We start from the raw sequence: 142348 nt of genomic DNA on the forward strand, positions 1-142348 counted from the left end.
GTCAACAGACTTATCAATTTTTGATGATTAATGTTGCAAGAGCAACGCATTGAGCTATTAAATATTATTACGGGCGACGGAAATAAAAATGTCAAGCGCAGGGAATAGGAGAGAAAAAAATCAATTTGACACTACTTTCGGGTGTAATGTTTCAAAGAGATTTTTCCCGTTGTATCCGCGCGTATGCGAGATCGATTTTGTAATTTCAATAGGGGGTGTTTGCCCTTTGTGCTCCTCCGTATTCTATCAATCCGTGCTCAAATTCCAGTAAACTGGAGTTATAAAAAATGCACAACCCTCTCTCCTACTTGTCTTTTATGTCCTGGGGAATTTTCCTTTTCGAATGGGGTAAATACAACAACGGCACGTACGATCAACGACTTTTATTTAACCCAAGTTTATTGCCCTTGATACTAAAATTTGTTTTTTTCGTTGCAGATCTGCCGGTGCTGTTTTACAAAAAGATGTCGAGGGAGATATTCTGCTGAGGTTGTTTTTACCTAATTTGGGTAAGTGTGTTAATTAATGTTTGTGGAGCGCTGCACGGTGTCTGTTGCGCAAACTGTAATGGATACGGTTTCTGGATGAATGGACCGCTTTCATTGGGCATTACGCGCAACGTTTATCTTTTTGTTTGCTCACAATGAGCTCTGGGGAACGTAGACGTACGAGCGAGCATTTACCCCATTATGATCCAAATTTATTATTAAGTAGTACAATAACACATTATAGGGTTACAGTAAACATCAAATGTACCCTTTAGGCAAGTAATTCTCTGTGGCTAATATTCTCATTGATAAAACTCAAGGTACGCCATTGTGACAAACTTTTTCAAAATGCTAACGTTGACGTTATACAATTAGATATGTGAGATGAAGCAATTTGGAACACTCCAGAATTTCCTGAGCACAAATCCCCCCCAGACACGTGTATCCGTGAGAAGGTAGCCAACAATAAATAATGTTACATATTTATAAAGCACGGGCAATATCCAATGTGCCTCATTTTCAGAAATAATTGCATATACAGGGTGTTCATTTCAAAATTTCCCACCCCCAATATCTCGATATCGGTGTATTTTCTAAGAAAATCCTGGGGAAACGTTTTAATAAAAAATTGATTCACCCCCTTTGCCCCCCGGAGAACCACCTTAACAATTTTAAATGAGAAAAATAACTCATTTTAAAGGTCTTTTTTCATTCGACTTGTTTATAAGTTTTATTTTTTAAAATCAATCGATCCATTGTTGTAGTAGGGAATGCAATTCCGCAGCAAAATCTCAATCCCGGTATTTGCGGGATCGCTAGATGTTAATCCCGCGGGATCCCGGCATTTGCGGGATCCCGCAAAACTTCTCCGTTATGCGTTTCATTAACAAAGTAAACAGAGTCGTCCACTTCGTCGACAAATTCCTCAGTCCCGCAAATCCCGCGGGATCCCGCTCCATTTATGTGCGGGGTCCCGGTATTGCCTAAATGTGGCCTGTAGAATCCATAATTTCAAACAGTTCCAAGATTGGGCTACTAGTTCAAAAGTTACAGCTCTTTGAATTTTTTTTCGAAATTGGTTTCTAGTCTATAACTTTTGATTGAGAAGTCTAATCGAAAAAGTACGAATTGATTTGGATTCTACGCACCCAAATTAATAGAAAAAGTGTTTTCCCGAGAAATTTTGGTGTAGTCGATTTTTGGTAAAAAAGGAAGGTTATACACTGCCTTTTTTTGAGCCCAGAAGAAAAAAAATTGTCTCAGATCGACCCGGAAAAAAATTTTCTTATAGAATGTGGCCTGTAGAAACCATAATTTCAAACAATTCCAAGATTGGGCTGCTAGTTCAAAAGTTACAGCCCTTTGAATTTTCTTTCGAAATTGGTTTCTAGTCTATAACTTTTGATTGAGAAGTCTGATCGAAAAAGTACGAATTGTTTTGGATTCTACGCACCAAAATTAATAAGAAAAAGTGTTTTCCCGAGAAATTTTGGTGCAGTCGATTTTTGGTAAAAAAGGAAGGTTATACACTGCCTTTTTTTGAGCCCCGAAAAAAAATTGTCTCAGATCGATCCGGAAAAAAATTTTCTTATAGAATGTGGCCTGTAGAATCCATAATTTCAAACATTTCCAAGATTGGGCTACTAGTTCAGAAGTTACAGCCCTTTGAATTTTTTTTCGAAAGTGGTTTCTAGTCTATAAATTTTGAATGAGAAGTCTGATCGAAAAAGTACGAATTGTTTTGGATTCTACGCACCAAAATTACTAAGAAAAAGTGATTGCCCGAGAAATTTTGGTGCAGTCGATTTTTGGTAAAAAAGGAAGGTTATACACTGCCTTTTTTTGAGCACCGAGAAAAAAATTGTCTCAGATCGATCCGGAAAAAGATTTTCTTATAGAATGTGGTCTGTAGAATCCATAATTTCAAACAGTTCCAAGATTGGGCTACTAGTTCAAACGTTACAGCCCTTTGAATTTTTTTTCGAAATTGGTTTCTAGTCTATAACTTTTGAATGAGAAGTCTGATCGAAAAAGTACGAATTGTTTTGGATTCTACGCACCAAAATTAATAAGAAAAAGTGTTTTCCCGAGAAATTTTGGTGCAGTCGATTTTTGTTAAAAAAGGAAGGTTATACACTGCCTTTTTTTGCGCACCGAGAAAAAAATTGTCTCAGATCGATCCGGAAAAAGATTTTCTTATAGAATGTGGTCTGTAGAATCCATAATTTCAAACAGTTCCAAGATTGGGCTACTAGTTCAAAAGTTACAGCCCTTTGAATTTTTTTTCGAAATTGGTTTCTAGTCTATAACTTTTGATTGAGAAGTCTGATCGAAAAAGTACGAATTGATTTGGATTCTACGCACCAAAATTAATAAGAAAAAGTGTTTTCCCGAGAAATTTTGGTGTAGTCGATTTTTGGTAAAAAAGGAAGGTTATACACTGCCTTTTTTTGAGCCCCGAAAAAAAAATTGTCTCAGATCGACCCGGAAAAAAATTTTCTTATAGAATGTGGCCTGTAGAATCCATAATTTCAAACAGTTCCAAGATTGGGCTACTAGTTCAAAAGTTACAGCCCTTTGAATTTTTTTTCGAAATTGGTTTCTAGTCTATAACTTTTGATTGAGAAGTCTGATCGAAAAAGTACGAATTGTTTTGGATTCTACGCACCAAAATTAATAAGAAAAAGTGTTTTCCCGAGAAATTTTGGTGTAGTCGATTTTTGGTAAAAAAGGAAGGTTATACACTGCCTTTTTTTGAGGCCCGAAAAAAAATTGTCTCATATCGACCCGGAAAAAAATTTTCTTATAGAATGTGGCCTGTAGAATCCATAATTTCCAACAGTTCCAAGATTGGGCTACTAGTTCAAAAGTTACAGCCCTTTGAATTTTCTTTTCGAAATTGGTTTCTAGTCTATAACTTTTGATTGAGAAGTCTGATCGAAAAAGTACGAATTGTTTTGGATTCTACGCACCAAAATTAATAAGAAAAAGTGTTTTCCCGAGAAATTTTGGTGCAGTCTATTTTTCGTAAAAAAGGAAGGTTATACACTGCCTTTTTTTGAGCCCCGGGAAAAAAATTGTCTCAGATCGATCCGGAAAAAAAATTCTTATAGAATGTGACTAGGGAATGCAATCCCGCAGCAAAATCTCAATCCCGGTATTTGCGGGATTGCTAGATGTTAATCCCGCGGGATCCCGGTATTTGCGGGATCCCGCAAAACTTTAAATAAATTGGCAACTAAGCAATTCTGTGCGGTTAACTTCTGCATTAAAATAAGTCGCTAATTATCACAATATTTAACAAAAAAGTACCTTCGGCCTAACTTAGAACTCAAAAAAACCTCACCTGTAAAGCACAAAAAGGTGAACTTCTAAAGTGCCTCAAAAATCATAGTAAATTTTTAACGAAAAAAGTTTAACAATTATATAAAAAATAACTTCTCCGTTATGCGTTTCATTAACAAAGTAAACAGAGTCGTCCCCTTGGTCAACAAATTCCTCAGTCCCGCAAATCCCGCGGGATCCCGCTCCATTTATGTGCGGGTTTAATCCCGAAAAATTCTGCGGGATCCCGGTATTTCGGGATCCCGCGATCCCGGTATTGCATTCCCTAATATTTAGAAAAGCAATTTCTCCGAAACGAAACGTTGTATACAAAATCTCTGAACGTTGTCTTGTGGAAATTAATAGTGACAAAGAAAAGTAGTGTTTTTAATTTGGTTGTATCTGTTCAAATTACATCGGGAAAAAATAAAAACGAAATCGGTAAATTTCGGTTTTTTTTGGCATATCTTCAGAAAAAATCGGAATTTTCTGATTTTCGTTAAAGCATGATAACTCTTTAATTATGCATATTTTCTGTAATTTGACCATCGCTTTCGGAGAGCCCCGTGATAGACGCTAAACATCCTTATCTTGGACACACTGTATAAGGGTACTAACATGTTACTTCATCTAAAAGAACCTACTAAAAGGGTACATTGCTATTTACAAAAATTCAGTTGTTTTCTTTTACTCATTTGTTTTCTGAGATAAAGACTGAACTGAATGCTCCCTTATTAACGAGCGACCCAGGTTGTTCATGATTTTGGACTGGCTGACGATAGAAACATGCCATTCCAAAATTTTGAAAAATATGATATAATATATAGTTATGTAAATAAAATATAGGTGGTCAATTACAATATTTGAAATGTTTAGTGCCCAAACACCCCTAAACTGGATCGTACTTCGAATAGAAAATACGAGTATGCTTAAAAATATTTCTGAAGAAAGAAACCCTAATTTTAACTAATTTAGAGAGAGTTATTTAATGGTTTATAATATGTACTTGCTCAAGATTTGATTTATTTAGTATCAAAATATTCCCATTTTTGAGATCTACATAAGTATACGGGGTCGAGTATAAAAGTTATCGCACTTAACTTAATTTTTGTAAATGAAGCACCTTATATTTTTTAATCTAAAATGATAGCATATCGAATTCTCTATTCAAAAATATACACGGTGCCCATGACGCCTATATTATTTTTAGGACCGCACCACCCTGTACGTCTCCGCTACGTATATCTAAGGAAAATGACCAAGTTTGAAAATTATTTCCAAAAAATGTAGCCTATGTGTGCCGATGTCATTTTAACGTTGTATAAGGGTTGATATGTGTACAGGGTGGTTCAAATTCGTGGGGATTTCCGTAATTGTGATTTTCAAAAATTTTCATGAGATCTAATAGGAGATGATCCAGTAATCCAAGGTTGGACGACTCAAAGGATAGTTTTAGTCAATGTACAGCTAAGGTAAAGACGGATTCTTTTAAGGATTTTGACGAGTGAGAATTTTGACGTTTAAACAGCAAGTAAACATATTCTTTAAAGACTCGCTCTATCCATTTTTTTAACCGGCATTTCCCTCGTTCTCCGTGATCAACCTTGAACCTTGAAAACAAATTCGGAATTTTCCTAATTCTTTTTGAGGGAGCTATTTTATTCCGAACTCGCCTTCATCTCGCTCGGCATTCGTGAATGAAATAAAATACCAACCATCAATGCCTCTAGAAAATTCCTGAACATTCGGACAGGTCTGTCTCCGCGTTCATTTCGTGTACCCAATACATATTCTCGGGCTATATTTTTTTGCAGTTGATAGGAACGCCTATCTACATTCAACCATTTTAACGTGTGTTTCAACTTACTGTGTTGGATCACGGCGTAGATGGAGTTCCGAATCGCTGCGTGTGTGAAACCATCAACCTCGCTAGCGGGTTTCTTCCATTCCCTTGTTTTTTTAGGACTTTCTAGAAGTTTGCTTACTTTTTCTTGGTAAACCCGATGGCATTTTGGGGTTATACAACTTTTGGCGCAGAATATCGCATGGAAGTTATACTTCTATAATTGCTCGTTGTGAAACTAACGGATTTTTTATCGGCGAATGTAGTAAAACGTGATAAAATAATGAAAACAATAGCAAACATTTGTCAAAATTGACGTGCCAGAATGCAAACATGTAACTGAAAGTTTTCGGTTTTAATAAATGCACAACTCTGTCTCAAGAACCTATAGCGTTGCAATATTCCCCAACAACACAATTGATGACGTACCCGCGAACAGAGGAAAATCCTACTGGGTTTAATTGACAAATTAATCTATTAGGGGGTCTGACAAAAGACTGAAAATGGCTAGCACTTTAATATTTACAGAATTCATTTGAATTTCTTAGTAAACGACTACCGTCGCTACATAAAACTCAACTTTATACGTTACCCAAATGTCGATGATCCATCGTTGCAGGAACGTTACCATCGGAACGTCGCGCTTATCTTTACGCGTTCCGTCCCTCGTTTTCCACTTCTTTAATTTCGCATGGAAATTTGTTACGTTATATACGTAAACGCCGCGACAGGTCCTTCAAGCGCCATTTAAACGAAACGGCCCTGCCGCAGATAAATTCGGGACGAGGAACAGTAAAAAAATAAGTTTAATATGACATGATAACGAGGCAGTCATCTCATTTTATTCAAAACAGCGCAAGGAGAATTAACTTTATTTTTATTGCAGTTATTCGTATGAAAGTTTGGGGGAGAGGGCGTCCCTTTTTTTTTGACAGAGTGGAAATCTAATTTTTCCCGATCCCTTTTTTTAGAATATTTTATTCGGCTCCTGCAAAATACCATTCCCTTTTTATTGCTTCATAAAAATAGCCAATGTTTTTTGTTATCAATCGTTATTTCAATACGTGACTTAAATATTCGATATATACCGAAGGGGTTCACGTATAGATATATCCGCCGAAATTTACTGGCTTTTCGAAACTCGAAAGTAATATTCTTGTTTTAGTGCCTTTTTTATATGCCGTTGTGTGTATGATTTTGTTATACTCATCGAGATTGGACATCACCCGCTTGATTCGGCAATGGTCTCGTTCGTGCAAATACTAGACTCGTTTTTAAGGGCATGCATGCATTAACTTAATGGTGTAAATAAACCCTCCTTTACTTTATGAGTAGCATTATCATTAACGATCGGTTCTTGGCTAAAATGGGATAGACAGCAACAAAGCTCATCCCTAGACGCTGCGTAAACCGCTACGCATAATAACTTTGACAATTTCCGGGAACCCTCATGAGAGATGCAGCAACCCTTTCACCTACGCCTCTGCACCGCCATCTGCCTGAGCCGAATTAATATTTAAAATACCCTAATTAATTGCACGAGAATATTAACGTAATTTTATTTTCCCTTTGTCTATGTTTGTTTTTGCACCAGACGTTTCTATGTTTCTAATTAAATAGGGGCCGAAACGGCAACTTAATTACATCCCCCCTATGGCCGTGCGTCGCGCTTCGCCCATTTAAATGACGAAGGTGGCGGAGACAAAAACTTGAGGTCGGGCAATTTTGAAGATGTCTGTTAAACTGCGCGCAAATCGACGTTGATGAATAGGGAACACATTTTGGGACCTTAGACGCACCTTCCCGACTTATTAGAATCATTTATAAGGGTACGTCGTGGAAAGCATCCTATTTTCGCTAGGTACGTAGTGGAGGAAAAAAAGATGCAAAGACGAATCGCCTCCCGCTCGGGATCGATATCCGATCCAAAGGATACAGCTCAGTCTGAATTACTTTATAAATAATTAAGTTTTCACGAACGAATTGCGTCGATTTATTTAGATAATTAACGTTTGCTAAGTACTGCGAGCGTTTCTAAAGTAATAAACATAAAACAGACGCACCAGTACCTTCTCAGGGGTATTGCTTCAATTAATTAGGTCGATAATCAGATTACGCCTTAGAGGTAATCCGTTGTAATCAAAGCAAAATTAAAATTGTGCCTTTAATTAAGTAAACTAGACCTAGTCGCCCTCCATAGATTAACTTGTAGCCGAGAGAAACAGTAGTCATTTCCTTTGTTTATACTACTGATCATTTAAAACCATCACTAGTTAAAAAATTTAACAGGATTTTGTTTGAGCCCAAAGAGGAATTAAAATATCTAATAATATACAGGGTGCTCCATTAAAAAGTGCAATTTGACCTTTATAAACAACCCTGTGTAATTACAGTTGTTATTGATTAATAGACATTGGAGAACCCCAAAACTTTTTTCGGTACCATGTATATGTTCCCCGATAATCGACCGTTTCTGTATACGATCAATCGACCCTCTCCGTTTTCTGAATCTAATTTGTGTCTCCTCCAACATCATCTTCTTTTCCATTCCATAATCTTTCGTTCAGGACCATTACCATTACGTAGATTTTATACCTTTTTTGAAAATCGGCATTATTACCGCTTCCCTTCATTCTTCGGGTAAACCACGTTTACTAGATTCCTCATCCTTCCCTTAGCTCTATCTGTGGTGAAAATCCAAGCCTCATTTCTTTAAACTTCCCTTTAGTTGCTGCTTGTCATCTCATTTCCTTAAACTTCCTCTCCCCTTCCATAGCCTCCTGTTTCTCCTGCTTTCCCTGTGGTACCATTATAAAATGTTGTTTCCATTCCTCTTCCAAAAATCCTTCTCTGCTCTTATTTCCTTCTTTTACTCTTTGTATTCTTTCTGTTTCTCCATCTTTTTTTTATATTTTCTTTTGTACTTTTTTTTATCTCTCGCCTCTTTCTCCTCCAGTTCCCCTCTTCTTTATTTCTTCATCATTTGTCTATATCTATTTTCTGTACACCATCTACCCTACCACTCCTTTCTTTTTTCTCTCCCCTCCCCCATCAGCTATTTGTTTCCGCATTATGGTTTTTTTTAATATTCTCCTGTATATTATTCCACTCCTCTATACTCCCTCCTCTTTTCACCTTGTTCCTCTAGTCTCCCTTTATACAACTCCACCGTGCCTTTTGTCCATGCTTGTATTTCCCTTCCTCTTTGCGTATTTTTAGCGCATTTTTTAAGAATTGAAAACATGTGCTATTGTTTGCGTTTTGTCCGTCCATCCGTCCGTCCGGACCCACTTCTACCGTTGCGAACTACTTCTAGGGGAATGGTCTTAGAGTCCTGGAATTTTTTGCAGTAGGTAGCCTATATCTTGAAGGTGTGCGAGACGGCCATCAAATTTCGCTGTCTAAAAGCCCTCCCCCCTTCAGAAATTATTTCCTAAGATGCTGTTTTTGAGAGCAAAACGTGAACAGCTTTTACATATGACAACCAACTGGTCCCAGATTTTGCATACGCATGCCTTTAGTGGTGCTAAGTTAAAAATGGGGCGGGACACATGTTCTACTTTTCATGGTATTATGATGAAAGATCTCATCGAAATAAATTGGTTTGTACAACCTATAACTTTTCCGTGCGACTCTTTTTCGAGATCAGTGAGCTGAGGGGCCTGGGGAGGAGGGGTTAGAATTAATTTGATCTCTCATTGTATTCTAAATAAAGGTCCCAACGAACGGAACCGTTTTCTACCAAATACTGCCCTTCTTTCTCTCCTCTTATCAAAGTAGGGGGTGGAAGGAAAAGGGGGGGAGTGGAACTAGTTTTATCCTTCATGGTACTCTAATGAAAGGTCTCAACGAAAGGAATTAATTTCTACCAACCATAGCCCTCCTCCTCGGCCTCTTATCGTGTTCGGGTATATTCCCTTATACCTCAAGAACGGATTGTCGGACGAGGGTACTCACAAAGGGCGATTGAGTGGTCTGCAAGAAATTTATCCATTGGTGATGTCAAAACAAAAACTATTTCGGTTAAAAAATGCGCTTTATCTGCACAAGAGTTATGCACAATTTTACATGTTATGTGTTAGATTCAATTCCATCCGTTGAATTCTATCCTTGTTCCTACCCTAAATTCACCTCTATTTCCTCTATTTTTTCCATTTATTTTCTTGTGTAATCAATTACCGACCTCCATATTTTGCCCGACCTTGTCTCCCTCCATATTTTAAAATTCTCCAACCTCTCTTTTGTGACAAATTCCAGTAATACTTCTTGCTCTTTGTTGCACTCATTATGCCTTGATTTGCTATTTTGTGTTCCTCTACCCATTTTCCATTACTTCCTGTTCTGACATCAATATTTCACCGCAATGTTAGCCCCTCCCCCTCCCTTTTATATATATATATATATCATATTTTATACTTCATTTTCCAAGTGTCCTTCATTCCTTCTCTGTTTTATATCTCATTCCACCCACTTCCACTCGTTTGACCTGTAATCCTTCTTCGGTTCATCCCTCCATTCCCTTATCCCTTTTTTTACCCCTGTTACCTCACTTTCACGCAAAAGTGATAGTTTTAAAACCTAGGCACAGTAAAGGTCTAATGGGGTAAGTCCGACAGAGTAGAGTTTCTGCCTAGGCTCGGCACTGGCTTCAACACTATCACTTTTGCGTACCTTATGGTCCTACAAAAGATGTTGAAAACTCCAATGCATGTTTCCGGAGAGAACAGCGCAAGGAGTCTCTGGTACACTTCAAAAACCCGTGACGAGCGAACCGAAGGCAAATTCGGAACAAACCTAGGCAGAGTAAAGGTATGATGGATTAAGTTAGACCTCTACTCTGCCTAGGTTTGTGCCGAACTCACCTTCGGTTGGCTCGGCACTGGTTTCAATAATTATCACTTTTGCACTAGTTCAGTTCATTCGGAATTAAAATAGGCATGTACACTTCTACTCAAAAGTTTTAGTTTTTAGTTCCTTGTCAACTGAAGGCGAGTCCAACACAAACCTAGGCAGCGTTAAGGTCTTATGGGGTAAGTCAGATTGCTTCTTTCCCTTTGCCCCTAGCCATCATATTGTCTTACAAACTCCCAGAATTGAGTGTCTTTACCAGCTACTCTCGCCACATTCCAGAATATTACTTTTATCTAGCCCTTCTCTATTTTTATGCCGTTTCTCTCTCTTCTTCTGTTGTTTGTTCTCCCCCCCTCTTCTTTAGTTTATCGCACCAAACCCTATCTTTTCCTCTCTAGTTTTTTCCTCTATCTTCTCACTAATCCTTTTTCTTTGGTACTTCATCTATATTCTTCATCTCCTACCATTAGTTTCCTATTTGCCCATCTTACTTTCATGCCCTTTCCTCTTTCTCTTTCTGCTGCCTCCGAGGTACCTTCCTTTTTTACCAAAAATCGACTACACCAAAATTTCTCGGGAAAAAACTTTTTCTTATTAATTTTGGTGCGTAGAATCCAAAACAATTCGTACTTTTTCGATCAGACTTCTCAATCAAAAGTTATTGACTAGAAACCAATTTCGAAAGAAAATTCAAAGGGCTGTAACTTTTGAACTAGTAACGCAATCTTGGAACTGTTTGAAATTATGGATTCTACAGGCCACATTCTATAAGAAAATTTTTTTCCGGGTCGATCTGAGACAATTTTTTTTTCGGGGCTCAAAAAAAAGCAGTGTATAACCTTCCTTTTTTACCAAAAATCGACTACACCAAAATTTCTCGGGAAAACACTTTTTCTTATTAATTTTGGTGCGTAGAATCAAAAACAATTCGTACTTTTTCGATCAGACTTCTCAATCAAAAGTTATAGACTAGAAACCAATTTCGAAAGAAAATTCAAAGGCCTGTAACTTTTGAACTAGTAGCCCAATCTTGGAACTGTTTGAAATTATGGATTCTACAGGCCACATTCTATAAGAGAATTTTTTTCCGGGTCGATCTGGGACAATTTTTTTTGCGGGCCTCAAAAAAAGGCAGTGTATAACCTTCCTTTTTTACCAAAAATCGACTGCACCAAAATTTCTCGGAAAAACACTTTTTCTTATTAATTTTGGTGCGTAGAATCCAAAACAATTCGTACTTTTTCGATTAGACTTCTCAATCAAAAGTTATAGACTAGAAACCAATTTCGAAAGAAAATTCAAAGGGCTGTACTTTTGAACTAGTAGCCCAATCTTGGAACTGTTTGAAATTATGGATTCTACAGGCCACATTCTATAAGAAAATTTTTTTCCGGGTCGATCTGAGACAATGTTTGTTGCGGGCCTCAAAGAAAGGCAGTGTACCTTCCGAGGAGTAAACCGCTAGCAAAAATTTGTGCACCAAATACCTTTTCCTGAATAAATTCCCTTTAATTCCTTTTAATTCCTTAATTCCTCCTAATTTTTTTATTTCCTATTAATACCTTAATTATAGCCATGAACTCCTCAAAACATTTTTATTTCCTATTAATAAGTACCTTAATAAAGCTCTCAATTATCCACAATTTTTTTTATTTCCTATTAATACCTACCTACATTATTGCTCTGAATTCCCCACAATTCTTACAACAGCTCTATTCTCTATAATTGGGCTACAAAGCCGGAGGACGGGTGTTCGAACCTGAGCTGAGGTAAGAATTTTTCTTTTGTATCAGAGATAGGCATTTCCTTAGATTGGTTTCGAACATTCTGCCGGCTACTCCGAATTAGGTTTTCCTGCAGTTTCCCTAATTCGTTAGGTAAATATACAGGAGTAGTATAGAACAACTTTAAAGCATTATGCGGGTCACTCTGTAACTGTGCGCAAGCCTGTTGAGGGCCCGAAACAAGAGAGGGGCAATAAATAAACAAAATAGATTAAAAAAATAGACTAATACTTACCTTTATAACTTTACTAAAATTATTATTGAACTTATTGATTTCTCCGTACTAAAATAAACGTTTTAAAATATACATTTATTTTTGGTTCATAGTGGCGAGTGATGAAGTTTAAAAAATATGAATTCCATAAAAAAATACTAATTTATTCAGTACATAATGTTATTACCAAAACAAACAAAAAATACTTAATCCAAGATAGTGTAATAAACAAAATTTAAATACAAACAAGGATCTTTAATAAAATCTTATACCAAATATTATACCAGCACGTCACAGTTTACAGTTAGTATGCACCAAGGTATGCACTATACGAGTCACTGACGTAAAACGATGCATCATTTTAATTCTGTAGTATATTAGCGCATGCGCAAACCTATTTATATCCTCCTTTTCCTTTTAGTTCCTTTTAATTCCCTACTAATACCTAATAATACCTTTAATTTCTTCGGTAATTCTCAAAATACCTATTAATTACTTTTAATACCTTCGAAATACCCTAATTCCCTCTTAATTCCTCCCAACTTGTACACTATTTCCTCCAGCGGCTACCTCTCTATTTCTTTCGGTGAATCTTCTTTCTACATTAACTCGTGATCTATGTATATTTACGCTTCCCTTTAACTTTCTCCTTCCCCTCATCACTCCCTCGTACTTTCCCATGTTAGTTCCACGGGTAATATCTTATTTCACCCTTACTTTAAATGTTCTGGCCTCTTCTACATTCACCTCTACTTGCAGTTTTTTTCACCATTCCTTCTTTCTTTCTTTTTCTTTTTGTCTTCCTTCAGCTAGTGCTATGTTGTTCCTAATTTTTTCCCTTTCTTTTCTCTCATTTTTTTCGAATTTTTTATCCTTTATATGATATTTCTTCCTTTTGCTCGTCACATTACTCTTCCCATTTTCTCCCGTTTTATATATTTGCTCCTTTGTCTCCATTGCTTTCCCAATGCAACCTTTCTCCTCCTTTCAATTCGCTCACTTTTCCTTTTTTTGTTTCGCTCTCTCTCACCTTTCTCTCCACTTCCGCTTCCCCTTGCTCCGATGATCGTATACCTTTCTTTCTCCTTCTAAACCAGTGTCCTCTTTTGCTTCTTTCGTCTTTTTACTCCCTAGTACTTACTTACTCTTGTATATCGACGTACGCTATCGTGAGGCAACCTTTAAACTATAGGTTTCTGGTAAAACTTCTAGGAAGACTTGAAAGAATGTTGCAAAGGAGCTCAAATGGTAGTTTTCCAGGAAGTTTTCTTGGGAATTTTTAATGATGCTCTTTAGGAGAATTTTTAAAGAACTCCAGGATTTACAGGAAGGTTTTTTAGTAAGAACTATCCTGTTTCAGGTATACAGCCTCGCTGAAGCAGTAAAACTGAAATAGCATTTTTGAAAGGTGAACGCGACTAATTACCGTAGGAGGTCGATGACAACGAGCTCAACTGCTTGCTCTGCTATTGGCGAGACGTATGTGACTGATTGGTTTCTAATGACGACTTTGAGACAGAATTAGAAATGCGTAGACATGTTCAGGTGTCGTCATTTTCATAATGGAAATCACAATTGGAGTGTTTCAGTCGAACGTGGTTAACGTGAAATTTCGATTGATCTTCTGAGGCACAAATTACACTTTCGCATGGTAAAGCGAAAGCGATTAATTTACCACCGATATTTAATTTTTTTCAAATTACATACCCGCTTCCGCCACAGTGCCCCCGGTTTATACAGCAAATGACAATTTATTACGCCTCAACTTGCAACCCTCACGCACTTTTTCCATAAACTGCGCTATTAATCGAATGTAAACTTGTAGTTTTTTATTCAAAATTCGAACAATTTGTCGAGTTTAAAGAAAAATATTGGGCACGTTCGCGCTTTCCTTTTAAATTAATAACAAATACACATACATCACTGAGCGCATTCAGATCTTCTCTGCAGAAACTACATTAAATAATATGAAAGTACTGTCCGGGTCTCTTTTTTAAGTTGTACGTTCCATAAATTTATACATAATGTGCTTTTCACTGACAGCAAAAATTGAAAATATCGAGTTTTTATTCGTAACCTTTTTTTTCGGTCCTCCTCCTCCTCTTCAGTTTCCGTTAAGGGAGTATATCAATTATTGCGAATTTTCTTGAAAAAGTGATTTACGGCGTATGCCTTTTTTAGGAAGATCACGACTCTGATACGCTCTTATCGTGTTAGTAACGGCTCATTAAAAAAACAAAATATTGGCATTATCGGCGGCGGCGCGACGATAACGGCAGAAAGGCGAAGCGCAAATCCAGTGTACACTACATTAGGCATCAGAAAGTGTAGCTAATAAATCGCGATCGACAAAAAGCGGCAGAATTCACATTCGTTTAACGCTGACCGGTGATGTATGCAGTGTCATTCGGCGCGTAACCCAACGGAATGAAGCCTTTTTTTATTTTAGTTTGCTGCCAGAATTATTTACAAAAGCTATTTCTCTGCAAGTTTTTGTTTGCACGCACGTCAATACGGAGTTCGGACGTGCATAAATTTTAAAATGTTGTTTCATCTAACTGAGGACCTGGACGCTACTAAAACTAATTCATTAAAAGCGAGTAGAGCTTCCGGCTTTAAAACAAGCGTGTTTTTAATTAAGGTTTCGGACATGGAAAATCCATACGAGTTTATCATATCTTCATAGAAAACCCATACGAATTAGTCGATCGTAATTCTTTAATAATACGGTTGATTGTCTTATTTGTCGTCTCCCCCGTCTCCTTGTAGCACTGGGGGCTACAAAATGCTTCTCAGGAAAGAAGATTAGATTGCTTTTCCTCAGAAATGCCTGTCACTCTCATTATCATTTTCGAGGGAGTTGGTATATCCCATCACCTGCTTCGTTCCTCTCTCTATGAAACAACACATTCTCATTATCAATCGCATCTTCGTTTCCTGGAGGGTATTTCAAACATCTCAGACACCCCGGTGTTACGTTTTCCCTCAAAACGTTTAAACCATTCAGCACTCTCAAGAACATTAAAAAATTAGTGCCGAATTAAGGAATTGCCATGAAAATGTCGGTAAACGTAATAGGGGGAGTTTTTTATATATGGAATCCCTCGGAAAAGAACTGCAATGTCCTATGCAGCAGTGTTCGAAAGTGCCAAGGTTTAAAACATTTTAAGGGAGAGGTGTGTCTGGGAGGTATTGCCCCAGGAAAAATAGACAAAGAGGCTCACCCTTAGAAATGACCATCACATCTTCATTATCGCTTCTGGGAGGGAGCAATAGCATATTTCTCCACTTCCACGCAAATGTACTAGTTCTAAAACCAGAGACGAGTTCGGCAAAAACCTAGGCAGAGTAAAGCTCTGATTGGATAAGCCAGACCTATTCTTTGCATAGGCTTGTTGCGAGCAAAGCGAAGGTGAGCTAGACTTCTACCTTGCCTAGGTCTGTCTGGTTTCAAAACTATCCCTTTTGCCCACGTTCCGCTCACTCGGGATTCAAAAAGGCATGTTATTACACTTCCACGCAAATGTACTAGTTCTAAAACCGGAGGCGAGTTCGGCACAAACCTAGGCAGAGTGAAGGTCTGATGGGGTAAGTCAGCCCTATTCTTTGCCTAGGTTTGTGGTGATCAAAGCGAAGGTAAGTTAGACTTCTACCTTGCCTAGGTTTGCCTGGTTTTAAAACTATCCCTTTTGCATACGTTCCGCTCACTCGGGATTCAAAAAGGCATGTTACTACACACTTCCACGCAAATGTACAAGTTCTAAAACCAGAAGCGAGTTCGGCACAAACCTAGGCAGAGTGAAGGTCTGATGGTGTAAGTCAGACCTATTCTTTGCCTAGGTTTGTGGTGATCAAAGCGAAGGTAAGTTAGACTTCTACCTTGCCTAGGTCTGTCTGGTTTCAAAACTATCCCTTTTGCATACGTTCTGCTCACTCGTGATTCAAAAAGCCATGTTACTGCACTTCCACGCAAATGCCCTAGTTCTAAAACAAGAGGCGAGTTCGGCACAAACCTAGGCAGAGTGAAGGTCTGATGAGGTAAACCAGACCTATTGCCTAGGTTTATTGCGAGCAAAAGGAAGGTAAGTTAGGCTTCTACTTTGCCTAGGTTTATCTGATTTCAAAACTATACCTTTTTCATACGTTCCGCTCACTCGGGATTCAAAAAGGCATGTTATTACACTTCCACGCAAATGTACAAGTTCTAAAACCAGAGGCGAGTTCGGCACAAACCTAGGCGGAGTGAAGGTCTGATGAGGTAAACCAGACCTATTGCCTAGGTTTGTTGCGAGCAAAAGGAAGGTAAGGTAGGCTTCTACTTTGCCTAGGTTTACCTGATTTCAAAACTATACCTTTTGCATACGTTATGCTCACTCGGGATCCAAAAAGGCATGTTATTACACTTCGACGCAAATGTACTAGTTTTAAAACCAGAGGCGAGTTCGGCACAAACCTAGGCAGAGTAAGGGTCTGATGGTGTAAGTGAGATCTCTACTCTGCCTAGATTTGTGCTGAACTCGCCGGTTTTATAAATATCACTTTTGCATGCATTCGGTTCATTTGGGATTAAAATAGGCATGATATTAAAGTTCCACGTAAGAATTTAATTATTAAATTCAGCGCGTAGCGAATCGAAGGCGAGTTCAGCCCAAACCTAGGTAGAGTAAAGGTCTGAATGTGTGAGTTAGCCTAGCTTAAATAGGCTGGGGTCTTCGATGCAGGGAGTAGACCTAGGGAAAAAGTTAAGGTGGATCTCTTTTAAATTACGTGGAACGTACAACCCGGGGGGGGGTTAATACTCTCATCAGAAAGGATCATACGATGGTTTTCCTAGACCCCCCCCCCGCAGTATTACATTTTCCTTGAATTGAAAGTGCTGAGTGGTAGAACGTAGAACAGGGGGGTTGGGGGATACACACCAGGAGAGGAAAGGTAATGACCATCACCTTCTCAATTCATTTTTTTAGGAAACGTGACACAGAGCGAGTCCCAAGTACTCCCAAGAAAATAAAGTGCATTGATTCTTGGCGTTTTTGAAGAAGACGTAGCACTAGGGAGTGGAATGACACATTCTCATTATCATCTTCGAGAGAAGGCCATCGGAGCTTCGTTTCTCGGGGGTATTCCAAACATCTCACCCCCCCCCCCCCCCCCCCGGTGCTATGTTTGCCTTCAAAACATTTAAACCATTCAGTAAAACGGAAAACGTAGTACAGGGAGTCTTTGGTACATGGAATCCCCCAAAAAAAATTAGTGATCTAAAGTACTGTGGCTTTAAACGTGATGCGATGGGGGGGGGGCGTACCAACGGGGGTCTGGGGATCCTGCCCCAGAGGGCGCAGTCGCATATACTTCTCTCGGGGGATTAGTGATTGAAAGTGGAACGTACAACAGCGGGGGTAGGGGGGGGGGGGATACCCGCCGGCAAAGGAAACGAAATGGCCATCATTAGCCATTATAGTGACAAACCTTAAATTTTAAGCGCGAATTCTATTTTCATAAAATAAAACACGCCCTCCAGTAGAGCCCAACGCCATTGCTCTCAAAACAAGTAACTTCCCAGAACTTTACCTTTTTAAATTGACGTTAATCCTGGACCCAAATCTATTTCACAAGTTAATTAACTTCACGCATCCAATCAGATATATTGAAGGCTATAAATCAAACCTACGCGGACCGATTTTCCGTTTATTCTGCTAGTTTCTAATAACGTAATAATCCAGACAACGACGACCGCTATGCAAACACAAGTTTTCCTGTAACCCGAGACAATCACGCCGTATCCCACGAGTTCCGTATTCCGCAGAGAGTATTTACCTTCTGGTATGTGGAATACCTCCAGAAAAATCAACTACAATTCCTTTCTCTTTTTGTGAATCGAGACTTTTCCCAACTTTTTCAATTTTAATTCCCAGTCGGAAAACCGCAATGCATTTCAACTTTCTTACATTAATCTTTAGCATTGCTTTCTCCCTAATTCTTCTTATATGATACAACAATTGAGCATCCGGAAGGGTGGATTAAGGTATATGAATAGAAATAAATTGGTTCCCCATTGAGGGCGACATTCAGTTCTACAATGGAGAGAATATAAGAGACACAGGGAAAAATATGGCCGAGTTTTTTCAAGGAACGTTATTAAAATAAAGAAAAATATAATCCAACATCAGAGGAGAAATAAGCATTTTATAGTGGAACCACGTGAGTGATCAATATAAAACGCAAACAAAGGACCGCAGTTTTCATACGTGCGCAATTTACAAGGGAAAGTCGTACTTTCCCCCATACGTAGAGGGACAAACAATTTAGAATTCCGCTTTATTTTCAGTATATGAGACTTTCAGAGGAATTGGAATCTTCTTTATGCCACTGATACAATCTACCCCGATTTTCTTAGTTTGGATACCTGGACCGACGTATTTGAATTTTATATTGGAAATAAATAAAATAGAGGGCCCCCGCTTGTTTGTTTCTGATCGAGGCGGCGTTTCGTATTTTTATTTAAAAATTTGATTGAATGCCAATATCGGCATCCGATCCCGGCGAATTTGATCAAATTTTATTAGTTCATTATTAGCGAAAGGCCGGTGCTTATTCAATTGGAGCATCTTGCATAATTGTCTTCTTTGTGCTCCTCGTGATTCACAACTGATAACAATGGCCAAATCAAGTTTAGTTTATTTTTGTCGGTGTAGCAGTAAGGAAGTGTGTTTCAGTGGAATTTTTTAGATTCGCCAAGGTAAATATTTACAATACGAACATTATCCCGTTTTAAAAATTTCCCCCAAACAAGAAATGTTTTCCATTTTCGGCGCAATAAGAAAACACCGAGAAAACGGAAAACGAAGTAATATGTAATTTCCTCCCTAAAGATGAGCGGTGGTTCATTATTTTTCGTCGGTATTCCCTCTATTCATACACTTCAGATCGCTATATATACAAACCCTCGGCGAATATTTATAATTCGAGACAGTGGAATGTTCCCCCCTTCGGCTTTTTGGCTTTTAATTGAAAAGTTCCGGACGCCCGCCGCCGCGGCTTCGCTCTGATTACATTTTATTTTGATTTATTCCACATTTTTTTGAGAAATCCTTCGTTTCACGGGCGCGAGGGTAGTCGACGTTTAACCTTACGGAACTTGACCGAAAATATTTCAGTTCTAAAGACCACTTTCAAATTAGAAGAGCAATAATAGTATCTCTCATTAACGACATATCTGAGTCTTCATGGGGTTACACAACGATTATTCATTATACAACCCCATTTATACAGAATCAAACTTTGAGGGTGATCCTCAAGATCGTTTCAAATCGGCTGTCGAGTTATTTTGCAATTAAAAATGTTCATATCTTAATTTCTGGGTCTGGCTTCATAACTTCATAGGAAGTTCCAGATTTGGAAATGTAGAAATTTCTGCTTGCAGTTGTAACGGATCTTATAGAATGTGGCCTGTAGAATCCATAATTTCAAACAGTTCCAAGATTGGGCTAGTACCTCAAAAGTTACAGCCCTTTGAATTTTCTTTTGAAATTGGTTTCTAGTCTATAACTTTTGATTGAGAAGTCTGATCGAAAAAGTACGAATTGTTTTGGATTCTACGCACCAAAATTAATAAGAAAAGTGTTTTCCCGAGAAATTTTGGTGCAGTCGATTTTTGGTAAAAAAGGAAGGTTATACACTGCCTTTTTTTGAGCCCCGAAAAAAAAATTGTCTCAGATCGACCAGGAAAAAAAATTCTTATAGAATGTGGCATGTAGAATCCATAATTTCAAACAGTTCCAAGATTGGGCTACTAGTTCAAAAGTTACAGCCCTTTGAATTTTCTTTCGAAATTGTTTTCTAGTCTATAACTTTTGATTGAGAAGTCTGATCGAAAAAGTACGAATTGTTTTGGATTCTACGCACAAAAATTAATAAGAAAAAGTGTTTTCCCGAGAAATTTTGGTGTAGTCGATTTTTGGTAAAAAAGGAAGGTTATACACTGCATTTTTTTGAGGCCCGAAAGAAAAAGTGTCTGAGATCTTATAGAATTTGGCCCGTAGAATCCATATTTTCAAACAGTTTGAAGATTGTCCAACTAGATCAAAAGTTACATCCCTTTGAATTTTTTTTCGAAATTGGTTTTTTGTCAATAACTTTTTATTGAGAGGTCTAATCGAAAAAGTACGAATTGTTTTGGATTCTACGCACCAAAATTAATAAGAAAACGTGTTTTCCCGAGAAATTTTGTTGTAGTCGATTTTTGGTAAAAAAAAGGAAGGTTAAGTATTAAAATACCTTGCGAAGTATTCGAATACTAAATATTTGTGAAAGTATTTGAGTTACAAATACAAATACTGCTTCCATAAAAGTATTTAATTACAAAGTATTTGAATACTTTAAAGGATTTGAATACTAAAAAGTATTTACAAAATCGAATACTGCCCAGCTCTGATCAGAAGTAAAGAGAAACACTCCAAAGAAATGTGATGATATCCAATACCAAGAGCCCTTATTCAGGTAGACAATAAGTCAAGTATCGAGAAAGAATTGCACGTAACCAACATGAAGGCAAGATCTTCTCCGCGCGAAACAAATACAGCTGTAGGATAGACCAAATTAAAAAGGGAGCCGAATTAGAAGTATCACGGAAAACAACTTCCCGACCTCTGGCGGCGAAACAAAGAACTAATGTAAATGAAATCTGCAACATTCGGATGGCCTCGAGCGGCGAGAGTAAAGACCTAAGGTAATAACAAATCTACCATAGAAATAACTTTGTCGTGTCGTAAGCATACTAAATATGAATTAGAATAAAAATCGAATGTTAAATAAAGTAAGAAAAATGTTCTGGCAGGAAAAAAACGAAACAGGGAAAACTGTAACAAATCTCACACAAAAATATCTGAGGCACCTGAGGAATTTTAAAGAATCTCCGCCCGAATGCTCTCAGAAAATTCTGACCTGAGAAATATTTGAAGAATTTTGAAAAAATTACTCAAGAATATTTTTAAAAAATGCGTTTTAATTATGAATTGGACCTGCAGAAATGGACTTTTCGATTCCCCCGCTAACGGCGAAGAAAATAACTCGATTTTAATTGGGTTAAGTGTGCATTATATAAATTGACAAAGCTCAATAATTATTGGCTCGGAGGCAGTAAAGTCGCCGTCTTAAAAATTGGCCTCCGTTCAATCGTTTCGTAACTGTCCATAAAATGAAAATGAAATTGGCAGATACGTAAAGTAGGTAGCGTATACAACTTTTAGTTCGTTATCTCTGCCGTGAGCTGAAAATGGTTGTAACTTGGGACGGGGAAATTTTCATATGCAGAGTAGATTAAGTAAATTAGCACGTTTTTCACGAGACCCTTAGGAAATCGGAAAACCTCGTTAGCATTATCGTTATATGTATAATTACAATACGTGCGCATTATTTTAAAAGTTACTAATTTCCCTCGTTCAGGTAATCTTAATCGTATATCTCGACCTGAGGCGAAGTTGATCCATAATTTTTATCGCCTCGATTTTCGCCGTAATTAAAAAACAAACAGCGCGGCGTCTCTTTGGCTGGAATTTAATTAATTAGAAATGAAAATTTCCGATTGAACTGAGCAACAAGTACGTTTACCACAAAGGATGACCCGACGATCGGACAGTCTTGTTGTGGCTTACCCTTTAATTAACAAAATGTTTACACCCTGCTCCCCTGACGCAAGATTTTACAAAAAAAGGCTATAACCGACCGCCGCGAGTCGAGGATTAGCGCGACTTTCTCTTGATGTTTGTTTTTCAAATCTATCAAAAAAAGTTTTCCAAAGTTGCGATTCGTCAGTTTACATTGGCGTATTTGTCTTTAAGTCCCGAAGTTTTTCACTAAACAACGAACGTTTGGAAAAGTCTAGCTCTAAAGGGACTACTTATGTAGAATTTTGTTACATTTTCTGTCAAATTAAAGTTAAATCACGTACAAATGCGACCTGACGCAAGTAAAACGCTTAGGGATATTACCAGATGTCTCTTTTCGACGCAGGCATACGTGTTTCCACCGAAGTATTTTCCTTTGCGTATAAATACACAGATTTCTCCATATACAAACGCCGAATTAATCGGGCGAGTCCCGTTTTTTATGTACCAAATAAATTAAATTCTTACATAATTCAGGAACCCAATTAAGATAGTGTTTTAAATGAGAAGAATTCGTAATGGACTACCTTTTCGTCTTCGCGTAATTACTAATGAGATCATATATTTACGAATTACAAGGAGGAAAACGGGCGCTTAAATTTATGTTTAGCGATGGTCGATCTCTTTAATGTTCCCCATTCACAATTAGAAAAGCCTCTTCTGTGATTTAATCTCGTTTCTATGGCATCTGCCGAATTGACAATTAATTAGATCTACCGAAAATGTCGAGAAACATTTTTGAAATACCGATGATAGACAAATCAAAATTAGCAAACCTGAATGCCTGAAACCAAACATTTCCTTTTTGTTCGTGTAGAACGCAATCAGTGGTTTTCTACACCAATTGCGTCACTTCTACAACTAATCCCGACGGCCCTAACCGGCCGCAACGACATCCGACTCACCATCCTTTGGACCAGATTTTATTGACTTTGTATTCAATTTCAATAATCAATGCTAAATGAAAAGATATAACCTTGAATTCCGAACTTCATTAACTACTTTTTATCACTATTATGTTCGCTTTCCTCACAACAAAATTATCCATTTCTTTAAAGCCGAGATTTTTCTGTCATTGTCGCGTAGCCGAATTCTGTCGAAAAGTTGAAACTGATAACATAAATAATGTTCTTAGAAAACTGGTTCATAAGGGACTGCAACGCATTAAATCCAAGAAGGAATTTCTAAAACCACTCATCTAGGAATATTTGCAAATATGAATTACTAAAGTACTAAAATTTAAGAGTGGATACTTCTTAATTATTTGGCTGATTTATGTCAGTACCTGTTTCTACCAGAGTGGAAGCTCCAGTTCCCCCAACCTCCTTTATCGCTTTAAACTTTGTGCATTGGTAGAATGTAATGTGCGAAAAACTATTTCTACCCCGAATCCTATGACCGATATTACCTGAGCCTATCTGCCCAACTGTCACCAGAACATAATATGTGAATTTTTTTCTTACCTAGATGGAAGCTTCCTTCTACTTCCTTTTTCGCTGTGTAACTTATTTGGTTTCCGAGTGTGACCTACACAAAACTCACAAATGTCACGCAGAATGTCAAGGCTACTACTTAAAAAAAGAAGAAGAAAAAAACAAGATAATAGCCTTATCTTCCCAAGCACTTTTTAAATTTTTTGTTTTATAAATAATAAATAACCGGGGGGGGGGGGGGGGTCTGGTTAAATTTTGCGTATTTTATAAAAGGTTTATTGAAGTGTTTGCGTTCAGAACTTTTGATATCAACAGAAAGTTAATCGAAAATGCAAATCTGATGCAGATAACGCGTTCAACGATGTGCGCATTAGTTCGGCGTAAGTGGGGACGCATCCTGTAGAAGCTGGAATTATCAAGTCTAATTATGATTGACGGTGTTTTTGAAAGATTTTGTGGAAGGAGATTATTTTATTGTGGAAGTGGTGTTTCGTTAAATACCAGAATCAACGAAAAACGCTGACTGGTTCGCGACGGTTGGAAAAAGCGTGTACGCTTCTTTACGACATTTATTTTATTCGGTCTGTTCGGCCGATTTAATTAGTTGAAATGAAAAGTGAACAGTTCTGTACCGTCTGAACAGCCGTCAATATCCTTAATTCGTTTATCTAGATCTGTGTGTTAAACAATGAGGTAACCTGAGGGGCTCGTGTGGTTTACCGATGGGTCCCTAACGGAAAAGGGAACGGGCATGGGTATACACGGTGACCGGCCGAGAGTAGGCATCAGCCTCTCCCTTGGCCAGCACAGTACTGTGTTTCAGGCAGAGGTGCTAGCCATCACGACCTGTGCGCAAGAAAACCTCCGTAGAGGTTATCGTAACCAGCATATATACATATGTAGTGATAGTCAGGCGGCGTTAAAGGCTCTGTCAGCTGACAGGGTCCGCTCGAATACGATGCTTGACTGTAGGCGAATCCTAGATAGATTAGGTGAGTCTAATAGGGTAAGCTTGATATGGGTGCCGGGGCACTCTGGAATAGGGGGCAACGAAAGGGCGGACGAGTTGGCTCGCGAAGGCAGTAGTGGGGTCCTTGTCGGGCCTGAGCCCCCCCTTGGAATTGCTCCCTCAGTTGTCAGGGTCAGGATTAAGAACTGGGCGACCAGTCAATTCCAGGCTCAATGGCAACAGGCAGCTGGACTCAGACAGTCCAAGACCTTTTTAACAGGGCCTCTTGGCAAATCTGAGTCTTCTAAGCTTCTAAACCTAAACAGAAGTCAGATTAGGAAGATCGTCGGTGTCTTCACGGGACACTGGATGGTCAACTATCACCTGCACAATATTGGGCTTGTGGAAGACCCTGCGTGCAGGTTTTGTGGTGAGGTAGAGGAAACTACCGAGCATGTAGTCTGTTACTGTGACGCTCTGATCAGGGACAGACATAAACTCCTCGGTGACAGTTACTTGGACCCGAGGGAGGTGAGGAAACTAAGGCTAAACAGGGTCTTATCCTTCATTGAAGGGAACGGGCTCTAAGCTTTGGTTGTTTAGAGAGGGGGTTAGCACAATGGGCCTTTGATGAGCCTAAGTGCTGCCTGTAAAGGCTCCCCTGATAGAATAGAATAGAATAAACAATGAGGTTCAGAAGCTGTCAGCGTTTGTGTGGAGTTAAATGCGCCTTGTTGAACGACCAGATTGTTAGGTTAGGATTATTAAAAAAGAAACAAATGCCTGCGTACGGAGTCATGTGTCCAAATAAGCTTTGTAAGGAATTTTGTTTTAACTTTCATTTTATGTTTCGTGTCTTTATCAGTCAGTGTTTATTCGAACCCTTTGTGCGACCCGGATAATGTGTTCATGTCGGGTTTACATTTTCTTATCCAAGATTTATTTTAGACGTAATAAATTGTTTGGAATTTTCGAAAGTTGATCGAGGCCACTGAGTCTCCCAAATCTTTAATTTCGGTCAATATTGTCATTTTTTGAGCCATATACCGGGTTCGTGAACTGTGTGGCCTCAGCTTCCACTCAGATCAAACGGTTTAACGCTAAACTTTACAAATAGGAATGACATCAAGAGGTCTGTGCGTACTCGACCGCGGTCGCCGTGTTTAGCTTATTGCGAGTCACTGTAGAATCCCGCCGGTGATCCGCATGAAATTTTCTAGCGAAACGAAATAATACTTTGCACTCGAAAATTGTTTATATTGTTGTATAAACTATGCCATGCGGGAGTTTTATTTGGCTTTGGAAATTACAATAATGGGACACCCAGGTTGACGTTAAATGTTGGTTTAAAATGGGATTGGATACAGCACATTGGTTGAATTCGAAGTCAATCTTGATTTTATTTAAATAATAATTATTTTGATGATTGTAAATTTAAATTACGGTTAAAGGACTAGATTTATTCAGTTAGGAAGAATTAGTTGCGTATTATTTGTCTATCTCATTTTTTTCTCCGGTCGGTGATAAGAACTTTTGTTATCGAGCTGTAATTTAATTAGTTTCAAGATAAAATAAGACAGGTGTTACGGTTTGTTAAGAAGGCGAAAGTCGAAAAGGAAGAGAATGGCGAATCGGGCGTGGATAGAGGTTGTTTAGTGATGAACGTTGAAACGTGGCCGTTTGTTTTGGTATTTGAGCGTTTTTGAAAGGACAGACTCTCTAGTTTAATTGTAGAGTTATGCAGAAGAAAGCAAGTGAGTGGTTAAAGAATTTTCTTTACGTCGTGAGAAAAGTGAACGTTAAGTGGTCCCAAACTTTCGAAGTAACTTAAGAACTATGGATTTGGCTGGAGCAAGGTTACGTTCGAGTGTCAGACGCAGTTTCCGCATCAGTGTCATTGTGAATAGAGCTAGATAGTTTTACAATATGGTATTTAATCTATACACTGTGTCCTAAATAAAGATGTCAATCATTGGAAACTCTGAAACACATAAAAGGTACGACCATGGTCAAATTAGAGAAAAGATGCGTAATATTTTCATTTCATTTCATTTCATTTATTCGTTGTTGCTTTACCCTATAGTAGTTGGTAACACCAACACAATAAGTGATATTATCATGCTTTAAAGAAAACCAGAAAATTCCGATTATTTGATTGCTATTTTTCGAGTTCTACACCGTTGAGAGATTTTCAATACAATGTTTCGATTCGGTGAAATCTTCAACTTTATTTTTTTATGTGGCCCGTAAAAAAAGTACACACTGTATTGAGTATATTTTTTTATTACAAATACAACGATATACGGTATTAAAAAAAAATAAAAAGTTGGAACCTGTTGGTTTCAACAGAATTGTGCACCCGCACACAAAGCTGTAGTCGTGCGCGAATACCCCAACACTCACAACAAAATAACTAAACTGCTTGAACATACGCACTTCAGACAATACTCATCAACAAAAAAACCAAAAGCCCCCGCTATAACAACTCGAGCGTCTACCAAATCTTTTGCAGCATCTTTCAAATATAGGCCTCACTACGTGCATTTTCATTAAACAATTCTTAGGCACTAACAGCAAAATCTGACATGAAAGGATTGGAATAAACACACAATTAATTGATTCATAATGAAAAACATTTATTGCGAAACACATGAACAAAGTTCCTCAAAGAAAACTTGTTTAGACAAACTACCCCGTACGCAGACGCTTGACAAATAAAATAAGATAATTTTAAAATTCTCTTTTACTAATCCTAATAATCTGCTCGTACAAAGGTTAGCAATAAAAAAGAGGCAGTTAACTGCAGATAAAAACGCTGACTTCTTTCACACACAAATCTTGATGACAGAATAGATTAACTCGATGAACAAAATGACGAATTACGGATGGCTGTTCGAACGGTGCAAACTTTTAACATTTAATAACAAGAGAACCTTAAAAGAAGGACTCAAGGTGCACTAACTGCTTTTTCAACTTAACAGACTTTTTCCATCGAACGGACATAGCAAGGTAAGGCCGCACTAGGCGGAACTCCACTGCAGCGGAGCGGAGCGTCGCTTCATTGCAGTGCAGTTCCGCCTAGTGCGGTCTTACCTTTAAACTCTTAAACACAACTGTTGTGCACAATAAAGTAGCGTAAAGAAACTTACACGCTTTTCAACAATACTTATCGAACACCATTTCCACAATAAAATAATCTCCTTCCTCAGGGATTAAAAAACTGTCAATCTCAATTGCGCTTGATCACTCCAACTTCGGCAGTTTATTATGCAAAATTTGACCAGATACTTCTTACGTAACGCGTCTTATCAAAATTGAGTAAATTACACGATAACAAACAATTCTAAAATGGAAAAACAACTACGGAAATACAAATTCCAATGAAATAAACCAAGTCTGCGCTTATCCATACATAACTCCCCCAAAAACTACCAAATAATCCAAAATAAACATTACACTCCTCCAGTATACTCTACACCTTCTTATTACTTATATATAATCGTACAAGTATTATTATGACACGAAATCCAAATATTTATATTTGTATCTTTAGTTTTATTGGCGAAAACTTGTATTAATTTTTGAATAATGAATGGGGTGGTTAAGGACCAAAGGAAACTCACCCCAATCAGGTAAAACCTAAAAAACTTTTCTGGCTGCTTTAACTTACCCGTTTTACATGACGATATTTTTGTATTATTAACGATCTTTGAGATCTGTCCGTCTGTCTGTCCGATTTTTTGACATCTCCGTTAGTTATGAAGTGAATTGCATGCAATTTTATTTGTAGGCACCTCGAATAAAAGAAAAACTAATGCCGAATGAAAAAATTTGTTTTGCGCACGCGCAGTTGTTTTTTATATTTGTTAAGATATTTAACTGAAATGTATGAAGGCACCTAAAATAAAAGCAAAACTAATGCCGATTCAAATATTTGTTTTACAAGCTATGTGATCTGGTGGGACAGAATCGATCCCGAGTATCGTTTGGTATTTAGTTGTATCGGATTTTTTTTATCAAAGTGAAAGTAACAAAATCGCGGAAAGTTCAAATTGCTCATTAACAATGTTAATTTGCAAAAACACCATTAGCACCTTTACAAAACGGGATTTCACATAATAGTATTGTAAGGTTATTTGTTTTTCGAATGCAGTTTGGTAATTACGTTCCTGCATTGTAAGGAAAATCCTTTCTAATTACCTATCTCTAGTCTTCAATTGTCCACAGACGCGTATAACATTAAAGTTGTATTACCAGTGTATCTCTATCGCGTGTAAATATTTGGAGAAAAACTTTATACAGAACCTTTTTTTGTTAGAACGCTTTGGTTTGTTTGCACTTTTCCAAGGAAAATTTGAACTGCATAATTTTTCAGTTTTTAAAATATATCATAATGGCCCTTTTTTATTAATAAGCTTAATCAAATTCAAATTTCCCCCGACCCACCATTTTGTTTTTTGGTTCTGATGATCAATTACGCCCCAGGCGATGTCATCCAAAATCAAATTAGATGTCGGTCATCTCAAAATATTTCAGATACTGTTCACCTTTCAGTTTTAACAAACTTCAATTTCCAATCAATATCTATGTTTGTTGATATGGTGTAGATTCTTTAACGTGGCCACATTGGATCAAAGACATGACGCACGCTCAAATTACACTATAATGGTTCCGTCTCAAAAATATGCAATTATGTGCCCCGTACACGCTGCATAATATTTCAGTTTTAAAACTTTAATTGCATAATAAATCATCATTTCTCAGTAATAATGAACTATTCAAAGGGGTACGCTGTGGCGTCGCTTCCATCGCAAACTTTGATCATTCGAACTCCTAATTGTCTTTAGGCATAATTAAGTCCGAATTTAACACGAAACGTTTCCCGTGTAAACTTTACGAACCTTAAAACGAAAAATGTGTTCTACAGAATTCGGTAGTTTACTACCCTTACACGTACATATCGATTTTGCCATTAGGCTAAAACGTTAACAAAATAAAAGGAAAGGAAATTAGTTTGTTTGTATGTAGCGTTACGCGAAGAAAAACCGCCCCAAAATTACTTGCGTCGAGACCGGAAGTGGGTCATAAGTCGTCCTGTATCTTTCCGTGTAATTGCGAAATAAATGGGAACAATTATTGCCGCATAATTTTGCCCCCCATTCAGAATTTCCACCTGGGTGTCGCTAGATATTTCACGATGGCGTCGACAGATCGCGATTAGACTCCGCAGGAATGTTCCGTTGTTTGTTAGATAGACACCGTGGAATTCAATTGTATATCTAATTAATTAGTCAGGTGCCTAAACTTATGCCGTAATTAAAGATTCCGGCGGTTTAATGTAAATGCTTCTTTACAAAAGTTATACCTACTGCATTAGATTAATGAAGCGGTTCCGTTACGCGGCCGCATTTCGACTGATGTGTATTGTGACATTCTAATGCAATTAACATGTCGAAAGTGCAATTATTGAAATTGTGACGAAGTGGTAAATTTATAACTGTATCCCGTATGCCGCGCAATAAATTGGCGAAGGGACTCGTAAAAAGTTTATGGTGTATCAACTTTAAGTTTCTATTGAAAACTATGGCGTTAACAACTCGTAAAAAAACTAGCATCGCGCAGCAGCAACATCAAGAATGCTAAAACGTACACTGCTTGATTTGATCTTTTATGATCCTACAATACAAAGTAACGAGCACCGGAAATTTTTGCAGCGGATGCAGGTGGATACGGGAGGGAATTGGGAATGGATTAAATTTTCAGGAGGATTCCGGGCAGGCCTCGCCGTCTCGACGTAGATATACACTGATATCGAGTGAAAAATGAAATTTGCTGTGACGTATGTGACATTGTCTTGCCAAATTTACATCGCAATAAAAAAGGAGCTTTCTTAGGAAAAGTGAGTGCTGTGGAGATGGAATGCCTAAATTGAATGTTGTAACACGTATTGAGGAAGTAAGGCAAATAAGCTTTCCTAGCGAAGGGCGTAATGAAATTTACGTATTGAATGCGGGGAGAAGTTTGAAATTGCATTCCGTTTATTTATTTGTATGGAATTTAAATTACTCGTGTCAGCGATAAGCAATTTTGTTTTTAAATAGTATTGTACGACCAAGAATTAATTCCAGTCGGATTTTTCAAAAAGCTTTGGCATTTTCTGTGTTAAATGGTGTAACGGAAGCCCGTTACGGATTTAAATTCTTTCGATTATATACAGGCTGTTTCACGCAAACCGTTGCCTAAAAGTATTTAGACTTACATTAACAATTTAAATCTGAAAATTGTCATACCAACATAGTTTTTCGTGATCTAGAAAATATTATCATGATCGTTCGGATAGAAACTTTCTTATTTTAATAGAACACCCTATATTTTATTATATTTTCGAAATCTACATGAAAATTTACGTCATTTGGTACCACATTTCCCTATACCCACCATAACAGGTTTTCAAGTTTTTCAAGATTTTTCAAAATTTTTTACGTTTTACTGCTTTTCTTTAGCGCCCTGTACCTATGGCTCCCTTAACTTGATTTTCAAAAAGTTTTTCAAAATCCACTGACGTGATGCTTCATGCGAATCAGGATGCGAATGATTTAAATTTTGGTCGCCCTTCTACAGGGTGTTTTAAAATTAATGGTCAAGTTTAATACCTTCGAACCTTAAAATTGATTTTTTCAAATGCAACCTGCTTTATTTCGTTGCATTTTCAAGAGTCGAAAAAAATTCTACATCGATCAATTATTACATTCCCTATAGCTTTCTGTTGTGGTTTTCGTGGGGCCTTGAAATAAACGTTAGCAGATCTATCAGATATACTTTTTTATGGTTATAATTGTTATCATTCGTTGTTTATATCACTGAGTATGAAAAATCCTAATGAATACAACGTTAAATAAAGATGACAGATAAAAATAACAAACGACAAAATAAAAAATAAATATGAAAAAATCATCTTTTTAAGGATTGAAACTTGACCATTAATTTTAACCCATACCAATAGTAAGATGCGAGTCTGTTTATTAGCAGCGTTAAAAAAGCGTGGGTTTTGCGGTAGCACACGCGAGTCGTCAAAATTGCGTTGGAGTCGTATCGGGCAACAAATTCGAAAGAAGAGGACCACGTGGTTGATCTCGCGATTTAAAACGATCCGTCCAATTTCGTTGGGACCGCATCGGTTTTTAAGCGCGTCATGAAAACCCAGAAAAACGTTGGGGCCCTATCATTATAGCTCGACCACTAAAGATCGTATTCACGAGAAGGTCGTTGGGACCTAGGTTGGGACCGTATTGGTTACTGACGAGTTAGCTGCGAAAGTGATCACTTCCCGGAAGTGATCACTATTACGTTGTTTCTTTTAATCGATCAAATCCATAGAATCCATTGTGAATTTTATATTGATTATTACGTTACCCCAAATCATGAGAAGGGAAATACATCCGAGTACAGTATGTAGAACAACAAAGAATTTTCTACTTTTTTTTAGTGTAATATCCTTAACAATTTAGCAAGCACTATCCTTGTTGTTGCGTCTCGAGGAAAAGAGTTCTGCTTAGTTTCTTCGACAGGGTAGCAATTTTCGAGAAAAATTGAAAATACCAATCGACATCAATCAATCAAATAATCTGATAGAAGTATAGACACTCGGGGCATAAATACCGCGCAACAAGCGATCGATAGAAACAGAAATCTTAACTACTGCAATCTTCGATCGTAACTGCGATTTACAATAAATAACGCACAAAAAAAGCACAAAGAGAAAACACTTCGGAACCTCCCTTCTTTGACTGCATTTAAATTTCGAGTACGACGGCACTAGATTCTTTGTAATTACAAATAAAGCACTCATCTGATATTCTTCTACAAAAATGTTCTACCGAAACAATAAGCGGTTACGTAAAAAAAACGACGCTTAACGTCCACCACTTAAGCAAGGAACGATTAATGTTCGACTCTTCTATTTAAAATAATTTCCCTTCCTTCACAATTTTATGCATCGTTGAATGCACCTTCTTATCTACGACCGGAGATAAACTTATTTCCAGATGTTTAAATATGGTCGTGTAATAAAATTGAGCAAATAAATAAAATACAAGGTGATTATTTAAACAAAATTAACAACTAATTCTGATACAAAAGAAAATTGATCTCGAATTCAACTAATATGATCGGATGTTGGGCCCACTCTCGAATTAAAACCAACATTTTAACGTTAAAAATAATTGAAATGCACATATAGGGTGTCCCATCGGTATTGCCGAAGCCAAATAAAACGTACGCATTGCGTAGTTTAAAATTCCAACGTGGCGCCACCCTCACTTGCTCCAGGAACTCTCGTCTGGTGGGTTGCACACGCAAATATTGATTTCTACTGAATCATTTTTTTCGACGACTTTCCTAAGCTGAATGGTTGTTACGTGTGTGCCCTCCCCCCTCCTCCAACGGTGGTTACAGGGACGAACGAGCGTGGCACCACGTCGGAACTGAGAGGAAGAGTCAAAGAGCATAATATGTACCAATGTTCATAGCTTTACCCAAAAGTGCTAATTTTATCTCAATTTAGGACCTTTAAAGAAATGTTCTCCATGCCTTTAAAATTCTGAAACAAGATAATTAATTTAAAATATCTAAATGCCCTTTTGCTTCAAATCTTGCGATCTCTCCTCGATTGCTAAGAGATTTTCATCAATATCTGCACAAATGGCGAATTATCTTACAGATGAATTTTCTATTCGTCAGTATCTTTTGTACTACCAATCACAAATATTAGAGATGGCGAGGTCTAAATTTTCTATTGGTCAGTATCTTTTGTACTATCAATGACAAATTAGAGATGGCGTGGTCTAAATTTTCTATTGGTCAGTATCTTTTGTACTACCAATCACAAATATTAGCAATGGCGAGGTCTAAATTTTCTATTGGTCAGTATCTTTTGTACTACCAATGAAAAATTAGAGACGGGGAGGTCTAAATTTTCTATTGGTCAGTATCTTTTGTACTACCAATCACAAATGCTTAAGGTCCTTAATAATTAAAAAAATTCAAGTTAAGCAGTTTTCACAGTGATTATGCTTATTCGGAAAAGAAATGTTTATAGGCTATTACGTTCAAAAATTTCAATACAAACCTAAATGGTCTCGTTACACACCCCGATAAGAAAAGACCACATTCTAATGGTTCTTTTAATTTTTCAGATCCATTCTTAACATTGTTTCTTGGAACCTTTTGTTTCTTTAACCTCTTCGTATTTTTCTGTTCCATGAATTCAACGGAAAATATACTTTAAAGATACTCGAAAAAGGAGACAGAAAGAATTGAAGTTTCCACCGATCAGTTCGATAGAAAAGATCAAATTCTAAGGCTTCAGATGCATAAGTATATAGAGCATTCAAGCCTTTTTCATATCGGAATGGAGGTTTTAAAATGGAGGCTTTGAAAGTGCATAAAACCCAATTGGTCACATATTTTGCATGCGCATGTGTTTAGTGGTGCCAAGTAAAACTTTTGGATATGGTGGGGGGGGGGGGGCTCACGTTGTACCCTTCATGTCTTGGTTTGTACAAAGTATAACTTTCCCACGCGATTCCTTTTCGAGATCAGTGGATGACCGGCAAAGGGGGGGTGTTGGAGAGACTGGTTTTATCCTTCATTGTACTCTAATGAAAGGTCTCAATAAAAGGAACTAATTTTTACCTACCATACTCTTCCTCCTCGAGCCCTTAAAGAGTGGATTGTCGGAGGAGGGTACTCAAAAAAGAGAGATTGGGACGTCTGGAAGAAATATATTCGTGGTCAAAAATGTAAAAACTAATATTTCGACAACGGTTTGTCGGGGGAGAGTACTCACAAATACAAAATGAATCGTTTCAACGAGACACATCTACTGATGATTCCGTGCAAATATCTGTAGAACGGAATGTAGGAGGAGCGTACTCTCAAAGGGCGGAAAGATGGTCTAAACGAGACACATCCCCTGGCGATCTGTTGTGTCTAACTCTGTTGGAGGAAAGTACCTATCAAAGGGAAAGAGAATTTCTCTAAGATACGAAATCGCACAACTTTTTTTTTGCACTCCGCTTAGGAAAAGTGAAAAGTGCGGGTCGAAGGCATTTTTCTGGAATAATTCTACAAGTCAAAGTAATTCCAATATCCATACTTGATTTAAATTATATACGAAAACCAAACGTCAACTTAAATTCGACTTTGTTTACGCTCGGCGAAGCGCACATTGACATCTTCTTCGCATCGCTCCCCCTGTTTATAAAATTCCATAATCCCCCCACATTCTGTATTGTAAATTTGGGGTAATTTATTCGTATGTAAGTACGCAGAATCAATGGTCAATTTTAATTGGCGCCATTAAACGTCGCGATTCCTGTTATAACCTGCCATCATCTGCAACCAGTTCTTGCGGCATTTCCGCTCGGAGGCCATCTCATGTTAAGTCAATTTGTTTAGGGAAAAAAAACGATAACGGTTACTTTGCAGCGAAACTCGTTTTAATCAAACGGCGCGTTTAGCGATTGATTGGAACTGCAGGTCGAAAATGGTGTGTCTGGATGGAATAATTGCACATATCCTCGACTTCCTCGATGGAATTGTTTGGATTTTTTGTTATTCGGTCATTAAGTTTGCAATAAAGTGAATTATAAAGCCATTTGGTCGGTTTATAACTGCAGGGAGAGGAGCGAAAAAATCGGAACGGTAGATTTGATTGCACCTTGGCTATTATTATGGCGTTTAGCATCTTAGCTCATTAGAAAACGATTGACTCATTCGTCGCTTTTATCATTATGCGTTAAGGCGAGTTCGGCATAAAATTTAGAGAAATTTCACCCCTAAGTGAACGTGTAATTGCTGGTCCTTTTGAGCTTAGCACCGCAGAAAGTTATAATCCGGCACTATTCACACGGTATCCACCGGTCGGTGGGATTAAATTAAACATTTCATGATACGGATCGAAGTTTACATTAGCATTAATAAGCCATTTGTCGAAACCAGTGTAATCTAACTGGTTAGAAAACACGTCTTCGAAAAAAACTCATTTCTCAACGTCTTAAATTAATCTAAGAAGTAACAGCCTTAATTAAATAATGACAATTGGTTTAATCGCACATATTCTTTTGTTGCAGATTTCGGGGACAATCAGCGATAATGTCGAGTCGCAAGTTTCTTCTTCTGCTGCTGCGGTTAGGTTGCCTTCTGGGCGATGCGGTGGCGTTAAAGGAGCAGAAGTTCGCGATGGAACCACAAGATCAGACGGCCGTGGTGAACTCGAGGGTTACTTTGCCGTGTCGCGTGATTGACAAGAGCGGCACCCTGCAATGGACCAAGGACGATTTCGGATTGGGCACGCATCGAAATTTGAGCGGGTTTGAGCGCTACAGTATGGTCGGGAGCGACGAAGAAGGTAAACGAATGTTATGAAATATATAGCAAAAAAAACAGTCAATGTAGGCAACCAAGATTACACCCGACCAACAAAATTCCTTCTCCCTTCAAGAATGGAATAATTAAAAATGAAATACCTAACGGTCCTGCAACCCTTTTTAAAATTCATCTCGATTTTTTTGCGAATTATTGAGACCCCTCTCGATACCCTCTTCATTATACCCGAGATTATACCTGAAATTAAAGGTCTCATTGAGTAGTATTCGACTCATTCCGTGACCAAAAAGTAGCGGTTCTAGTTCCCCCAACCTCTATGACAGTTATTCTAAACCGCGTTTTTCCAATTCTTCTATTTCGCATTGAAGCTTTTCACTCTGATACACTGTATGAAAAAATCCCTGTATGTATCGTTCATTATATCATAATTTGGCCGTTTTTCCGACAATGGGGGTTTACATTATAGTTGAATTCCGCAGTTCTAATTTAATAAGCGTGCACCTGAAACCACAAAACATTTTTTCTATTTCGGTGTCACAATGATGATTTTGTACAACTGTTTTCGGCCGAAAACAGTTGTACAAAGACAGTGATTATAGTCGTTTTTTTTTGGTAACTCATCTCTTAAGTTGGCAGTTACTAGTTAGTACAAGTAGGTACTTCGTTGGGTACTTCCATGTTTGAACTTCAAAATGTCAGTCTTACTACGCTGCCAACCTAAAACTTAACGGCATAAAAAGTGTTCCCAACATAAAACATGTTAGTTCTAATGTTCCCTATAGTTTCTCATAATGATTTTTTTAATTAAATTAAAGCACCGAAATAGAAAAAATAGTATGAAAAACGCGTGTTACAATGCTTTATTGTAATACTCCTATCTTGCGGACACTCGTGCCTACGCTTCGCGTCGCCACTCGTGCCACAAGATAGTCGTATTACAATAGGTCGCATTGTAACACTTGTCTTTCAATATACTATTTTTGGACAGTAAAAGTTCATTTAAAAATAGAGTCTGATTAGCAAAAAAATAATGAACATGTGCGGTTTTAAGGGTTTAGTCAAAACGATATGATTGTGGCGGGCTCTGTGACGTAATAAGCCCGACCAATCAGCTCCTAGAACCATTCAGATGACATAACGACTTGGCAATATTGCAGGAGAATGTCAAGGTTGCCGGATCACTTCTACGTGATTGGTTGTAGGTTTGTGACGTATTTAGACTGAAGCGTTTCAAATTCGGACTAAAAACACAGCTTTTGAATAATTTATTTTGGGTTTATTTTACTCGCAAATAAAAATTGAGGACACACTGGTCTTTTTATTTTTAATGTACTTTCTAGATCAGAAATAAAAAATGAAGCATCTTTTCTTACTTCATGGGTCGTTTTTTCATCTTCTGCAGAGGCACCTCTAAAAAGCATTATGCGGGTCACTCTGTAATTGGGCGCAAGCCTGTTGAGGACCCAGAACAAGAGAGGGATAATAAATAAATAAATAAATAAATAAATAAATCTCAATCGTCCACGATGCGGTTCCTTCATCCTATGGTCATCCTCACGCACTCCTTCCTTCAACCGTCGCGCCTCCTCTAGATTTTTCTTCCTAGTCTTCATCATCGCCGACCTCAATATTCTCATTACCGCCACTTCTTCTCTTCCCTTGATATGTGGGTTTAATTCATCCAACCAGCCTTGGGCGGTTAAGTCCGCTTTCGGTGAAATGGGACCTAAGATATTAAAAAGTCTTTGGATCTTCCCAAACAGACTGATCACTGAACAGGGGATTATCGCCGACCCTGGGTTTCTGGAAAACCCGCAGTAACTTGGACACTGGTTCTAACCCTGATTTTGTCATCGTTGTACGTGATCGGTTACCGGCCTACGAGGGCTTTACTATAAGTTTCTAAAAGCTCTTATAAGCCTCCAAGGATTTAGAAAAGTCGTTCTATCTAAACGTTTCTGAAAAATGATACTCTGAGAGTCTTCCAGAAGGCGTACGAATCTTTAATTGCTTTTAATTAATTAATCTAATTAATGGTATTGGTTTAAGAGAACGAAGTCTATACTCCAACGATTAAAGATGGCCGCTGAAACGTATTAGCGTAATTCTGTAGGCGTGTTAGAAAATGAAACAAGGGTAGGGACGTGCCCTGGAGCATTTTAGGGAGGGCATTACTACGTGTAACTTATCAGTAGGAAAGCGTCGCGGATTAAATTAAAGTCGAATACGTGACGCATTGCAAAATAAAGCTACGCGCAAAACCGCATGAGTGATAACGTTTACGGAAGTTCATTGTAAGTCAGTAAATAAACATTAGCAATATTTAGCGCAGTTAGTAATATCGCCAGCACAGAAGTATCGTTGGCAGGTGAATTAACCGGACTCATTCGGAAGGGATCATAAAGCAAGTGTACGTTCGAATTATTACGTAAAAAATTCGTAAGTACGAGCGGCCTTTTCCGGCATATAAATCGGAAGTTTAGAGTGACAGTTCAGTAAAAAAAAAATCCGAAGCGACAGTTTTAAAAGATATATTTTATTAGCTTCAGTTGATGACGTAGAATTTGTTTGGTCTTATAATGTGCTGATAGTAAATTATATTACAGTAGCATTTAAATCTGATTGAAAGCAGACGATATAAATATACGGTTCATTGCCTCATCAAACTATTTTTTTCGAAATCGGTTTCTAGTCTATAACTTTTGATTGAGAAGTCTAATCGAAAAGGTACGAATTGTTTTGGATTCTACGCCCCAAAATTAGTAAGAAAAAGTGTTTTCCCGAGAAATTTTGGTGTAGTCGATTTTTGGTAAAAAAGGAAGGTTATACACTGCTTTTTTTTGAGCCCCGAAAAAAAAATTGTCTCAGATCGACCCGGAAAAAAATTTTCTTATAGAATGTGGCCTGTAGAATCCATAATTTCAAACAGTTCCTAGATTGGGCTACTAGTTCAAAAGTTACAGTCCTTTGAATTTTCTTTCGAAATTGGTTTCTAGTCTATAACTTTTGATTGAGAAGTCTGATCGAAAAAGTACGAATTGTTTGGGATTCTACGCACCAAAATTAATAAGAAAAAGTGTTTTCCCGAGAAATTTTGGTGCAGTCGATTTTTGGTAAAAAAGGAAGGTTATACATTGCCTTTTTTTGAGCCCCGAAAAAAAAATGTCTCAGATCGACCCGGGGAAAAAATTTTCTTATAGAATGTGGTCTGTAGAATCCATAATTTCAAACAGTTCCAAGATTGGGCTACTAGTTCAAAAGTTACAGCCCTTTGAATTTTTTTCGAAATTGGTTTCTAGTCCATAACTTTTGATTGAGAAGTCTAATCGAAAAAGTACGAATCGTTTTGGATTCTACGCACCAAAATTAATAAGAAAAAGTGTTTTCCCGAGAAATTTTGGTGCAGTCGATTTTTGGTAAAAAAGGAAGGTTATACACTGCCTTTTTTTGAGCCCCGAAAAAAAATTGTCTCAGATCGACCCGGAAAAAAAATTTTCTTATACAATGTGGCCTGTAGAATCCATAATTTCAAACAGTTCCAAGATTGGGCTACTAGTTCAATAGTTACAGCCCTTTGAATATTTTTTCGAAATTGGTTTGTAGTCTATAACTTTTGATTGAGAAGTCCGATCCAAAAAGTACAAATTGATTTGGATTCTACGGACCCAAATTAATAAGAAAAAGTGTTTTCCCGAGAAATTTTTGTGTAGTCGATTTTTGGTAAAAAATGGAAGGTTATACACCTTTTTTTGAGCCCCGAAAAGAAAATTGTCTCAGATCGACCCGGAAAAAAATTTTCTTATAGAAGGTGGCTTGTAGAATCCATAATTTCAAACAGTTTCAAGATTGGGCTTCTAGTTCAAAAGTTACAACCCTTTGAACTTTTTTTCGAAATTGGTTTCTAGTCTATAACTTTTGATTGAGAAGTCTGATCGAAAAAGTACAAATTGATTTGGATTCTACGGACCCACATTAATAAGAAAAAGTGTTTTCTCGAGAAATTTTGGTGTAGTCGATTTTTGGTAAAAAAGGAAGGTGCCTTTTTTTGAGCCCCGAAAAGAAAATTGTCTCAGATCGACCCGGAAAAAAAATTTTCTTATAGAATGTGTCCTGTAGAATCCATAATTTCAAACAGTTCCAAGATTGGGCTACTAGTTCAAAAGTTACAGTCCTTTGAATTTTTTTTCGAAATTGGTTTCTAGTCTATAACTTTTGATTGAGAAGTCTAATCGAAAAAGTACGAATTGATTTGGATTATACGCACCCAAATTAATAAGAAAAAGTGTTTTCCCGAGAAATTTTGGTGTAGTCGATTTTTTGGTAAAAAAGGAAGGTTATACACTGCCTTTTTTTCAGCCCCGAAAAAAAAATGTCTCAAATCGACCCAGAAAAAAAATTTTCTTATAGAATGTGTCCTGTAGAATCCATAATTTCAAACAGTTCCAAGATTGGGCTACTAGTTCAAAAGTTACAGCCCTTTGAATTTTTTTCTAGTCTCTAACTTTTGATTGAGAAGTCTGATCGAAAAAGTACAAATTGATCTGGATTCTACGCACCCAAATTAATAAGAAAGTGTTTTCCTACGGAGATCCAGGTTTCATTCTGTAGTATCCTGCTTTAAGGAACCCTCTTTAAGAAAGGCAGTACTGCTTGTAGGGAAATCATCGATTCCAGAAAACGCTACATTTAAGGTAACGAATTTTTTTAAATTTATGATCAAAGGAACTATCGGTTCTCTTTAAGAGATTGCATTAAATTTTATTTGTAAGTAGTCAGAAACAACTCTTAAAGGAATAGATCACATTGTAAATTGGCTGAATGTAGCAGAAGGAATATTGGATTTTTCTTTTGAAGTAAAGCAAAAAGGGACTCAATATATTTTTTGATTTTCCTTAGGACTCTTGTCGTAGTTTTTAGGAAAAGCTTTGTATATTGGAGGGTATTTGATAGCCCCCGGACTCTTTACTACGTGATAGTCTTTGGAAAAAGGAAATTGATTCTTCCTATACTGGGAGTATGGGATACTCAACAGGAACAGCCCTTGGAAAGGATCAATAATTCCTTCTCTATTCTCCCTAGCACTCTTTTCCTTGTTTGTGGTAAAATGTAATCGAATTTTGGTATATTGGACGGTATTCCATGGCACCCAAATCCCTCGGTACGTTCAGCTTTCAAGACTCTCACGTAATCGAATCCCCCTTTCTCTGAAGAGAATTTCATACTCCACGAGATCATGGTTCTAAGTTCTATGTAATTTTTTCGAAAAGTATCGAGTGCTAACACTAAGTAGAATGTAACACCTGAGGATCTGGTGAGAAGAGGAGCTCTCGCACGGTAGGTACTCCTTCGGAAAAGGTAATGAAATCTTCATATTATACTGGGGGTGTTCCACATCAACTCACAGAGTATGCCAATCCCGTATTTTTCCAACGCCTCCCATACTTCTACTGATCTAACCTCCGGACTAACGTCGTTTTTGGTTTGGGTTCTGGTTAGTTCCTCCAAAACTTCCTCTCTACTTACATTCCTTATTCCCTAGTTTTAAGTACTTTTCTCCCTCCGGTGTTCCCATGTTATTATACACCTGATTCGATGCTCGATCCGTTGACTACGTGCCTATTTCTTCTGTTTCTTTGTGATGAAATACCGATTTAGCTTCAATTTTCGCCATAATCGCCCTTATCCATTCCATGGCCTTTCGAAGTGTTTTTCCTCGGAGTGCTCTCGCTCTTGGGAGTACTCGGCTATCCTCTTTCCACGACTTCCATTGTAATATAAAGATGACAAATGTGCATTTGCAGTTGCTGTTTCGTTTGTCTTTATGTTAATGTTGTGACCATTAAAAAATGGGGCAGCTAATTTTCTGTTGGAACTATGTTTTTCCTGTTTTTCGCTAAATCTAAGAAAAATGCGGCCGATTTTCACTTTTGTACTTATTCACTCGATGACAAAGTGAATAGCAGATCTGATTATGTCTTTTTTAATTACGAAAAGCTTTTATTGGGTGCGTAAAGGTATTCGTTTTCAATCACTCAACAGGCGCCAGACAAACATTTACATGATTTTTGGTGTAGATTTCAGCTTGTCCGGTGCCCTCCCATTATTTTAATCAGAAGCGGTACCAAGGTAATCACGATTGCCATTAAAAATGCGTAATCCAAGTCAAGTGGCACTTGCCTTAGAGAAACGTGACTATACAGCATGACGCATCTACATGGGGGAGTGCATTTATTACACACAAAAGGAAAAAAAATGGCCTGTCTACGTAAAATCAATAAGGCGTGTACGTCGCCAACATCTCCCGATATTTTTTCGTCATCTAAAGTATGCAAGTGGCAGTACGTCACAATATTGATGATAATCTGGCCGGAATGTCGCAAAAATTTTAAATCTCGTTTAAATATTTTCCGTATGCGCCCCTTCGCTCGCGTTGCTGGTATGCGGAAACAGAAATTCCAATAGCATTATTTACAGAATCTGAATGGAAGAAAATCAGGGGCGGAGAGATTCTTCTGTTGGTAAATTATTTCGGAAAAATGTTCGACGGAATGCCGCTGGTAATTCTTTCGCTACTGTATTTATCAATAGAACGCACCCTCACATTCTTTCGTCGACGCTGGAAGATGTCACTTATAGATTATCAAACTTAAAACAAGATACGAAAAATCGCATACGATTTTCAGTAGGGGAATTTTTTACCACTCGAAAACCATACTTTTAATTCGGCTCTCATTCTTGAACTTGTAGAAATCGATTGGCGAAGGTTTGACATCGATTTCTCTTTTTATCTTCGAGTTACGCGAGGAACAGACGGACAAAATCATCACATAAGAGGAATTTGTTTTCTTTCCTCTAAAAAGTGTGTCTGCAGAGCGATGTTAAAAAATTCTACAACTGAATCCTGTAGGTAACACTGACAGTCTTTGAGCCCCTAAATTTATTTCAATTAAGGTAGCAAGTGACCGTGTTACTTAACGTAAAAAAATCCTACATCTGAAATCGAGACACCCTAATAATTTATAACAGGAATGCTCTGTAAAAGTTTTGACAAGCAAATTTTCTAACGCTTACATTTATCTCAATTAAAATATCAAAAACATCGTCGACGCTGGAAGATGTCACTTATACTCAAAGCTAAATTGTGTATCGACAACTTCCGGTTTACATCAGCAACCGGAAGTTGGCGGTTTACACGTGCCGATTTGTAAAAGTGTCTGAGCAAAATGGAAAAATGTCAATTTTCAGGGGTGCGAACAATTATAAAAAGGGTTCCCACTGATCCCTCAGAGTGGTAACCCTGCAACTTCTGCAGAACTCCCGATCACCAAAACAATAAGCGCCTACGCAAGAAAACCACGCTTAACGTCCACCACCAAACAACTAACGATTAACGTCCGTCTCCATTTTCCTAAACAAATTAATGCGTTGTTGCACGATCAACTGTGCTTGTTTTGTCTTATCTTGAAACTAATTAGCTTCCTCTGCAATAATAAGCATTCTTGTCTAACACTGCATTTAAACTTATACGCAATTATTTCCAGATGTTTAAATCTAGTATTCTAACACGTTCAACTAATAATTCCTTCGTGCGTATATGCTGGGGGATTTTTCATACCACCCATAACCGCCCGTGGTGCATTTTTTCCCAGAACCGTCTGCATGACCACTCTCATTCCACTTTTCGGGAAGACGCCATCGAAAGATGCACCGGGGGCGTCTGGGGGGTATGGAATATACACAATGAGAACATTGTTTACTCTTCGTGTATATATTCCATACCCCCCTCAGGTCCCCCGATGCTATATTCGATGGAGTCTGACTGAAAAGTAGAGAGGCGGGCGGTTTTTGGGGGAAAATGCATCACCGGGAGTCTGGGGGGTATGGAATACCCCCCGCAATAACCTCCGGTAGAAAGAAATTTTGTGCTGATCCTCTCCCTACAATTAACATTATCATAATGAGACCATTTGGACACATATATTTAAATAAAAGCTTCGTCTATATAGGCTGGGAGGTATTCCATACCCCCCAGACTCCCCGGTAGTACGTTCTGTGGCGTCCTACTAAACAGTTGAACGAGAGTGGTCAGGCAGAAGGTTTTGGGAGAGAATGCCAACACCGGGCGTCTGGAGGGTATGGAATACCCCCCAGCAAAGGGAAAATTTAATGATCTTTTCCCTACAATCATGATTTATCAATCACAATGACACCATTCGTATATTCGTATTTTTAAATACAGTCTGGAGGGTGGAGGTGGGGGATGGAATACCTCCCAGTAACAACCCCCAGTAAAAGGAAAATTGTATTGATCTTTTACGTACAATTATCAGACCAGACCCCCCCTCCCGCCGGTGCTACGTTCGGTGGTATCTTACCGAAAAGTGGAATGAAAGTGCCCAAGCAGACGGTTTTGGGGGAAGATCCTCCAGCCCTCTTCCCGTAAACTAAAATTATAACTAATTCTTCCTTTGTAACGTGATTTGAGTTTGGGGAACGAAAAGTCCCAAGGTGCGAGGTCAGGTGAGTAGGGTGGGTAGGGAAGAAAAGTGATTGAGTGTTTAGCCAAAAGCACATGAGTTCTGAAGGACCTGCCTGGACTGGAGCGTTGGGGTGATGAAAAAACCAGTCACGACCCCTTCACATTTCTGGCCTTTTCCGTCGGATACCTTGAGCTTAGAATTTTTATAACTTCGCCTCATACACCTCCAGTAAATGCCACAAAGAAAAATCCCAATATAATAATTTACGAGATTCGGTAGATTCGATCAACTTTTCAGAATTCCAAAGGATTAACGACGAAAGTTATTGGATGCGAGAAGAAAAATCTGACATGAAAACTCTGTCCGCACATCGTACAGTGGGTTCGAATAAACACACAATTATTTGATTTACAATCTTTTCTAACAGTGGTAAAAACACGTGCGTTAATTAAATTTGGTGCGATAACAAAAACTCTTATCACAAACGACCAGATGTGCCTATGTTTTATATGTTTTACAAATCTAGCAATAACAAACAATTCTAAAATGGAAAAACAACCACGGAAATACAAATTCGAATGAAATAAACCAATACTCCCAGATTTACTCTACTAAATTGAAATACACAGGGTCTGCAAGACGTTGTTTACGCAACAAATATATGTGGATTGATTTTCCATTTTAGGCAATCGAGTTAGGTGGACAAATAACAATAACCACTTGAGAAATGCTATCTTCTAATGAATGGAAATCGTAAGTGAATGACATCATTCTTTAATTGACGCGCGAGTCCAATTTGCACGAAAAACCTTTGTTATTCGCCAGGGGTTTTAAGGGTTCTGAACACGCGGATTAAAATTAGTCGCGAGCGTACACAAAAAGAAAATAATCAAGTGCCGAGCGAAGTAGAATATGTGAAAGCCGCCCTTTTTCTAGCGTCTTCCTGTCAAAGAACATGCGACGCCCTGTCGTTCCTTAAGGACCTTTACTTTTTTTTCCATTCCCCTAACAACCTCGTTCTATTACCCTTGTCTCTCGTGTGGAGTCCCGTGACTCATGCACTTGTAAGCGCGAGTGCCCTCCATCAGCTAATGCCCCAGTCGGGGTTGTAAGGAGAAAAGAGGAAGTGCATGTAAACGAAAATTGTCAATTTGCGAGCCGATCAATAATGTCTACAGGCTTAAGTCGAAAATAAAGTGTACAGCACTCAACGGGGAGATGCATAAATCCAAAGACAACAAACGAGCAAGTCTTTCAGGGCTCTTTCAAAATATAAGAGTAAATACATCAAAGCAGCGGCTCTAGTTTTAGAAGTTGTTTTCAGTTCTTGTGATTTAATTTTATGCGCTCCTACGCTACGAAATTGGGAAAAGTTTAAAGCGGAGGTGTTAAAGAGTACGTGTATATCTTTGAAGTTAGTTAATTAAAATCGTTTCAATTGAATTTAGACGTGCTTTATATTATTTACACGCATTGCGATCGATAGCAGCAGAAAAGGCCCTAGTTAATGCGACGTAACGACGTTATTAGCAGAAATTTTCTTTCATTTTAATAAAATCTCATAAGGCAACCGGGTAATGGAGATTCATTTTTCTCTAATGACGTAAAAGTCAACAATATTATTACTTTTTACGACATAATTGGCTAAGACGCGCTCTATTGGCGGTTATCTTTGCTCCGCAGGTCCCCAAGTGCCACTAGGAGCTTGTTACGTTATGGCTTATGCTGCATGCCCTCAACTCGAAGAGCCCTGCCTTATGTATGACCCGGGAACACTGGAGTAATACCTCCCCTGATATTACACTTAGCTTGTCCCCGAGCAAACAGGCAAATAACCTCGATCCGACCGAAAATAACCGCTGAGAACAACCGAAAACCCATTTACAAAGAAAGTCAATACGGATATTTTATTTAAGCCTTAATGACAAGCTTAATAATGCAACCCCATTATTAATCAAAGTAAAATTGTATGTTTTTCGGTCTCCGTCGCTATGTTCAAAAACTAATAAATAATTAACTGTTTGCTTTACGCACACAAAAAACTAGTTCTCCTCCTTCGAGATTCAAAATCGAGTTAATTAAACAAGTTTGCGACGCGACTAAATGGAAATTTCTTATTTAAAATTGTTTTACCGTTCGCAAATTTTCAACGGTACTGCGGAGGAAGGGCCCCGTTGGGCGTGTTTTTAAAAGGATTACTTTTTTCAATTGAGACCCCTTTCTGACATTATCTCGAAATTTACAACTTGATCCAGGAATTTCTGGTTTTACATTGAAATCTCCGATTTTGTCCCAGAGACTCTGACTTCATTACGGAAATACGAAGTTACATAGGACCACATAAATATTTTTTTTTTAGAATTTCGTCTTAAATTCGGAAATTCCGACTTATACCGGAAATTTTGGACTTGATATCGAGAATTACAACTTGGCTTCCGCATTTCGGACTTTATTTTGAAATTTCTGGCTACATCGAAGAAATTGCAACATTTTACGAAGATATAAGGGTGCAGGGGCCACATTTAGTTTTCTAAAAATTTCATCTTAACATCGTAAATTTTCAAACGTTATTGTGAATTTCCAGAAATTCCGACTTTAGCGCGGAAATATGAAGGTGCGGTCACAATAAATATTTCGTTTTAGTATCATAAATTCCTAAATTCCGACTTGTACTCCCAATTTTTGATTTTATCTCGGAAATTCCCATAACCAGTGATTTCTGATTTTACTTGAAATCTCCGGTATAATCCCAGAAATTATAACTGCATCCCGGAAATTCAAACGTGTTAGCGATAACATAAATACTTTTTAAGGATTTTGGTATCTGAAATTCCGACGTATAGTCTAGATTTCTAAGATTCCAACATTCCAACTTAAATCTGGAATTTCTGAATCTACTTTGAAATTTTCCTTTATACCAGAAAATTTGACTTTATTCCGGAAATACGAAGATGCATAGAGACCATCCAATTTCGCCTTAATGTCGTCAGTTCCGACTATACTCGAAATGGAAATACAACTCTATTTTGGAAATTCCAATTTAAGGGCGGAATTTCGGACTTACTTTGCAATTTCCGGTTTCATCTCAGGAATTCCGTTATCTCTGAAGCACGATGGTGGATAGCAGCTTTATCTGCACAGCGACCACTAAATATTTTTTTAGGGAATTCGTTTTAATATCGTAAATTCCGAAATTCCTACGTATGTCCGAAATTTCTGACTTTATCTCGGAAATTCGAATTCCAGCTCCGAATCTCTGACTTTACTTCGGTATTTGCATTTTATCTTAGAAATTTTGACTTTATTTTGGATATGCAACTGTGCATAGGGGTCACATAGATATTTTTAAAGAATTTTGCCCAAATATTGTATACTCGAAATTTACTGATTTTTTCCCGGAAATTCCAACTTGACTTCGGATTTTTTTAGATATACGAGGGTGAAGACGGGCCACATACAGAATTTCGTCTTAATGTCATTTGAAATTTCTAACTTTATTTTGAATTTTCCTCGGAATTTTCCGACGTTTCTCAGAAATTCCAACTTTATCTCAGAAATACGCCGTGGTCACAAATATTTTTTTAAGAATTTTGGTTTTGTATCGTAATTCTTAAATTCCGACCAACATTCCGACTTATACCCCTAATTTTCTATCAGGAATTTCTGAATTTACTTTCAAATCTCCGGTTTTACCCAGCAGTTTTGAATTTATTCTTTAAATACGAAGGTGTATAGGGGGACAAATATTTCACTTAAATATCGGAAACTCAGTTTGATACTCGAAATTTCGGACTTTATCTCTAAAATTACAACTTAACCGTTTCTTTAATTTTGTAATTAAATCTAAGAAACTCTTTCGGGAAATACGAGGGTGCATAAACGCCACATGAATTATCTAAGAATATCCGTAAATTTCCACTTACACGTCAAATTTTGGAGTTTATCTGGAAAATTCCAACGTAATCTCGGAATTTCTGACTTTTCTTTGAAATTTCCGTATTTATATTAATAATTCCGACTTTATCTCGAAAATACGAGGATGCATAGGCGCCACATAAATATATTTTTTAAGGATTTTGTACTAATATCGAAGATGCCGACTTATACTCGATATTTCGGAAACAAACTGAGGCTCCGAATTTTTGACTTTATTTTGAAATTTACGGCTTTAGATCAGAAATTCCGACTCTATCTCGGAAATACGAAAGTACATAAGGGGTCACAAATAATTGTTTAAGCATTTTATCCCGGAAATACGAATAGGTATAGGAGTCACATAAATATTTGTGAAGGATTTTGTCTCAATATCTCAACTTTTACTCAAAATCTCTGAAATTTCAACTTAAACCAGGAATTTCTGAATTTACTTTGAAGCGTCCTGTTTTATCACAGAAATTATGACTTTTTCCCGGAAATACGAATAGGTATAGGAGCCACATAAATATTTTTGAAGGATTTTGTCTCAATAATCTCAACTTTCACTTAAAATCTCTGAAATTTTAACTTAAACCAGGAATTTCTGAATTTACTTTGAAATCTCCTGTTTTATCATAGAAATTCTGACTTTATCCCTGAAATACGAATAGGTATAGGAGCCACATAAATATTTTTGAAGGATTTTGTTTCAATATCTCAACTTTCACTTAAAATTACTGAAATTTCAATTTAAACCAGGAATTTCTGAATTTACTTTGAAGTCTCCTGTTTTATCAGAGAAATTCTAACTTTATCCCGGAAATACGAATAGGTATAGGAGCCACATAAATATTTTTGAAGGATTTTGTCTCAATAATCTCAACTTTCACTTAAAATCTCTGAAATTTCAACTTAAACCAGGAATTTCTGAATTTACTTTGAAGCTCCTGTTTTATCACAGAAATTCTGACTTTATCCCGGAAATACGAATAGGTATAGGAGCCACATAAATATTTTTGAAGGATTTTGTCTCAATAATCTCAACTTTCACTTAAAATCACTGAAATTTTAACTTAAACCAGGAATTTCTGAATTTACTTCGAAACCTCCTGTTTTATCACAGAAATTCTAACTTTATCCCGGAAATACGAATAGGTATAGGAGCCACATAAATATTTTGAAGGATTTTGTCTCAATAATCTCAACTTTCACTTAAAATCTCTGAATTTTTAACTGAAACCAGGAATTTCTGAATTTACTTTGAAACCTCCTGTTTTATCACAGAAATTCTGACTTTATCCCTGAAATACGAATAGGTATAGGAGCCACATAAATATTTTTGAAGGATTTTGTCTTAATATCTCAACTGTCACTCAAAATCACTGAAATTTCAATTTAAACCAGGAATTTCTGAATTTACTTTGAAGTCTCCTATTTTATCACAGAAATTCTAACTTTATCCCGGAAATACGAATAGGTATAGGAGCCACATAAATATTTTTGAAGGATTTTGTCTCAATAATCTCAACTTTCACTCAAAATCTCTGAAATTTTAACTTAAACCAGGAATTTCTGAATTTACTTTGAAACCTCCTGTTTTATCACAGAAATTCTAACTTTATCCCGGAAATACGAATAGGTATAGGAGCCACATAAATATTTTTGAAGGATTTTGTCTCAATAATCTCAACTTTCACTTAAAATCTCTGAAATTTTAACTTAAACCAGGGATTTCTGAATTTACTTTGAAACCTCCTGTTTTATCACAGAAATTCTAACTTTATCCCGGAAATACGAATAGGTATAGGAGCCACATAAATATTTTTGAAGGATTTTGTCTCAATATCTCAACTTTCACTCAAATTCTCTGAAATTTCAACTTAAACCAGGAATTTCTGAATTTACTTTGAAGCGTCCTGTTTTATCACAGAAATTCTGACTTTATCCCGGAAATACCAATAGGTATAGGAGCCACATAAATATTTTTCAAGGATTTTGTCTCAATAATCTCAACTTTCACTTAAAATCACTGAAATTTTAACTTAAACCAGGGATTTCTGAATTTACTTCGAAACCTCCTGTTTTATCACAGAAATTCTAACTTTATCCCGGAAATACGAATAGGTATAGGAGCCACATAAATATTTTTGAAGGATTTTGTCTCAATATCTCAACTTTCACTCAAATTCTCTGAAATTTCAACTTAAACCAGGAATTTCTGAATTTACTTTGAAGCGTCCTGTTTTATCACAGAAATTCTGACTTTATCCCGGAAATACCAATAGGTATAGGAGCCACATAAATATTTTTCAAGGATTTTGTCTCAATAATCTCAGGTTTCACTCAACATTTCGGATTCTATCTCAGAAATTTCAACTTAAGCTCGGACTATCCCTATAGTTTTCAAGACATTTAGCTCGTTCTTTTTCTTTTATACCTCTGGCACCAAGAAAAATCTTGGCGATTAATATGCGCATGCGCCGATTGTAGATTACACAGCTTCTCCAGAAGCTTTTTGAATATTCATTTCTACATTTAGCGAACTGGCGCTAGCTTTTGCATGTCATATGCACAATAATGACCCCTTGCCGAGAAGCTAAAAATGACGAATTGTGTCGGAAAATACTTCGTTTCCGTTTCAATTCAGAATGGTAGTAAAATAGATCGCTAAGATCGATTATAATATGCAGAACAGTAAGCAGGTAATTACAGGCCGTCAATTTTAGCAGGAACGAGAGGATTCTCTTAACAATTTGAACCTGCGAAACTTGAAACTTTCGTGCCCCGGGGAGCCCATGCTGTTTTATATCAGGCATTTTCATATTTAAATGGTATCTGAAAGTGGGTGGAATTCGCGGTTACCACTATCTAGTTACAAAGTTTCAAGATTAGCTTTGGGGTTTTGTAATGTTCGCAAACTTCGTAAGGTATTGTCGGAAAATCTTGCGCGCTCGAAAAAAGAAATATTACCGCCGTGTCGTCCCCGGCTTATAATTCATCTTTCGTAAACGTATACGCAATAAATAAAAGCGCAGATTCTCGTATATGTCTTAATTGCATTTCGAGTCGATAACTTCGGGGCGGTCGAGAAAAAACTAATTTCGTAAATGGGGTCGCCGGAAAAATATCAATAACTCGAGCTCGCGAGCGTCTAAAACATTTATTACTTCATAAAAATTCGATGACAATATTATTTATACGGGGGAAAGGAGAAGTGACGCTTTTGAGTGTGCACATAAAACCAAAGTGATTGGCACACCTATAGCAGGGCACGTAACGAGTTCATAAAAAGAGAGGCTTTATTACGGTCCTGTGAAAGCGTTTTGTTCTTCTGGGATTTCTAAAGGTTAATAACGCTTACCTCATTTTCAGGGAAAAGGTCTTCCCTTTAAATTGCGAAAGAGAGAATGATACCGGCCACCCCTAAATAATGTTAATCCCCACTAATAATTCCCTTTGCTTTCAGGAGATTTTTCTCTGGATATTTATCCCGTGATGTTAGACGACGACGCCCGCTACCAGTGCCAAGTATCGCCGGGTCCTCTAGGTCAACCTGGCATTAGAAGTCACTTTGCCACCGTAACGGTATTGGTACCGCCGGATCCCCCGAAGATAGTTCAGGGCGATTATCTAGTGACGACCGAGGATCGAGAAATCGAGTTGGAGTGCATTAGCTACGGCGGAAAACCTGCGGCGGAAATCACGTGGATCGACGGACACGGAACGGTTTTGACGAACGGTATCGAATACCTCGTCGACGAACTTCCCGACGGTAGAAGATTTACCGCGAAGTCCATACTGAAACTCACCCCGCGCAAGGAGCACCACAACACCACCTTCACCTGCCAAGCGCAGAACACGGCCGAACGAACGCATCAGTCCGCCAAGTTAAAACTGGAGGTAAGATCCCTACGGGCGCTACCAGCACTAATCGCTCTCTCTTCCTAGGTGAAGTACGCTCCCAAGGTTACCGTGGCGATTCTGTCGGGGGCGGCCTCGAACGGACGCCTTCCCGAAGGCGCGGAGATACGCGTCGGATGCCAGGCGGACGCGAATCCGCCGGAGGTCACTTATCGGTGGTTTCTGAACGACCAGGTTATCGTCGGCGACTACACGACGGAGTTGGTGCTAACCAACGTTACCCGAAAATATCACGACGCCATAGTCAAGTGCGAGGTCCATAATGTTGTCGGGAAGAGTGAAGAAAGCGAGACGCTCGACATAAGCTGTAAGTATCTTCACTAACCATTTTCAGTTTCTTCCAAATCAGATCAAATTCTAAGCACAGGCCACTAATGAGGGGGGGGGGGGCGCTTGTGTGCGAATATCTTGAAAACGATGCTTTAGAATAAGTGGCCAGTTACAAAGGGGGTTGTGCTCTTACTCTTACAGTTTTTGAGTACATTTTTGGTACTCAATGCAATATTCCTCTTTTTGTAAAACTTGTAACTACTACCCGAATAATTTCGATCGAACTTTCCAGATGGTCCACAATTTCGAGCGAAACCAAAATCGGTACAGGCGGATAGCGGTGGAAGCGTGACCTTATCCTGCGACGTTGACGGCAACCCATTCCCCGACATAACTTGGCTGCACGAAGATTCCTCGCGGATCGTTAGTACGAGTCCCAATCTCACGTTGCGCGTCGACACGGATACCGCAGGCCGCTACTATTGCAAGGCGTTCGTGCCCGGATTTCCCGAAATAGGCGCCGAGGCGGCGATCTACCTGAAGGGACCTCCGTCGATCATAAGTCATCGAACTCAATTCGGCATCGAAGGCGACAACGTGAGGGTGGAGTGCACGGCCTACTCGATTCCGCCACCCGAACGAGTGATCTGGACTTTTAACGGGCGCGAAGTGGACCTCCACGATCAAGACTACTCGATACTGGAGGATCCGCTGCCCGAAGGCATTAAATCGACTTTGATCATACGCGAATCCCAAGAGCGCCATTTTGGGATGTACAACTGCAGCGTGACGAACCCTTACGGTTCGGACGTCGTCGAAATAAACCTAATGCCACAAAGTAAGTCTGCTAATATTCCATTTTACTAACAATCTTAATTAACTTCGTAGTTGCTTTTACAGAAACCTTTCCAATGTTGATTTTCATCATCGGATTCGTAGTGGCAGTTATCATCCTTATCATTGCGATTTTGCTGATATTTTTGTGGCACAGGCAAAGCCACAAGAAACCGCCTCCGGAAAGTAAGTACTCCAAAAATTATAATACTTGCTAAATAGACAACTTTCACTCACTGGAGTTCCAGTTAATGTTCAGTCTTTAGGACTATTCAGTTTCTATAACATTTTGAGTGACGACAAAAATGTAGAATTTTTATTTGGGCACTGAGAAATTTCACTTCACTTATTTAAGTATTCATCACCTCCACTCCATTAATCCGCATCGTTGTTACACGACGAAAAACGAACAGCCAATTGATCCCCATATGCGCACGCGTATCATGCAGGTATTATTTTATCACGCCTGGCCAATTAATTTGTCCGATAACGGCACATTTGTCCAGATAACACTCTTTTTGGTTTTAAATTAAATGTGTCCTATTCTATGGTTTCCCTGAATTTTTAACACTCATTAAATATAATAACAGTCCTTAAATTCTATATTTACAATACAAAAACTAACATTACAATGATCATTAAACAAAGTCTTGTTTTCATTTAATAGTTTCCCTCATAATCCTAAACAAATAAATAAAAACATTATGCAGGATGTGCCGCCTGCCACTTCTAATGCTAAACCTGAATTACGTTTACAGCACGTAAATTTTCAAGTGCAGGGGGCTCGCTCTCATCTTCGCCATTTTTTAAACCTAGAGAAACGAGACCCCCCTACAGTTTACACTACACTATATTGTAAGGTTTCCCTTCCTCTAACAAAAGATTTTCGATTCACACGCGCACCTCATATACCAATGGCGAGGGAACCAAAGACGAGATCGGCATAAATCAACAGCTTTCCCGAATTTCGGTGCTGATAAACGATGCCGGTCACAAAATGCGAAGTGCATACCAATGCCGAGCGAACCGAAGGCGAGTCCGGCATAGCTCGGGCTCTCCAGTAGACTCGCTTCTCTGCATCTAATAAACAGTTTGGGAAAACGTAGATACAGGGTTGTTACATGCAGTAAGGGTATACGTTATGACTTGAGGGAGACCTATGCTTTGGGTGAACGATAGAACCAGAGGGTGAACAGAGGTAGACTGAATTTTATGCCGATGCACACTCTTTATACCCCATTTCTGGGAATATGTCACTGGCACCTCATCAAAATTTTTACATCGCAGTTAGCGGCAGTGTTGCCTCGATCGTTGCATGCACCTTACCTCCGGTCTAGTGACGGAGTACGCCTTTTGCTGTGGGTCTTGATGGGTGGGGATGTGATCTATGGCGCTGGGTTGGTGAGTTGGGTTTGCTTGGTTGACGTGGTGGACGTGTACCGTTTGAGTTGTGTTGGCGATGGCCTCCACCAGCTCGGCTGTGTCGTCCAGGTGGCTCCTTTTTGTGTGGCAAGGATCGCGACGAATGGTTATGGCTATGGTCAACGATAGAGTCAGGGAAAGTCGACTGAATTTTTAAGCGGATGTACACTCCTTCATACCCCATTTCTGTGATGGGGATGTGTCAGAGGGAGTGTACTTCTCCCTATCAATCAACCACTGCTTGGCCCGTTTTCTACGTTTTTGCGAGTCCTTTTTCTGTGCTTTTTTGCCCTTCTGGCCACAGGAATTACCACACAATTCACTTTCACGCAACATTTTCAATATCGCCTCCATACAATAGAATTTTTTGCGCACACCAAAATATTGCGCAATAATATTGAACGTCCAAGGCCCGCTTTAAAGCTAAATGTCAATAAAGCCCAGACTTTCAAAAATTGCTCTTGAAACTTCCAAAGCTTCTTAAAGACAGGCTCGACTTTTAAAGACAGCAGCAGAGAATCTTACTTTTAGAGATCTAAAAGATCTTAAAGGTTCTTCAAGACGTGCATTAAGGATTTTTAAAGCTTCTGCACCCGTAAAACCCTTCGCTCAAGGAAGTCTCAAAATGTTTTTCAAAATACGGCATTATACATTTTTTAAAACTCTTTAATTTCCATGAAAGGTTGCAAAAGGCTATTGAAAACTTTTTAGAACTTCTGCCGATTTTAAGGATTAGTCGTTTTTAAACTCTTTGAAGGTCCGAAAGATTCTTTAAACCATTTCACTTATACAAGCTCTTAGTGGCTAGCGAATCTCGAGGACTCGTGAAGCTTCTGGAAGACTACTGGGGATCCTTTGAGGCTCTTGAAGACTTTGCTCTTAAGGGTTCTTAAAAGCTTGGATTGCTAAAGGGCTATAAAAGCTCTCAAAAAATCTACATAAAATACTTGGTAAGGATTTTTATGGACTCTTGCTAACTTTCAGGGAGTATTGAAGACTCTTAAAGTCTGCAGAGATGGTGGCTTTTAAAAGCCTTTAGGAAACTTTTATAAACCCTTTAAGGCTATTGGAAGTTCAAACTATTGGTCACTCGCAAAGACTTCTAAAGATTTTAAGAGGCTCTTCAGTGGTTTTAAATGTTTCTTGAGCAACCTCTTAAACATATTAAACAACCTTAAAAGACACCTATTAATGATTAATAAAGACTTTTTTCTGCCACTCTAAAATAATGTTCCTAGATAAAACTCTACAAGTTTGCGAGGTGAGGCGGCGCATCCGGACCCCTAACCGAGCTTAATTTGGTCACATTTTATAATCTCGCGCGCTCAGAAATTTAACTAGCCTTTCAATATAATCTAGCGGTCTATTCTGTATAATGTCGTTAACAAACGATATCGTTATGGTAAAGATTTGATCTTAAACGACAGTTATACTCAGATCACTGTTATTTGTCATACAGAATAGAGAAAGTCGTTGCGGAACGATAACTTTTATGTGGTCTGTCTAGTATAGTATGACCCTTGACTCACATCTAATACTACATGCTAACCATGCCCTTGTTGTAGCTGACGTTAACGTGATTGAAAAGCAATGCAAAGAATCCGATCGCAGCTCCAATATTTCCGACTTGAAGCTGGATCTTCGAACGGGCTCCTCGCACAGTAACATGCACTGCGACGACTACGTGCCGGGAGCCGACTCCGAAACCGGTAGCGAATCTGTGATTACAAGGATCGGCGTTCCACTGGCTGGACCGGTCAACTTGCCAGGACAGGAGGTGTATCGATACTCGGCGGACTACACCGAGCCCACGTTTCCACCAAAGGTATTTCCGTCACTTAATCATGCCCCCACTGTAGCAGACTATTTACAGGATGGCCAGAACAATAACGGCTACGTCCCGTACGTCGACTACGCCAGAGACTACAACCCGCCAATCATGCAGCCTCCGATCTCTTCATCGCTGGACCCGAACCGGGAGAGTTTGCAATCGACTCGCCTCCAACTAAACTCCCTACAATCCCACAATCATCCAATCTCAGTTAGCGGCTTGCCGCTTAGTGACCTCACGGACATTCACATGGTGAACGCGCCAAACATTCCAAACGGCAATCTACCAAACGTGGCCGCCATCGATCCACGATTCAGTGCGACCTACGGCAACCCCTACCTGCGAAATCCGAGCATAGGCCTGCCGACGCCGAACACCGCAAACCCGGCGGCGACACCGGCGCCTCCGCCCTACTCCCGAGATTCCTCTAGAAATTTTGTGAATGTCAGTGGCGTGGTGACAAACAGTGCTAGCGTGGTGAACCCAATTTTCGCTAACAGCGCGAACGGCGCCGTCCCCCAGGTATCTAGGTTACCCAATTCACCTACGAGTCAATACATCGTGCCGAACTCGACGATTAAACGCGGTACGATGGCGACGCACGTATAATACATTGTACATAACTAGATTTGCAGACTTAATTGCATAATTATTACGAAAAGACTGACTAAATATATCAATCGATTTTTTCAATACCCCATTAGATATTATTATCAAAGTACTTTAAGAAAGTTTGTTTATGGGAACGAGGATGATGGTACTGCGCCGAAAAACAAACATGTCCTATATTGTAAAATTTTTACGCTCGACAATTAAATTAATTGACCGAATTATCTGATTAAAAGTTAATCAAAGAGTACTGTTACATTAATAAGCTTGAGTGTAGTTGTACATATCACGTTTTGGTATCAATCCCTAGGTACCAAATTTTGCGATGTCAATTCTTATAAAATCAATATCGATCTTATTTTCTATTTCTGACCGTTCCTTGAATAAAAGATATCAAATTTACATAATCGTAATTAGAGTAAATGTAGGTATAATTGCGTTCGGCTTGGAATTGTTTAAAAGATTTTTGAGACTCTACAAGATATATTCGTGCATTTTTATTATGTACCAATTTAATCGTGAGCTTCCATTAATGAACGAAATTGCACTTCTCTCTTCTGTTTCAGTTTATTTTCTCCCCTTGAATTTAATTCATTTGTTATGGGGATGTTAGATTATAAATACCAAAGATATTTTACGAATAGTTAGAAATAATATAAAATATATATTTTTGTATGTTTGGTTTCAACAATCGAACGTTGGCCTATAAATAAGTTATTATAGGCAAAATCGGGGGATGCTTTTTTGCCATATGTAACTGTATACTAAAGCTGTTGTGTACGAATTTGGTTTAATTAGAGTACCATTCTGTTTTATATTGTTTATATTAGTAAATTATGATTCTTGTATTATATTTATAATTTGTATATAATTTACAGTGTACAATTAGGGAGGACATTTTGATTGTTTGGGATAATTCATTCCAATTATTTTTGTTGTTGTTAAATATTTGATGTTTCCTACGATTTTTATGAAGCTAATCAAGCAGAGCATAAAGTGATTTGTTAAATAGGAACAGATTTAATAGCTGTTTAGCTCAATCGTGTAAATAATGAATACTTGCTAAGTTTTCTATACTACTATTAGAAGACATTGTTTTGACTCTTCTGTAAATGAATTTTTTAAGTCTTAACGAATAGCAATATTTATAAAACTTTGTGATTGTAAAATATATGCCTAATTAATTTTCTTAGATTGTTTTCGTAACTTTATATTAGACTGCTAGGGGGAGGGCGTCCTCTAGATCTACCCACAACTGCTCTGTTTTGGATTCTTTCTAATCCAAGTTACTCTCACAAAGGCAACACGTCTCAAGGTTCCACATCTTCAACCATATCTTCACCTTTATCGCTATATGTTAATCCGGCGGGATCCCGGTATTTGCGGGATCCCGCAAAATTTTGAATGTATTGGGAAATAATCAGTTTTGTGCAATTAACTGAATATTCTCCAACGAAACACATGGTATTTCCGGGAAAGAATCCGCGTTCGTCTCTTATCGTCGGTGACTAATCTCTAAGGCGCCTCCATGTTCATCTGGATTTCTAGAATATTCACTGCAATATTTCCATACACCCAGATAAAATTGGATATTCTTAGAATATTCTTTTAACATGCCATGAATACACTGAGAACACACTATTCCTTGATTTTTCCGTATGAATACAACTTTCATACCGAAAAATTACAAACATAAAATTCCCTGGATGCACGGGGAATATTCGTTTTGTCGCAATTACGTGTAGCTTATGAATATCCTGTGAATATTCTTACTTCCAAATTGCATTGTGTAGAGTGTACCGGATACAGTTCTTTCACGTTTATGTTCAGAATATCCTAAACAGTATACCTCATAGTCGTATACAAAGAATATTCAGAATAAACTGAACTGCAAGTCTCAGAATATCCCAGGTTATATATACAGAGTGGCCCAACCAGAAGTATACAAAGGGCTTTTAGGGTATTAAATTTAGAAATTTCGAAAAATCCTCGAACACGTCAATTTTGTATTCGAGGGGGAGAACTTTTGGAATACAAATCACGAACCCAAGTCTTCACCCCTCTACGTAGGGAGCTTAACCCCTAAAATTTTAAATGGAATCCTATGGCACATTATTTGAAAGCCAATTTAATCGTGATTACTAATCTGCTTTGCTTTTTTAATTCTATTGATTCGTTTCGGAGATATTCGCATTTGAAATGGTTTTTTTCCCCTGATTTAAGTCCTTTAGATTACTTCTTGTGGGGATATTTAAAGAATAAAGTTTATGCTACTCCGCCCGGAACATTACAAGGGTTGCGAGCACGTATAACCATAGTGTAAGAATAGAATACACAATTTCGAGCGATTACCCCTGAAATCTTGCAACATGTACGGCAGCGTTTTGAAGCAAATCTTTATTATTGCATGGAAGCAGGCGGAAGGCAATTCGAGCATTTATTGAAATAAATGTTGTGTGTTTAAAGTTATTTGTTATTTTTTGCACAATTTAAACTTTTTTTAATACAAGGTGACTTAGATCGCATTTGTTTTGGTTTTTTTAGAAAAAAACATTTCAAATGCGAATATCTCCGAAACGAATCAATAGAATTTAAAAAGCAAAACAGATTAGTAATCACGATTAAATTGGCTTTCAAATAATGTGCCATTTGCCATAGGATTCCATTTAAAATTTTAGGGGTTACGCTCCCTACGTAGAGGGGTGAAGACGTGGGTTCGTGATTTGTATTCCAAAAGTTGTCCCCCTCGAATACAAAATTGACGTGTTCGAGGATTTTTCGAAATTTCTAAATTTAATACCCTAAAAGCCCTCTGTATACTTCTCGTTGGGCTACTCTGTATATATAAAATTCAAAGGGCTGTAACTTTTGATCTAGTAGTCCAATCTTGGAACTGTTTGAAATAATGGATTCTACTGGCCAAACTCTATAAGAAAATGTTTTTTCCCGGTCGATCTCAGACAATTTTTCTTCCGGCCTCAAAAAAAGGCAGTTATTTACCTTCCTTTTTTTACCAAAAATCGACTGCTCCAAATTTTCTCGGGAAAACACTTTTTCTCACTAATTTTGGTGTGTAGAATCCAAAACGATTCGTACGTTTTCGATCAGACCTCTCAATCAAAAGTTATGGACTAAATACAAATTTCGATGCATCATGATTTACGAATATTCAGATCAAATGGAGAATATTCTTTTAAGTTGCATGGTAATATACTACATACCTATTCTAATATCCTTATGAATATCCTGTGAATATTCTTACTTCCAAATTGCATTGTGTAGAGTGTACCGGATACAGTTCTTTCACGTTTATGTTCAGAATATCCTAAACAGTATACCTCATAGTCGTATACAAAGAATATTCGGAATAAACTGAGCTGCAAGGGTATTCTCAGAATATCCCACGTTTTATATATATTGCTGTGTGGCCCCACGTTGGGCGCCAATTAAAAATACTGTGGCCCCACGTTGGGCGCCAATTTAACAAGTTAAAAAGTAATCGTAAACGATTTACATAAAGCGCATTTCCACTTGCATTCATTTCCCATTTGTAAGATGCAACTTCTGTTAAAATCGTAAAAATACGGCCACAAATATGAAAGATAGCGTTGCACATGGGCAATCCATTTTTGCCGTGCTTCTTCAAGTTCAGTTTATGAGAAGAATTTCATTTCAATGCAAAACTAAATAAGAAAGTTGGAGCTGCGCCTGCGCAAACCTAAATTTTGAAACTAATGTTAGATTTTCCTTTGTTCCAAGCGCCTAAATATCAAATTTCACTTAAATGCTTCCATAGATAAAAAAGTTTGCACTGCGCATGCGTAAAACCAAATGTTGAAATTGGCGTTTGATTTTCCTTTATTCCATGTGCCTATGTATCAAATTTCGCTTAAATTCTTCCATAAATAAAAAAAGTTGGCACTGCGCATGTGCAAAACAAAATTTTGACACTGGCGTTTGATTTTCCTTTATTCCATGTGCCTATGTATCAAATTTCATTTAAATACTTTTATAATTAAAAAAGTTTGCAATTCTGTTTATAAATGGTCAAGATGCGAAAAGGGCACTGAATTTTGAATCGATTCGACTCAACTTTTGGCGTTGCGTATTATATGGCTAAAGCTATGCCCATATTGAATTTCATGCAATTCAGTTAATAACTAACGGAGATGTAAAAGCGATCGGACATTTCTAAACAAAGTTATCGTTCACACGGACAGATACAGGGGCAGACAGACAAAGGAACAGACGGACAGACCAACAGACAGACGACAGACAGCAATACAAAATTATAAAAGATCTCTAGGATCGCTAATAAACGGGAAAAGTGTAAAATTATAGAACATGTAAAAAACGGTTTTTTGTTTTTTTTACAATAACGTTTTTTGTAAGCGGTACAGAAAAAATTCCTTCCTTGGTGCAAGACTCGACACCATACGAACCAAATAGCGAAAAAAGTAGAACAATAGCTCTTAAGATAAAGAACTAGTAGCGTCGCAAAACGAGAGGACGGACGGACGGACGGACGGACGGACGGACAAAGTGTCCACAATACCGCATTTTTTTTTATTTTTGTGGAAATGCGCTAAAAATGCTGTGTGCACCGGTCCGTAAGCCAAACAGACCGTACACAAAACACCTAAACAAACCTAGCTAGCTCAAACCTTTATCTTCCTCGGAACAAAACTTCTCCCCAGCACAGAGGAGGAATTCGACTCTTTTCTCAGTTAAATTATTAACTTCTAACAGATAGTGGGTTAGACCAAAAACCATAAATTCCAAATCAATCTTAAGAATTTTGATTAAATAAAATAGACCTTGGGCAAGTATCCAAAGAAAACAGTAAATGAAAGGAAATGAAATCGTTCGAATGACATACACAGCAATTATTGTGAAAAATTACAAAATTCAAATTTAATTGTCACACACACAAAGAAAAAATATTACAAGAGACACAAACAATTATTACAAAGAGAAAAAAAAACTAAAATTAAAACTTAATTTTACTTACATTCGGTACATGTCCAAAACTGCTAATCCAAATACGTTACACACAAACAAAAACAACAAAATTTCAAAATTACACAAAAAACACTCAAGTCGGCGTCGACCACACCTTAGTGACGCAATTTACTGAAGGTCCAAACTTCCAAAACTGCCGCAACTCGGCTTGCCACTCCGTAAAACGGAAACTCCACCAACTTCCAATGCTGGCTGGCCTCTACACAATCCAAACTAGCTACAATAACTCGCCGAAGCGAAAATAAACAATCTTCACTCAACTCAAAAACTGCCCTGATTGGCAACAAAACTGAGATAAAAACTTCACAACTCCAAAACAAACTTCAAACTTCTGCAGACATGGATCTGCTCTCAACTTGGCAAAAGGCGATTTAAATTTCAACCAAACGTAGTTCTGCGTTGACAGTGGCAAAAAGCCCTTCCTCTTCTCAGTCCGTTCTATTTAAGGTGGAAACCCTTCTTCCAAAATTACAAATTAAAACAGCCAATGATAAGCAGTTGACAACAGAAAATTTCCCCCCTAACGTAAGTTAAACTAGAGGTAGAAATTATTTTTATAATCAATTTTTAACCGACATTAAGAGATAGCACAAAATTAAAATACTAGGAAAAATAGAATTTTCTATCTTTTAAATACTATGAAAAGGCGATAAATAACATCCACCTGTCAATTAAATTAAGCTTTTACAATTGATAACAGAATAAAAGCGATATAAAATTCTCAGAAATTTAAGTTAAATAAAATTAAAGATGAGATTAAAATGTAATATAGTGTATTATTCCGTGTTCTCGCCAAGAAATTCAAACCATAAATTAAGAAACGCCTTTACGCATGAGGGCAGACAGGTCGTCAAATAAGTTATTTGGGCGTATCTACTTAAAGCTACACTTTCAATCAACGCGTTTTGGAAGGTTTTATAAAGAAAAGTATGTTGTTTCTTCTTAGGTACAGGTGTGACTATCGCCAACGAATTTTGTCGTGATGCTTTTTGGCTTAGGAAAAGAAATTGTTTTAACTTTTTTATTATTATATTATACGTTCATTCAATATCTATTTTTCTCGATCCAATCCGTAAAGGCCGACACTCTGGTGAAGGCATCAGGATAACCCTTAGCACATGGACGTCCAAAGGATACGATACCAATTTGCTTGTTGGCGACTAATGGACCACCGGAATCGCCGTGACATGCACCTTCGCCTGCCTTAGTTAGGGTGCAAATGTGAGTGCGATCAACGGAATTGTGATTGAGGAGCTTGGCACAATCCTCGCTTGTAATAGTCTTCAGATCGATGTGCTGGAGATTGTTTGGAAGTGAGCCAGGATAGTTCAATCTTCCCCATCCACTCAAAATACAGTCTACTTCGGCACCGAGGTATTCAGTTTCTAAATCGACGGCTTTCACTTTATCCGTAAATGAAATGGGAGTTTTCAACTTTAAAAGGGCGATGTCGTTTGTGAAGCGCCAGGAGTCGTATCCGGTGTGGGCCCTGATGGATTCAATTTCGTACGTAACACCTCCTGAGTTGAGTTTATTGGAACCTGCCACAACACGCAAGAAGCTCGGACTGGATCTAAAGGTAAACGCGCGTTACAAGGAGAAGGTGGACATTTCGATAGGGTACTCACCCAGTGACACAGTGTGCGGCGGTCATAACCGTAGTAGCATCAATGATGGAACCACCACAGTTGTGGCTGCCGAAGCTTCTCAGTGAGACTTGGTAAGGATACGCTCCTTCAGGCGCATCGCTACCACCAACGATCTTCCAATCGTACTCATCTTTAGGAACTGTTCCAATCAGGTGGTTAAATGGCGAAACCGCACCCAAAGCGCCGGTGACGAATAGAAGTAGCAGGGAAGCGTTCATGTCGAAATGGATGGATAGATTCACACTATGCCGTACTTGCTCAATCTTTCCCTTATATACGATTTTGATGGGATGTTGACTGTAGAATCGTGAAGTGGTGCTTCAGATAATGTATATTTTCCAATCGCAATAATTAAAGGTCATTTAATGCCTAAAGCGTTTGTAAACAATATCTTTAAAAAAGGCCATTTTTGTATAACTATAACGAAATAAGGTCTACTAAATTAGCAATACATGCATATCAGCTTGTAGGTATATGTACCAACTTATATGAGAACCTACATGAAATTTGCCTTCCTAAGAGGTTCGTCTGATAATAGTAAGTGTCTTATTTACTTTACCATGGAACTTTTCACTCCGTATGTAAACGAATGACTTTCCAAAACTTGAAATTAATATCATAGTCCTTCATACCGTGATAGAATAGTAAAAACATTTGTTCCTTGTGCGGAAGAAATTCAATTCTAAATACTCACTTAACTGCTAACTCTGCCTAGATAGGTGGTGCTTAATCTATTCACCTACTGGGTCCACTTGTTAAAAAAATTCCAAACCGGAAAGCGGACAGTAAAAATCTGTCCTTTTGGGAGGCGTATCAGTCAACTCAACGAAAAAAAGCAAAAAAACATAGCAAAGGTAACAAAACATTGAGAGAAGCGGAAGCGGTTCCTTGCAGAAGATGGTAGGTATTTGGAGAGGTCACTTCAGAATTAATTAAAAAAAATAAACAACAGACTGGTAAGGTTGATGGTAAGGTAACTCGTTACTTACGTATCGTAACATTAACTACACATTTTCTAGAATAAGAAGGGAGTCCAGAGCGTGGTACAGCGAAGCTCTTTGTCCCAATGAACGCGTTGGAACTCGATAACCGTCGGCTCGGCTTGTGAGCCATGTTTGGTCTAGGATCATCGGTATGACCAGGAAGAGGTCTCGCTGCGACAATCCCTTAACAAAATGACACGGATGGTTTGATTTAATCCAATTAATCCAATAGTAGTGTGGGCTTCTTACATGGTAAAACCATAATGTGAATAATTAAAATATATAGACCTTTACATAAACAAAAGGGTGACATGCCGAAAGCTAAATTATTATTATTTATTAAATGAACCAAATTACCTACAAAAATTCAAGGTACAAGTACGTTTTGCTGCATTCGCTATTTTAACTTTGTACGATGTACCTACCTTAGATTCACTAGGATCGGTATTGTGGAGTCATTGATAGAGTTCAAAAGCACCTAAAGGTGTAAACAATGCACTTACGCTTATCAGACAAAAATAAATGCGAAGTGAAGCTTCAAGTGGTTGATCAATGACTAGGCACTCATCTAGTTCTTCGCTTCAAATTTTAATTTCATTATCAAAAATGGTTTTTTGAAAATATCGAGTTTCCAAATTGCAGACATAACCTCTACGGTGTTAGTGCACTGAATCTCAATTAAAATGATATATGAGTAAGTGCAGTATCGACCTCACTATCTGAAGTGCCACTTCACAATTCTACAGTCAACATCCCACCAGAATCGTATATAAGGGAAAGATTGAGCGTGTAGGGCATAGTGTGAATCTATCCATCCATTTCGACATGAACGCTTGCATGCTCCTTCTATTCGTCACCGGCGCTTTGGGGGCGGTTTCGCCATTTAACCACCTCTTTGGAACAGTTCCCAAAGATGAGAACGATTGGAAGATCGTTGGTGGTAGTGATGCAGCGGAAGGAGCATATCCTTACCAAGTTTCACTGAGAAGGTTTGGCAGCCACAGCTGTGGTGGTTCCATCATTGACGCAACTACGGTGATGACCGCCGCTCACTGCGTCACTGGGTGAGTACTCTATGAAAACATCAACGTTCTCCTCTTGACGCTCGTTTACTTTTAGATCTAAACCAAGTGCCTTACGTGTTGTGGTAGGCTCGAATAAACTCAACTCGGGAGGTGTTTCGTACGAAATTGAGTCCATCAGGGACCACACCGGATTCGACTCCTGGCGCTTGGTAAATGACATCGCTATTTTAAAGTTGAAAACTCCAATTACGTTTACGGATAAAATTAAAACCGTCGATTTGGAAACTGAATACGTCGAAGGCGAAGTAGACTGCGTTTTGAGTGGGTGGGGAAGATTGAACTATCCTGGATCACTTCCAAACAACCTCCAACACATCGATCTGAAAACCATCACGAGCGAGGATTGTGCCAAGCTCCTCAATCACAATTCCGTCGATCGCACTCACATTTGCACGCTAACTAAGGCTGGCGAAGGTGCATGTCACGGTGATTCCGGTGGTCCATTGGTCGCCAACAAGCAAATTGGTATCGTATCCTTTGGACGTCCATGTGCTAAGGGTTATCCTGATGCGTTCACTAGAGTGTCCGCCTTTACGGAGTGGATCGAAAAAAATAGACATTGAATGAACATTATAATAAAAAAATTAACTAATAACAATTTATTTTTTCACCCAAAACGCTTCATTTAAACTATGTTTTTTTAACCCAAAATCGTCAAGAAACCTTCAATTTCATGCCTACTTTATGTCAGGAAAGTGTTAGTTTCGTAGGCAGGCCAGTCTACTTTTCCCCCCGCCTGTCACTTTACCTGCCGCACCTGTCACATTGCTAATTGTCTATAATGTCATCATTGACAGATTGGCATTAATCGAAAGTTCTATATGAAAAATGAATTTTATGTTAAAATACGATTTCGGGTAAAAGTTAATACAAAACTCGTCAGTGAAATGACATTACTTGACTCGGAAATTAAAGTACTCGGCCCCTTAAGTAGGTACTTCAATAATTCCTCGCCAGTAATGTGTCATGTTCCTGATTTTTATGTAAATACCTATTACTTTTTCGCAGGGAAAAGTATTGGTTTACCCCAAAAAATGTCCCTTTCTGTTGAGAAATACATAAAAAAGAGTTTTTGAACGAAATCCTGTTACCGTGTCGTCGTTAGAATTTTTCTTGTGGGGACGATAAAGCCTCTGGTATAGAAAAAAACGTTTTATTACTAAAAGTTGTTCACGGAGCTTTGTAAATGTTTACGGTGTCTCATAGACGAGCCTTTTGGATTTTGCCTAATTCCTCTTTTTAAAGCTCCTACTTTTTGGAATAATAGGAAGTAAAAATTTACTGAATCGACTTTCTCATCTGAGGCGCGATTTTTTTTAAATTTCAGCAGTGGCCCCTTCGCACATATGAGAACAAAGCAAGTACAAAATTGTGATATTAGTGTCGTGTCAATACGAAGAAGTTTGTGTTTAGGATTAAGTTGGACTAACATTTTTCACTTGAAACGAAAGGCGCACAAAACTTGGGGATTGCCGCCCGAAATAGACACAAAATTATGACATAGGTTTCAAGACGATCCGATTGTAAGGGGTGCTAGATTAACGTGGCACTCCCTTTAGAAATTTTGAATTTTGAAGGCGCACAAAACCTGGGTGTAGGCGCACAACTCGGCACAAAGCGAGCACGAAAGTGTGGATACGAAAAGTATTAAGTTGGACTCCCAACGGAAAATTTTGAACAAGATAATTTTTTGTATTAATATGCAGTAGATCTAATTTTATTGAACATTCAGGGAATGTCTGTCGCTAAATTGGCGCAAATTGAGGTAGACTTTTGTAACAAAAAATTTGATTTTCTGTGCCTTACCGAAACTTGGTGTACTATAGACTCTGTTAAGACATTCAATGTAAGCAAATCCTGTCTAATATCGTACTTTTGTAGAAGTAATCATATAAGAGGTGGTACAGCTATATATTGCCGAAATGGATTAAATCTAACGCCACTTGACTTCGATATCACCAATTTTTGCGTTGAAATGCACATTGAATTATATGGACTAGTTTGGCATTGTGATCACAAAACCCTTATTATTGTCTGTTACCATCCCCCGTCCGGTGATTTTAATGTATTTATGGAAAAACTAACCGAATTATTTCAAATGATAAATAAATGCAAATATAGATATATCCTTGTTGGAGATTTTAACGTGCACTTCGAATTAAATAGTAATAATGTTAGACAAGTAAATAGTCTTATGGGTTCTTATAACATGACTGCCGTTGTACAAAAGCCTACACGAGAAACCGCCATTTTGGACAACGTTTTTGTAAATAGTAGTTTAGATGTCTTTTGTGATGTATTGCCTTTTATGTTTTCTGATCATAGATATGTTGTTATCACCAGTAAATCATCATCGCTCTGTAGCGATGTAATATACATAAAGAGAAGAAACTTTAGCTCAGCTTCGATCTCTCGGTTTCATGCCATCCTTGAGAATGAGAACTGGTAGCCTTTAAGTTCCTTCGCGAAATTTGAAGATGCCTTTTCGTACTTTTACAACACTTTAATTTCTTATTTCGAATCATGTTTTCCGGAGATTAAAAGCGTTCTTCGTAATAACCCAAGCATACGAAAATGATGGGTTGATAGAACCATTCAAAAGCTTAGTCATGACTTGAGAAATTTTTACCATATTCAAAAGAAATATCCTATGTTTAAAGCTAATTATTTAGTACTCAAGCATAAATATCGACAATACATTATGACTCGTAAAAGAATGTTTTATGGAAATTTAAGCTCTTCAATTAATAAAAATAAAACGGTTTGGAACATTATAACTGCCAACAATACCGTTGTAAGTACAAGCTCAAATTCAAACACCGAATTTGAGTTCAATTTCGAAAAGTCTAGTATTTGTGGCAGTATGTGTGCATTTCCTTTCAGTGAAAATGAACTCTTAGTCTGTTTAAATTCCTTAAAAAAACAAAAGTTCTTCAGGACCTGATCATATACCTACCTTTTTACTCCGGAATAGTTTACCAATTTTATTGAAACCCATTACTCATTTAGTTAATATGTCCTTTTCTCAAGATGTTTTCCCAAAAGAACTAAAAACATCGCTGGTTCATCCTATTCATAAACAAGTTAAAAAGTAATCGTAAACGATTTACATAAAGCGCATTTCCACTTGCATTCATTTCCCATTTGTAAGATGCAACTTCTGTTAAAATCGTAAAAATCCGCCCACAAATATGAAAGATAGCTTTGCACATGGGCAATCCATTGTTGACGTGCTACTTCAATTTCAGTTTATGAGAAGAATTTCATTTCAATGCTTTTCTAAATAAGAAAGTTGGAACTGCGCATGCGCAAACTTAAATTTTAAAACTAATGTTAGATTTTCCTTTGTTCCAAGCGCCTAAGTATCAAATTTCACTTAAATAGTTCCATAGATAAAAAAGTTGGCACGGCGCATGCGCAAAATAAAATTTTTAAACTGGCGCTAGATTTTCCTTTATTCCAAGTGCCTATGTATCACATTTCATTTAAATTCTTCCATAAATAAAAAAGTTGGCACTGCGCATGCGCAAAACCAAAATTTGAAATTGGCGTTTGATTTTCCTTTATTCCAAGTGCCTATGTATCAAATTTCATTCAAATACTTTTATAAGTAAAAAAAGTTTGCAATTCGGTTTATAAATGGTCGAGATGCGAAAAGGGCACTGTGAATTTTGAATCGATTTGATTCAACTTTTGGCATTGCGTATTATATGGCTAAAGCTATGCCCATATTGAATTTCATGCAATTCAGTTCATAACTAACGGAGATGTAAAAGCGATCAAACATTTCTAAACAAAGTTATCGTTCACACGGACAGATAGATGGACAGACAGACAAAGGAACAGACGGACAGACCAACAGGCAGACGACAGATAGCAATGCAAAATTATAAACGATCTCTAGGGTCGTTAATAAACGGCAAAAGTGTAAAATTATGGAACATGTAAAAAACGGTTTTTTGTTTTTTTTACAATAACTTTTTTTGTAAGCGGTACAGAAAAAACTCCTTCCTTGGTACAAGACTCGACACCATAACGAACCAAATAGCGAAAAAAGTAGAACAATAGCTCTTAAGATAAAAAACTAGTAGCGTCGCAAAGTTAGCGGACGGACGGATGGACGGACGGACGGACGGACTGACGGACAAAGTGGCCACAATAGCGCATTTTTTTTTTTGTGGAAATGCGCTAAAAAGGTAGCACTCAGGACTGGGCTAACTATAGACCAATATCTGTCAGTTCAGCTTTGTCCAAAATTTTTGAATACGCTATGTTGGAAAGACTAAACTGTCACCTTTTTAAACATAACATTATAAACAGTAAACAGCACGGTTTTCGTAGTGGAAAATCGACATTAACTGCAATTAACTCATTTGTTAATGACATCATACACCATCTTGACAAAAAGCAAAGTACTCTTGCTATATTTTGTGATCTCAGCAGAGCCTTCGATACCGTCGATCACTCATTATTATTGCACAAATTAAACTTTTATGGTATACGGGGTGTGGTTGCAAATTGGTTCTCGTCTTATCTATCCCACAGATGGCAACAGGTAGAGATTAAGTTCAAAAATGGAGGGACTATATCTAAATTCTTATCGTCGCCGTTGTTTGTTAATGTAGGAGTACCTCAAGGATCCGTTTTGGGTCCCATCCTATTCATACCTTTTATAAATGACATTGTGTTATGTTGCTCAATTGCTTAGTCTTGTATGCGGATGACACTACGGCGTTAATCTCTGGTAAAAACCTGCCCGATGTCAAAAAAAAGGCTTGTGACTAGATAAACTCAGTAACTGGTTTAATTATAATCGCCTATTCCTAAACCCAAATAAAACTTATCTTGTTCCATTTACCTGTCGTGGTAGTAAAATTCCAGATTTCAGTAATTCGATGATTAGTGAAAGCGTTCCCACTCAAGACAATGGTAAATTTCTAGGTATTTATATAGATCAAAATTTAAACTGCCATTGTGACACCCTTGTAAAGAGGTTGAACACCTACTGCTACCAAATACGCAACATTCAAAAACTAATAGGTATCGAGCACACGTTGACATACTATTTTGCTCAAATACATTCCAGACTTTCATACGGCATTATTGTTTGGGGATCGTCCAGCTCAGCAAAGAAAGTATTTCTAACTCAAAAAAGGATAGTTCGATGTATTGCCGGTATTAGCACATATGAATCTTGCCGACCAATTTTTATCTATATACATTTTAGAAGTATCATCATCCATTTTCAGTAATCGGCATCATTTATTACGTAGCTGTAATTTACATTCACATAACACTCGACACAAAGATCATTTTGTAACTCCCTCGTCAAGGCTTAAGCTAGCAGAAATTTCTTCTACGTCAATGGGAATTAAATTATATAATGTCCTCCCCAAAAGTGTAACAGGTCAGAAAACATTAAAGAGTTTTAGGGCAGCTATAAAAGCAATTCTTTTAGTTCAAGCACCATATACTGTGGATGAGTTTTTTAACTTTTGTTTTCGAAACTAGTTTTTCTGTAATTATTTTAACGTGTTCTAGTATTTTAAATTGTGGAGTTATATCTTTATACTGTGTACATTTGACGTATCTCATGCAATGGCTCACATTGTCAGAGATAATAAATAAATATTGATATTGATATTGAATAATGTAACAAGCAGGTAACAAAACAAGGTTGCTGTACAACCGATGACTCATCTTTGGTGCAATAAAACGCTTTTGTTAAAAGAAACATGGAAAATTACATTACCATGGACCGAATTCAACGTTTAAACTACCAAGTATGTAGAAATCAGTGAATCACAACTCATACCGCACATAGATTCAAAACCGAAGAGTTTTATTGTTAGCATGATCCTACCCCTGGAACGGAGAAGTAGTCCCTCGTGCGGAAAATATCAGTGTAAAAATGTCCATCACATTTCGGTACGCCAATGACCATACAGTCTACTGGTGGATATTTAATTAAGTCTTTGACCACTTGTCGATCTAAACCTCACTCCACCGTAGCTTCCCAACGACAGACTAGTTCCCTGGTAAGTATCATGATCAATTCGAACTGCTGCTTAGTAGATTGCCCTAGCAATGTCACAATCTCTGAAGGATAGAGATACGTTTAGGTGAAGGCGCCAAAACCGTTTTGTATTGCCCTGCCTTCCAACATGTGACATGAGGCCCTCTTTAGTACTTCAGGAAAGGAGGAATTGGTTTTTAAAGTGATTTCCCCCAGGGGTAAAGACTTGTTGCCGCGCTTGTTGCCTTTTAATGAGCCACAATATTGCTTGTTATCATCTTAAGTGGGAATTCTACTGTACTGTGTAGGAGTATTGGTGTTAATGCAGCGTTTTGGTTTAGATAAAAAAACATGTTTTAGTTCATTTTTTAGATTTTATTGTCTGTTCATTCAATGTCTATTTTTTTCGATCCAGTCCGTAAAGGCGGACACTCTGGTGAACGCATCAGGATAACCTTTGGCACATGGACGTCCAAAGGACACGATACCAATTTGCTTGTTGGCGACTAATGGACCACCGGAGTCACCATGGCAGGCACCTTCGCCAGCCTTAGTTAAAGTGCAAACATGCGTGCGATCGACGGAGTTGAGATTGAGAAGCTTGGCGCAATCTTCGCTCGTAATAGTCTTCAGATCGATGTGTTGGAGGTTGTTTGGAAGTGAGCCAGGATAGTTTAATCTTCCCCATCCGCTCAAAACACAATCTACGTCGGCACCGAGGTATTCGGTTTCCAGATCGACGGATTTCACTTTATCCGTAAATGAGATGGGAGTTTTCAGCTTTAAAATGGCGATGTCATTTGTGAAGCGCCAGGAGTCGTATCCGGTGTGAGCCCTGATTGATTCAAGTTCGTACGAAACCCCTCCCGAGTTGAGTTTATTTGAGCCTACCACAACACGTAAGGCACTCGGTTTAGATCTAAAAACAAGCAAGCGTTACCAAGAGGACGTTGATGTTTCTAGAGAGTACTCACCCAGTGACGCAGTGTGCGGCGGTCATAACCGTAGTCGCGTCAACGATGGAACCACCACAGCTATGGCTCCCAAACCTTCTCAGTGAAACTTGGTAAGGATACGCTCCTTCTGGTGCATCACTACCACCAACGATCTTCCAATCGTACTCATCTTTAGGAACTGTTCCAAACAGGGGCGAAACAGCACCCAAAGCGCCGGTGACGAATAGAAGAAGCAGAAAACCGTTCATGTCGAAATGATAGATTCACACTATGCCCTGAAAACCAAATCTTCCGTTTATATACAATTCTGAAAGGTTGTTGACTTTAGAAATGAAAAGTGGTGCTTCAGATAGCGCTTAGTTGTTTTTCGCAATAATTGAGAGTGAATTCACCAACAAATAATAGCATATGTACTTGTATGAGCACCTACTTCAAATTTGCTTACGTATCTGTATTTGCTGGGTAAAAGTAAGTGCTTTATTTACTTTTACATTTGTAGGCACTTGCGTGACTGGAATATATCAAAGTCCTCCGTATTGTGATAAACCATTAAAAAAATTCAGTACCTAACAAGACACAGTCAACTCTGCCAGAAATTAGTACCGGAACCGCCCTTTGAATGCTACCAATAACAGAAATCACAAAGGTCTAGACTTCTAGAGGATGGTATGAATGAAGGAAGAGGCCTATGTGCCATCACGTGATTGCAAGAGCTTGGAAAGGGGAAAATCAGGGTGCTTGGTAGATAACGGGCAGCGTTTTTTGGGTTGAAAATTTCATCTTGACCAAGCAGATATGGCAGTAGTGTGAGCAACATAAATTTGTAATTTCTCCTTCCTATATCCCTACAAAAAAAAAACGTAGAAGCAGAGTAGACCCCCAACAGCCGTGTTGCCCGTGTCTAACCAGTTTAGGAAATTTAGATATAAATAGATCCTTTTGCATCATCCAGAGCTAATAAAAACTCTGCTCGATATTTCTTCTGGCTTAGGGATCCAAAACCTGAAATAGTAGACGCTTTTACGGTAAATTGGTCGGAAATAGATTTCCTTATCTTCGCATTAATTCTGAGAATACTTCACAAACAAAAATATCGTAAAGCGGAAAGGAGATGGGTAGTTCCCCTTTGTCCAATACTGCCATGCAGGGTGTTTCATAATATATGCGCAAGACTTCAGGTTTGGTAGCTCGTTCAAAAAAGCTTCCAGATAAGGGTGTTGAAGTTGAAAAAAAATCATTTCTTGCGAATAGGTATCTCCGGAACCGTTTATCGTACAGAAAACGGTTTTTGTAAACATTTTCTGCTCTATGTTTTGTACGAAAATAAATTCTTTTAAGATCATAATTGGTGAAGATTTTGAAGGGGTAGTAGGTATAAAGAAATGCATAATTCCGGAGATATTTACAAAAAACGACATTTTTTTGCACCTTCAACACCCTGTATCTCGAGAATTTTACATTTTAGAGCGTAGGTTAATAGAAACTTTGTTCATATATATGAAACACCCTGTATAGTGGAAGGCATTTTATCGGATACGCCTTAAAGCAAAAGGAGATGTCTGAGAAAGCCATTGAAATGTCTTTGGCGGAGTTTTCCTTATAACATTATGGCCCAAAGTTGTGGTGGAAATTCGTTTCCAATTTAATAACATTCTAAATGTGTTTGTTCAATAAACGGTTCACGTAAAGTAACCATAATACTTTCTGCTTACCCTTTCTCTATTGAGGTTACAATAAGTAGGTACCTACAGATCTTTGTGTTTCTCAAAGGAGTCTTTAGACCTTCCACCCCAAAATATAAATACACATTCGGGATCCCACCAACGTTCTAAATCGATATTGACATTTCCAATGAAAACTTAAGTTTGAAAAAGTCACTTGCAGGCTGGTTATCCTGCTAACCCTAATATCGGCGCTTTGAGTATTAGACCCTTATTCATCCTTTCCCCTTTACAGTCACTCAAGTACCTAGGTACACATTAAAAAATCCATGTAAACATAAATAAAACACTTACTATTATCAAACAAAAACCTCTACGAAGGCAAATTTCAAGGAGGTACTCAAACAAGTACACATGTAACCTTGGTAATTTACCAGATCTTGTTTGGTTATACTAAAAATGGCCCTTTATTCTTTATATTACAAGGGTAGGTAGCATTATTAGGTACCCACATTAGTTTGTTGGTGAATTCACTCTAAATTAGTGCAGCAAACAACTAAGTGAAAAATGAACGCTATCTGAAGCACCACTTTACATTTCTAAAGTCAACAACCTATCAGAATTGTATATAAGGTGTTAGTTTTTAGGGCATAGTGTGAATCTATCCATCCATTTCGACATGAACGCTTGCCTGCTGCTTCTATTCGTCACCGGCGCTTTGGGTACATTGTCGCCACTTAACCACCTGTTTGGAACAGTTCCTAAAGATAAGTACGATTGGAAGATAGTTGGTGGTAGCGATGCACCTGAAGGAGCGTATCCTTACCAAGTCTCACTGAGAAGCTTTGGAAGCCATAACTGTGGCGGTTCCATCATTGATGCGACTACGGTTATGACTGCCGCACACTGCGTCACTGGGTGAGTACCCTCTAGAAATGTGAACTTCCTCCTTTTAACGCGTGTATACTTTTAGATCCAATCCGAGTTACTTGCGTGTTGTAGCAGGTTCCAATAAACTCAACTCAGGAGGTGTTACGTACGAAATTGAATCCATCCGAGCTCACACCGGATACGACTCCTGGCGATTCACAAATGACATCGCCATTTTAAAGCTGAAAACTCCCATTTCATTTACGGATAAAGTTAAGGCCGTCGATTTGGAAACTGAATACCTCGGTGCCGACGTAGACTGCGTTTTGAGTGGATGGGGAAGATTAAACTATCCTGGATCACTTCCAAACAACCTCCAACACATCGATCTGAAGACTATTACGAGCGAGGATTGTGCCAAGCTCCTCAATCACAATTCCGTCGATCGCACTCACATTTGCACCCTAACTAAGGCTGGCGAAGGTGCATGTCACGGTGACTCCGGCGGTCCTTTAGTCGCCAACAAGCAAATTGGTATCGTTTCCTTTGGGCGTCCATGCGCCAAGGGTTATCCTGATGCTTTTACTAGAGTGTCCGCATTTACAGACTGGATCGAAAAAAATAGATATTGAGCTTCATGAATTTACAATAAAGTAACAAATTAACCACAAGCATTTCTTTTTCCTAAGCTGTTAATTTTACACGACTGATGAATTCAACAACACCTTACACTATACGATTGTGCAATATTGTCCAATTTTGTAAAGCAACAGTAATAAGAATATTCCCTCCATTTGCGGCGCACTCTGAAGTATTTATTTCTGTATTCACGATTGGATTTGACTATTCCCTGAAGGAAGTAAATATAATACAGTCCGATTCTTAGCTGTATTGGTTACTTTCTTACTCGTGGCCCGCTGCCTAACTGTGCGTAAACTATACGAGAAGGGGTTATCTAATTAACTTTTCTTCTACTGTGTTTTGTTTGGATGGCAATGGAGTTCGACATGAATACTACTATTGGTGGTACATTAATTGAAGTTGATGTTTGGAGTAGAGGGATGCTTTGATGGCTTTTTTGTACACGCAATTTATCATTTTACGAGTTGTTTTATTTCAATTGATCTTGATTGTACTTTTCTTTAATGTGTTTGTGTACTAAATTGATTTATCCATGTTTTCCATCAGCATTTATGATATCTCGTGTGTTTTTGTTTTTATAAATTTGTTTAACTTCTATTAAAAGCAAGTGGATTCGTAACGAAAGACATGTCAAAAGACTATGGTTTTGCGCATGTGCAGAGCTAACTTTCTCAATGGTGCTGCGATCTTTCTGAAATTTTAACCCACCTCTTGTTGTCGCGACATTTTTGACAAAATCATGAACACCAAAAAAAACCAAACGAAATCCTTTTTTCTCTTGATCGAAATGCTTCCTTATAATATTATAAGTAATAATATTAGTATTACAAAAAATCTTAAACTAAATGTTAGTATTATCATAGTGTAAGAATTACACTAAGGTATTATGTACAAAAAATAATTAAAATCAAAGCAGTATATGAAAAAAGAATTATGGAAGCATTCGAGGTAAGTACTTAATGAATTTTCTAAAATTTTTATCTACATAAAGTTCAACGCATAGCTGGACAGCGCTTGTTTTGTGAAGGTAAGTATGATTGATAATGATTGGACGTATCTCTGACCTTTTGTCTTTACAGCTCAAACCTCTCAACATTTAAAATTGTAAACTAGTCACTTATGTGAAAGATTTAGAGGAAAGGAGAGGGGTGTAGGATTTCAAATGTAAATATTTTGAAAATAGAAGTGCACGATCTATACGAATCTCACGAACTTCAGAAACCACTACATAAATTACTGGAATTGTACTGATTAAATAACACTTGAGGAGCTGCAGCTGTTGGTCCTACAGAAGAATCCACCAAAAAATTACGGAAACTACAGATGTTGCATGAACCTTCAAGTACACGGACTAAAGAACTAACTTAACCCCCTTAGGTTCTACGCTAACGGCACCATACCGCAGTGCGGAAATAAAATCAACCCGAAATGCCCATCCTCTAAAAACTGACCAGTTCCCGCTTAAATTGGGAGTCAAAGCGGCACGTGCCCCAACTTCCAATGTAGGACCTCCTTACAGCAGTTCTAAACAACGCTATCATCTAAAGTACAGTAAGGAAGGAACGAAAAATAAAACTCTGTAATGACGTAATGGTGGGTATTAGTAGATGAGAGATATACCTGCGCCAGATAGTCCTATGACGCGCCAGACAGTGAGGTCGCGCTTTTGGTTAGGTGTCGGCGACGTAAATGTCGACCTGGGGCCAGTACCAATCAGTTCTGTTTGCCGATGGAAACATTCAAACTGACTGACAGAGTTTTATTGTCACCATGGTCCCACCCCAGGGACAGAGAATTGGCCCCTCGTGCGCAAAATATCAGCGTAGAAATGTAAATAACACAAAAAACAACAAATTTAGTGCTCTCGAGACGGCACGGCACGTCATAAGAAAATGTTAAATACATGGCAGAATCTCACAGACTCGTATCCCTTTTTGTTGATTTTTTTTTATCTTATATAAAATAAACACTAAAATAGTTGATTATTATACACAATCCACAAAAAAAGATACACAAAGCACGTACATTTCCACTACCAAAAAGCCGAGAAAGCAATTAGTAAATTTTTGCGACGATGGATATTTTCAAAATTTCACGTGTCAAATTATAACCGATAAAGAAGGCGAACGCGTATGCACTACTGAAGAAGATTATTAGAGGTTTTCACACCTGAAGCAAGCAACATTCTCCTCGACCCCTCCTAATGATCGTTTAAAACCGTGAAATTAACTCGTTGATCACCCTTTGATCTAAATCTCCCTCCACCATAGCTTTCCAACGAGAGACCCCTTTCTGGTAGGTGTCATTTGCCAATTCGGCTTGCTGCTTAGTATAATGGCCCTAGTAATGTCTGAAGGATAGAGATAATTGCGGAATATTTTCTTCATTTGTTCATCTTCACTTGCACCTATGTAACAAGAAAGGGAAACTTTACCTTGATTGTAGTTTGCTAATTTGCTAAGGTGAGAAAAGGAACGGGAATCGACCAAAACTCGTTGGCGATAGTCACACCTCGACCCAGGTAAAGTTTGTGAAAACTACCAATGAAGAACAATAATCCACACCAGGGGTTGATTTCGAAATTTCCCGGTTGCAAATTTGTCCTTCGTCCACCCCCACTGCGCAAATCACATAAATGGGGCGGTTTTTTTTTAGTTTGCCCTCAATTTCATACTACAAAGAGCAGATATAACATCACTACCAGTGCTGGGCAGTATTCGATTTTGTAAATAGTTTTTAGTATTCAAATCCTTTAAAGTATTCAAATACTTTGTAATTAAATACTTTTATGGAAGCAGTATTTGTATTTGTAACTCAAATACTTTCACAAATATTTAGTATTCGAATACTTCGCATAGTATTTGAATACTTAACCTTCCTTTTTTTTTTACCAAAAATCGACTACTCCAAAATTTCTCGGGAAAACACTTTTTCTTATTAATTTTGGTGCGTAGAATCCAAAACAATTCGTACTTTTTTGATCAGACTTCTCAATCAAAAGTTATAGACTAGAAACCAATTTCGAAAGAAAATTCAAAGGGCTGTAACTTTTGAACCAGTAGCCCAATCTTGGAACTGTTTGAAATTATGGATTCTACAGGCCACATTCTATAAGAAAATTTTTTTTCCGGGTCGATCTGAGCCAATTTTTTTTTCGGGGCTCAAAAAAAGGCAGTGTATAACCTTCCTTTTTTACCAAAAATCGACTACACCAAAATTTCTCGGGAAACACTTTTTCTTATTAATTTTGGTGCGTAGAATCCAAATCAATTCGTACTTTTTCGATCAGACTTCTCAATCAAAAGTTATAGACTAGAAACCAATTTCGAAAAAAAATTCAAAGGCCTGTAACTTTTGAACTAGTAGCCCAATCTTGGAACTGTTTGAAATTATGGATTCTACAGGCCACATTCTATAAGAAAATTTTTTTCCGGGTCGATCTGAGACAATTTTTTTTCGAGCCTCAAAAAAAGGCAGTGTATAACCTTCCTTTTTTACCAAAAATCGACTACACCAAAATTTCTCGGGAAAACACTTTTTCTTATTAATTTTTGGGCGTAGAATCCAAAACAATTCGTACTTTTTCGATTAGACTTCTCAATCAAAAGTTATAGACTAGAAACCAATTTCGAAAAAATATTCAAAGGGCTGTAACTTTTGAACTAGTAGCCCAATCTTGGAACTGTTTGAAATTATGGATTCTACAGGCCACATTCTATCAGAAAATTTTTTTTCCGGATCGATCAGAGACAATTTTTTTTCGGGGCTCAAAAAAAGGCAGTGTATAACCTTCCTTTTTTACCAAAAATCGACTGCACCAAAATTTCTCGGGAAAACACTTTTCTTATTAATTTTGGTGCGTAGAATCCAAAACAATTCGTACTTTTTCGATCAGACTTCTCAATCAAAAGTTATAGACTAGAAACCAAATTCGAAAGAAAATTCAAAGGGCTGTAACTTTTGAACTAGTAGCCCAATCTTGGAACTGTTTGAAATTATGGATTCTACAGGCCACATTCTATAAGAAAATTTTTTTTCCGAGTCGATCTGAGACAATTTTTTTTTCGGGGCTCAAAAAAAGGCAGTGTATAACCTTCCTTTTTTACCAAAAATCGACTACACCAAAATTTCTCGGGAAACCACTTTTTCTTATTAATTTTGGTGCGTAGAATCCAAAACAATTCGTACTTTTTCGATCAGACTTCTCAATCAAAAGTTAAAGACTAGAAACCAATTTCGAAAGAAAATTCAAAGGGCTGTAACTTTTGAACTAGTAGCCCAATCTTGGAACTGTTTAAAATTATGGATTCTACAGGCCACATTCTATAAGAAAATTTTTTTCCGGGTCGATCTGAGACAATTTTTTTTTCGGGGCTCAAAAAAGGGCAGTGTATAACCTTCCTTTTTTACCAAAAATCGACTGCACCAAAATTTCTCGGGAAAACACTTTTTCTTATTAATTTTGGTGCGTAGAATCCAAAACAATTCGTACCTTTTCGATTAGACTCCTCAATCAAAAGTTATAGACTAGAAACCAATTTCGAAAAAAAATTCAAAGGGCTGTAACATTTGAACAAGTATCCCAATCTTGGAACTGTTTGAAATTATGGATTCTACAGGCCACATTCTATAAGAACATTTTTTTCCTGGCCGATCTGAGCCAATTTTTTTTTCGAGGCCCAAAAAAGGGCAGTGTATTACCTTCCTTTTTTACCAAAAATCGACTGAACCAAAATTTCTCGGGAAAAAACTTTTTCTTATTAATTTTGGTACGTAGAATCCAAAACAATTCGTACCTTTTCGATTAGACTTCACAATCAACAGTTATAGACTAGAAACGAATTTCGAAAAAAAATTCAAAGGGCTGTAACATTTGAACAAGTAGCCCAATCTTGGAACTGTTTGAAATTATGTATTCTACAGGCCACATTCTATAAGAAAATTTTTTTTTCCGGATCGATCTGAGACAATTTTTTTTTTCGGGGCTCAAAAAAAGGCAGTGTATAACCTCCCTTTTTTACCAAAAATGGACTGCACCAAAATTTCTCGGGAAAACACTTTTTCTTATTAATTTTGGTGCGTAGAATCCAAAACAATTCGTACCTTTTCGATCAGACTTCTCAATCAAAAGTTATAGACTAGAAACCAATTTCGAAAGAAAATTCAAAGGGCTGTAACTTTTGATCTAGTAGCCCAATCTTCAAACTGTTTGAAATTGTGGATTCTACGGGCCAAATTCTATAAGAAAATGTTTTTTCCCGGTCGATCTCAGACAATTTTTTTCCGGCCTCAAAAAAAGGCAGTTTAGGGAAAGTTTCCATTGTCACAAATCAAATATAAAAATCCGATACATCTGAATATCGAACTCGATAGTCTACGTAACTTAAATACAATAGGGACATTTCTTATATCCTTAAGACCATGTGTACCAATTTTCAAAGCGATCGCACGTTTCTAAACAAACTATCATGCACACGGACAAACGGATGGTCAAAAATGGATCTGTTCCAAAATCGCTAGGATTAATTTCAGAAAGGCGTACGTATCATGTGCACGACGTACGATCGCTTTGAAAACTGGTACACGTATTCTTAAGGATATAACTGGTATAAGAAAGGTCCTGGTAGGTACCTCCTATATAATAATATAATAATAATAATACGCTTTTACTCCCCTTAAATTTGTATATAACATTAGAAATATAAAAAAAGGTAATCCCATGCAAAGTATAACTTGATTTTTTAAGTAGTATTAAGCCTTTTATCTAGTATACTATTTTAAATTTTTAATGTATTTGAGTGACAAGTATTTGAATACTTTTTACTGTATTCGAATACTTATTTTTTGAAGTATTTGATTACTTTTCAATGTATCTGTATCTAGTATTCGCTTGTGCTGGACGTAAAAGTATTTAGTATTCAAATACTTTTTGAAAGTATTCTGCCCAGCTCTGAACACTACATACTATACTACCTTGATGATTTTGAGTTTCATCACTATTGACATGTTTCAACGTGACAATTTTTGGAAAAGTGTTAATCCCCGCCTTCCAGCATGAGGCCCCTTTAGTACTTCAGGAGAGGAGGAATTGGTTTTGAAAGTGATTCCCCCCAGGGAAAGACTTGCAAAGACAATGCAGAGTTTTGGACTAGATAAAAAAATATTTAGTTCATTTTTTTAAATTTTATTATCTGTTCATTCAATGTCTATTTTTTTCGATCCAGTCCGTATAGGCGGACACTCTAGTGAACGCATCAGGAAATCCCTAGGCACATGGAAGTCCAAAGGATACGATACCAATTTGCTTGTGGGCAACTAAAGGACCACCGGAATCACCATGGCAGGCACCTTCGCCAGCCTTAGTTAAAGTGCAAACATGCGTGCGATCGACGGAGTTGAGATTGAGAAGCTTGGCGCAATCCTCGTTCGTAATAGTCTTCAGATCGATGTGTTGGAGGTTGTTTGGAAGTGAGGTATTCAGTTTCCAAATCGACGGCCTTAACTTTATCCGTAAATGAAATGGGAGTTTTCAGCTTTAAAATGGCGATGTCGTTTGTGAAGCGCCAGGAGTCGTAGGTATCCGGTGTGGGCCCTGATGAATTCAATTTCGTACGTAACACCTCCTTAGTTAGTTACCTGGAATAGTTGAGTTTTATTTTTTAATTGTTTGTCAATCAATAATTTTATAAAATAAGACCATTCAAGAAGTTTATTTTAAATCGTTGCTACATATCATTCGCAACAAGTTCACCCACATTGTCAATAAGTGAATTTCACACATTTCAGGTTTTGACTGAATAACAGATGTAGGCGGTAAAGTAACAGGCGGCAGGAAAAGTAGCTGATCTGCCTGTGTCATGGAAACTAAAATTTCCTGACATAGAGTAGGCATGAAAATGAAGATTTCGTGACGATTTTGGGCAAAAAAATCGCTGCCTAATTATATCAGTTATTACAATTGTATATTAGGGATACATAGAACTACAATTCAGATTTCAGTAGAAATCATATGTTATCACTGTGGTCATTACCCCATAGCAAGAGCCTCCCCGTGCGCTTAACGATTAAAATTAGTAGTTACACCTAATTCACTACACAGTTTTAGATTTCTTAAAGTAAGTATCAAAATACATTCTGACGAACAGCAAAATGTTTATACTTATATTAGGTAAGTAAATATAAGCGGTAATATTGGGCACCCGACATGATGGTAGCAAGACTTGTCCGCTGTGCGCTAAAATAATCGTCAACTGCGCCTGTAACAATTTAGGTTTGACCGAACAGCTCATCCAATCCATATTTAAGTAGGTACATACGATTTGAATGATGGTTATTCTTTGTTTAATCCACTTAAGTTTATTTTGCATTTGCGGTCCGAACGAAGACAACAAATAATACGTGTACATAATAATATGGATAAATGAATTAATCAAAACGGTGAAGGAAATCATTCCACCTGAAAGAGAAACGCGTTAGGGGAAGCGTGGGGTTTTGCGATAAGATCAAACCTGGGAAGTATTTACAAGCTAGCCATGCTATTATAAGGGTTGACACGTGATGATAGACGTGCAAGCCTGTTACTTGGCTCGATTTTTTTCGTAATACAAACACAATGGTCTCCAGCAATTCCGACATTTTCAAGATCATGTTCCACCACATATATGTGGCCATTCGTACGGAGAGCGAATCTTCGGAGTAATCCACCTCCTGACACCCCAATGTGTAAGTTGAGGTCCATCCAGACGTTGCAACCTGAAAGATAAACTATACCGACTCCATTTCAGCAAGAGATCTTACCCCATAAATTAGAGTTGCACAGGCAATTATTTGGTAAATATTATAAACCCTTATGGCTGTTTGTAGATTGTATGGTTCCTTTTGGCCATATAAGATGGTAGAAAAACATAAATTGCGTACAAGTACAGTGAAATTATTCCCAAAAGTTGCCAGGGTTCGGCGATGAGCGGCCAGGAAAATACTCTGGGATCTGGTACAAATCAGTTACCCAATGTTAAAAAGTGATGAACATCTCACCTGAACTTTCTTTTATCACAAAATTATAATACTCCACAAGCCCCGTCATTTTGGTGTTCTGAAAATGGACAATATTAAATCCTACGCTTTCCTCAGACGCACCTCCTCTGGCCCCTTAACGTAGGTTTATGCGAATATTAGTATACCCAAGATCCAATGAACCAGGGGAGAACAGTTGTGTGCGCAGGATGCCAAGACGTAGTTCCATTTATTTACATCGCGTCAAAGTAATCGTAATGCGGCCCTAGATCGGATCGGGTCGGCTAATTCGACACAAAAACACGTCCCTTATCTTGAATGAAACAGTAAAGAAAATGAGCAGTATGATCTGGGCAGATAATCCAAATTTACACATGCTTCGAAGCTTCGTTCTTCAAATATTGACACCTGCTTATTGGAAACACTGAAATTCTGGCTAAAGGTTAATTTAATCATCAAATGCAAATGTAATGAAGATTTTTTACTGAAATTAAGGGTCATTTCATACTAATTTATGTTGTATTTGATTGAGGATGAAGTTTACTGTGACATAGCTAAAATAAAACTTTATGGTTTTGCCACCTTGCACGGAAATACGCTTTATTTCGAAAGTATACAAGATATAACTGATAATACTTGCGTTCTAGAATCTAGAACAAATATATTGCTGTGATGTTAATAAAAATGCTTTATTGACTCATATAATAGTATATTACATACCAAGGTACAGAAATTTAGTATTATTTGCCTGAGCAGCAGAATTAAGGTACCGTGGTGTACCTACCTATATACCTACTATTAAGAGAAAGTGATCGGTTTGACAGAAGTTATTCTTTATTAATTTTACATCTTGGTAATCAAGCGCATAAAGTCAAGTAGGCAATATTTTTAGCGCATTTTTGAAAAAAATACGCTATTATATTCGTTATTGCTGGCAGGCCGGCTGTCCGCGTTAGATCTCCACAACTACAATAGCTAGAGACTTCAAATTTTCACTAAAAGCTTTCTGCTATAGTGTAGATGTGCAGGCACTAGTCTATTTTGAGTTAGATTACTTGTGAGATCGATAATTGAAGAAAATAATTTCGATATGGGTTTCGGAGGTACTATAATTTTACCGTTAGATAGCGCTACCAGTATAAAAACTTATTATTTACTTTGTGATTTGTTTTACAAAATGAAGACGTACCGTCAATTGAAATTAAATAAAATTAATTATTTAACGCAGCCAAAATTACTCGTGAGATCGATAATTTTAAACTTCGCTAATAAAATACTGACCTGCATTACCAAAAATGCGCTTTAATCATGCATATGCTGATTTACAACTTGTTTTCTGTCATGGACGTATTTCCAAAGAGCTCCAATTATTGATTGTAGAGAACTTTTGTAATCGCCTATTGAGCGAAATTCCAGATTGGGAGTAACAGTGTTAACGTTCCCAAGGACTGTGAGGAGGACGGTCTTTGGTAGTTGTACTTAATACTGATTTCATTATTAAACACTTTCAAACAGCCTGCGTGAAATCCTACTTGACAAGTGAAAAAAGGGTTACTAATCATAATAAACTGGAAGTGAAAGTAATCATCGTATTTTATACAGGATGTCCGTCCCAACTGAAATCTGTACCCCCCCCCCCCCCCTAATACATCGATGGCTGCGTTAAAAACAGACGCGAGTCTTCAAGTTTGCGTTGGTTCCGTTTGGGTTTTTAGTCCGGCAACGATTACAGACAAGAATGTTAGATTGGAATAATAGCACTTCTTTGTGGTATTTACAAACTGTCCTGATTTTCCAACCTAAAATCTAGTGTAGACGAAAAAAATTCCGGATCACTCTTGATGCATTCTGGCACGACTTAGGACGTATTTAATCAAATACTGAAAACCGACCGACCGAATGTAATCTGTCAACCGCATTACCATTACTCTGGAGCGATGTAAATAAATGAAACTATAACTCTCGCCAGGAAAGATTGCCGGTCACAGAACACCTTGATCCCGATCTACAATCTCTGTTCTAAGGTGCTAGCGATTTCTGGGATAGTATCGTGTCAATGTTGAACGAAAAGACTTTTTGTTCAACATTAGCACGATCCTATTCCAGAAGTCGCTCGCATCTTAATAAAAACAAAGATTGTAAATCGACACAAGGTGTGCTGTGACCGGCAATCTTTCCTGGCGAGGGTTAGAAGTTATACGTTTTAGTAATCCTCAAGGTTTACCTTTGTATAATGTACAGACAGATAGAAATTGTCAACGTCTTGTCACGTCATATTCATTGAATTAAGAATCTTTGTCTTCCCAATTTATTTTTATTCTTGTTGTTGGCTTAATATATATATATATATATATATAATAGTATATATATATATATTTATATATATATATATATATATATAGACATATCCACCGCACCTTTCGACATCCAAACGTAAAAATTTCCCTATTTCTTTGACATCCGTTGACGTTTCGACATCCGATTTCGGATGTCGAAACGTTTTCCCGTGTTATTTCACTCTAGAGCCCCTAAGGGTGAGGGGGAAGCAATTTCAGGAAGATGTCGAAAAGATATAGTTGTAAAATTAATGAGTATATTTTAGTTCCGCGCTTTGCTGTGAAGAGCGCGCGCAGGAGCTTTGGTGTGTATATTGAACATACAAACGCAATTTCATAACTGCGACTAAATGACATCCACCGTATAATTGAAAAAATGTACGATTCTACTCATAGCCCCTAACAACATCCGAATTTTGGCAATCGCGCTTTCTATAAATAAACTCCACGATATCTGCTTTTGCACCTATTTAGCGAAATAAACGAAAGAAGAATTACATTAACGTTTGGTGTATAATTAAAAGTTTATACCCTGCGAACTCTTTAACATCATCTATTTTATAGTTAATTAATACTTCTAAATGGGAAGAAATTAAGTTAGGTTCCACTCGCTGTTCTAATCCAAATTTCACTTTTGAATATTATTCGTTGTTGATATGCAGGCGATCCCCTATTTGTTCTAAATATTGATTCCGAGATAAAGAGAGAGTCAATAAATTGAATTCTAGCCATTTCAATAGAATTAGTACTATATTTTGAAAATCTCCTTTGAATTAAAAATTAAAAATAATTAAAATTAAAACCTATTTGCACCATTTTTAGTCAAAATGTTGCATCGTATTAACCATACACGAAATTTCGTTTTTGAAAATTTCTGGTTATTGAACCACTTATTTGTTCTAAATACTGCTACAGACAAAATTATTTGAACCCTGACTTTTCTAATATTACTTGTACCATTTTAAAAGGAATTTTCCCAGTAAACATCCACTATTAGGTTTTTGTATCACTTTGCAACTAGGAAGAGAGCCCCGTTAAAATTAAAATTCACAAAAATCTATTTTGCACCTTTATTTAACTTAAAAGGTTGCATCCGATTAACCCGTTTTTGAATATTCTGGTTATTCGCCCCCTCTGATTGGTTCTAAGTACTGGTATAGACAAAATTATTTGAACCCTGACTTTTCTAATATTACTTGCACCATTTTAAAAGGAATTTTTCCAGTAAACATCCATTATTAGGTTTTTGTATCACTCTGCAACTAGGAAGAGACGATTGAAATTCAATGATGTCCACTTCCGGGTGCGATACGGAAACGATGGTGACCCTGCCCACCGCAGCGAGTCTAGCTTTCTTCTCAGGCTTCCCTGAGCCAGACTCTGGGGTGATTTCTTCCGATCTGAGACGCTTGGTCCATGATGTCGGGTTTTGGTCTATATAGCTGCTTATTTCTGGGTTACCCCCCACACACTTATTTGTAAAAATCAGCTTCGCAAGGAGATCAGGGTCACCGATCGATGTAACGACAGATATGTACTGGCAGAATTTTGATGTTAAATGAGGAAAATCTTGAACAGCCAATGTCCCATTTGGGGTTAGGGAGAAAAGAATTGGAGAAATTAATACTTAATTGTTTATTCGAATCGAGCAAGCTTAATATCTATTTTTTTCGATCCAGTCCGTAAAGGCGGACACTCTGGTGAACGCATCAGGATAACCCTTGGCACATGGACGTCCAAAGGATACGATACCAATTTGCTTGTTGGCGACCAATGGACCACCGGAATCACCGTGACATGCACCTTCGCCTGCCTTAGTTAGGGTGCAAATGTGAGTGCGATCAACGGAATTGTGATTGAGGAGTTTGGCACAATCCTCGCTGGTAATAGTCTTCAGATCGATGTGTTGGAGGTTATTTGGAAGTGAGCCAGGATAGTTCAATCTTCCCCATCCACTCAAAACGCAGTCTACTTCGGCACCGAGGTATTCAGTTTCCAAATCGACGGCCTTAACTTTATCCGTAAACGTAATTGGAGTTTTCAACTTTAAAATGGCGATGTCGTTTATCAAGCGCCAGGAGTCGAATCCGGTGTGGGCCCTGATGGATTCAATTTCGTACGTAACACCTCCCGAGTTGAGTTTATTCGAGCCTACTACAACACGCAGGAAACTCGGACTGGATCTAGAAGTAGACACGTGTTAAAAGGATAAAGTTGACATTTCCAAAGGGTACTCACCCAGTGACGCAGTGTGCGGCGGTCATAACCGTAGTCGCGTCAATGATGGAACCACCGCAGTTATGGCTCCCGAAGCTTCTCAGTGAGACTTGGTAAGGATACGCTCCTTCTGGTGCATCACTACCACCAACGATCTTCCAATCGTACTCGTCTTTAGGAACTGTTCCAAACAGGTAGTTAAGTGGCGAAACTGCACCCAAAGTGCCGGTGACGAATAGAAGTAGCAGGCAAGCGTTCATGTCGAAATGGATGGATAGAATTACACTATGCCCTACACGCTCACTTTTACCCTTATATACGATTCTGGTGGGATGTTGACTGTAGAATTGTGAAGTGGCACTTCAGATAGTAAGGTCGATACTTTCACTTAGCCATATGTCATGATGATTGAGACTTAACCCACTAACATCGTAGAGGCTATGGGTGTAATTCTTGACATTTTCAAAAAACCATTTTTGTATAAGAACAGCCAAGAGGAAATGCATTTGCAACGAAGACCTTGATGTGTCCTTACTTGTTGAGCACTTCGGAATTATTTTCGTTTGATAAGAGTAAGTGTTTACCTTTCGATACTCTTGAACTCCTAGGTAAGTACATTAATGACTCGCCAATACCTAAAATACACTAAGGTATGCCATAATGAGATAAAATATCGAACGTAGCAAAACATGGTGCCGTAATGGTTAGTTGAGGGCGCTAACTTTTGGGTTTGCACGTGGTCCATGAGCTGTAGGTGAAGGTGAAGAATAGTAGCATGCCACTATCTTATAGAACTATTTCGGTTTTTAAAAAAATGCACTTTATCTACACAAAATGCGCTTAGTTGTCTCCCCTAGAACACGGGTGTGTATAGTAACGATCCCCTTTTCTGAGACTAGCTGGGTATAGAGCTGTAAAAAGTCTATGCCTCTCTTACACGCCTTCTAATCTCCTTCTTGTATAACCTTAGGGTCCTAGTCTTAGTCCTAGTGACTAGAAGCATAATGGTTGTATTCACGAATGGTGAGCCCTGCGTCACTTGTAACGGACGGCTACAAATTATCGATTATCGAGCTTCACAACGACTTCGATCGCACTGATTGAAACTTACCGTCTTTCTTCAGCCGAGTACATTCCCCCTATTCTAAATTTAAACTTACAATCAGAGCTGGGCAGTATTCGATTTTGTAAATACTTTTTAGTATTCAAATCCTTTAAAGTATTCAGATACTTTGTAATTAAATACTTTTATGGAAGCAGTATTTGTATTTGTAACTCAAATACTTTCACAAATATTTAGTATTCGAATACTTCGCAAAGTATTTGGATACTTCGTAAAGTATTCGAATACTTCGCCTAGTATTTAAATACTTAACCTTCCTTTTTTACCAAAAATCGACTACACCAAAATTTCTCGAGAAAACACTTTTTCTTATTTTGATGCGTAGAATCCAAAACAATTCGTACTTTTTCGATTAGACTTCTCGATCAAAAGTTGTGGACTAGAAACCAATTTCGAAAGAAAATTCAAAGGGCTGTAACTTTTGAACTAGTGGCCCAATCTTGGAACTGTTTGAAATTATGGATTCTACAGGCCACATTCTATAAGGAAATTTCTTTTCAGGGTCGATCTGAGACAATTTTTTTTTCGGGCCTGAAAAAAAGGCAGTGTATAACCTTCCTTTTTTACCAAAAATCGACTACACCAACATTTCTCGGGAAAACACTTTTTCTTATTAATTTTGGTGCGTGGAATCCAAAACAATTCGTACTTTTTCGATTTGACCTCTCAATCAAAAGCTATAGACTAGAAACCAATTTCGAAAAAAAATTCAAAGGGCTGTAACATTTGAACAAGTAGCCCAATCTTGGAACTGTTTGAAATTATGGATTCTACAGGCCACATTCTATAAGAAAATTTTTTTTCCGGATCGATCTGAGGCAATTTTTTTTTCGAGGCCCAAAAAAAGGCAGTGTATTACCTTCCTTTTTTACCAAAAATCGACTGCACCAAAATTTTTCGGGAAAACACTTTTTCTTATTAATTTTGGTGCGTAGAATCCAAAACAATTCGTACTTTTTCGATTAGACTTCTCAACAAAAGTTAGACTAGAAACCAATTTCGAAAAAAAATTCAAAGTGCTGTAACATTTGAACTAGTAGCCCAATCTTGAAACTGTTTGAAATTATGCATTCTACAGGCCACATTCTATAAGAACATTTTTTATCAGGGTCGATCTGAGACAATTTTTTTTTCGGGCCTCAAAAAAAGACAGTGTATAACCTTCCTTTTTTACCAAAAATCGACTAAACCAAAATTCCTCGGGAAAACACTTTTTCTTATTAATTTTGGTACGTAGAATCCAAAACAATTCGTACTTTTTCGATTAGACTTCTCAATCAAAAGATATGAACTAGAAACCAATTTCGAAAAAAAATTCAAAGGGCTGTAACTTTTGAATCAGTAGCCCAATCTTGGAACTGATTGAAATTATGGATTCTACAGGCCACATTCTATAAGAAAATTTTTTTCAGGGTCGATCTGTGACAATTTTTTTTTCTACCAAAAATCGACTAAACCAAAATTCCTCGGGAAAACAAAGAAAAGAAGAAGAAGAAAATTCAAAGGGCTATAACTTTTGAATCAGTAGCCCAATCTTGGAACTGTTTGAAATTATGGATTCTACAGGCCACATTCTATAAGAAATTTTATTTTTAAATTTTTAATATATTTGAGGGACAAGTATTTGAATACTTTTGAAAGTATTCGAATACATTCTAAAGTATTTGAATACTTATTTCTTAAAGTATTTGAATACTTTTCAATGTATCTGTATCTAGTATTCGCTTGTGCTGGACGTAAAAGTATTTAGTATTCAAATACCTTTGATTTGTGTAAAGTATTTACTATTTAGTATTCAAATACTTTTTTAAAGTATTCTGCCCAGCTCTGCTTACAACAAATGATACGTTTACAAAACCTAAGATACATTACATACAATTAATTACAAAATGTTATTCCTTCACGTCCAGACCAAAAGGCATATGTAATTGAAAATATTTTCACCAATTACACACTGTGAACTATTTCAAAATGTTACCATCTCTTTCTTACTCATGTGTTGACATGTGATAGAGAAGAAAGAACTCGTTCGAAATTGGCATTTTAGGGCGGGTTTCTCTCGCTGGAGCAGGCATTGAACACAGGTTGCCCAAGCAGCCCGGTGCTTCAGTGGGTTAATGCAGACTTTGAGGGGCATCCTGAGACATTCCCTGCGGTTTAGTTTCTGTTTGGCCATGTCGGATGGATCCTTTCACGTTTAACTGGTCGTCTGATTTTCTTCTGAGTTTCTAGCAAGCGATCGCGGGCCATTTCCTAGGAGGAACCGTTTTCCTCAATATTATGTTACTTTTTATGTCTGTTTTGTTTTTTCGTGCAATCCACTGATCCCCGCCTCAAAAGGTCAGATTTTTACTGCCTGCCTCCTATTTTGGAACCAGTAGACCAAGAGTTAGCAGCTAATAGAGTCTTTAGAACTGAATTTCCCCCCATTTCTCCACACTTCAAGAAGAATAAGAAGGTAATTAGAAGTACTTTGTAGTACTTTATCGCAATATGAAGGACTTTGGTATTGACTTTAATATTTTCTAGAGTCATTCATGTACATATGGAGTTTAAAAGTCCAATGGAAACGTAAATAAAACACTCACTATTATCAAACAAAAATTGTTAGGAAGGCAAATTTCAAGTAGGTGCTCATATACTTGTAAATGCGTAAACAAGCTTTTATGTTACCTTGCTTACCTGGTTATAGTTATACAAAAATAGCCATTATTTGTTAGTGGCGTTATTTGAAGTACCACTTTAAATTTTTAGAGTAAACATACGATCAAAATCGTATATAAGGGCAAGATTGAATGTCCAGGGCATAGTGTGAATCTATCCATCCATTTCGACATGAACGCTGGTCTGCTACTTCTACTCGTTTCCGGCACTTTAGGGGCGGTTTCTCCACTTAACTACCTGTTTGGAACAGTTCCTAAAGACGAGTACGATTGGAAGATCGTTGGTGGTAGTGATGCACCAGAAGGAGCGTATCCTTACCAAGTCTCACTGAGAAGCTTCGGGAGCCATAACTGCGGTGGTTCCATCATTGACGCGACTACGGTTATGACCGCCGCACACTGCGTCACTGGGTGAGTACCCTCTAGAAATGTGAACTTCATCCTTTTAACGCGTGTATACTTTTAGATCCAATCCGAGTTACTTGCGTGTTGTAGCAGGTTCCAATAAACTCAACTCAGGAGGCGTTACGTACGAAATTGAATCCATTAGGGCCCACACCGAATACGACTCCTGGCGCTTTACAAATGACATCGCCCTTTTAAAGTTGAAAACTCCCATTTCATTTACGGATAAAGTGAAAGCCGTCGATTTAGAAAGTGAATACCTCGGTGCTGAAGTAGACTGTGTTTTGAGTGGGTGGGGAAGGTTGAACTATCCAGGATCCCTTCCAAACAACCTCCAACACATCGATCTGAAGACTATTACGAGCGAAGATTGTGCCAAGCTCCTCAATCACGACTCCGTGGATCGCACGCACATTTGCACTTTAACTAAGGCTGGCGAAGGAGCATGCCATGGTGATTCCGGTGGTCCATTGGTCGCCAACAAGCAAATTGGTATCGTGTCCTTTGGGCGGCCATGCGCTAAGGGTTATCCTGATGCCTTCACTAGAGTGTCCGCCTTTACGGAGTGGATCGAAGAAAATAGACATTGAATGAACATATAATAAATTAAAAAAATTATAAACTAAAACAATTTCTTTTTCCTAAACCAAAACGCCGCATTGAAACTATAGATCTGTTATGATCCTAGTGGTCTATCAAGCCGACACTGAAAACGTTAACTTACCCTATACTTACCGTTGGCAACTCTGGGAACAAACTACAAGCAGAGCCACCTAACTTTAGTAATATATTATGGTCATATACAGAGCATATCGTATTTTTGTTTCAGATGTAAAGGTTTGGGCAGGTTTTTCCTCCCAAAGAGGCGGAATACGTCAGAGAAATCGACAAAGACGTTACTTTGTCAGATTTGAAGGAATTGGTCTACGAATGTGCCGAATAAAGCACTATTTCAATCAAACACTTCCGGCAAAACTTGGGTCGATTCTTTTGTACAAGCCGAGGGTTATCGCCGATCCAACCAGAACAATATTCATTAGGAATAGTGGTTTTAATAGACCGCAGGTAGAATTCTTATCTTATTTTAAATAGCTTTTTTTTAATGAAAAGTAATAGTACTTTGTGTACCACGGCGGGAAAGTGCATGTTTTCCGTGTCGTAAAGAAGATATGGCGAGATGAGACCACTTCCCGAACGCTCAATACAATTTAGTGCAACCATGTAAGATTGGTTGCATAACTGCGGTAACATGGAGAAACATTTTCATACCCTTTTGGGTCTTCTGGGCTCTTTATAGTCTTTTTAGCGCATTTTTTAAGAGTAAAAAAAAACGTTTATCCGCCCGTTTCGTCCGGACCCACTTCTGCGGTTTTAAACTACCTTTAAGGGAATTATCCTGGAATTTTTTGCAATAAGTAGCCTATACATCGAAGGTGTGTCAGACGGCCATTAAATTTCGCTCCCCCCATGAATCATTTCCTGAGATGCTATTTTTTGAAAGTGAAATAACTTTTACATCCGACAACCAATTGGTCTCAGATTTTGCATACGGTGCCAACTTTTGAAACTAGTGGCGGGGAGGGGTACACTATAACTTTCCTGCATGACCCCTTTTCGAGATCAGTGGGGGGATGGGATAGGAGTTGATTTTATCTTTCATGCTATTCTAACGAAAGGTTTCATCAAAAGGAGCCGTTTTCTAACAACTACCTCTAATGAAATAACTCAACGAAAACAATTAATTTTTACCAGCCATAGCCTTCTCCTCGACACATTAACCTTATTCCTAAAACAGATATCCCACATGTCACAGCAATAAAATAAGAAGAAACACAGGTTCTAAAATTTGGGTAATTTTTGAATTTCGATCCGGCTCGAAGGATCATCTAATGTTTGCGTGGTTTATATAATAAAATAACATTAAGATAGTAAGGTTAAGATACTGCACTTACCCTTATTTGCGGGCACGTATAGCACTGGCGGGTATACCGTTTTTCTCTATGACCACGCGATTCTCTTTCTATAACAAAGTTCGTGCAGTGAACTGGAAAAGGGGAGCGATAAGGACACAACGTCCTTCATAAATAACGTCTATTTCCACAATAAATGTTGCTTACGGCCACAGTCTGTTATTTATTTACGCCAAATTTTGATTAATTTAGTACCATAAACCTAAATCGAAAGCTTTTTAAATTGTTGTTTGAGTTTCTTTGAAAATTTTGAAAATGTACTAAGTTGCCTAAAAAAATAAAGTTTTCACATCTTCAAAACCGCCAAATATGATTTTGAATTTTAAAAAAATGTTGCACAGACCAGGTGATCCTATTTGAGCCAACTGCCGGTACCTATAAGCGAAAGACGTACAATGTTGAACATTCTTCAGCCGAAGGAGCTCAGTGAATAACCCTTATGCACAGCGTTTCTTCATAAGAGATACAAAGAAAAAGCTTGCTTAGGGCTTAGTAAAATAATTCTTTTAACAATTCGGAAATTCCGATCAGTTCTTCTGAGCATGTTTGAAAAGATATCAAAAAACAAACATTTCCTCATAGGCACTTTTTAAGCTCTACAAGATGGTGCTCGCGGATTTTCTCTGAGGCGTTGCATCTTTGAGAAACTGTCATTAACTTCATATTTTTATATGAATCGGAAAGAAACTACATACTGTATTACAAATACAACGATCCCCATTTTGGTTGAAGCTGTAATGTATCTCAGCTGTTTTTGAGATTTGGCCCAAATTTGGCATTTTTTAAATGCAACACCATGTATATCTTAACGTCAATGATTTTTAATTCTTTTTCTAATTTCTAATTCTAATTTCATTTCTAATTGTATTCTAATTAAAGGTCTCAACGAAAGGAACCGTTTTCTACCAACTACTGCCCTTCCTTCTGTCCTCTTATCAAAGTACGAGGTGGAGGGGGGGGGGAACTAGTTTTATCCTTCATGGTACTCTAATGAAAGGTCTCAACGAAAGGAATTAACTTCTACCAACCCTCCTCCTCGACCTCTTATCGTGATCGGGTATATCGGGTATATATCGGGTATATACCTCAAGAACGGATTGTCGGAAGAGGGTACTCACAAATGGGGATTGAGACGTATGCAAGAAATATATCCATTGATGATGTCAAAACAAAAGCTATTTTGGTTACAAACAATGCGCTTTATCTACACAAGAGTAGGCTATGAATTCATGGAGGTTTTGTTTTGTTTATTGTATCCGTGACAATTAAGGTAGCATTTATACTAATCAATCTGTTACGTTCATTTTGAGCAAACGGAAAAAAATTACACGGCAAGCTCAGGTATAGTAGAGGTGAGTCGGTGCGAATAACGGGGTTCTTGTACATTAGCCAAAACGACCCTTGTTCTGGTCTTCATAAGCTCAAGAAATAAAATAATTGGCAGGGTAGAACATAAAGAATAATAATTGTTGTCCCAATCGAGGTTGATTTAATAAATGATCTCAAAATATTACTAATATGACACTGTAATATCTAGATGTGAAATGTTCAAATTTAACTCCATTTTAAAAGAGGATGATCTCGTAGTCTGGAAAGTTCTCAAAATCGAAACAGGCTTCCGCAGAGAACAACGAAGCTACTTACCTAATTTTTAAATGACTATTCAAACAAATGTACAATTCGACTGTAACGAAAACCAGGAAAGTATGATGTAATCAACCGTTATATTAAAGAATCGTCGAAAATAAAAAATTAGCTTTGAAAAGCTGGTCGTAACTACCTTTTGAGCTCAGAAGGGCGTTTTTATGCCTTATCTGTAGCAGATAACAACACAAACAAAAAAAAGGTAGGTGAATAACGCGGCATGACTATATATTGCCGTAGCAATGTCTGACACTAAGGGTACTAATACTCAACAAGAATCAATAATTCGAAAAGCAAAATTTTGATCGACAATGAATTGTCCGTACAAATTGGTGAAATAAAAGAATAAATGTGACGTTAACTCAAGAAAGCCGCTTTACGATGCACACATAACTAAATTTCTATACAATACATGTAGTGTAATTAATTCTAAATATAAGTAAACTAATGCTAGCAAATTTTTCGTAACGATACAAGTAACGTAAATAAAAATTGTAGATGTCAGTTCCCGAATAGGTCTCCGTAACTTTAAAAACTAATTTACCAAGCAACGGTAACTGATATGTTCCCATAATAAACTAATTTGAAGGATACAACGTAATCAAAGTAACATGAATGAATCAAAATATAATGTACACAAAATTGAAGTATCGGTAAGATGTAATTGTCGGTATCGGTTGAAGCAATAATTCGGTTTCGCGATACTTGCAGTTAGGTATAATCCAGGAACAATATTGCAGTGTAAACAACTTCAATGAAAGTATGTCACCAGGACGTAATGTAGGTATCACGTGATCGGTTTCAATAAGATGGCGGGCGAATTTTGCAAGGTGTGGTTGTCGAATTCGGCGCAAATATATACATTTCGCAACGGATGTTAATGTAGTAGCACAGATATACGTTACTGTGCTATTATCAAACAAAAATTGTTAGAAAGGCAAATTTCAAGTAAGTGCTCATATACTTGTAAGGGCGCAAACAAGCTTTTATGTTATCTTGCTTACCTGGTTATAGTTATACAAAGATAGCCTTTATTTGTTACTGACGTTATCTGAAGTAACACTTTAAATTTTTAGAGTAAACATACTATCAAAATCGTATATAAGAGCAAAATTGAATGTCCAGGGCCTAGTGTGAATCTATCCATTCATTTCCACATGAACGCTGGTCTGCTACTTCTATTCGTTTCGGGCACTTTAGGTGCGGTTTCTCCACTTAACTATCTGTTTGGAACAGTTCCCAAAGTCGGGTACGAATGGAGGATCGTTGGTGGTAGTGATGCACCAGAAGGAGCGTATCCTTACCAAGTCTCACTGAGAAACTTAGGGAACCATGAGTGTGGTGGTTCCATCATTGACGCGACTACGGTTATGACCGCCGCACAATGCGTCACTGGGTGAGTACCCTTTGGAAATGTCAACTTTATCCTTTTAACACGTGTCTACTTCTAGATCCAGTCCGAGTTTCCTGCGCGTTGTAGTAGGTTCGAATAAACTCAACTCAGGAGGTATTGCATACGAAATCGAATCGATCAGGGCCCACACCGGATACGACTCGTGGCGCTTGACAAATGACATCGCCCTTTTAAAGTTGAAAACTCCCATTTCATTTACGGATAAAGTGAAAGCCGTCGATTTGGAAACTGAATACCTCGGTGCCGACGTCGACTGTGTTTTGAGTGGATGGGGAGTGTTAAAGGTTGGTGGACGAGTTCCAAACAAACTCCAACACATCGATCTAAAGACTATTACGAATGAATATTGCGCCAAACTTCTCTTTCGTAGCTTCATCGATCGCACGCATGTTTGCACTTTCACTAAATATCGCGAGGGTGCCTGCCATGGTGACGCTGGTGGTCCTTTAGTGACCAACAAGCAAATTGGTATCGTATCCTTTGTATACGCATGTGCCGTTGGTTATCCTGATGCCTTCACCAGAGTGTCCGCCTTTACGGACTGGATCGAAGAAAATAGATATTGAGCTTCCTAAACATATACGCAAAATAAAAAATTAACTAAAAAAGTTTCTTTTTCAAAACAAAGAGCCTTTTTCAGGTAGACATAAGTCAAGTAACACTATAATGCCGTATCGAGAACAAGTTGCACGTAACCATTATGAAGGCGAGATCATCTCTGAAAAGGAACAGGTACAGCTGGTGCCCAAGACAAAATTAAAAGAAGAGATGCAATTAGATGTAACTTGGACCACTGACGGCGAAAATAGAAAGATATTGTAAATGAGACCCAACTAATGACATCTAAACTAAACGAGGAAGAAAGAAAAATACATAGATGCGTAAGAATATCACTTACATGAGAGTATATTTAAATTGCGTGGTAAAATAAAGTAACAAATCAAAATTAATAGAGGCAAAGTGTACCTATATCTCTTTGATAGAGGCGGGCAACGTAGCACAAGTAGCAATTCTTAACTGCGGTTTTGAACAATTGAATTATCCCCCCTACCCCTCCAACCCCGTATAGTCCAAGTGGCCGTTATTTGTTTGAGAAATTGGAAAAGGACCTAAGTCCACATCATTTCAGTGACGTGCAGTTTGGGCACATTTTGAGGACAAACGGGGAGAATATTTTTTAGGGGTATTGAATTATTGAACCGATGGGGAGTTATATTGTACAATAGAATGTTGGTACACGCAGCCAGGTCACAAATACGCGATGTAATCTATGAAAGCTGAGTTTTAGGAACTGGTGATAAGTTGATAACAAATAGAGCGTTCGATATCTCATTTGCTGTGCTTTATCATTTTTTTTTTACAAATGTTTCAATATGGTAGCGGGTAGCGACATCGTGACGCCACTATGTAATGTTGGTTGCGGTACCGTAGGCGATTTCCCAATTTTTAATGTAATAGAACCGAAACTGTATGTACGTCCCTCCAGATTTCAAAAGCGGCTGTAAATTTTTCAAATCTGTTATACCTTTTTGTTATACAGGGTGCCCATTTGTATGGAATATAGTATACAGGCTGATTCAAATTCGAGGGTCACTATGAGGATCCCGGGAACTGTAAGAGATAGGTAGGTAGTTTAAATTTGGCAAAGCTGCGTATTTTGATGCTTAACAAAATGCAGTTTTGAAACTGAAAAAATTTCGACTATTTCCGGAGATATCCGGAAAAAGCCGAAATTTTGCACAATCGTTTTTATTTTTTACTAAAGTTATTTAAACATTGAATTGATTAAAGGGAGATTTTCACAAAGTACGAGTATACAGATTTCTGTATGGATCTTTCGTTTTTAAATTCACATAATTTCTCTGATATTAAAAATAAAGTATTACCTAATAATCTAATAAATGCCAGACCTGTTCGATTACGAGAAGAAATTTTAAGATCCTGTCGGGGCAACCGCAATTGAGATTTCTTGAAAAAAAAAATGTATAAAAATTGTCAACCGTCCACCGCACTGCTTCCGCCGTGAAACATGTACTTTGGCGTTGGTGGTAGTTGTCAAGACTGTTTTAGATGCTGTTATCAGTCGAATTTATATCAAGAATCATTATAGCGAATATGCCAGAAATTCCGTGGTGCCATGAAAGAACAGTCGGCGATAAAGAGCGACAGATGTGACGCAATCTTTCCGGGAAATACGACGTGTTTGTTAGAGAACATTCTAGAATACTAGGGAGCCTCCAGAAAGAACGGAGTTTGCTGCATAAGCAAATCAAATTGCGTTTCAATCAGTTCCAATTTCAACGCCGAAGTAATGAATAGTTCGCGCTTATAATTACTGTCACAAATTAATCCATTTTAAGACTTATACATTAATTAATTGTTTCTTGTTTTCTTAATACAAAAAAGAGCAATCAGGTCCATTTTCTCGTTATCATACCGTCAATCCTGCAGAGGCGTATTTAAAGGTAATGGAATTCTTACCTTCTCAGGGGTGTATATATTTGAAATAGTGTTTATGTTCAAGAATAAACTTTTATTTAGTGACGATAAAATCGGACACAGCTACAATACAAGGAAGCTGGAGGCGTCGTACAACATACCCATGCATAGACGAACTGACACGGAGAAGAACTGCTATTATTCGTGCATCAAATTTTATAATAGACTTCCAACAAATATACAAAATTTAAGTAGTCTTAATGAATCCAAAAGAGCGATGAAAAGCATATTAATTCAAATTGAACCCTTTAGTATATCAGAATTTATGGAGCACCAGCATAAGCTTTGATTATGTATTGAGACTGAGACAATTTTTTTTTCGGGGCAAAAAAAAGGCAGTGTATACCTACCTTCATTGCCAAAAAACGACTACACCAAAATTTCTCGGGAAAACACTTTTTTGTATTAATTTTGGTTCGTAGAATCCAAAACAATTCGTACTTTTTCGATTAGACTTCTCAATCAAAAGTTATGGACTAGAAACCAATTTCGAAAGAAAATTCAAAAGGCTGTAACTTTTGAACTAGTAGCCTCATCTTGGAACTGTTTGAAATTATAGATTCTACAGGCCACATTTAGTCTAGGCGATAAAGACATCTAACTGGACATTTTGAGGTGGAAAAGAAAAAATGGTGGAATATGTTCAGTTAGGTGTCAGAAACAACATATTAAAAATCCCACCCCCCAGACCCTGTGCTAAAGGCTACAGCCACCCCACCATCCCCCAAAAACCGTGTTTTCGCTCTTTTTGGCTGATATCTCGCGATCTATGAGGTCTATATGAAGTATTTTTAGCTGAAAATATGTCTCGGGAAATTTTATGCAAGGTAGATACTCAGAAGTTAGCCTAGGTGTACCTCTTAGCCTAGGAAATTCATAAAAGATGCGAAAATCATCAATTTTCGTGGCTTTTTGCAAATATATCGCGACCTTTAGGGCTAGATGAAATTATTTTTAGCTGAAAATGCTCGTCGTGAAATTTCTTACAAGGTAGATACTCAGAAGTTAGCCTAGGTGTGTACCTCTTAGCCTAGGAAATTCATAAATGGAGGCGAAAATCATCAATTTTCGTGTTTTTTGCGGTTTTTTGCAAATATATCGCGACCTTCAGGGCTAGATGAAATATGTTTAGCTGAAAATGCTCTTCGTGCAATTTCATACGAGATAGGTAACTGAAGAGTTAGGCACGATGTTCCATGACACTGGACGCAGAATTCGTTCTTCAGACCTACAACAAGAAGTATTATGTCAAAAGAATTTTATAATTAAGTATACGAATATAATATTCTCTCGTGTGTCCTAACTCCTAAGTGTCGGGTAGAGAAGGTTTACCTGATTTTCTGAAACAGTTGCAGGAAATCAGGTAAACCTTCTCTACCGGACACTTAGGACACACGAGAGAATATTATAATCGTATACATAATTATAAATATTTTTTTGACATAATGCTTCTTGTAGGTCTGAAGTGTAATGAACTCTGCGTCCAGTGTCATGGAGCATCGTGCCTAAATGCCACGTCGTCTCTTCAGGGTACCCATGCATCAGGTGAAGCGGAAGACGAGAACTGCGAGTCGGTAATCTCAGACGACCCACTACCACTAGAGGACGTCGAAGAGCCTGAAGAAGTGGAATCTGCATCTAGTCTATAACTTTTGATTGAGAAGTCTGATCGAAAAAGTACGAATTGATTTGGATTCTACGCACCCAAATTAATAAGAAAAAGTGTTTTCCCGAGAAATTTTGGTGTAGTCGATTTTTGGTAAAAAAAGGAAGGTTATACACTGCCTTTTTTTGAGCCCGAAAAAAAAATTGTCTCAGATCGACCCGGAAAAAAAATTTTCTTATAGAATGTGGCCTGTAGAATCCATAATTTCAAACAGTTCCAAGATTGGGCTACTAGCACAAAAGTTACAGCCCTTTGAATTTTTTTTCAAATTGGTTTCTAGTCTATAACTTTTGATTAAGAAGTCTGATCGAAAAAGTACGAATTGATTTGGATAAGTATAAGGGTAATGATTACGTTGAGGTATAAATGAATGTGTGAATATTTTAATATGAAAATACTGTTTTTACGTGAATAAATGGTACATAGAAATACTTTGTTTTACAATGAATATTTCCTCACACATGAAAGTTGAAGGTGAAAGGTGACTTTACGCCAACTCTTCAGTTACCTATCTCGTATGAAATTGCACGAAGAGCATTTTCAGCTAAACATATTTCATCTAGCCCTGACGGTCGCGATATTTTTGCAAAAAAACGCAAAAAAAACACGAAAATGATGATTTTCGCCTCCTTTTATGAATTTTCTAGGCAAAGAGGTACATCTAGGCTAACTTCTGAGTATCTGCCTTATATGAAATTTCCCGAGAAATATTTTCAGCTAAAAATATTTCATATAGACCTCATAGATCGCGAGATATCAGCCAAAAAGAGCGAAAACACGATTTTTGGGGGATGGTGGGGTGGCTGGAGCCTTTAGCACAGGGTCTGAAGGGTGGGATTTTTAATATGTTGTTTTTGACACCTAACTGAACATATTCCACTATTTTTTTCTTTTCCACCTCAAAATGTCCAGTTTGCCAATTTTACAGTCTCTATCGCCTAGACTAATTCTATAAGAAAATGTTTTTTTCTCCAACCACCTGAATAAGACGCTATTTTGTGACAGTGTTCGGTACCTAAAATTGACGTTTTGCGGATTAGTCGCTTTCACTATGGCAACTGTACAAAAAGTGGATACTTTTGGTCCTAGTACCAAAAAGAAATTGACCTTGAAAGTTGGCCAATTAAAAAATTACAATCACGGAGATATGTCACATTGACATCGTTTTACATTGCAGGTTGTAAGATATTTCTATACATACAAATCAAATATTTTTGCATATTCAATGCAAATAATGATGTTACCTATACGTATGTACATGTATTGAAAATGGTTTACGCTCGCTATTTTTATTTAAACCAAGTGTAACGTAATTTACATATTCCGTGAACGTAATTTTAATACGTATACAACCCGCCGTCGCGCGTAACGCCATCTACTTCAGACCCATTGCACTATTATCTGTCATTTTGAATTCAAAATTTGAAAAAGTTAATTGCAATTAATTTTAATTAAAAAACTGTATGGCAAGTTTTTTATTTCAATACAAAATATAACAATATTAATTGTGTATAGAAATGACTGAAACTGATAGCGACATGGATTGCACTCCGCCAGAGATTTTAGAAACGGCAGAACATGCTACCTCAAGATGTGCTCCCTACAAAGTCGCGAGAGGTGAGAAGTAAAAGGTAAAAACGAATAGGTTATAAGTTAACCTAAAAACTAGAGTGGCATGACACGTGAGGACAAGAAAGCAGAAGTTCTTATACTATAGTAGTGAAACTGTGACTGAATCTAAATTCGAATATAATTTGAAGTAAAGGGGGTTGGAGAAAAAATTTTATGTTTTATTCGTACAAAAAATGCGTTTTCGGGACTCGGAAGGTTGCTGGACTCCGCTAACGCGTCGTCCAGCAACTATCTTCCTCGTCCCGAAAACTGACATTTTTTGTACTAATGAAACAAATAACTATTTCCCGAGCGATCTGAGGCAATTTTTTTTTCGGGGCAAATAAAAGGCAGTGTAAAAATTCAAAGGGCTGTAACTTTTGAACTAGTAGCCCAATCTTGGAACTGTTTGAAATTATGGATTCTACAGGCCACATTCTATAAGAAAATGTTCCCCGGTCGATCTGAGTGACAATACTTGCGTCAAATGTATTTTAATGTAGGTAATTGTAAACATTTTTCGGCAAATGTATTATATTATTATTATTATTATTCTTTCGCAATTGTGAAATGTATAATTCCGATTAAGGAACAGATTGTGTAACAATAATCTAGAAGTATTTATGTTGTTGGGAAATAATTATCAACAATCAGTGTTAGAAAAAGCATAAATGTTTGAAATTATAGCGCTTTGAGTACCCCCTCCACCACCCGCTAAGTAGGCCGATAGTCAAGTATATTTCACGGGCCGGTTTATGGATCCCCATCCACCCCTGCATACCTCTTCCCTTTCGAAATTCTCTCTGATTTTATTTACCAGTCTGTGACACTGCTGGATGATCGAGTGGTTTTGTCTAAATCCAAATTTGTGCTGCGGAATTAAATATTAATAATTTTATTTTAATAATTTTAATAAGAAACGTACACGTTCAATTGTTTTATTTTGATATAGGATTCATGTTTTTGATCAAATTACGACAAATTTTTTCCAAAAATTTTCTTGAATAGGGATACTAACATGTTATATCATCGAAAAGAGAAAAAAATCTAGCAAATGAGGCATTAGAAAAGGTGCCCTGCCATTAAAAAAAATTCAATTGTTTTTCGTTACTCATTTGTTTTCGGGAAAAAAAACAACTGAATGCTGCTTTATTATGGGAAATAAAATGTTGAACAACTTTCATTTAGAAAAATGTTTTATACTTTCGATATTACTGTATTCCATACATAATGGGCACCATTTATGGGCCCGTTTGGCAAATGTATCTACGAGATTTATCGCACGCTTTTTGCTATTTCCAATTTCGGCCACGATTATTAAAGAAACGGTTTGCCATTTGAACATCTGGTTCAGGGTATCGTTAGTGCTGTTGACCTGAATCAAAAGTAAAAAAAAATCCGCCAAACCATATTCTGTTCATTACCTTTATGTCAGTGGCGTAGGCAGACTTATACAAACTAATATATCTACGAATGTGAACCCTTTATAGATTGGGGTGGTGAGAGAAGTTACTACTACATTCCCTTATAGGTTCGATACTTCCGAGGATACTTCTAAATATTGAAATAGAACGGATCATTTACTTTTGCACCAAGGCCAGAAGCGTTTGCCGACTGTTCTCCTGGAGTTTCTGGATTCGATTGGATTTCCTTTCCAACTCTCCTGTTTTTTTACGAATATACTGTTTTCAATATTACATTCTATTTAATTCTAGAGAAAATTTCTTCTTTTGAGGTGCTTGTTTTTCCTTGGTGAAAAATATTCGCTACCCCTAGGAAGAGGGTCCTCAACGCTATTCTGTTTGAACACCAAGTGCTCAGTAACATCATAATCAGCGGTCGGGAAATGTTGATGCAATTTGCTAATAACCGTGTGAAATGTCAAACGGCCTGCCAGTTTTTCTACAACATCCGCCGTGACCCAGACAAAAATTCCCACGTCCAAATTACTAACCTAACCCACAATTTCCTGAGCGATCGCGGAATCTTGACACGGACAAAAATAGAATTATAATTAAAAACGAATAAAATTTAAAATTCAAATTTGAGCATCGTAGAATAATAGAGTACGGTGCACTTTCACATTTTCGCGTCTATTACCTAACCGGAGGTTTGTGAATTAAGTTTTTGGAAATGATGACGTGCCGGTTTGATGTCAATGCTCGGGGGCGAAATTTACTTGGCACTTAGTGGAAGTATATGGGCTGGTGGGGATCAATGTCTAGAATACTACTTTCTCTTTACCATTACTAAATGTGCATGCCGTGTACACGAAGCTCGCTTGGCATTAATTTTGGAGATTATGTTTCGGTGATTAGATGAACATGTGTGCGGGTGAAGAATTAGTGCACGGACACGTCTTGCGCTTTTTTCGGATGTGAGCATGAGAAGCGGTGGTCTTGGTTTTCGTTTTTGGATAATGAAGATGTGGTCGCGACGTCCGGGTCATCGTCTGTGGTTAGTGACACTTGCGTATGTCATCGGACTAAATTGCAGTGGATATGGAGGTGAGGCGATTTTTGTTGCTTTTATTTCGAACGGGCCGCATTTTGCGAAAGCGGGACATGCGCTATGCATATTGAAATGTTTCCGAATATAAAATATCTGATCATCTCTACACAAATGTAGGTAATATAAAATTATGAAACAAGGTCGTTGCATATCTAGCACACAAGTATTCCATGCAGAAATATTTCGACTTTCGTTCTTATGCACAATGGTGCTCCTTTTTTTTTGTTGAGACTCGGGCCTGCTACCTATATTTATAATAATTATAATGGGCACTGTAGCAAGCCTTACCTACCACCAGCAGCAGGACCTTAGTTTCAAAATCATACGACCTTGGGAGGGGGTGACTCAAACAGGCGACATAATATGTATTGCACAAAAGATGAATCAGGATCGGATTATCAGACCGGATCATAAAGTCTCGTATCCTGTTCGCTTTTCCAAAGCAAATCTCCACTTAAAATCGGGATTGAACTATCATTTCGGTGGGATGTAATTTAAGAACTCGATGATGTTTTGCACGAAAACTGAGCGGTTTCTTATCGAATTATTTGAAGTTTACGTCCCATCCAAACTTCCCATTTTCTCTCTTCTGATGCTCTGTTCCCGAATTTATAACCCATCTCGAGTTGAGATAATGAAATGGAATGGAATGGGAGAAAACAACTTTTTTCTCAAAAACTTTTCATTGCGGTACCATGGGGGATCGAACCCCATCCCTACCTTCGACTAATCCAAATTAGGGGCGTTTGGATAACGTTACAGCTACGAGTAAAATTTATTGTGCACAATTCTAGTAGAGATAAAGTGCATTTTTTTTAAACCGAAATAGCTTAGTGGTTGGGTTATAAGGTAGTAGCATGCTATCGATGTTTATTTTCTTGGTATATGATTAATGGGGAGGAGACTCTTTACACAAAAACATTTAAAGGTCGCCTGGAATACATTAAAAAACGACGCTAAATGCAAGAAGAATCAAGCCCTTAGAGAAATTCTCCGAAATTTTGCATTTTCCCCTTGTAGGTACCTTCCTCCAACATTTTCAAAATATTCGCAATTAAGTTCCTACATCGTCGGTAGATGTGGCTCGTCTAGACGTTTCTTCTGCCCTTTGAAGGTACCCTCCTCCGACACTCCGTTCTGCGGATATTTGCGCCGTTTGTCCCGTCCTGATGTCTCACTTGTCTTTCATGTGTACCCCCTTACGAAACTTCGTTTTCAAGATATTCGCTTTGGACTTCACCAATAGATATGCCTCGTGGGTACTTTCCTCCTACAAACCGTTTTCGAGATATTCGCTCTTAAAGTTTTGACATCACCAATAAATATATTAATCCATATTGTTATATTTATATTTTATTATATTATATCCAATAATCCAATACATAACATCCAAGAGTTTTTAAATAACGACCTCAAGACTTTAACGCTTTAAATTATTTTTTGTTGCTTGTATTTTTTCATTATTTGTTTTTTAAATGAATTTACATGACATTTATGTAATATTGTTCTTATGTTTCATGTATTTTATGTTTATGTTTTATTTTTTATACGATTTTCGGGCGAGTATAAGCATTGCTTCAATGTATTAACACAAATAAATTACTATTACTATTATCATTATCACAGTATTGAGCGAGTTCAAGAAGGCGGTTCGAGACTGGCTACACACAAAAACAATAGTGTGAAGTGGTTAAGATACAATAAAATATACTTACATTTAAACAAAAGGCATCCATGCAATTTGTAGAATTTGTTTTCAACATTATACCGAACTCCAACAGCGCTAGAAAAATTTAAAATATATAGGAATTACACAATGTACATAATAGGCACCAACAGTTCACTCTTATATTGCGGGGGTTGTAACTTTACGTAGTACACCGAACATTTTTGTTTCTTTGTTAGATTATGTTTAAATAATCTGTAACCAACCCTTAAACCACCCTTTATTAATAAATTTCCGTCTACTTTAGGTTTACGAAATTTTCTAAGTAATTCATACCAGCATAAAAGGCACTCTTATATTGCAGGGGTTGTTACTTTACGTAGTACACCGAACATTTGTGTTTCTTTGATAGATTATCTGTAACCAACCCTTAAGCAACCCTTTAATGATAAATTTCCGTCTACTTTAGGTTTCCGAAGTTTTTTAAGTCTTCATACCAGCATATACAGCACTCTTATATTGCGGGAGTTGTAACTTTACGTAGTACAACGAACATTTTTGTTTCTTTGATAGATTATGTTTAAATAATCTGTAACCAACCCTTAAACAACCCTTTATTAATAAATCTCCGTCTGCTTTAGGTTTTCGAAATTTTTTAAGTCATTCATACCTGCTTGTAAAACACTCTTATATTGCGGGGGTTGTTCCTTTACGTAGTACACCGAACATTTTTGTTTCTTTGATAGATTATGTTTAAATAATCTGTAACCAACCCTTAAACAACCCTTTAATAATAAATTTCCGTCTGTTTAGGTTTGCGAAATTTTTTAAGTAATTCATACCAGCACATAAAGCACTCTTATATTGCGGGGGTTGTAACTTTACGTAGTACACCGAACATTTGTTTCTTTGATAGATTATGTTTAAATAATCTGTAACCAACCCTTAAACAACCCTTTATTAATAAATTTCCGTCTACTTTAGGTTTCGAAGTTTTTTAAGTCATTCATACCAGCATATAAAGCACTCTTATATTGCGGGGGTTGTTACTTTACGTAGTACACCGAACATTTTTGTTTCTTTGATAGATTATGTTTAAATAATCTGTAACCAACCCTTAAACAACCCTTTAATAATAAATTTCCGTCTGCTTTAAGTTTGCGAAATTTTTTAAGTCATTCATACCAGCATGTAAAGCACTCTTATATTGCGGGGGTTGTTACTTTACGTAGTACACCGAACATTTTTGTTTCTTTGATAGATTATGTTTAAATAATCTGTAACCAACCCTTAAACAACCCTTTAATAATAAATTTCCGTCTGTTTTAAGTTTGCGAAATTGTTTAAGTAATTCATACCAGCACATAAAGCACTCTTATATTGCGGGGGTTGTAACTTTACGTAGTACACCGAACATTTTTGTATCTTTGATAGATTATGTTTAAATAATCTGTAACCAACCCTTAAACAACCCTTTAATAATAAATTTCCGTCTGCTTTAGGTTTTCGAAATTTTTTAAGTCATTCATACCTGCACATAAAGCACTCTTATATTGCGGGGGTTGTAACTTTACGTAGTACACCGAACATTTTTGTTTCTTTGATAGATTATGTTTAAATAATCTGTAACCAACCCTTAAACAACCCTTTATTAATAAATTTTCGTCTGCTTTAGGTTTTCGAAATTTTTTAAGTCATTCATACCAGCATAAAAGGCACTCTTATATTGCGGGGGTTGTTCCTTTACGTAGTACACCGAACATTTTTGTTTCTTTGATAGATTATGTTTAAATAATCTGTAACCAACCCTTAAACAACTCTTTATTAATAAATTTCCGTCTGCTTTAGGTTTTCGAAATTTTTTAAGTCATTCATACCTGCACATAAAGCACTCTTATATTGCGGGGGTTGTAACTTTACGTAGTACACCGAACATTTTTGTTTCTTTGATAGATTATGTTTAAATAATCTGTAACCAACCCTTAAACAACCCTTTAATAATAAATTTCCGTCTGTTTTAGTTTGCGAAATTTTTTAAGTAATTCATACCAGCACATAAAGCACTCTTATATTGCGGGGGTTGTAACTTTACGTAGTACACCGAACATTTTTGTTTCTTTGATAGATTATGTTTAAATAATCTGTAACCAACCCTTAAACAACTCTTTATTAATAAATTTCCGTCTGCTTTAGGTTTTCGAAATTTTTTAAGTCATTCATACCTGCACATAAAGCACTCTTATATTGCGGGGGTTGTAACTTTACGTAGTACACCGAACATTTTTGTTTCTTTGATAGATTATGTTTAAATAATCTGTAACCAACCCTTAAATAACCCTTTGTTAATAAATTTCCGTCTGCTTTAAGTTTGCGAAATTTTTTAAGTAATTCATACCAGCATATAATGCACTCTTATCTCGACTCTTATATTGCGGGGGTTGTTACTTTACGTAGTACACCGAACATTTTTGTTTCTTTGATAGATTATGTTTAAATAATCTGTAACCAACCCTTAAACAACCCTTTATTAATAAATTTCCGTCTACTTTAGGTTTGCGAACTTTTTTAAGTCATTCATACCTGCATGTAAAGCACTCTTCTATTGCGGGGGTTGTTCTTTTACGTAGTACACCGAACATTTCTGTTTTTTGATAGATTATGTTTAAATAATCTGTAACCAACCCTTAAACAACCCTTTATTAATAAATTTCCGTCTACTTTAGGTTTGCGAAATTTTTTAAGTCATTCATACCTGCATGTAAAGCACTCTTATTTTGCGGGGGTTGTTCCTTTACGTAGTATACCGAACATTTTTGTTTTTTTTAATAGATTATGTTTAAATAATCTGTAACCAACCCTTAAACAACCCTTTATTAATAAATTTCCGTCTACTTTAGGTTTGCGAAATTTTTTAAATCATTCATACCTGCATGTAAAGCACTCTTATTTTGCGGGGGTGGTTCCATTACGTAGTATACCGAACATTTTTGTTTTTTTGATAGATTATGTTTAAATAATCTGTAACCAACCCTTAAACAACCCTTTATTAATAAATTTCCGTCTACTTTAGGTTTGCGAACTTTTTTAAGTCATTCATACCTGCATGTAAAGCACTCTTCTATTGCGGGGGTTGTTCTTTTACGTAGTACACCGAACATTTCTGTTTTTTGATAGATTATGTTTAAATAATCTGTAACCAACCCTTAAACAACCCTTTATTAATAAATTTCCGTCTACTTTAGGTTTGCCAAACTTTTTAAGTCATTCATACCTGCATGCAAAGCACTCTTCCATTGGGGGGATGTTCCTTTACGTAGTACACCGACAATTTTTATTTTTTTGATAGATTATGTTTAAATAATCTGTAACCAACCCTTAAACAACCCTTTATTAATAAATTTCCGTCCACTTTAGGTTTTCCAAATTTTTTAAGTCATTCATCCCTGCATGTAAAGCACTCTTGTATTGCGGGGGTTGTTCCTTTACGTAGTACACCGAACATTTTTGTTTTTTTGATAGATTATGTTTAAATAACCTGTAACCAACCCTTAAACAACCCTTAATTAATAAATTTCCGTCTACTTTAGGTTTTCCAAATTTTTTAAGTCATTCATCCCTGCATGTAAAGTACTCTTGTATTGGGGGGGTTGTTCCTTTACGTAGTACACCGACAATTTTTATTTTTTTGATAGATTATGTTTAAATAATCTGTAACCAACCCTTAAACAACCCTTTATTAATAAATTTCCGTCCACTTTAGGTTTTCCAAATTTTTTAAGTCATTCATCCCTGCATGTAAAGCACTCTTGTATTGCGGGGGTTGTTCCTTTACGTAGTACACCGAACATTTTTGTTTTTTTGATAGATTATGTTTAAATAATCTGTAACCAACCCTTAAACAACCCTTTATTAATAAATTTCCGTGTACTTTAGGTTTTCCAAATTTTTTAAGTCATTCATACCCTGCATGTAAAGCACTCTTGTATTGGGGGGGTTGTTCCTTTACGTAGTACACCGAACATTTTTGTTTTTTTGATAGATTATGTTTAAATAATCTGTAACCAACCCTTAAACAACCCTTTATTAGTAAATTTTCGTGTACTTTAGGTTTGCCACATTTTTTAAATCATTCATACCTGCATGTAAAGCACTCTTGTATTGAGGGGGTTGTTCCTTTACGTAGTAAACCGAACATTTTTGTTTTTTTGATAGATTATGTTTAAATAATCTGTAACCATCCCTTAAACAACCCTTTATTAATAAATTTTCGTGTACTTAGGTTTGCCAAATTTTTTAAGTCATTCATCCCTGCATGTAAAGCACTCTTGTATTGCGGGGGTTGTTCCTTTACGTAGTACACCGAACATTTTTGTTTTTTTGATAGATTATGTTTAAATAACCTGTAACCAACCCTTAAACAACCCTTAATTAATAAATTTCCGTGTACTTTAGGTTTGCCAAACTTTTTAAGTCATTCATACCTGCATGCAAAGCACTCTTCCATTGGGGGGATGTTCCTTTACGTAGTACACCGAACATTTTTGTTTTTTTTATAGATTATGTTTAAATAATCTGTAACCAACCCTTAAACAACCCTTTATTAATAAATTTCCGTCTACTTTAGGTTTTCCAAATTTTTTAAGTCATTCATCCCTGCATGTAAAGCACTCTTGTATTGCGGGGGTTGTTCCTTTACGTAGTACACCGAACATTTTTGTTTTTTTGATAGATTATGTTTAAATAATCTGTAACCAACCCTTAAACAACCCTTAATTAATAAATTTCCGTGTACTTTAGGTTTTCCAAATTTTTTAAGTCATTCATCCCTGCATGTAAAGTACTCTTGTATTGGGGGGGTTGTTCCTTTACGTAGTACACCGACAATTTTTATTTTTTTGATAGATTATGTTTAAATAATCTGTAACCAACCCTTAAACAACCCTTTATTAATAAATTTCCGTCCACTTTAGGTTTTCCAAATTTTTTAAGTCATTCATCCCTGCATGTAAAGCACTCTTGTATTGCGGGGGTTGTTCCTTTACGTAGTACACCGAACATTTTTGTTTTTTTGATAGATTATGTTTAAATAACCTGTAACCAACCCTTAAACAACCCTTAATTAATAAATTTCCGTCTACTTTAGGTTTTCCAAATTTTTTAAGTCATTCATCCCTGCATGTAAAGTACTCTTGTATTGGGGGGGTTGTTCCTTTACGTAGTACACCGACAATTTTTATTTTTTTGATAGATTATGTTTAAATAATCTGTAACCAACCCTTAAACAACCCTTTATTAATAAATTTCCGTCTACTTTAGGTTTGCGAAATTTTTTAAGTCATTCATACCGGCATGTAAAGCACTCATGTATTGCGGGGGTGGTTCCTTTACGTAGTACACCGAACATTTTTGTTTTTTTTTGATAGATTATGTTTAAATAATCTGTAACCAACCCTTAAACAACCCTTTATTAATAAATTTCCGTGTACTTTAGGTTTGCCAAACTTTTTAAGTCATTCATACCTGCATGCAAAGCACTCTTCCATTGGGGGGATGTTCCTTTACGTAGTACACCGAACATTTTTGTTTTTTTTATAGATTATGTTTAAATAATCTGTAACCAACCCTTAAACAACCCTTTATTAATAAATTTCCGTCTACTTTAGGTTTTCCAAATTTTTTAAGTCATTCATCCCTGCATGTAAAGCACTCTTGTATTGCGGGGGTTGTTCCTTTACGTAGTACACCGAACATTTTTGTTTTTTTGATAGATTATGTTTAAATAATCTGTAACCAACCCTTAAACAACCCTTTATTAATAAATTTCCGTGTACCTTAGGTTTGCCAAATTTTTTAATTCATTCATACCTGCATGTAAAGCACTTTTGTATTGCGGGGGTTGTTCCTTTACGTAGTACACCGAACATTTGTGTGTTTTTGATAGATTATGTTGAAATAATCTGTAACCAACCCTTAAACAACCCTTTATTAATAAATTTCCGTCTACTTTAGGTTTGCCAAATTTTTTAATTCATTCATACCTGCATGTAAAGCATTCTTGTATTGCGGGGGTTGTTCCTTTACGTAGTACACCGAACATTTTTGTTTATTTGATAGATTATGTTTAAATAATCTGCAACCAACATTTAAACAACCCTTAATTAATAAATTTCCGTGTACCTTAGGTTTGCCAAATTTTTTAATTCATTCATACCTGCATGTAAGGCACTCTTGTATTGCGGGGGTTGTTCTTTACGTAGTACACCGAATATTTTTGATTATTTGTTAGATTATGTTTAAATAATCTGTAACCAACATTTAAACAACCCTTAATTAATAAATTTCCGTCTACTTTAAGTTTGCGAAATTTTTTATGTCATTCATACCTGCATATTTAATCACTGAATAAATATGAAACAAATCTCTTTTCAGTAAATAGCGCGCAATAATTGTGGATTGTTGCAAGCCTTGCACTGTTCTCGTTTTTGCGATAAAACACTCTCTACAAATAACTGTAGGTACCTACATGCTTTTTCCAATTTCTAATAGCAAAGGTGCAAAGAAAGCAAAATGCCTCCAAGTTCGGTGTTGTATAACAAGCTTCCCAAAACTATTTCGCTTGTACTGCAGTACATGCTTGTGCATTCTCTTTTATCGTTTTTCTTTGAGAAAATTGAAGTTCCAAAGATTGCAAACGTAAAACTCTCATAAAACAGCTATGAAAAATTGCATGTCCTAAGTTTATGGAGTCTTTAATAAAACTAGCAGCAAATTTATATTAATATAAAGTTCTTCCGATATAATCGAACTGATGTTTCTCTATAGATAAGTTTAAAATTTAACCTCCAACCGACAGCGATCGATATTGGAGAACAAGGGGCACTTCAATTAGTGAAATTTTTAATTTTCGATAGATACGTCGACAACTTTAGCAGAAAAATTATCGAAGCCGTATGCAAGAAAATGGGTGTAATAGTGTTTGCTGTAAAATGGTTATTCGATTGCTATTGCTTCCAGTTCAGTAGAAAAGGGACCCAAATCGAAAAAATTAGCATTCTAAAATGAGATTAATCGAGATGAATCCCTTTCAATTAAATTCAAAATTATTTTGTGCAACATATTGGCCAAACACTTAACTCAAGAATTAAAAGTGTATGTTTTATGTTTCTCTAACTTTTGATTGAGAAGTCTGATCGAAAAAGTATTGTTTTGGATTCTACGCATCAAAATTAATAAGAAAAAGTGTTTTCCCGAGAAATTTTGGTGTAGTCGATTTTTGGTAAAAAAGGAAGGCAATACACTGCTCTTTTTTGGGCAAATTGGAGGAAATTGGTTTCTAGTCGATTTTTGGTAAAAAAAAGGAAGGTTAAGTATTCAAATCCTATGCGAAGTATTCGAATACTTCTCAAAGTATTCAAATAACTTGCGAAGTATTCGAATACTTACTAAATATTTGTGAAAGTATTTGAGTTACAAATACAAATACTGCTTCCATAAAAGTATTTAATTACAAAGTATTTGATACTTTAAAGGATTTGAATACTAAAAAGTATTTACAAAATCGAATACTGCCCAGCTCTGATTCAAACCTCAAACAAAAGGGACTCGTACAGTCGACAATATGGCTTAAGGTAAAACTTTGACGCTCGTTACAGTAATGGATACTGGGAAAAGTAAGATGTCTATATACACTTTTCAAAATAACACAACGTAGAAAGCATCGTAAATGTCAGATCACACACTTGGGCGAAAGTGTGCTATCCTGATCGACTCTTCTGTTTATTTTATTTTCAGAGACGCTCTAACATCAATTTTACACCTGCTGATTTTCATAGCTGGCGGAATAATGTGTAATGGTTGAATTTGTCAGACGCATTTGCCTTCTCCGTTCTCCTATTTATAATTTTACAGGAAGAAGTCGCACGCATTACATTGTATGAGTAGGTATTTGTTTACAACAGCAATTTACAATAATCCAATAAAATGCACAGCGCTCATTCGTAAAATTCCTTTGTGCCACTTTCATTTTGGCGTTTTTTAGCGCATTTCCACAAAAATAAAAAAACGCGCTATTGTGGCCACTTTGTCCGTCCGTCCGTACGCTCCTTCCTTGAGACGCTACTAGTTCTTTATCTTAAGAGCTATTGTTCTACTTTTTTCGCTATTTGGTTCGTTATGGTGTCGAAGCTTGTACCATAAAGAAATTTTTTATGCGTTTATTACTAAAAAAGTTCATTACTAACTGTATTACTCAAACACTGATTCGAAACGTCGTACGTAGGAACGATATATAGTTATGCGGGTTCCATCGCATGGGCCTGTCGCAGAAATTAAAATTTGTGCTACCTGTATCTTGTTTTGGATAGCTCACCTTCCGTAAATGCTGAAGATCTAAATCCACCATGCCTTTTAACAGACAAAAAAAATCGGCACCTTCGTTAGCCAAGAAAGCAGCCCTGCTTCTATGAAAGCAGTAATCTGTATATTCGTGTGGATCTTTCAAGTTCAAGTATAAAGGGCTGTACCTTTTGAAATAGTAGCCCAATCTTGGAACTGTTTGAAATTATGGATTCTACAGGCCACAGTCTATAAGAAAATTTTTTTTCCGGGTCGATCTGAGACAATTTTTTTTGCGGGCCTCAAAAAAAGGCAGTGTATTACCTTCCTTTTTTGCCAAAAATCGACTACACCAAAATTTCTTGGGAAAACACTTTTTCTTATTAATTTTGGTGCGTAGAATCCAAAACAATTCGTACTTTTTCGATCAGACTTCTCAATCAAAAGTTATAATTAAGATTTCGGAATACGCAATTACATAAATTCCACATCATCTCTTAGATTATGTTTATCCGCACCAAGCGTACGAATACGAATGAATATGAGCGTTTTTGATAACAAAAATTGACCAAATTTAAAATATTTAATTTAATCCCAAACTTGTAATAGCGCGACATCTGGCGATAGATGTTATAACGTTACAATTGTTTTGAAAATATGCTGCATTTAAAATAACACGAACCTCTGGGCTGGGGGTGGGTAGTTAATCGAGTTCTCTTCATTAGAAAACAATTTTTATGTGAAAATGCACAAAAAGATAATCGCCACCAGAATTTTTGAACAATAAATTGCCAAGGTTTAACAAAATATTAGTCTCGACTCTCGCCAGGAAAGAATGCCAGTAACAGAACACTTATTACTCTATAAGTCTATAATCCTATAATCGTATGTTCTAATGTCTACATAAATGAGACGCAGACCTCCATGAAATCAAACACACTCCCATATTCAATAAAGGACCATTTATTTATAATTTTCTAAATACATTAAGAAATAAGACCTTACATACAAGAAAAACAAAACGTAATTCTGATCAAAACCTTTACATTAATTAATTTACACATTCCTCTTAACAGCTTCCTCAAGTTCGGGTACAATCTCCTTAAATTTATGCCACTGCTCCATAGTGAGCATGATGCCCTTCTTGCCGGGTTTTAACTCACCATCAGCATCGTAAAACTCCCGGATATTAACATACCACTTTCCTTTAAACTCCGTCAATTTAACGAAACGATTTTTGCCTAACGACCACGAGTTCTCTTCCGAGGATGCGACCTTCTGTTTCTTTGCGGGGCCTCTCTAAAATTTGTAATAGGAATTGACAAGGTTAGAATGTGGAAACCGTTAAAACTTACATCTTCAGGGCCAGAGTCGGAATCTGAAGATTCGCTTTGCTTCTTAATCGGCTTATTTTTCGGCATTTTCGACTATTGAATTTCGCAAATTTCCTAATGCAAAATGGTGAATTGATGCAGGTATATACCGGCAAAAACGTACGATAACGTATTTCTTTAGGGTTTTTCTTTTTAGTTTTTATGGTGAAATTTGTCCCCAATTATATTCCAGTATGCGTATAAACGTAACCTGTTTCTCCGTTTACATTGTATAAATGTTAATTTAGTTCTTGTTTAAACTATTTAAAGTAATAGAAAAACGGGAATTAAATCTCTGTTGTTGTTACTGCGTATTACCTTTGTTTATTTAAAAAACAATAGTATTACATTACGCAATGCACCGTGAAAAATTTTACTAAATGCAATTTGGTTCTTCAAATACTGGTAGTTCATATGCTTCGAACTGTTAGTTCAATAAACCTACACTACACTACATGGACTACAAAATATAACCTATACGTAACAAATACACAATGAACTGTTTTAAATTAAGTAAAATCCATTTTCGTCTATATATATCCAAAGAAATTATACGAAAATGCAACACATTACAAAATAGTGCTTACAAAGAGCACGAAAATTCGCATGAATCGCAATCACTTGTGAAAGTTGCGGTAATAGGGATGCCAAATGCTGGTAAAAGCACTTTCATCAACTATTTAATGGACCGTAAAGTTTGCCCCACGTCTTCCAAGGTGCACACAACTCGTACCAAGGCATCTGCAATATTTACACATGGAAACACTCAAATTGTCTTCCTCGATACTCCGGGCCTGGTAAATAACAATGTGCGTAGAAGGTAGGTGCGCCAACTGAATTCACCGGATTTTAAATACGAGGTTGCAGGCACAATTTGGAAAATTCCTTCATTAAGGACAGCAACATATCTCTTCAGCAGTGTGATTTGATCAGTGTCATCCACGACGTCAGTAATTCTTGGACACGCAATACACTCGATATTAAAATTCTGCGGCTACTTGAACAGCACCAAAACAAGGAAAGCTTTCTAGTACTTAACAAGGTATGCACACATTATGATCGACATAACCTCATTTCTATCACTATAGGTCGACGTTTTAAAATCAAAACGTAAACTCCTCGACATTGTTCGTCTATTAACACACAACTCGCTTGCTGGAAAACCGATCGGCAAAAATGAAGAACCTCTGGATATAGAAAAAAAGGGATGGCCCAACTTTAAAGACATTTTCATGGTGTCTGCATTAACAGGTACTAGATTTTCCCAAGGGTTAAGAAATATCAATTTTTGCAGGTACCGGTTTGAATGAACTCAAGCAGTATCTCATAAGAGCGGCAAAACCTGGTAAATGGCTATATCCGGAGGAAATGTTTACTGATCAGTCACCTGAGAAAATCATAGAAAATACAGTCAAGGCGACCTTGCTCGATTTTCTACCTCAGGAAATTCCCTACCAAATGAAACCACAAATAGAATTGTACGAAGTCAATGATGGTATGTTGAGATCACATGTAGTAGATAATAGGTTTTTATTTTAGGTATAATTAACACCGTGGTTATTATTAAATGTGTATCTGACCGTGTTGCCAAGTTAGTGGCGGGGCTAGGTGATGGGAGGCTGAGGCAAATTACGGAGAGTACACAAAGGAATTTGCAAAGTGTATTTCAACATTTTGTTAGAATACGTATTGTGTTAGAGTCAAAAGAAAAGAAAATAAATTAGTACTTATACTAAATAGTTTAGTTTCTTTTTTGAAAACTATTTCTTTGAGAGGCCAACTTGCATGAGTTGGATATGGCAATCACACATTTGTAATAATGAGCAAGTGGTGTTGCACACGTTATTCCTGCACATTGATAAATGCAATTTATCTTAATCGTGTAACCAGTTAGGCAGGATCATGAAAAGTAATTTTAATAAAAAAAAGTAACTCTTACAAAATTAAAACAAAAAATAACTCTTATACGCTTATAACATTACAGGTAGGCTCCCCATCCAATATACATTTGGCATAAATTATCGATGCTCATGGCTTCTTGAATTAAAATATTAGTCTGCCCATCAACTGACAACGGTATTGAAATGGTCGACTTACGCTTTGATTTTATTATACCCTTAAGTCGCTCTTCAATGTTTGCCAAGTGTTCAACGGCCTGCACACACGTATTGTTTTATTCACTTAACTGACTGTTTAGTACATACCTGTAGGTTCGGTTGCTCCCCAACATTCATATTAGGCACTGCCCTTCGCGACCATGACACTAAAGGGTCATAGACGAACGGTGCTACGATTGACATTAACGTGTTTGTGTGTGCTCGAAGAACTGTCAGTGTACAGGCGCACGATTTGCGAAACATTCCCTCCACACCTAAGGGACCCATCGCTGCAACCATATTATGTGTAAGTCTGAAGGGTACACGTTCCGGCCACTGGAATGTTTCCCCTAAATGGTGGAAGGTACATTAAAATCGATTTTGGGTAGTACAAAACTACCTTTATTAAACAGACAATTAAAATCGACATGAACCGTATCACCACAGGTGGAATCAAAGGAAATATTTTCACCATGACGATCTCCCAATCCCAATACATAGCCGACCATCGATATTGCCGCAGTCGTATGTATGTAAGCCGTTCGCGCGGTTAACCAGCTCTGCGCATCGGGAAACGTTTTCCTGAACCATTCTTTGAAAATCGGTGGATTTCTTGGCAGTAAACATTTAGTAAACACGTCCCTTTTCTTTGCCAACGAATCGTTTTGATTGCAGATAACGTTCTTTATGTCTCTTCCGCTCATACCTAAACCTAAGTGCCTTTCGTTAACAACTGCATGGTTATGAACAAACCCTACCTCTCTGTTTGTACAAATCTTGCAAAACGGGACGTAATCCGACCAAATTATGTATCCACTCCAATATTCCACACTCTTCGTTTAATGGTACGACCGAATACAGCCGAATGTGCAATCGCCTTTGTCTGCAGTCAGGGTCTCTTGATAGCATTTGATTTACGACGTCGTTGAATTCCATTAGACGGAAGTCCTTTCGGAGATCATCCTTTGGTTTCAAAAGTTGGGTGTACCTGTGGGTGGACGTGGAATGTTTTTATATGCATATGAATTTCTCAGCACACAGAAAAACTAGTAAGCACATTTATGTGATAGTAATTTAGAGCTTTAGTTAGCCTTTTCAAATGACTTCTGTCCAACAAGAATGGCAAGAAGCAAAAGCGTAGGTACAATCTTCGTTAGGGGACGAAACATGCATTCCAAAACAGAATTTTCTCCACAATTATAACAGTACTATCGCAAAAATCAAGAAACTTTAAGAAAATGTTCCTATATAGGTATTTCTCCATCTTCTCTTACATGTGGTCATTAAAAAAATGGTACTTATAATTTTTTCCTGATTAAATTCCCCAATAGGGAATATTTAAGCAAATAATCAATCAATAAAAAATATTCCCCTTAAAAGTGGCTTGAACAAAAGCATACGTCACCATTCTCTCTACTTTAAAAAAAAATGATATCAAATTTTGGTTTTTAATTATTGTAAGCGTTCATTTTTGTTTCAATTTTGCAAAACTCTGAAATATCATAATACTTACTTATTCCCATCTGATCCCCTAAAGGTGATTTTCCTGGGATGCTGCATACTTTCCAATATTGTAAATTTGTCCTCAATTCCCACAATATGAACGTATCGATTTGGAAAGGGATTATGCTGACTGCTTTGAAAATCCGGATTCGGTAAGATAAGTTTTCGAAATTTCTGTGTCGGTATCATTATCTCACTGAAGTCACTATTGCTCAACATTCTGCAACAATTTCGACTTACCAAAGCAATGACGCTGATGCCTATAGTTACCTTGGCAGTGACTGCAATACGGAACCTACTGAGGCGACTCGAATATTGTCAGGTATCTCCTTGTTACACAGTTCGATTAATTTCTCTGCCAATTTAGTAAAGTCTCCTATCAGTCTGCCCATGTTGGACGACTTGGAGCGTACTTCTTTCAAAATTTCGGTGCACCTCTTCAATCGGATCGCACACCTCGATTTTATCATCGATATTAACATCCACAGAGTTTGTTGAGGATATTGCAAAACTAATTTGACAATAATATTTCTTAGCTCAATTGACACTTGCTTCTGTGGGTGGCATATTCTCGACACAATCTGTGAAAATGCCGTTAAGAATATATAAGAGGGTAACCTCTCGAGGAACGTATCGATTAGGTTCGTCATCTGGGTAAGGGTATTTTCGCGTTCCATCTTTCCAATTCCCCCGGATTTGCTGACCGTAATTCCACTCGCCAAGTTGGAGACGCCCGTGCCATAGTCGAACCAAATGCTAAGCATTCGCGGCATGGACTGATAGACGTACTCGCTACCGTAAAGCAGCGATCTTCCGAAGTAATTAATCATGAGCACTTTCATGTCACCTTCTTCCTTCTCCCTCTCGCTGTCAGGTAACGATTGAGAAAGGCGGTCGTAATACTGCGCAAGGCACACTAGACTCTTTTCCCATTGATTGAAATTGTCGACCGCGTCTTTGTAGTGCTGTTTATTCACGTGAGCGTCGACGTTTGACACTGAATCGTTGTAGGAGGCAATCAGTAATTTTGCTTCTGCCGAAATTTTCCTGCAAGAAGCAAAGTGAAAACTAAGGTTGTTCTATTAGTTAACTTGATCTAGTTATGGAAGGCATCTTTTCCAGTTGTAATCCAGACAGTACCTTTAATTATTATACATCAAATTAGTAAGTTTTAACAACGGTATACCCTTAAAGATTTTTTCATCCCTCGCTTCGGGTGCGCCATATTTGAGTCAATTTTGGGAAAATGTTTGTAAAATCAGAAATGGTATGGTCAAAAATGCACGAAAAGTAGGTTACCTTTATCCCGATTGCAATGGTGAAAACCGAAAAACAATGGACAGTCGTAATCTCAAAATATCGACAAAAACGCACTATTTTCTAATGTATAGAATATCCTCACTAAGTGAAAGTATGTCATATTGTTCTAAAGACAAAAATAGGGAAGCTATTGACAATTTTTTTAATTTCATCAATGTGGTTTTGATTCAGAAAGATGATGTCAAGTAGTGTAGACAAAATGCAGTTTACGAATTAAAAAAAACATGATGTAATGGAATGTTACATCATGATTAGAAAAAAGTGTTTTTTGTCAATGTACCTGCCCACAGATAAAATACCCAATCTGTGTACCTGCCTGTGTAGTATACTCTTTAGTTGTTTACCTTTACTTGTTTATATTTTATTTATGATTTTTCTCACTTATAACTAAAATTTTAAATTGTTTATAGACTTATATTATTATATTTTCATTTCGGGTAAAATTACACACAAAACTCGTCAGTAAAATGCCACTACTAGACTCGGAAATTAAAGTACTTGGCCCCAAAGTTATCTTGACTTTTATGCAAATAACCATTACTGTATTGTATAATTGTATAATTTGAAATAAATAAATATATTTACTTTATGTCCAAATCATTGTTGCCGCAGGAGAATGATGGGGTTCCTATCGCATCCGGAATTAATCTCTCAACCCCCTTTCGTAAGACACTCAAAGCTTGTTGGTGCTCCTCTCTCATCCAGTGCAGCTGAGCTTTTTCAAGAAATAAGCGTGGTGGTGAGTAGTCGTCCGCTTTCAATGTGTAAGTAAACGCTTGCTGGTGAACCTGCAAGTTTTAGACTGCCGCATTCGATCATCGAAAAGCTTTAGACACTTACACCGGACGCCCTTGCGATGGTAGCGCTGCGTAACCAAGATTCGCCCAAAATTGAATTGAGCAAATTTAAAGAGTTTGGTACTCTATCCCTTAAAATGGTTTTCGCTTGAAGAATTCCCACCCGTCTCAAACTTAAGATAGATTCTTGGATTTTTCGAGATTGGTGAACGATCTAGAAATAAATCGCGCTATTGTGGATAATTAAATGCCGTTATACCTTTAATCGTAACTCCCATTCCACCATCAATTTCTTAAGGACAGATTCACACACTTTGTGATCGTTTGGTCTTAATAGCAGTTCTTTTATCATGTTTCCTATTTGCTTTAACTCCGTTATTGTATGCAAACGTGCCGCGTACATGTAGCCATGTTGATATGCACCTTGTTTTAAGCTGGCCGCACCTAAAGCGTCTACTTGCGAAATTGATAACGAGTTTAAAATGTTATTAAACTCATCCATTTTGCCTGCAATGAAAGACACAAATTTACAATTGATTAATTCTTTGGTTTGTTCAATCAGAAATGAAAATGAGTCTATTAATGTGGATTATTCTAAAGTAAGCAGAATATGATGCAACTGGTCGAGAATGTTCTAAAGAATCAATAAGAGTAGTACAATAAATTTTATGTTGTCTGATAAAATATTTATGTTGCACAACAAGACCTGAGAATAATTAGGCCTACCATCTTGAAGATACAACAGTGATCTCCCCACTTCTAAGCTCCAACTGTGATTACATCGCATTTCCGGCTTTTTAAGTAACTCATCTAGGTCTGAATAGCGTCCTAAACGTAGGAGAGGTTCGGCTTGCATTTCTAATAACACATTTTTATTGTAAGTCGGATACGAATGCACATACCCGCGGACGTAATTTAGCGCCGCGTGTACGTTCTCCAAATCTAAATAGCATTGTACCAAACACTGCAATCCGAAATTAATAACATTTAACTTTCTAGTTTACAAAAATGTACTTGTAGGTGATGCAATTTGAGCGGTGCGGGTATCTGTTCGTAGTGAGCTATTGCATCAGTTAATTTTCCAGACACTTCTAATGCCAACAATTTTTGTTCAATGGGCGGTTCTTTATCATGAATTGTGGTTACTCCTTCTACACCATCTGGTTCGTCCAGTTGAGCGTAAAGCTAGAATCATTAATTAACTGCTGATATTAAAACTGTAGTAATACCTCGGTAAAGAGTGGCAGATGATTTTTCAGTTGGTCAGAGTGCTCACTAATGTACTCCTCGAAGTACATCAGCGCCCTAGCATACTCCCCACATCGGCAATTTGAGCGAGCCAACTTCAGCTTGCAAAAACGAGTTAAAAATGACTAAAAAAATTAATTTTATTCAAAGTCAAAGACGCGTAAGTACCTTAATTATTCGACATTCTTCTTCGTTGGCAGATTTCGGCCCTTTCCATGTCCATTCCCTAATCCAACGATCCAAAAAATCCAAAAGAACGAATACAACCTTTTCTTCCGGCGAAACAGTATTGCTCGAGATAGGTGTGCCGCTAGGTAAAGACGCTATCGGCACGCTGGCCTCTCTATTGGTGTAAGTATCGATTACCGCCGTGAACTCGGCGAAAATATCGTCATGAGACGCCTGACTACCATCTAACAATGCGTGCAATAGGATATGTGGTAGGAAGACCATTAAGGTATTATGGTCTTGGTGCAAACTTGGCAAACATACCTGCACCACGGATCGTTCGTCCACCTTCATTTCCAAAGTTAAATTACTTGTCCAACTAGTGGGAGTGGGAAAAACAATATTAATTTGTGGAACAGACAACGAAATGTAAGTGGTATCTAGAGAGCATTTGCTCAAAAGTTCATGTTAAACATGTGACTCTACTCTAAACAAACAAAGTATGCCAGAGAACCTTCAAAAGCGACATCGGCAAGTTTACTGCTTAATTACAATTCGTAGGGCGTTGAAAGTGTTCCATCTCGCGATCGGCTTAGGAACTGTTCAGCAATTTCTCTCGTGCATTTTTAATACCGAGTGATTCTTAACAAGCTTACTTAGAAATCCATAGATCGTAAGTTGAACCATACTTGGATCCGTATATTGGCGAAACCGGAATTTTTTGTTTTGGTTGCAGCAACGTATAACGTGAAGATAACATTGGCAGCATAAGTTCTTTTTGACTATCAGGGAAATCCATCCAAAGTTTGTGTTTGCGACTGCTCGGGTCAGGAGATATTTCATAATATTTCAAAGCTTCTTGTATTGCCAACGCAAAACGGTCCATTTTCTTTAAGCAAAAGAATGATTAAGTGGCGCTTTTAATCCTCTACGACTTACCCGCGTGTTCTTTTCCGCTTGCAAAGCTCGAGTTAATTCATTTAAAGCGCTAACAATAAAACTATCCTCTGTGATGAAAAAAATAAATGACTGTGTTTCAGTTTTGTACTGCCTCGGTAAGTGACTAGGTTCGATTGCGCCCAGCTCCCCAAGACACTCGCCGCAAGCCAACTTGATAAGGTCCTCTTTGTCGCGGCAAGCGAGCATGAGTACGTCCAAAAGACTAACAATGATTGGATCGATACCATTGTAACCCAATATCATCCGATCTAACTCTTCTCTGTTGGTTTCCAATAGCCGTTTGATGTACTTCAAACCGTGCACTCGAATTTCGACAGTTTCGTGATTTAAATATTTTAAAAATGCGCTCAAATGTTCTCGAAACGGTAAGCCTTGCACACGCTTTAAGTATTTCTCGATAACAACGCAAATATCACCACCTACAGTGCCTTCCAGCAAGAAAAACAAGTCACAAATATAGTCCTTAACGTAGGCCTCCTTTTCTATGATTAGATATCGAAATATCGCCGTAACTTTCGGTTGATTTTCTAGTAGAGGTATCAGAAACACGAAAATTGACGCCAACTGCGGGCCGAGCGATTCAATTTCGCAACTTTTGAGGAAAGCCTCCCACACGTCGCAATGCAGCTGGCCGCTAACCTCGTTCGAATTCAAAGCCGTCTTCAACATGGCAAAAATTTTAAAACGCAAAGGCGTAATGTACTTCGGTCCCATAAAGGTCACGAGCTCGGCGAGGCTCAACAGAACCTTCTCGACATCCAAATAACGAAGCAAAACCAATTTCATGTCGAAATTACCGAGGACGCCTAAAAGTTTCGGTTGCAAATATTCGGGAATTCGGTTGATGCCGATTGGGGGGCCGTCGGAATCGTCAGTCGCCAAAATACGTAGGCCTACTAGCACTCGGTCTCGATATTCGTGGAAGTTTAGCAACAGATCGCTTAAAATAACCTGCAATTTACATTAATGCTACAACTAAGATCGACTCCTCGCTCCCAATTCAACTACTGTCAATGACGGAAGTATGCAGATTTGAGTTTGATAATAACAAAATAACCATTTGACGGATTTTATTGGGGCTTGTCTCAAATGAGCCTCATAAATTGAAACCCACCTGACCAACTACATATCCAATTTTAGTAGGTATGTTTAATTGATCCTTTGCTATCACGTGACAATTTTATTTCCAAAATTTCAATTTTGTGGCTGCTTGTGCGCATCATACTTTTCGAAATGTAATGCGGCGCAAACGTATCGTTCTTTTTTTGTAAGCCAATTTGGAACCAAACGCAGTTTTTGTTTCAAAGGGGACTAGAATGTATTCTTCTGGTTCACACAACTTTCACTGTAGCCAATGTGGATTCGGAAAGGTTCAATGGCAACATACTAAAAGTTCATAGGATTTGGTCCGGGGTTTTTCTTTTTATGAGGTTCTAATATTGTAGGATGGAATGCCACAAAATGGCATTTTTAAAACGTTTTCTTTTGATATCAATCCCATTCAAGCTTACACTTACCAAGAGATCTTTCTTCCGTAATGTTCTGCCACTACATCCGGTCTTCTCCTCAATGTACCTCATCAACCGTTTGAACATGTCTTCAGTCTCGTTCAGAAATATGTGTAGGAAAATATTCCCATATTTGCTGATCAATAAGTCCTTCACGCTCATTTCTTCCAACTTGGCGAACTCCTCTACGAGCCTTTCGACCTGAGGCATGATGACTATCATTGAGATCAGGACGGGTAACAGCGAACGACTTTCCTTCATAACAAAATCTTTGGGACCATAAAAGCCGAGAACTGTCGATATTCTTTCTAGTGACGTTGATAGACTGTAACCTATGACGGCCAAATTAATAGCGCAAATTTTCATGATGTTACTGCACAGTTGCTGACGGTGCTGTGCGTAGATTAAAGCGGTAGTTGTGTTCTGCAGATGAGCCATTTCCATGAATATATTCAACGCAATTAAGTAATGTTTCGAAGTCGGATACATAATAAAGTACAGTAAGATCTGCGACACGTAACGTGTGGTTATGGGCAATGACAGCTTGGACAATTCACTTATGGTGGTCAATAGAGTTTCTTGTAGCTCGTAATTCGATTTGTGTACAGATTGTTCGGAGTACTTTTGCAATTCCAAGAAACAAGTCTTAAACATTTCATTTTTGTCCTCATTTGATATGACTTTGCTTTCCTGAAATAGAAAAGAAAAGAAGCAAATGCTAAAAGATCAACAAAATTTGTGGTACAGACATCTATGCCAGTCTATGCTTTGAAATAGTTGATGTCGATTGCGTAAACCTACTACAAAACAAAGAAATGGCTTTGATTTGCGCAGTTTACAAAATTAATTACTGCATTCAGTATTTCTGAGCTTAAATCGCTCTCAGGAGGATGTAACTTGCATGGTTATCTCATCAGCATAATTGATGCAATAAAAATAAATCAAAAAACAAACACTTACCGAAATGGCAACGAATATGACTTTCACCACTTTAGAAAATTCTCTTCTAACCATCACGTCTCGATCATCCGCAAATTTGAACCAACATGACATGCCACTAACATCATAAAATGGCAATAAGTGAGTAAAACTGTGCATAGTCTTAATTATAGATATTTTTACATTGGAATCGTTACTGGCACAGTGCTTCAAGATATGTTTCAGCAATCTAAATACTGTTTCACAATTTCCGTGTACCGGTTTACTAACAGCATACGCCATTTGCGATTTCGCACTTTTTTCTAATATAGTCTCGAGTTCGTACTTCTCATTTACGTTATAATACTCTTTTCTGCAGGACAAACAACATACTTCGAACACAGTCTCGTCGTTAACACTTGAGATGAAATGAACGAATTGAGAACTTGACTGGCAGATTATTTCACCTCCGACCTCAATTGCGATGGGTAGTAACTGGGGCGATAAAGTTTCCAAAGCAGGAACCAGTACGTCCGTAATCCATTCGTCTCTTCCATTGAACATCGTAGGGTAACGCAGCACATTCCTTACTACCTGAAAAACATTCGCATATTTATAGGAGAACTTGGGTACATCTTATGATTTAATAAAAAGTGATCTAACATCGATCATTACTGTAGAATCCAAAATTTAAAAAGGTTATAATTGCCAATAATTTTCATTTTTGCGAACAGTTCATAAACAATCTCATCCATGAAGTTATATTGAACCCCTAATACGAAGTGCGTTGGCCAATACGAAAGAAAAACCAATTTGAACATACAAGCATATTATTATTACCTGCAGCATCCCCTAACTCGAATTAATTTTAGATTGAAACCTACCACTTGAGGACGCTCCCAAAAAGTGCTTTTTATTGACACTATCTCAGAGAGATCTATGTAATAATAATAATAATAATAATCTTTATTTCCTGTGGACATATAAAAATGTATAGGACACGTCAGTAACAATAACAAACAACATAAATAGCAATAACATGTGAGTTGGATATTATCACAGTCTACATAGGTACGTGAAGTCAAATGTGCAAGATGTCAATATTGGAGTCCCGCAAGGTTCCATTCTGGGACCTCTGTTATTCATTACTTTCGTGAACGATTTAGTTCGATATATTGCTGATGCAGCAATTACCATGTATGCAGATGACACATCGATTTTGTTAGGAGAAGTTGCACTGGAAGATGTCATCAGTTATGCCACAGAGGTACTGGAGCCGCTCTTTAAATGGTTTTGCTCAAATAAGTTATACCTGAATACTGATAAAACGTATTTTATGTTATTCTATGCGGGTAGAATCTATAACGAAAATACTGCCTTGTTACGGACAAACAATAATATCATACACCAAGTGACCAACGCAAAATTTCTAGGAATTCATATAGACAGTTCTACAACATGGGAAAGCCACTGCAATAATATTATAAGTAAATTAAGCTCTGTCTGCTACCAGGTCAGATTTCTTCGTACCGTCGTATATATCAGCACTCTTAAGAGTTTTTACTATGCTGAAGTTCAGTCCAGGCTGCAATATGGTATACTGCTATGGGGTAACTCAAACTATGCAAAGGGTGTCTTTGTTAGTCAAAAACAAATTATAAGATGCTTGGTGGGTGCCAAAAGTGGGGTATCCTGCAAACCATTATTTCAAGTGCTATGCATAATGACATTACCCTCTCTGTATATATATGAGGCGGCTAACTATGTCAAAGGGAACCTCAACAAATTTCGTACAAACCTAGCCATTCACGGGAGATGTACAAGATTCGGCAAGAAGTTACTATTACCACAACATCGATTAAGGCTGACTGATGCCAGTTTGAAGTGTATGACGATTAGGATCTATAACAAACTGCCCAAGGAGATAATAGTATATTTTGATGTTATATTGTTATGTGTAAGCGTATATGAGAGCCCCATAATTGTAAAGGGCCCTCATTCGCAGTTTGCAGCACTTAAACATCCTACAATGGAAAATTAATAAAAGAAGACATTTGCTGTGGGTAGCACAGATAACACCCTCACACCTGTGTACCTATGTCTAAAATAAAGGGTTTTGTAATAATTTAAATAAAACTGAATTTGTGCTAAAATTATACAATTTCATCAGTGGGCTTGGATTGAAAAGAACCATCAAAGAACAAACGAAAAGAAATGTTTTTTAACGTTGATCTTTTTAACACTGCCATAATCAAGTAGACTCTCCAAAATATCGAAAACAAGCATAGGGCAACAATAAAGGACTAATTTAATCCCTCAGAGAGCGAATTTAAGTAGAACATACCGTGTAACCAATTAAAATTGAGTTTGTACTATTAATTAAGATGTAGGTATAGATTCAAATATATGTTATTTTCATGCGCCATTTTTTAATGGAGTTACAGGGGACAGGGTTGAAAATGTAATAACTACAAGTCGATTAGATCAAACTTTTACTTAAATAAATATCTTACCTCATTCGGAAGCATAGGCACTACATCTCTCCAATGTGACTTAATTATTCTGAAATAATCATGTCGGATTTGTTCCGTACTTTTAGTATAGCGCAGTGTGTGACGTGATGAACAATTGCACACTAAAGTGCACAAAAAAGTTAATGCCATTTGTAATGTTCGGCTCGACTTGCACGTCCAGAAACTGCCTGGCTTCCATTCATACTTCAATAGTTCTGTTCCCTTGTTGGTAAAGGGAAACGAAAAAGCATTAAAAATAAGATCAAATGATCCTACGCAATATACATCGGTTATAAATTTGCGCATCAATATCTCAAGCGAGTCAATTTTGTTACATGTTGAGAAATGATTATATGTTATCCTAAATAAATCTAGTACAGAGGGCCAGGATTTATGTTCGTAATCTTCTACCTTAAGCTCATTTGTTAATTTTACAAATTTTTGTGCTGTAGTCAACAGATCTAAGAATTTACAGTCATTAGTCTTATCTACCATATCATTTGCATATCTTGCACTTGGTAGACATGGAAACATACTAAAATAAAGTTTATACCACGTTGTTTTCCACAATTCGATTCCTTTTTCACGCTGAATCTGTTCCTTTACAAACTTAAAGTATTCATATTCTTTACAGTTCACGACTCTATTAATGTACTCCTTCACATTGTCTGATGAAGGTAATTGATTACGTCGAACATAAGACAGACTCGTAAATTGCAGATCTTTGGATACTGCCTTTGCATTTATGTATAAAGCAAAATGATACAATTTTTCCATGCAGTTATTGAAGTGTTTAGGTGAAGAAAAAATTACAATGAGCAAAGACTCGAGGCACTGCATTTCTCCCTGTGATATAATAGTGGTCTTATTATACACGTTACACACGATATTTTCCAGAAATGAAACAAAATTAGAGTACCTTAATGGTACATTCCCACTAGTTAATCTAGAAGGATTTGCACAATTTAAAGCAGTGACATATACATCGATCGCTGACAGTTTTAGGTCCATACTGCATTCTGACAGAACGAATTCGAGGCAGTCGAAATTGTCATAGATCACCTCATGTAAGTTACTGCTTTTGATATTCAGCAACATGTTCGACAAAAGCTTCAACACACGCATTTGTATTTTACTGCACATGGTCTTTGAAGAGACCTCGATTGGAACAGCGCTAAAATCCAACTTATCTTTCAGTTCTGGTATTTCAATCGGCATAAATATTTCCAATCTGATTTTCTTAGAGTCATTACAATGCATCCTGTTCAACTGTGTTAGGCACGAGAAATACTCGCCGCATAATTCGGTATACAAATCGGGCTGTGATATGCTAATGTAGTGGAGTATGCGAATGTGAACGTTAAAAACGAGATCGTGAATTCTACAAAAGAAGAATTATAAAATGCTTTTAAAAGCGCGACGTACTTAGCAAAGTTGTCGCAAGTTAGTAGATAGAAGCATCTCTCGAGTAACCAAATAGTGAAGGCTTTGTACTGTAACGTCTTTTTCTGATACTCTTCCCAGCTCGTTGAAGGATCACGAGTGTAAGCGATAATTTTTAAAAATTCGGTCGTTTTTATCACGCTGGTGAGTCTCTGCAGAGTTGCATCGGAGAATGCCATGTCAAGAAGGGCAGGTATGATCTGCTTGTTGAACACCTCCCACATAGGAAAAGCGTCGATGTTTTCCATTGTCGAAGTGTTCGTAAACTGAAAAAAAAAAACCACAAAGAGCAAAATTTGGAAGGAGTTACATATTTGTTATTCAAATTGTTGCATTACGAAAAGACATTTGGAGGTTAGGTTTTAGTTGTTGACAGCTGTTTCCCGCCGTTGACATCAGCTGGTCGTAGTCCTAACCTCAAATTCCACAAAGTTTTGAATATTCTTTATTTTAGCTTGGAAAATGCCCGAAATGTCGATAGAAAGAAAATGCACCACTTATCGCAATCTGTCCGATCGATTTCAAAAGCAAAGCAAGGACTTTAATAAACAATATTGTAATATTTACAATGTTCGCCTTCAAAAAATGCAAGTTCTTTTAAAATCACCAATATTGAACAAATGGGGCGAAACTTACCCTGTGTGCGAACTGCACAAGGTGTCAGAAAGTGAATATCCGAAATGTGTTGTGATTGGCACGCTGTTTAAGGATCAGAAGCTGAAACCTTCAGTTTTGAAGCAATTGGCCGAAGCGAATAGTTTAGTACCTCAACCCATTTACACTCACTTCACTGACGAATCCGACTGTTTGTTTCTCGAGGACAATTTGCAACGGTACCAAATTTATGGTTAGTATCTGTTACAGGCACCTTTTTCCATGTTTTCATGCAATAAGTTACAAGTGTAAAATATATTCTAACAAATGTAGGATTTGTACTTGTGTTACAGGCTTCAGGTCTACTTTTCTACAATATCTTATCCTCCTTGCTCCCATATTTATGTTTTTGAGACTTGAATCTTTTACTCAAGTATATTTCCCATGAAATTACACTAAGGGCTGTAGCCGGTCAACCTGTTGGATTTCTTTTCTCGCTATCAGCTTCTGTACAGTAAATTTATTATTCCTTTTAACAAAATTCCTTACTGTTTACAAAACTATTTAATGCTGAATTAGTATATAGGTATGTTTCTATTTTTATTTATAAATACATATGTCCCTGATAGATACCACATATAGGTACATTGCACTGATCCACTAATTTATTAGATACCTTTTCTCTATTACATACGACATTATTTGTTAAAATAATTCCGAAATTGTGCACTTCATGTAATTCACTACTGATTATGCTCACTATTTTTGTTTGATTTTTTTTCTTAAATATCTACTGTAGGCTGTTTACAAAAAGACGAATTGGTTACCGGAATCTCAATGGCTTTGCTCGGTTCCGATATGGGAAATGGCAAATTTAACGTTGAGGATTACTGCTTTGCTGGGTTTCCAACGCAAATCGAAAGGCCGATACTAGAAGAAGATTTATTTGTAGTTTTTATAAGTGGATTAGATCTGGTCCATATTGAAAAAACCTCACTCATGCTACGGCTATTTGTCAACTGGATCACAGGCCTCATTCCGGATGTCGGAGATGTATCCACCAAGGTCGTCCGATTAGTTATTGCTGGCAACAGTACCCGTACGGTTCATGAAAAAATTAAACCGACGATTGCTCTTACATCCCGAAGGACAGAAATGCCCGAAGTGATCGAGTCTGTCAAGTTGCTGGACAGCCTGCTGTTAGAATTAGTGCAGGTTGTCGACGTGGATCTGATGCCGGGGGAGCACGATCCTTCAAATCACATTATGCCACAGCAGCCTATGCATCACTGCATGTTTCCCAAATCGATCATATTTAAGTCTCTTAATCAAGTGTCCAATCCGTACGAATGTGAAGTCGGTGGTGTACAGATTTTTGGCAATTCGGGTCAGCCTGTTACGAACGTTTTGGGTTTTTGCAATATACCCACGCCTGTAGACGTTCTGGAATATTTTTTAAAATGGAGTCACACAGCGCCTACTGCCCCCGATACGTTAGGCTGCTACCCATTTTACGAAATTGATCCGTTTGTGATCGAAAGTTGCCCACATGTTATGTTTGTGAGCAATCAGAGCACATTCGATACAAAAGTTGTCACAGGTACATCAAACACTAAACTACAAGCACTTTCATCACATACTGTTTTTAGGTGAGGATGGGCAAGTGGTCAGACTCATTTCCGTTCCAGAGTTTGCAAGTACCTCCACAGTTGCTGTACTCAATCTGAAATCTTTAGAATGTTATCCAATGTCATTTACTGCTTAGAATTTATTAAAGTTAAGTTGTTAAACATACATTTTTATTGCCATTCTTGAGTAGAGTATTTCGTCAATAGATTGTTCTTAAAAGTTTAAATTTAAGTCTGATGTGCCGGTTTAGGAAATTTATTAATCTTTCCTCCTTTCATCTCCATATGGTAAGGCGGTCATAAAATCATCAACAATTTTGTAATTAAGAATAGTGTATGGTGGTTGACTTTATTTACTCTTATTTGAATTTATTGTACCTATGCATTACGCCTTAGGAGGTATTTACACTTGTCAACAATATAACATAAGTACGATATAAAACATAACACAATTAATAATAACCAACTACATAAATCATACAATCACATCAGTTCCATCTTATGGCTAGATTCAAGAAACTCCTCATGTGTGTAAAAAGCACTAGACATCAGAAAGTTTTTTACTGTTGTTCTAAATTTTATTACACAATTATACAATTAAATCAGTGATAATTTTTACATTCGTTCAAACGGTATATTCGTCATCTGTAAATTCTTTTTGACCCACTTGTCAATCTTCTCGTCTAATTCGACATTGGATAAGTCCGTATGTGATCCCGTCTTTCCCTTCCTTACAAAACCCTCTTCGCCTCCATATAATATTCCCAATTCTAATAAATCATTAGCGTTGAGCGACTTATTATTCTTAAAGTTCTCAATTTGTAAATGATTCTGTATTTTCGTCAATTGATCATCATCAATTTCCTTCCCCAAAAAGTTCGACACCTTTTGGATTGTCTGCAAAAATTACACATAATGAAAGTTTCCATGGATGTGAATGCTGCACACCTGCAATTTATTCATTTGGTCGTAGAACAGAAAAAGAAGATTCTTGGAGCTTCGCAAATCCCAGCCTTCTTGTAAATGAGACCAAAACGGCGTCCAATGTACTAAAAGTTCGATAATTAAGTTCACTTGAGCGAATTTATCTTACCCATATCCTTTAGGAAGTACTCCGCGAATGTCGGAAAGTCACCCCGATACCCTTGGGTTCGAAATAATCTGTTCAAATAGTAGTACGAGACCATAACATCCTTCGGGTTTCTTGCAACGTAAATTACCTTACAGCCAGAGGTTAACAAATTAGGTGGCAACAGGCTGAATGGCAGGTGTGTTTTGATGAAACGCCTCCCCTTCCAATTTTCCAAAATCTTCCATGCTTCTGTGCAGACGTCTTGGATCATATTTTGTCGTTCAATACTGTGACTATTTTCTTGTAAGAATTGTGCCTTCATTTTCGGATGGACGCACATGCTGAATCTAAAATTGCGTAATTACAGTATTGTACCAAGGATCGATGTATAAATTACTCTAAAAAAGGAAATCTTTCGTTTAATGGTACTGTAGCGGCCGTATTGTAGTCAAATTCGTTTGCAATTAACCACACCATTTCTTGCGTCCACGTTGTACCTAGGCAGACATTTGTATGATCCTCTTACAAGTAAAACATAGTGCCTTACCTGATCTTGGAAATGTAACAATCCAGACATCGTCGGGTCGTATTTCAAAATTGTAATATTTTTCTGCTACCTTTTCATAGCCGCTAGGAAAGAAATATTTTTGAGGGCCTACTTGTACGAACCCTGTATGCTCCCCTGAAAGGAAAAATGAGTACATTTCTATTCCTATCTTTCGTAAATTATTATATGCCATATATAAATTGTGTTGAGTAGGTATATTTCATGCATACTAATGACACAACTAAATCATCAGACAAATAAACCCTTAGGTTAAAATTTTTAAATTCTTGTTTGTGTATGTCTACCCTTACTACAGCATCATTTCAGAATTGAAGGAAATATTATCCTGCTCTAAACATAGTTATCATTGAGAAGGTTGTAGAGTTGAGTACGAATGAACAGCCAGAAATTCAAGGACTCTCCATAAGAGTAGGTATAGTGTTAAAAACCAAAATACCCAATTACCACAATACAGGAGTTCTCCTAAATGTAAGATAATTTGAAATTAGCCGATGATGCGGTAATTTTTTTCAGGAGATGCCTGGAAATGATCAAATAATTTTGACTTCTGTGTGACATGAATTTTGTGGAGCTTTTGCCTCTCACTCGCCTATTCTAGGGCAGTGAAAACTTAAATTATTACTTGGTAAGGAAGGTTTTTGATGAGTTTGATCTTTGTTAAGTGGGCGAATATAAGACGTGTGTGCATTAAAAATTATCTCAATAAAGTGTTTCCCATTCCTGCATTGGTTATAATCTGAAAGCTAATGATCTGGCATATGCCAAAAATTACGCTCTTTTAGCTTGAATCTTCGCAGAAATATATGATACTAGAGTGCCGGTTGTAAAATTTCACTTCAAAAGCAGAAATATAAATGCCAGAGGTCACTCTCATAATAAATCAATCACTGATTAACCGACCTCAAAACTAAATATAAATTTCAGTTTTCCATTATCAATGAAATTTGCCTGACGACAATAAGAAAACCACTACTCCCTTAAGATTTGGGTACCGTTGTAAGGGGATAACATAAAATGAAAAATTTGGTCTTATCGAAAAGTAATTGTCTAATTTTTCTCACCTGTAAAAGCATCCAATAGCTCCTTATTTGTGTCAGGATCTACAATTTTAACTTCGTAAGGAAATTTCCTCTTACTATTTTCATCTCGATTATTATTTAAAATATCCTCAATTTGAATGTTATGTGGCATAGTTGTTTGCAATGTAGTTCCACTTGAACTGTTTTACTAATGGATATTTACAATACAGCTATCACACAAGTACATCTTTGTACGATGAATGCTAAATTATTAATGAAGGAGAAAGTTATTAGCAGAAAGTTGAGAGTATTCATAGCTACCGCTACCACTAATTTAGGACACTTTCCATGCGAGTTTCTCTTTTTGCAGATGCATTTTAACAAATTTTGATTCAAAATCTTTTCACAGAACGTAATTTATTTATTTTTATAATTCATAACAAACTACATATATATGAAAATAATCTTATTCTACAATTAATTTGGCATGATTTATATTGTCATAGCTGCAATACATGGACGCACTGAGATTATACATACTTAAGGCAGTCGTTTGATAATTATTAACTTTGTACTGAATCAAAAGCTTCCAATTAGTACAGTGATTGACATTTCCAGTCTTACTCCCGTTCAGTTCCACTTACATGTGTGCTTTTCTTTATAATGTGGGGAATATAACATGTGTATTGTGGTAGGCCATTATGATTACATATTTTGACAAAATGTACAAAAATCTACATGCAGTTTGATAAAAAGTAAGAAATCGAACTCTCACGCTCATTAGGCTTTGTTCAAATTTTGTTCTCGATTCCATACGCTTTATCCGTATCATTGGTAACATATCATCATGGCAACCTAATACCATCACCTAAATAAAAAGTACTTTTAACCTTCACTCCAAAAAATAAAATTTGAACTTATAAATAAACATTGTGGAAAACACTCATATTAAAGCTTCATTTATAATTATTGCTAAATGTCGAGGACACGGTCCGTTTTAAAGTATAAATGAGCTGATTTACAGCTTTCCAAGTAAAATTAAATAGTAATAACGATTTTTAAAATACTCTGTTGCTTAAACTAACAAGTGGCAATCACATACAACCTTCGTTTCACAACGTGTATGCTTGGCACGTTATAATTCATGTTTGGCAAGAATATGCTCTGCAGAGAAATTAGCTCAAATCCACCGAGCTGCTAAAAAAGTATCACACAAAGAAACTACGTTAGGCAGTAGTTCAGTCAATGATTTGTTAATACTGAGAAAAATTTTCAGTCGAAAGAGGGTAGTGAGAATCAAAAGGGCGAGTCTAATTACGAATGAATCCTTACACTTGGCAAAACTCGCCTGTCAAAAAAGTTAAAGTAGCCGCTATACTTTGTAGTATAGAAAGAAAAAAGTTAGGAATGTTGACCATTACTCTTCTTTTACACCCAGTGCCTCAAGTTCCCGTATCAAACGATGCAGATACCCCTGATCAGGGTAACCGTGTCCGGAGCCATTCGATCCGATTTCCGTTTTGTGGGGCAAATTCCATGCAACGACGTCCTCGCAGCCTGTTGTGTGTGAGCGATTGACAGTAAAAACCAACCGCCTCTGCCACGCCACGTTCAACAAACGTAGAGCTCTCCGACCGGCCGAGTTGTCGGGAAGATAAGCAATTCTGGGAAAACCGACTGCATAATATTCGCGTCCGGGATTCGGATGTTCTGTACTTTGTATTCCGGACTGAATGCTAAAACATAGATGTTAAGTTTTCAAATAAACACTGATGGGGATTACTTGTATATGATTTGGATGGTACGGTGATTCGTGAAACCGGGCAGGTTCCGGTCAATGACGCCCCATTCCATGGTTCCCGGAGGTTGGTTGCCATGCTTCTCTCCGTAAACGCACCCACAGACTACGCACTGTATGTGCAGTTTTGCACCGGTCGCCTGTTGGTGCTTTAAAAGATAGTTCACGCAATCCAAATGGAGGACGTGATTGCAGGGTAGTGCTATAACAACTCTGGATGGTTTCAATAGTTCCCTGCATGACGGACATGGTTGTCTTGGTGCCCATTCATTCGGTTGAGATACTCTTACAAATCTAGAAATTATTGCACTGGCCAAATCAACACCTACAAGGGAAATTATTGTTAGATATATAGATATAATGGTGTGGAGGAGCGAGCACAGCACATGTAGCCATTTGTTTTGCCGCACCCTGTACTACAAACAAGCAACTATAAACGGGATGACTGGATACTATATACATTTCAAGGCTTATGGGATCAGATTCTTCATTATTAGCTAATTTGTTTTGCTGTGGAGGACTAACATACCAACAATTGAAGGTAAATCCTCAGTATCAACCACACCATCGTCACTTCCAGTACTGTAATTCAGCAAATCAGTGGTGGAAGTCGTCGCTTGACTTTCTTGACTAAGGTACGTAGAAACTGTGTCCAAACTTGGCCGTCGTCCTGACTTTGTACTGCTACTATCAGCATCCAGTAGAGATTCCTTATGTGCTTTATTATCACTATTTTGACTTTGTACATTATTACACGATTTATGACCTACAAAATACGCATGAGATAATGATTTCGTCTAAGCTCAGCCTACCAAAAATATTCAGATTGTGCAAAATTGTCCGAGCCAAATTCGACGTGGTGGTTTCACCATTACTCTTTAGCTTATTACTACCTTTTTTCTTAGAATTTGTGGGCTTCTTGCATTCCATTGCACTATTAGTCGGACTAACAAGTTTCGTAGCAGAGTTTGGCTCTATATTGCGGTATGACTTCCGTATGTCCGAAGAACGACGGCCTGAAAAGTGAACTTAGCTAATGTGTAGTAAAAATTTCTCCCACCAGTCACGACTGCCAATTCCTCGAGTCTCACTTTAACTAACGGATATGGGGCCTGCTTTATTCGACGAATATTTCGTAGTCGCCCATTTGTTAACCACCTCAGCGTTAAGTTACCGAAATTGATTATGTAGGGAAATCCCAGGTACGTTAGGCTCATGTCGATTGTCTGATCCCCCTACAAACGCAAACTAGAAATCAAAGTGGGCAAGTAAAGACTCACCCTGGCCCATGCCTCTTCAATGATACACTGAATGTCCATATCAAAAACTTGCCACTCGGTACCATGATCGACCGCAATTTCCCACTTTGCACCTTTCCCAGCAGGAGAAGTAGGTGGATAACATTTTCGCCTCACTCGTACCACCACATCTACAAGCAAATGCTACAGTTTCGCTCGCCACTAAGGCGATACCAACCCGCATCCTCCAATTCCTGAGTTAAGCTCCTCAAGTTCACATAGTAATTTAGGAGGCTAGGATCTGCATCTGATAATATGACTCGTGTCAGCTGCTTGACGTTCGCTCGCTCAAGATGCTGCGCCACGGCCGGCGAGTAAGGCTTCCAATACCCATTTCTATTTTCCCATTCCCAGACAACTACAGCATGTCCCGACATCATCAATGAAGGAAATGGGGACCATTGCTTTTAACTCTCACATACTATTTTAAATGCATCTTTAGTCTTGCAGATGTGGAACTGAAATGTTGTATCCGTTACGGAAATTAAGTGTAAAGTAAAAAAAGTTCAGGTTTTTATAAATAAAAAAACTGCCAAAAGTAACACAAAACCAAACAAGTGTCTGCTGGGGCTGTCAAGAAGTGGATGACCTTTCAGAATGTGACAATTCCATTGGCGGAGTATACGATACGATAGTGTATATATGCTCGGTTAGCCAGTGAGCGTTGATTAACAGGCGATCAGTAGATCTTCATCGGTTTTCCACAATTCAAATAAAAATAAATTAATAATAATTCAGTGCGATATGCACTGTTCTAAATGATTAGTTCAAATATCCATTTCTATTATTTGTGCCAGAGACTTGCTATAACTAGACTGCGCTTAACGTATCTAAGGTGTTGTCGACACAGTATGCAACACACAATGCACCGCGGGGCAAAAATCGCTGAGATGATATGCAATATAATGAAATAAGCTGTTATTTTAGATGTTCCGTTCATTAATCATTCTCGTGATTAGCTCGAATTAGTAAACAGATAACTTTCTGTTGAGAATAAACCAATAAACTGAGGTTAACTTGTGCCTATCATTTATCAACATGTACTCTGTCGATAAATTTTTAAATAATATGCTGATTTTCAACGGATAAAAGTTTAAAGGGCCAATGGATCAGAGCCATTCGAAGAGAAAAATTTACTCCCACCATAGTGCATTTGCGGGGAATGAAGCCGATTTTAGAAAGGTACCTACAAATGTGTTAAACAATAATGCAATACCGAGCGTTTTCGACTTTCACATTCACTTAAAATAACGCAGAACCGACATCCTTTACCAGCAAGACAACGGCAATACCTATTTGCCTATTAGTTATAGACGTAACTAAGTACTTACTGGTACTAAGTATATTTCAGGTTTTGTTACAAGAAAAATAGCTAAGTCTGTTAAATGTTCCATATGTGCAGATGCGATATTCGCATCAGAGAGTCATTCAAAGCTTTTAACTAGAAAAAATCGTGGAGGATTGTTGCACGTATCAAGCGATGCATTAAAAATTTGCCAAATTGCTGAAAATGTGTTCAGGTTTTTCATTCAATCCACACCACACCGCGTTGTAAACAAAATGGTTATCAGCAGCCTAAGAAAAATAAATAACAGTTACAGCTCATTTGGGTTTTTGGATAGGCATATATTGAATCAAAATCCGCTAAATAATCATATCTTACTACTTACATCTTTAGTTTTAAGAGTATATTTTCCCATACGTGTTCACCACCAAAATACACATATAAATCAAATTAGGACTAGAGTAAGGCAGTTATATACCAATTTAGTTCAAATAAAATACCAATAAATTCGATTAAAACAGTTAACAGCTATAAGTTATCTTTTTTTGCTACTAAAATTTAGAATAAACATGGCTAAAGCAAGCTACAGAACGTACGTCTGCCCCGCGATGAACAGTTGGTTGCCTATCCTATCTTGACAACAGGCGTTTATAGTAAAATCTACGTTACGCGCGGTCTAGTTATAACAAGTCTCTGATTTGTGCAAACGGTACCGTGAGTCGTGATTCTGCCTTTGAACAATAATTACTGTTACGCCACTGGTATGTAGGTATTGCATCTTTTTTGAGGTTATGATTTATTTTGTTTGAGGTTATAATTGTAAACTAAACGTTTGCCCAAGTATTTTGTTGTAGGATTAGTTCATAAAAATGGTGAAGGAAACAAGCGCAAATTCCTCTCGAGAGAGTTCGATTAAAAAAAGACGTAAAAATCCAATTGGAGATCCAGAAGTTGAAAGTGATATATACAAGGTACCCCCGCCACACAAACAGTCACTCTTTAACAGATTTTTCTGTAGAAAGTTATTGCCTTCGAAGAGAAGGAAGCGTTTAAGCGAACCGC

At 37.3% G+C, this 142348-nt stretch overlaps 15 protein-coding genes across 18 annotated transcripts in view; 8 read left to right on the forward strand and 7 right to left on the reverse strand.

Annotated features, from left to right (window-relative positions):
• Window positions 1–430: 430 nt before the first annotated feature.
• On the forward strand, window positions 431–57716 carry LOC116178657 (irregular chiasm C-roughest protein). Of its 3 annotated transcripts, none has more exons than XM_031498224.1 (8): window positions 431–509; window positions 35684–35961; window positions 51801–52234; window positions 52283–52562; window positions 52818–53363; window positions 53414–53545; window positions 56347–56606; window positions 56655–57716. In XM_031498224.1, the coding sequence occupies exons 2-8, from the start codon at window positions 35706–35708 to the stop codon at window positions 57219–57221; spliced, it is 2475 nt and encodes an 824-aa protein (XP_031354084.1). In that variant the 5' UTR covers window positions 431–509; window positions 35684–35705; the 3' UTR covers window positions 57222–57716. The 3 variants fall into 3 exon arrangements, with proteins under 3 accessions (XP_031354084.1, XP_031354085.1, XP_031354086.1); XM_031498225.1 differs by having other exon boundaries at window positions 56664–57716; XM_031498226.1 differs by having other exon boundaries at window positions 53426–53545.
• A 5534-nt stretch (window positions 57717–63250) lies between these two features.
• On the reverse strand, window positions 63251–64124 carry LOC116178659 (chymotrypsin-1-like). Its single transcript, XM_031498227.1, has 2 exons — window positions 63872–64124; window positions 63251–63816 (listed from the first exon to the last, which is right to left on the reverse strand). The coding sequence occupies exons 1-2, from the start codon at window positions 64108–64110 to the stop codon at window positions 63288–63290; spliced, it is 768 nt and encodes a 255-aa protein (XP_031354087.1). The 5' UTR covers window positions 64111–64124; the 3' UTR covers window positions 63251–63287.
• A 1576-nt stretch (window positions 64125–65700) lies between these two features.
• On the forward strand, window positions 65701–66523 carry LOC116179493 (chymotrypsin-1-like). The gene is made up of 2 exons (XM_031499288.1): window positions 65701–65939; window positions 65995–66523. Exons 1-2 carry the CDS (start codon window positions 65701–65703, stop codon window positions 66521–66523), a joined length of 768 nt encoding a protein of 255 aa, XP_031355148.1.
• Window positions 66524–72366: 5843 nt separating this feature from the next.
• LOC116179494 (chymotrypsin-1-like) lies at window positions 72367–73180 on the reverse strand. Its single transcript, XM_031499289.1, has 2 exons — window positions 72951–73180; window positions 72367–72895 (listed from the first exon to the last, which is right to left on the reverse strand). The coding sequence occupies exons 1-2, from the start codon at window positions 73178–73180 to the stop codon at window positions 72367–72369; spliced, it is 759 nt and encodes a 252-aa protein (XP_031355149.1).
• A 2092-nt stretch (window positions 73181–75272) lies between these two features.
• Window positions 75273–76095, forward strand: LOC116179495 (chymotrypsin-1-like). Its single transcript, XM_031499291.1, has 2 exons — window positions 75273–75511; window positions 75567–76095. The coding sequence occupies exons 1-2, from the start codon at window positions 75273–75275 to the stop codon at window positions 76093–76095; spliced, it is 768 nt and encodes a 255-aa protein (XP_031355151.1).
• A 12013-nt stretch (window positions 76096–88108) lies between these two features.
• LOC116179397 (chymotrypsin-1-like) lies at window positions 88109–88936 on the reverse strand. The gene is made up of 2 exons (XM_031499188.1): window positions 88693–88936; window positions 88109–88637 (listed from the first exon to the last, which is right to left on the reverse strand). The coding sequence occupies exons 1-2, from the start codon at window positions 88929–88931 to the stop codon at window positions 88109–88111; spliced, it is 768 nt and encodes a 255-aa protein (XP_031355048.1). The 5' UTR covers window positions 88932–88936.
• Window positions 88937–92574: 3638 nt separating this feature from the next.
• LOC116179340 (chymotrypsin-1-like) lies at window positions 92575–93490 on the forward strand. Its single transcript, XM_031499116.1, has 2 exons — window positions 92575–92868; window positions 92924–93490. Exons 1-2 carry the CDS (start codon window positions 92630–92632, stop codon window positions 93450–93452), a joined length of 768 nt encoding a protein of 255 aa, XP_031354976.1. The 5' UTR covers window positions 92575–92629; the 3' UTR covers window positions 93453–93490.
• Window positions 93491–97265: 3775 nt separating this feature from the next.
• Window positions 97266–98498, forward strand: LOC116178528 (chymotrypsin-1-like). The gene is made up of 3 exons (XM_031498038.1): window positions 97266–97424; window positions 97553–97872; window positions 97928–98498. The coding sequence occupies exons 2-3, from the start codon at window positions 97634–97636 to the stop codon at window positions 98454–98456; spliced, it is 768 nt and encodes a 255-aa protein (XP_031353898.1). The 5' UTR covers window positions 97266–97424; window positions 97553–97633; the 3' UTR covers window positions 98457–98498.
• Window positions 98499–117122: 18624 nt separating this feature from the next.
• Window positions 117123–117714, reverse strand: LOC116179292 (RNA polymerase II transcriptional coactivator-like). The gene is made up of 2 exons (XM_031499048.1): window positions 117533–117714; window positions 117123–117476 (listed from the first exon to the last, which is right to left on the reverse strand). Exons 1-2 carry the CDS (start codon window positions 117596–117598, stop codon window positions 117234–117236), a joined length of 309 nt encoding a protein of 102 aa, XP_031354908.1. The 5' UTR covers window positions 117599–117714; the 3' UTR covers window positions 117123–117233.
• Window positions 117715–117792: 78 nt separating this feature from the next.
• Window positions 117793–119287, forward strand: LOC116179291 (GTPase Era, mitochondrial-like). Its single transcript, XM_031499047.1, has 5 exons — window positions 117793–118370; window positions 118418–118592; window positions 118639–118801; window positions 118845–119045; window positions 119090–119287. The coding sequence occupies exons 1-5, from the start codon at window positions 118045–118047 to the stop codon at window positions 119272–119274; spliced, it is 1050 nt and encodes a 349-aa protein (XP_031354907.1). The 5' UTR covers window positions 117793–118044; the 3' UTR covers window positions 119275–119287.
• A 163-nt stretch (window positions 119288–119450) lies between these two features.
• On the reverse strand, window positions 119451–132294 carry LOC116179287 (serine/threonine-protein kinase ATR-like). The gene is made up of 19 exons (XM_031499041.1): window positions 132007–132294; window positions 130582–131962; window positions 128111–128662; window positions 127160–127840; window positions 125622–126593; window positions 125339–125571; window positions 124683–125061; window positions 124496–124639; window positions 124281–124451; window positions 123993–124230; window positions 123526–123773; window positions 123310–123480; window positions 123055–123257; window positions 121420–122196; window positions 121160–121369; window positions 120405–120634; window positions 120047–120358; window positions 119755–119996; window positions 119451–119705 (listed from the first exon to the last, which is right to left on the reverse strand). The coding sequence occupies exons 1-19, from the start codon at window positions 132270–132272 to the stop codon at window positions 119529–119531; spliced, it is 7587 nt and encodes a 2528-aa protein (XP_031354901.1). The 5' UTR covers window positions 132273–132294; the 3' UTR covers window positions 119451–119528.
• Window positions 132292–134492, forward strand: LOC116179289 (DNA polymerase delta subunit 2). 2 transcript variants are annotated; one of them, XM_031499045.1, is made up of 4 exons: window positions 132292–132426; window positions 132479–132871; window positions 133418–134218; window positions 134268–134492. In XM_031499045.1, exons 2-4 carry the CDS (start codon window positions 132487–132489, stop codon window positions 134381–134383), a joined length of 1302 nt encoding a protein of 433 aa, XP_031354905.1. In that variant the 5' UTR covers window positions 132292–132426; window positions 132479–132486; the 3' UTR covers window positions 134384–134492. The 2 variants fall into 2 exon arrangements, with proteins under 2 accessions (XP_031354905.1, XP_031354904.1); XM_031499044.1 differs by lacking the exon at window positions 132292–132426 and having other exon boundaries at window positions 132437–132871.
• Window positions 134367–137217, reverse strand: LOC116179290 (sulfotransferase 1C4). The gene is made up of 6 exons (XM_031499046.1): window positions 136948–137217; window positions 135866–136000; window positions 135716–135815; window positions 135340–135665; window positions 135195–135295; window positions 134367–135143 (listed from the first exon to the last, which is right to left on the reverse strand). Exons 1-6 carry the CDS (start codon window positions 137075–137077, stop codon window positions 134862–134864), a joined length of 1074 nt encoding a protein of 357 aa, XP_031354906.1. The 5' UTR covers window positions 137078–137217; the 3' UTR covers window positions 134367–134861.
• An 88-nt stretch (window positions 137218–137305) lies between these two features.
• LOC116179288 (protein deltex) lies at window positions 137306–140586 on the reverse strand. Its single transcript, XM_031499043.1, has 7 exons — window positions 140180–140586; window positions 139984–140132; window positions 139764–139938; window positions 139516–139719; window positions 139233–139469; window positions 138689–139028; window positions 137306–138641 (listed from the first exon to the last, which is right to left on the reverse strand). Exons 1-7 carry the CDS (start codon window positions 140379–140381, stop codon window positions 138323–138325), a joined length of 1626 nt encoding a protein of 541 aa, XP_031354903.1. The 5' UTR covers window positions 140382–140586; the 3' UTR covers window positions 137306–138322.
• A 1490-nt stretch (window positions 140587–142076) lies between these two features.
• LOC116178174 (THO complex subunit 5 homolog) overlaps window positions 142077–142348 on the forward strand; it is a 3554-nt gene continuing 3282 nt past the window's right edge. The window contains exons 1-2 of the mRNA XM_031497594.1: window positions 142077–142257; window positions 142305–142348. The exon at window positions 142305–142348 is cut by the window's right edge and continues 94 nt beyond it. Coding sequence (XP_031353454.1) covers window positions 142156–142257; window positions 142305–142348 — 146 coding nt within the window. The 5' untranslated portion in view covers window positions 142077–142155. The remainder of the gene's footprint in view (window positions 142258–142304) is intronic.

This window comes from Photinus pyralis, unplaced genomic scaffold (genome assembly GCF_008802855.1).
Source record: "Photinus pyralis isolate 1611_PpyrPB1 unplaced genomic scaffold, Ppyr1.3 Ppyr1.4_LG8, whole genome shotgun sequence".
In the NCBI taxonomy this organism is placed as follows: domain Eukaryota; kingdom Metazoa; phylum Arthropoda; class Insecta; order Coleoptera; family Lampyridae; genus Photinus; species Photinus pyralis.

Excerpts from the sequence above, each read along its gene's own strand:
- LOC116178657 (XM_031498224.1), top strand. The coding sequence starts at position 35,706 with ATGTCGAGTCGCAAGTTTCTTCTTCTGCTGCTGCGGTTAGGTTGCCTT. Across the intron at positions 52,235-52,282 it reads CCGCCAAGTTAAAACTGGAG|GTGAAGTACGCTCCCAAGGT; the intron begins GTAAGATCCCTA and ends CTCTCTTCCTAG. Across the intron at positions 56,607-56,654 it reads AGCCCACGTTTCCACCAAAG|GATGGCCAGAACAATAACGG; the intron begins GTATTTCCGTCA and ends GACTATTTACAG.
- LOC116178659 (XM_031498227.1), bottom strand. The coding sequence starts at position 64,110 with ATGAACGCTTCCCTGCTACTTCTATTCGTCACCGGCGCTTTGGGTGCG. Across the intron at positions 63,817-63,871 it reads GCCGCACACTGTGTCACTGG|ATCCAGTCCGAGCTTCTTGC; the intron begins GTGAGTACCCTA and ends GTTTACCTTTAG.
- LOC116179493 (XM_031499288.1), top strand. The coding sequence starts at position 65,701 with ATGAACGCTTGCATGCTCCTTCTATTCGTCACCGGCGCTTTGGGGGCG. Across the intron at positions 65,940-65,994 it reads GCCGCTCACTGCGTCACTGG|ATCTAAACCAAGTGCCTTAC; the intron begins GTGAGTACTCTA and ends GTTTACTTTTAG.
- LOC116179494 (XM_031499289.1), bottom strand. The coding sequence starts at position 73,180 with ATGAACGGTTTTCTGCTTCTTCTATTCGTCACCGGCGCTTTGGGTGCT. Across the intron at positions 72,896-72,950 it reads GCCGCACACTGCGTCACTGG|ATCTAAACCGAGTGCCTTAC; the intron begins GTGAGTACTCTC and ends GCTTGTTTTTAG.
- LOC116179495 (XM_031499291.1), top strand. The coding sequence starts at position 75,273 with ATGAACGCTTGCCTGCTGCTTCTATTCGTCACCGGCGCTTTGGGTACA. Across the intron at positions 75,512-75,566 it reads GCCGCACACTGCGTCACTGG|ATCCAATCCGAGTTACTTGC; the intron begins GTGAGTACCCTC and ends GTATACTTTTAG.
- LOC116179397 (XM_031499188.1), bottom strand. The coding sequence starts at position 88,931 with ATGAACGCTTGCCTGCTACTTCTATTCGTCACCGGCACTTTGGGTGCA. Across the intron at positions 88,638-88,692 it reads GCCGCACACTGCGTCACTGG|ATCCAGTCCGAGTTTCCTGC; the intron begins GTGAGTACCCTT and ends GTCTACTTCTAG.
- LOC116179340 (XM_031499116.1), top strand. The coding sequence starts at position 92,630 with ATGAACGCTGGTCTGCTACTTCTACTCGTTTCCGGCACTTTAGGGGCG. Across the intron at positions 92,869-92,923 it reads GCCGCACACTGCGTCACTGG|ATCCAATCCGAGTTACTTGC; the intron begins GTGAGTACCCTC and ends GTATACTTTTAG.
- LOC116178528 (XM_031498038.1), top strand. The coding sequence starts at position 97,634 with ATGAACGCTGGTCTGCTACTTCTATTCGTTTCGGGCACTTTAGGTGCG. Across the intron at positions 97,873-97,927 it reads GCCGCACAATGCGTCACTGG|ATCCAGTCCGAGTTTCCTGC; the intron begins GTGAGTACCCTT and ends GTCTACTTCTAG.
- LOC116179292 (XM_031499048.1), bottom strand. The coding sequence starts at position 117,598 with ATGCCGAAAAATAAGCCGATTAAGAAGCAAAGCGAATCTTCAGATTCC. Across the intron at positions 117,477-117,532 it reads CCGACTCTGGCCCTGAAGAT|AGAGGCCCCGCAAAGAAACA; the intron begins GTAAGTTTTAAC and ends TACAAATTTTAG.
- LOC116179291 (XM_031499047.1), top strand. The coding sequence starts at position 118,045 with ATGAACTGTTTTAAATTAAGTAAAATCCATTTTCGTCTATATATATCC. Across the intron at positions 118,371-118,417 it reads AATAACAATGTGCGTAGAAG|GCACAATTTGGAAAATTCCT; the intron begins GTAGGTGCGCCA and ends ACGAGGTTGCAG. Across the intron at positions 119,046-119,089 it reads ATTGTACGAAGTCAATGATG|GTATAATTAACACCGTGGTT; the intron begins GTATGTTGAGAT and ends TTTTTATTTTAG.
- LOC116179287 (XM_031499041.1), bottom strand. The coding sequence starts at position 132,272 with ATGGAAAACATCGACGCTTTTCCTATGTGGGAGGTGTTCAACAAGCAG. Across the intron at positions 124,231-124,280 it reads TCAAATTGCATCACCTACAA|TGTTTGGTACAATGCTATTT; the intron begins GTACATTTTTGT and ends TTCGGATTGCAG. Across the intron at positions 123,258-123,309 it reads CCATCGCAAGGGCGTCCGGT|GTTCACCAGCAAGCGTTTAC; the intron begins GTAAGTGTCTAA and ends TAAAACTTGCAG.
- LOC116179289 (XM_031499045.1), top strand. The coding sequence starts at position 132,487 with ATGCCCGAAATGTCGATAGAAAGAAAATGCACCACTTATCGCAATCTG. Across the intron at positions 132,872-133,417 it reads GCAACGGTACCAAATTTATG|GCTGTTTACAAAAAGACGAA; the intron begins GTTAGTATCTGT and ends TATCTACTGTAG. Across the intron at positions 134,219-134,267 it reads CGATACAAAAGTTGTCACAG|GTGAGGATGGGCAAGTGGTC; the intron begins GTACATCAAACA and ends TACTGTTTTTAG.
- LOC116179290 (XM_031499046.1), bottom strand. The coding sequence starts at position 137,077 with ATGCCACATAACATTCAAATTGAGGATATTTTAAATAATAATCGAGAT. Across the intron at positions 136,001-136,947 it reads GCTATTGGATGCTTTTACAG|GGGAGCATACAGGGTTCGTA; the intron begins GTGAGAAAAATT and ends TTTTCCTTTCAG. Across the intron at positions 135,296-135,339 it reads GTACTTCCTAAAGGATATGG|TACATTGGACGCCGTTTTGG; the intron begins GTAAGATAAATT and ends TCGAACTTTTAG.
- LOC116179288 (XM_031499043.1), bottom strand. The coding sequence starts at position 140,381 with ATGATGTCGGGACATGCTGTAGTTGTCTGGGAATGGGAAAATAGAAAT. Across the intron at positions 139,939-139,983 it reads TTGAAGAGGCATGGGCCAGG|GGGGATCAGACAATCGACAT; the intron begins GTGAGTCTTTAC and ends TTGCGTTTGTAG. Across the intron at positions 139,470-139,515 it reads GCACAATCTGAATATTTTTG|GTCATAAATCGTGTAATAAT; the intron begins GTAGGCTGAGCT and ends CGTATTTTGTAG.